Source organism: Entelurus aequoreus, linkage group LG01, assembly GCF_033978785.1.
Source record: "Entelurus aequoreus isolate RoL-2023_Sb linkage group LG01, RoL_Eaeq_v1.1, whole genome shotgun sequence".
In the NCBI taxonomy this organism is placed as follows: domain Eukaryota; kingdom Metazoa; phylum Chordata; class Actinopteri; order Syngnathiformes; family Syngnathidae; genus Entelurus; species Entelurus aequoreus.
In genome coordinates, this window is record NC_084731.1 from 51,576,621 (window position 1) to 51,719,120 (window position 142,500).

Sequence of the window (142,500 nt, forward strand, 5' to 3'; positions counted from 1 at the left end):
TGTGCAACGTACTAATAAAAGTCTCAATCAATCAATCAATCAATTTATAAAAATAAAATAAAAATGAACAATAGTGTCACAGTGGCTTACACTTGCATCGCATCTCATAAGCTTGACAACACACTGTGTCCAATATTTCCACAAAGATAAAATAAGTCATATTTTTGGTTAATTTAATAGTTAAAACAAATTTACATTATTGCGATCAGTTGATAAAACATTGTCCTTTACAATTATAAAAGCTTTTTACAAAAATCTACTACTCTGCTTGCATGTCAGCAGACTGGGGTAGATCCTGCTGAAATCCTATGTATTGAATGAATAAAGAATCGTTTTGAATCAGGAAAAAAACATTTTTGAATCGAGAATCGTGTTGAATTGATTTTTTTTAAATTTTGAATCGAATCGTGACCCCAAGAATCGATATTGAATCGAATCGTGGGACACCCAAAGATTCACAGCCCTATAAACAACCCAATAATAATAACCTCAAACTTAAAACTACACTCACCAACATCAACATCAAGGAGGGGACCCCCTCATTACAGATAAAATGGAGGTAGCAAGCAGACTCAACACCTTTTTCACCAGCATAGCCACAACTCTAGTGAACAAGCTGTCCCACCACTCTGATCGTTTTGGTGTAGAACATATTAAAGCTTTCTACAGAAAGCTAGGAGTAATCAACAACAATTTCAAATTGGAAATGGTCTCAGCTGACGAAGTGCTTAATAAATTGAGCGCGCTCCAGCCTAACAAGGCCACCGGCTTTGATAATATTCCCTACAGATTCCTCAGGGACTCTGACACCACCATTGCTCCTATCATCACACACATAATTAACCTCTCAATTAAACAAGGCCAAGTACCCAAGGATTTCAAGATAGCAAGAGTAACCCCCCTTTTTAAAAAGGTAGCAAATTAAAACCTGGTAACTACCGACCTGTTTCTATTATCAGTTCCATTTCGAAAGTAATTGAAAAAATTGTTTATGAACAGGTTGATAGATACCTTGCTACTAATAAACTCATGTACAAATTCCAATTCAGCTTCAGAACTAACCACTCCACTGACACATGCCTTCTCTATCTGACCGACCACATCAAACATGAGGTGGACGCGGGCAAATACTGCGGCATGGTCATGCTGGACCTTCAGAAGGCTTTTGACACCGTAAACCATGCTATACTGTTGGATAAGCTCAGAGCATACGGATTTGATAAAACCTCAACGAGCTGGATGCAATCTTACTTGGAGGGGAGGGAGCAGGTGGTAGAGGTGAACGGCACCGTGTCGCCCCCCCTCTCAGTAAGCTGTGGAGTCCCCCAAGGCAGTATATTAGGGCCTCTACTGTTCCTAATATACGTAAATGACATGTCAACAGCATGCGACTGTGAATTGTTCCTGTTTGCGGATGACTCGGCCCTGCTGGTATCCGGCAAGGACAAGTCACAGGTGGAAAAAATCCTCAGTGCTTAACTTCTTAGTGTTTGCACCTGGCTCGCTGACAATAAATTATCCATACACTTAGGTAAAACGGAATCCATCCTATTTGGGTCCCAAATCAATCTCAAGAAAGTCAGTGACTTCACTATAAAAGTGGGTGACATTGTTATCACCAGGAAAGATGAGGTCACCTACCTAGGGTCCATTCTAGAGGCTAATCTTTCCTGTGATAAAATGGCAACAAAGGTAATCAGAAAGGTCAACCAACGAACAAGATTTCTCTACAGAATCTCCTCTCTGGTCAACAAAAGCACCTTGAAGATTCTAGCGGGAACTCTCGTTCAACCCTTTTTTCGATTACGCTTGCACCTCCTGGTACCCTAGCACCTCCAAAACCCTTAAATCTAGACTCCAAACATTCCAGAACAAGCTAGTCAGGTTACTTTTAGATCTCCACCCCAGATCATACCTCACTCCAACCCACTTCTCCAAAGTAGGCTGGCTCAGGGTGGAGGACAGAGTAAAACAACTTGCACTGAGCCTAGTCTATAAAATCCGCTACACCTCCTTGATACCGAAGTACATGTCAAACTACGTCCTTAACGTAAATGACCGCCATAATCACAACACCAAGGGGAGTTCCACAAACCACGTTAAACCCAGATTCCGATCTAACAAAGGTCTTAACTCATTCTCCTTCTATGCCACATCAATATGGATTGCACTCCCAACAGGTGTAAAAGAAAGTGCATCTTTATCCTCCTTCAAAACCGCGCTAAAATAACATTTCCAGGCAACTTCAACCCTTGACTAACACCCTCCCCCTTCCACATCCCACCTCCCCGGATTGTAAATAACCAAATGTATTTCTAATGTATATACTTTTTCTTATGCTATCTGAACTCACTATGTTCTCTGCTCGCTGTACATATCCTACCAAGTCAGACCTACACTGTTTCAATGCCCATTTCTCTGATGATGCAATTGTTGATGACTGAAGTGCTGATATCAACCAAACCCTCCACATCCCACCCCCCGGATTGTAAATAATATAAATAATTCAATGTATATACTCTGATGATTAACTTGTGTGATGACTGTATTATGATGATAGTATATATTTGTACCATCATACCATGAATTGATTTACGTGGACCCCGACTTAAACAAGTTGAAAAACGTATTCGGGTGTTACCATTTAGTAGTCAATTGTACGGAATATGTACTGAACTGTGCAATCTACTAATAAAAGTTTCAATCAATCAATCAAAAAAGCTAGCTCGCTAGCGTGGGCGCTACATTGTGTTGAGGACACCTTCATTCACTTGTCGCTGTAAAATTTGTGGGACACATCTAGAATGTTTCATCAATATGTATTATCACAATATGACGATAGTATTAAAAGCTCTATCGTCAGCCATATTTAAATAATTTTTATTGTATATCATCTTCGTCTATAATGCGCAACCCTAGGCAGTATTATAGAATGTTAGAAAGTGGATATAATAGGATACGTTGCTACTAAACTTGGATTAAACGAGTAGTCAGTGTACAGCTGGTATAGATTTATTATCCACTGAAAATGACTCATCCAAACAGCCATTGTTGTTTAAAAAGCTGAATACTTTATATGATATACAACATTTCCTCAAATAGTGGCCTCTGACAAATGCAATGCCCCATTAATTCCCCAGTTGTCATGTCCACTTAAATGAATGCATTTCAAATAGACATAAAAAATAAAAGGTACCAATATCAGTAATTGCAAAAAAAAAAAAAAAAAAAAGAAGTCCAGTAAAATATATAAATCATACATATGATTAACATTTTACATTAGTGTGATTAGAACCATTACTTTAATACATTTTAAACAATTTTAATAAAAATGTATTATAAAATAATGTCACAAATACTGCAGTATTGTACAGATTCCTTTGCAGAATTTGTACAATATTGCAAATGTATACTGCATTAGCATATTACAATACATATTAAATTACAGTATACATTATCTCAATTAATTAATTATTCAAGAAAGGATGAATTTAGGGCTATTAAATTTTCAAAAAAAAAATACTCAAATTAATTATCATGTATTATAAATCATGTATAAACACAGTTTAAAAATCACAAAATGTATTACTCATTTTCCTGAACCGTGGGTGGTTACCAGAAAGGCAGCCTGACCTCAAACAGACTCCTGGTACTCTCTGCATTTGAGTAAATAAATGACCCCAGCCACCATGTGAGGGATTATTATTCATTCAGTTCATAAAACATTGGAAAAAAGTGCATGAAAATTCCTTATTATCAGTGTTTAACATAAGAGGGCGGTCATTTAGCTTGTACGTCTAATAGGCCGTAAGGTGAACCCGTTTTTCGTTTCATCTCGTTCCCATATCTGGGCACTAAATAATTTTTGGTTCTTAAAAAAGATATTTTGGTTTTCAATGAGAAAAAAAAAGTTCTCCACTGGACATCCAGGCACATTTTTTAAATTAGTGTTTAAAGTCGGGACTATTTCTTGCTTGGCGTAACAATATTTTCGTCTCAAGAGGTGACGTTTTTGGCACGTGCTTCACATTCGACCAATCGGGTAGCCGCGCAGATCCAAGATGGCGATGTCAACAACGTCTAGCGATGAAGAGGAAAATACTCCAAAACACCTTAAAAAAGTTCCAAAAAAGAACAACAAAATATGCTACATGCATGTTACGTCTGTTAGGAATGAAGAGGTGAATAATTTCACTATCACAAGGTGGGATACTTACAGGAATTGTTTAAAACGGTGGCTTTGCTGTGATGGCGAGTCTCATAAAGTAGCTGAGACATTCAAATCCTGTATCGATGTTGAATTTAAAGATATTCCTGATGACGCAGGGCTTCACCCGACTTGTTATCGGCGGTTCATTGATAAGGAGCGTTTGGATTCTGCCGAAATACTGGCCAATCGGCTAGATGTGGGTCAAGATGAGTTTGTGGCATCGGACAACACTTCAGTCGCGACAAGTGACATTATAAAGAAAAAACTAAGATCGAAGACGGGCCTGCCTATCGATTCTGCTGGCCCTGTGCTCCCTGCCATTTGGATCATTTGCAAGAAAACGGACAAGAGAGTTACTGTGGGAGGCAAACGGCAGAGGGACCATCTTTCACAGGCAGAAACGCTTTCAGCAGGTAAACACACACACGCACACTACACGTAGCACTTACACACATACAAACCATTTAATCATCTTTTATTTTTAGGCCAGTTGATGAACACTGCCAGGATAAAGCAAGACAGTAGCATTCTCTTGCATATTGAAGACAGAGACTGTGTGGCCATGGAAGTGCGGTACCACAAGTCCTGTTCCAGACAGTACACCAGCATCATGACAAAGTCTGATGTAACAGTTACTGGAACCGCAGATGAAGAAGCGTGAGTTTTTAAATTGCATTATCAACTATATACACACTATAAATTACAATTCATATTATAGATGCATGACAGATACAGTGTCAATAATTATGAAATGAATATAGAATAAATGAAAGTTTCACTTTTTGAATTTACTTTTCCATATTACATTTGTTTTAGATGCACTTGTAAAGGCTGTTTGTATGTAGCTACAATCTTGACTGCATACTTTTTGGCACATATTAAGTGTGTGTGTGTGTGTTTCTTTTCAGAAGTGAACCAACCTTTGATGCCAGCTACAACATATTCTGCGAGAGGATCATCCGCCAAAGGATAATTGTTAATCAGGAGGAGCTGAGAATGAACCAGCTACGACAAATGTTTTTAAGTACGGTGCAAAAACATGAAGAATGTGATGCTTCAAACTACAGGTAACAGAAGCTTTTTTTTGGCAGCGATGTAAAACACTTTTATGCTGGAAAATATAAAAATAACAATATCCATCCATCCATCCATTTTCTACCGCTTGTCCCTTTTGGGGTGGCGGGGGGTGCTGGAGCCTATCTCAGAATAAATAATTTTAAAAAAGGCTTTGATAGTATATTTAAACTACTAATACTTATGAATATATTTTTATTTACACCCGTGTGCTCCTCTTTCTCTGTGTTCTTATGTTGCAGGCAGCATAAATTAAAGAGAAGGCTGACTCTGGACTTTCCCCAACTGGTGTTTCAAGCGCAACATCTGCGAACTTGTTTTTGTTGAGACATTGTCTGCAGATAAGCTGATAGACAGGCTACCTCATCCATCAGGTACAGACACAACTGAGTCAACTGAAGTAAGCCAAGGTGAAAGTGACACTGAACACATGGCAAGAACAACAGCTGGTCCGCAAACTACTGAGAACACGAGGACACTTTATAGTGCAGCGCTGATATTGAAGCAGCTACTATATGACTCTCCCGGTATGACGTGCCCCTGGCCACCCACATCAGATGATTTAAATGTGTCTGATGCAAAATCTGTTGTGCCACTTGAACTGTACAATGTTACTGCTTGGATTGTAGGTGCAACAGAGGAACCAACATTAGCCTGTTATGTTCTTATTCCAGAAGATGTGAACCTAAAAGTGATATCTGTTTGTCAAGACATTATGTGTCTTGCATCTAAAGGTCGGAGACAAACACCCAAATCATTATGTCTTGGTCTAAGTATTCAGCATTTAATAGGTTCCTCACAAGTTGTGTCACTGCTGAGTGGACTAGGACATTGTGCTTGATGAGACATTCTCTCAAAGGTATAATGTCTGCCCCTTCACCCAATGGCAATGGATGGCACATTGCGGATGGGGAGTTAAAAGTCACACTTAATCAGTTAGTTCTCCAATCAAAATTTGAGTTTTTGCCCATTTGAGAAAAATCCCTCAGAGTATTTTACTATTTCTTTTTTTTTTAGTTACTTAAGTTAAATACTTTAAAATAGAATGTGAGGTTACAGTGCACTTGACTTAAAAAAAAATTATAATAATCATAGTTTGAGTTTGTGCCAAATTTGAGGAAAATCTATCAAAGAATTATCGAGATATGGCTTTAACAATGTGCAAAGTTAAGACAAAATAATAAAAAATTTTATTTAAAAAATAACAAGACCTGCTGTGACATCAACACATTGTTTTGTTCATGTAATATTGTTTTGTACCATATTGTGTACAGATTCTAAAATGTAATGCAGTTTTTGTTGTATTTCCATTTTTCTGCATTATTCGATATTTTGATTGATGTCAGCCATTTTGGGCCAAAGTGTTCTTTATTTTATTTTTTACTTCCTCTTATAACACAGTATCTACTGAAATGTTTAATTTATAAAACATCAAGGTTTAGCAAAATGTACCACGTGTATGTTCAATTGTACAGGTTGCTATTCACTTATTTTGAAGCGTTTTTGTAATTTTTTTTGTATGTTTCATGGTTTAAATTCAAATTAAAGTATACCAATGCTAATATACTTGTCTCAAATGTTAGGTATATGTAGTAATGTCAATTTGTGAGAGAGATTCTGTTTCCAGAATGAATGTAAATACATTTACAAGAAAAAAACAGCTGCATAAGATTTTTCGTTTTTTTGTAATTCCTATTTTTATACATTTATGGCTCTAAAAAAAACCGCCAGGATATTTTGCGGAGAACTTTTAACCTAATGTCCACAATGGCATTGTCTATGCAAAAATGCAAAAAAAAGAGTAGTGCCCAGACGTGGGAACGAAAATCACTTTTAGCCACTTTTTCCTGGTTCACCTTATGGCCTATAATTGTAAGTATTTTTCAAGGTTATAAAATTCTTCCCGTGCATAATTGAAAATTAGAAGAAAAAAAAACTGTGGAGAAGGAGTTGCCCAAGCCAAGCCAGTAAGCATCTATAGTCCTCACATGTGTGACAGGAGCTGTAATGAGAAGCGTATGTGTGTCTCAAGAGCACAGTGGTGGAGTACAATTTCTCCTCAAGAGGAACCTGACGCTGCAGAGTAGATTGCAGCGCCTTCTGCCACTGGCAAACCCACCAGAGAAACCTGACCCCTCTTTATCCGTCTGTCATCAGCTGCAATATCTGATCCGTTTCAGCAAGATAGAAATAACTTTTTTTTTTTTTTTTCAGCACAAAAGCCTTGAAGGTAAAATGAGTAATGGTAATTGTAAGGAGTAGTGTTGTCCCGAAACTAATATTTTGGTACCGGTTTCCAAAATGTACTTCGGTACTTTTCGGAACTTTTCTATTTAAAAGGGGACCACAATAAATTTCAATATTGGCTTTATTTTGACAAAAAAAAACTTACGGTACATTAAACATATGTTTCTTATTGTAATTATGTCCTTAAATAAAATAGTGAACAGACAAGACAACTTGTCTTTTAGTAGTAAGTAAGCAAACAAAGGCTCCTAATTTGGCTGCTGACGTATACAGTAACATATTGTGTCATTTCTCATTTTATTATTTTGTCAAAATGATTAAGGACAAGTGGTAGAAAATGAAATATTAATCTACTTGTTCATTTACTGTTAATATCTGGTTATTTTCTCCTTTAACATGTTCTATCTACACTTCTGTTAAAATGTAATAATCACTTATTCTTCTGTTGTTTGATACTTTACATTAGTTTTGGATGATTCCACACATTTGGGTATCAATCCGATACCAAGTAGTTACAGGATCATACATTGGTCATATTCAAAGTCCTCATGTGTCCAAGGACATATTACCTGAGTTTATAAACATAATATAATTTTTTTTTTAAACGAAGGAAGATTTTGTGATGTTAAAAAATATCGATGTAATCATAGTAGTATCGACGAGATATGCTCCTGTACTTGGTATCATTGCAGTGGATGTTAGGTGTAGATTCACCAATGGCGTTTGTTTATATTGTAGCATCCCGGAAGAGTTGGTGTTGCAGGGAATTATGGGAATTTGTTCTGTAGTGTTTATGTTGTGTTGCGGTGCAAATGTTCTCCCAAAATGTGTTTCTCATTGTTGTTTAGTATAGTTTCACTATAGGGCACATATTTCTGACAGTGTTGGTGTTGTTCATACGGCCACCCTTAGTGTGACATGTATGGCTGTTGACTAAGTATGGTCTTCATTCACTTATGTGTAGTGTGTTAAAAGTTAAGATGATCATCATTGATTTTTAAGGATCGGACATAGTCAAATGTAGACTTGACTTTATCAACAGTAGACCTTTTATTTAACACATTCAATGACATGACTACGGTAAGCTGCGTTATGTAGTAATGCATGTAATAAATGTACTATATTTGTCACCATGGAGACAAGGATTAGTGATTTAGAAGTAGTTACAACACTGCTGACCGCGGACGGACATTAGCTGCTAGCTAGTTTATGTTTAGTTACATTCATATAATGTAACTAAAGCACCTCTTCCTGAGAGCGTTTCAGTGTTATAACGTCACCTTTATTTTTATTTATTAAGCCAAAATTTGTCTGTTCTCCCTTTTTTGTCTACACAATGTGTCTGCTTGTAAGTACTCGGTGTGTGTGCGCTGCCGAGCATGTTCGCCCATGCTTAAACTGATTTTTTTTTTCTCACCCCTCCCCAGCGTTTACCTGTTTCTCACCTTTTTTGTAAGGGGCGCCGGAAGTTGGCAGACCCGTCAGCGATCCTGTTCTGTCTCCATGTAATGTTTGTCTGCTCTTGAATGGGATTGTGCTGAAAATCTTAATTTCCCTCTGGGGATTATTAAAGTATTTCTGATTCTGATTCAAGCCTGTATCATAATCATATCTGATCGGGACTTCGCTAATTATCATTATTTTCATTATTATTATTGTTATTATTTGGATTATTTTTTCCATCCATTTTCTACCGCTTGTCCCTTTCGGGGTCACGGGGGGTGCTGGAGCCTATCTCAGCTGCATTCGGGCGGAAGGCGTCGTACACCCTGGACAAGTCGCCACCTCATCGCAGGGCCAACACAGATAGACAGACAACATTCACACTCACATTCACACATTGGGGCCAATTTAGTGTTGCCAATCAACTATCCCCAGGTGCATGTCTTTGGAGGTGGGAGGAAGCCGGGGTACCCGGAGGGAACCCACGCAGTCACGAGGAGAACATGCAAACTCCACACATAAAGATCCTGAGCCCGGGATTGAACTCAGGACCTTCGTATTGTGAGGCGCATGCAATTGTATTAATTGATTATTATTATTAGTTATTAGTCTTTTACCGCCTTTAAACTTTTCTGCTGTTCTTCATGGGAGGTCCTGGAAGAACAGCTGACTCAGGACTTGAATAGAAATTAATAAGAAAGACTGAAAATAATCCATCATGACAGAAAACATGGGAAGAGAAAAGCCAATTAATTAATGCGATCGATCTACCCACGAGCTAATGAACTATAAATGCCACCGGAGAGGCTCGCTGTAACCAGGTCAGCAGATTTGTCCTGACTCGGTGAGGAAAAAAAGTGTTGTCACCATGCCAGCGACCATGTAATAGCAGCGTTCGTTGGTCATGCAGCAAAAACCATTGCATGTTCCTGCAAATTTACTGGCAATTTTTTTCATTTAACCCACCTCTATGTCGTGTAATGTTGGCTTTTGTGACGCTACCACTGTTAATGAATCCAATGAACTCTTTACTGCGCCAACAAAATGGTCTGCAGCATCACGCCAGCAGTGACACATGCAGGCGGCGTTTCCACGCTGCAGAGAGTTTCAATTTGGTCAGCCAAGCCCTCCATGCAGATAAACGCAGGCTCTGAGAAAGCTTGTCATTTGAGGTGAAACAGTGATGTTGTGCAGAGGAGCCTTCCCTGTGATGTTCAGCTCAGAGCAGCCTGCTTCAACTCTGCGGTTAACCATCCAGCCAGCCCTCCCTTTTATCAGAGGGCCTCCCTTCCCCTTCACAGCTTTGCTTCTTTTTTTTAAAGCTTGTGCGAGTATGCAAGAGAGCATGAGGAAGCAACTTCACAGCTACTCGGGAATGCCTTCTGTTCCCACAAGCGCTCGCTTTTCCAGTTTGTGTTTGATTTCCTTAAGAAAGCAAATCACAGCGAGGGAAAATGTGACACTGACGTGGGTGAGGGACAGGGAGGACGTTTGAAAACAGACAAAGAGATGGAACTCTGAAAAAACAGCTGCAGCTTTACATTTGACACAGGAGGTTAGGAAAATAGGTCACACACACACACACGTGTGCACCACCACCATCGCAACTAGACGTGTGTTAGATATCCACATCCACTGGTGAATGATTCCCAGATTTTGGAGAGCTTCATGGGCTGTGGCTGTATTCAAAGTGACGGATGCTTGCTTGTTCTCCATACTGTGGTTTAGGAGCAATGACGTAAATGAATTTCTGCAGTTTAAGTGAAGATGATACCAAAAATGATTCTCCTGCACCCTCTAAAAGGGGTCCTTCATCCATGTGTCACAGAATAACACAGTAAAGCTCTTTAAGACTAGCCTGCAACCAGCTGCACAATTTTTACACTAAGAAAGTCGTCTTATATTCACGGTCTACCGATCTGCACATGAAAACCAACCGGTGGCACCAAAAGCTGCTTCTTCAAAAAAGTCAGAGCTTTTCTTCCTGTCACTCACGCAAACAAACACCAGTGACTTGGAGAGATGCAGCCAGGTCTCAAAGGATTTTGGCAAATTAAAGATTTTGGAGTAGTAGTTATGATGCCGATTTAGATAGACCAGAGCTGGGCAAATATTTTGACTCGGGGGGCCATATTGAGAGAAAAAAAGTGTCTGAGCGGCCAATGTGTATGTGTGTATAAATTATATGTACACAATTAGCTGTAAAAATCTGCTATACAGTATGTGTGTTTGGATCCCTTTTTTTTCAGGAACACTAATACCAACAGATACAATGTCCGATAGAATTCTAAAAAAGTTATGACAGACCGCCTCAAAAAAACGGAATGGAATTTTACAGTTTTTTACTGAATGGGACACCCAGAATGTACATTAAAATAAAGAAAGTGGGATTTACAATATTAACTATGAACAATAAAACACTGAATATTAACAACATTTGAACGTCGCTACTCTTTTACTTCTCAGACCAGCTCCTTGTTAGACATCTTTTACAATCAAGCAAAACACAAAAAAATTTAACAAACAGCAAAATATGAATGCAAAGTGCAATAAACACCTGCAATGATATATTATCACTTTTATGCAGAAATGTGTTGTTAAAATTTGCTTCCGCATCTGTTCCTGACACATGCGCCCACTATGCTTTGTTCTTCGTCTAAGCTGCTGTGACGTAGATTACCTTAATAACTCGTACAACACTTGAAAGCGCAGATTTCAACCATTGAAATACTGTTTATAGTTCAAGACTTACGGTCATTTAAAAACAGCACTGCACATCATAATGGCGGCTACAGTTTTGATGTTAAAGGTCTAAAAAAATTATGTAGAACGTCCGGCAGGCCGAATTGAAAATCTTAATTGGCCGCATGTGGCTCGCGGGCCCTATTTTGCCCAGGTCTGAGATAGACAGACAAATTTGTCAAATTTGCATATTTGGTCATGACACATTTGCAAAAAGTGACAAACTCTCAAAGAAAATAAAATTAATAAAAAAAAAAAAAAAGACTATCTAGAGCGTTCTCATTACTCACTAAATGTAGTGTAAAAGTTACTAAGCAGCAACTCTGGAATACCTACTGCTACGTCTTCTTATTCTCTGGCAGACCAGGTGCAATATATGTGTTTGTAAGCCAGGACAAACAGGTTAGCACAGAATCTATTTGTGCCCTGTCATGAATAAATGTATGAAAAAAGGAATGTATGAAAACACTGGATAGATAAACTGATATAAATACAGTATCAAGTTATATATACAGCAGCCACATTTGTAGACATTACAGCACTGTAGGAATCAAATAAGAACAATTAACAATAGTTTGAAAAAAACTAATTCAAATGTACAAATTATTGATAATTATTGAAAAACAAACAAGAAATCCACTCATAGAGTGTAGACTTCCACCAGGTCCAAACTACCAATAGTAAGGAGTCCTTTACAAATAAATCTAGACTGTTATCCAGATTACCCACAAAATGTAATCTATCTGACATTTCTGGAAAGTTTCATCAAAGTCTTCCCATAACTTATTGAGTTATGCCGCTAACTAACTAACAGACCCCAAAACAGAGGTAATTAATCTAAGGTTAAATGAAATTGCCATGTCCCCGCATGTTTGTTTTCTTGCCTTCTTCCAAATCGGCTGCAAGAAGATTCACTCTTTGCATGCCGTACTTTGATTCGGTCTCGAAAAAGCGTGGTCATCTTATATCGTGTGACGTCTTATATGTGGGTATATAGTGTACATAGGTATAGATGATTTATAAGACCTTTTCTAGCAACATATATTATTTAAACGTGTTCATTCGTAAATCAATAAATTAATATTTAACTTTTCCAAATGAGCAAATCAACATATTTAGCCAAGTGCTCATTGGGTTTGTGCAGACATCCAACATCTGAAGTTGTTTATTAAGCAGCATGTTGTTTGCCAGACATGTTGTATGTTGTGTTTCTGTATTAAAGGTAGATCGTTCTGCTATCTGTTTGGTGAAGAAGAAAAAAGAGGTGAGGGTTTGCTTGGGTGGAAGAAAAACTAATGGAGGAAAGAAGCCTGCTCAGTGGCCTTGTGGTTAGAGTGTCCGCCCTGAGATCAGTAGGTTGTGAGTTAAAACCCCGGCCGAGTCATACCAAAGACTATAAAAATGAGACCCATTACCTCCCTGCTTGGCACTCAGCATCAAGGGTTGGAATTGGGGGTTAAATCACCAAAATGATTCCCGAGCGCTGCTGCTCACTGCTCCCCTCACCTCCCAGGGGGTGGAACAAGGGGATGGGTCAACTGGGGAAACCTCCTGTGAAACCCCCGCCAGCAGCGTCAGATAATCTCACATCGCCGATGAGAACAGCGCGGGTATTCCCTTTCCCTACTGGCCGTGAACGCACCCCTGTGCACTGCTTTATTAACCCTTTAACACTAGAAGTCCCAGCATTTTTCTGTCTACCTAGAAGACCCAGAGAGGGGTCATTTGGCCCGACGCTTTTCCCGAATACACTAATCACTCATTTTGTTATGGTAATGAGGCTGTTAGGGGCAGTTTGTCTAGGTAGACAGAAAAATTATACATGTGGGAAATGCCGAAAGGAGCAATGGCAGTGCCAGGATTGTGAGTGACTGCTCAAATGTATGTCAGTCACGTTTACATGGACATGGTTTTTCATTCTTTGTAAATATGCTTTTTTCTTTGTAAATTTTTTTTTTTAAACTATTTTTGGCACACAAAAATAACAATTGCTTCTGCAACAACCCTCCACACCAAAACTGGGAAAACAGTTGCTTTTTCATTCTTTGTAAATATGTTTTGTTTTGTATTTTTTTTAACAATAAATGTCAGAGTGTTGATCCCTTCATTCTGTTGATCCTTGCAAAAACACACACAACCTACCTCAGAACTAAAGCTTGAGCTGTAAGGTCCCCTCCCCCACACAGGCTCAAGTGGCCCCCTGCCGTGTGCCACTAACAGCCACATTTTCATAACAAAAGGAGTGTCCACAGGGGGGACTAGGGGTGAAATGACCCTCTTGTGTGTTGTCTAGGTAAAAGTGTCAATTGACCCTTCTCTGGGACTTCGCGTGTTAAATCCCTACCCAATTTGTCCCCAAGATTAGGGGTGCGCCAGGCGTGAATTTAAAGCCACCCTAACACTATGTTTTTCCCCTTTGAAAAAAGTTTCCACCGGCACGATAGGGTACTCGTGAATATCTCCATGCTCATATTTAACCCGCACCCGTGTAACCTTCCTTAATGTCCCAGGTCGAACCAGGTTTTGGTGAATCATGGACTGTTCGCAGCCCGAATCCACCATCGCCCGGTGTATACTCCCTTGTATCCTTACCGGTACATAGTATGTCTCTCCTGGTCCGGGGCAGGGTGTTGGAGGCTCGCCAACCCGGATCACCTGCCCCACTTCCATCGCTGGACACTCCCGTTGCAGGTGTCCTAGCCGCCCACACCTCCAGCACACCTGCCCCGGCATTCGAGGCGCCGTTTGCGGGGGAAACGAAGTGTCCGCAGCGGCCTGGCCCTTAGGAGGAGGAAGCAGACTCGGGTTGTGTCGTGGCCGTGACCACGGCTGGGCTCCTTCGGATGGCAGCGCCCGCATCCTGCGCGGCGCCGGGACTGGCCGCTCCGCTCCTCCTGCAGCCTTCTCCTCCTTCCCCTTCTCCCGGTGTACGGCCAGGTGGTCCTCCGCCAAGGCTACCGCCGCTGCTACGCCTTGTGGCCGATGGTAGCGGACCCACGCACGCTGACGTCCGCGCCGGGATTGCCTCCAGGAATTGTTCCAGGATGATCTGCTCAATTACCTCCTCTATTCCTCCGGGTTGCAGCCATCTTGTCGCCGCATCTCTTAGCTGTTGGCCCAGGGCGAAAGGCCGCTCCTCCGGTCCGTGTCTCATGGTCCGGAACCGGCGTCTGTGGTCCTCTTTGGACCCTCCTGTCCGGTCCAACACCGCCCTCCTCATGTCCCGGTAGCTCACCCGGGACGCCGGTGGCAGGCTGAGCGCCGCTCGCTGCGCCTCTCCCGCTAGTAACGGCAGCAGCCGCACCGCCCACTCTTCCTCCGGCCATGCGCATGCCTTCGCTGTCGCCTCAAACATGTCCATGAAACTTTGAGCCTCTTCTGCCTCTGCCATCCTGTGCATCCCCACCGTCGTCAGTGTCGTCCTCGCTGCTGGGATTGTCCCTGCTCCGGACCTTTCCGTGAGCGCTCGTAGGATCTGGCTCTGCTGTGCAATTTGGCGCTGCATCGCCTCTTTCTGCCGGTGGTTTGCCGTCAACACCTCCGCCAGGAGCTGTACAAGCGCCTCTATGGGGTTTGGTGACGACATCGCAGCCTTTCTTCTTTTTTGTCTTTTTTTTTTTTTCTCTCTCCTTTTTTACGTTGGGCGCCAGATGTAGAGGTCGTTCCCTACCCGTTCCCCGAATATCACTTCAGGAGTCAGTTGTGCCGTTTAACCAAGCCTTTAATCACCATGTGATTCATATGTATATTATTTCCAGTACAATCTTTTCAGATGTCTGTCTCTCCGGTTTCTCCCACCTCTCTCCTCCGCTGGCCGCTCACTGTTAAAAACAACAACTGATTAGATTAACGCATACCACCTGCGAAATCTAATCACCTGCCAGCTGCGTCTCGCCGTCCCGCACATAGTCGATGGTGCTCCGCCCTCAACACCATTGACTGAGGCGGTGACCTTTTGCTCCTGCAGTGCGCTGATCACAACCTCCTCCCACAGTACTGTACAATCTACTAATACAAGTTTCAATCAATCAATCAATCAAATATAAAACGTCAACCTATCCCCAGGTGCATGTCTTTGGAGGTGGAAGGAAGCCGCAGTACCCGGAGGGAACCCACGCAATCACGGGGAGAACATGCAAACTCCACACAGAAAGATCCCGAGGCCGGGATTGAACTCACGACTACTCAGGACCTTCGTATTGTGAGGCAGACACACTAATCCCTCTGCCACCGTGCTGCCCATGTTTGTTTGTGAAACTCTTCAATCTGTTATTGAACAGTTTTTCAATTATTTTAGAAAATTGTAAAAATAAAGAAACAGGTCTATCATTTGTAAATGTGTGTTTGTCTCCAGTCTTATAAATCAGTACAACTTTAGCTATTTGCATTTTGTTTGGGAATTTGACAGTTTGAAATGATAGGTTACTAATATACATTAATGGTCCTAAGATCTCTTCAATAACTTATTTTATCGTTTCCATATCAATTTCATTACAATCAATTTAAGTCTTGGATTTGCATTTTTTTCACGATTTTAACTATTTCCTCCTATGTCTCTTTTGTGAGGAACATTGAGTTGGGATTTCTATCTATAGGGTCATTGAAGTCCTCAGTTGAAACTTGGTCTGGAATCATTTCCTCCACATTCTGTCCAATATTTACAAAGTAATTATTGAAGCTTTCAACTACTTCCTTCACGTTTTCATTATATACATTTCCGTCTGAGAAATATTGGGGGTAATCCCTCTTCATGTCATTTTTAATAATGCTATTGAAGATGTCCCATGTTGCTCTCATTGTTTTTGTTCCTGTCTAATAATTGGCTGTAATATTATTTTACATGTTTGTAGTATGTTAACTAGCTAGTTTTTATACTTGTACTTATTTTTTGCCTCTGTAGTTCTTTGTGTTATACATTTCCTACGTTTGTATATAATATATTCTTATTACAAGCATTTTTTTTATTATTTTGTCATCCATGGTTGATTGTTATTTCTCTGCTTTCTACTGAGGTGTTTCCATGGACAATGTTTGTCATAAAGTATTATGATTGTGTTTTAAAAATTACCACATGCTTCATCAACATCATTTTCACTATACACATTGTCCCAATTTTGCTTTTCTAGCTCATTTTTTAAAAGCAATCATCCTCTTCTCTGTGCATAGTCTTTGGAATGTCTTTTTGTCATCCATGTTCCTCTTCTTGTAGTTTCCATCATATATTGTGAAAACTGGCAGATGATCACTGATGTCGGTTATAAGTAAACCACTTGAAGTGTTGTTTTCAAAATCATTGGTAAAAATATTATCAAGCGGGGGTGTTTTTGTAGCCCGGAAGAGTTAGGGCTGCAAAGGATTCTGGGTATTTGTTCTGTTGTGTTTATGTTGTGTTTAGGTGCGGATGTTCTCCCGAAATGTGTTTGTCATTTTTGTTTGGTGTGGGTTCACAGTGTGGCGCATATTTGTAACAGTGTTAAAAAATAAATAAAATAAAATATGACCCCCCTCAGTGTGACATGTATGGCTGTTCCTCAAGTATGTCTTGCAATAACTTGCGTGTGTCTGCAGAAGCCTCATACAACATTTGTCTGGGCCGGCACGCTGTTAGTATGGAGAAAAAGATGATGCGGTGAAATTTTCTAGAGGACACTTAAGGCAGTGCCATCCCAGCACGCCTTCGCCACACCGTGATTGTTAGATTCCTTCAGCTCCGCACACAACGCTGTCAAGCGCCATTAATTTAAAACTCATTTAAAACTCATTTAAAACTTGCGGGCTGCACTAACATTAAACTTTCATATCAAGGTGGGGGCCGCAAAATAACGTCTCGCGGGGCGCAATTGGTCCGCGGGCCGCATGTTTGAGACCCCTGCTATACATTGTATCAATGAAGTCATCAATGGAATGTTGCTTGTTACGGTTCAATAGGTCAATATTAAAGTCACCACATAAAAAAAATGTTTTTTGACCAGTGTCCATGTAATTTGCCTTGATCCAGTCTTGAAACGTTTCAATACTTGACTTCGGTGATCTGTATATACAACTGATGAATATGTTTTTGCTTTGACTTGACATATTTCAATGATTATACATTCTAAGATATTATCTATATCAAATGACATGTGTTTTACCACTTTGTAGTTCAGGTTTTCCATCACGTACACAACTACACCTTCATTTTTGTTGGTTCTGTTGATGTAGTTTAGTTCATATCCTTCCAGATCAAAATATTTTCCTTTTTGACCATCGATCCATGTTTCTGTGACAGCGATCACTTTGAAGGGTTTGTTGAATTGTTGCAAAAAGTGTTTTTATGTTGTTGTAATTTGCATACAAGTTTATGCTGTTAAAATGAATAATTGACAATTTGTTATGACATGTAATGTTGCTGTTATATTTGTAATATGCATAATAAAAACAATTATTACTGATGTGGGAGAAAACATTTATATCTGGATCTATATCGTTCTCCAAATTCTGTTTTTTATGGTCTTTGTTGCATACGTTTTTCAGTTCCATATGTTCTTGTTCAACAATCTTTGATGTTGTTTTCATAATCTTTAGAAGCGTAGGTGGATGTGCTCCTGAATCCAGGTGTTCTTGTTTAATGGTCCCTTGGAACGTAGTAGTGTTGGCGTTGAATTTTTCCGTCAGACTCCATTATCATCATCGTTGTGGAAGCAGTGTCAACTTTCATATTTGTCCAGGTCCTTGATGTCATGGACAACAAATACTCTTACTTCCGGATCTCCATTCAGCTTGATGTAGATTTTACAGTTGGCGCTCCAAGTTCCCTGAAATTTTCCCTACTTTCTCAGGTCGTATACTTTCTTGGCGATTTCAGCATTACGTTTTGTGATGTGCTCATTCATGTACACATTTGTACCCTTCAGCTTCTTTCTCTGTTTCAGCGGTGCCATTTTAGATTATCTGATATTTCTTCTTCCATTCGATGGTATTAATGTCGATTTCAATTTCTTCTGATTGCAGAGAGTTGACCACTCGCTGTTCTGCCAAGGCAACATCCATTTCATCTGGTTCTCCTCCATTATTCACAGCTTTTGCGTAGGATCTTGGTTTAATTTGGTGCCCTGTCGCAATGATACAATTCATTCGTTTATCCTGATCCATTTTATTATGATATTCCTCAGCATATTGTTGTCTCATTTCACTGCAATAATTTCCTCTTGGAGAATCTTCCCTTCTTGACGCATTTGCTGAAAACCCCTTCTCATATTATTATTCTGAGTTTGCAGACTTGCTATATTTTCCTGCAGACTTCTCAGATATTATTTAAAATTCTGTTGTTACTCTTTCAAGGTCTGCTTTGTGATCTAATCTTGCATTTTCAATGTAATTGACAATTTTTGTAGCATCCAGTCCTGCTTCCCATTGTATCCTGTATCCAACATTAAATCTTGCTTCTCCTCGTGTCCTGTATCCAGAGACTCATTTGATTCAGATGACACGGTAGGTTTTGGGTTTTAAGTTTTTCTTCTATGTTTTTCTCGCTAACGGCAGTTGCTTCTTTGGCAAATTGCAGCATATTTAATTTGTTTTACTTTCAACAATTTTGTGCTGTTCAGAGATCAACTTGAATTGTCAGCCTGTCAACTTACAACACTATGTGTCCTCGAAAGCACTTTAAAACAGCTTCAAACTTTCGCCAAAGCTTCTAGTTGCTAGGCAACCGCTTTGAATTGCGATGGGGGCCATTGGCTTGAGGCTAACGGCTCTTCCAACTCGCCTTATTTCAGCGAAGTAATGCCTCTCACCGAACCAAAAGCAGTTCGAAGATGCTAGGTAACTCTCCACTGGCTGTGGTCACAAATCAGTGGTCAAAACCTTCAAATTGATCAAAAACCCTGGTAACAAAAAGCAGAGCCTTTGCGTCTTCTCCCATTGCCAGTGACAATAAATAATTACAAACCCCGTTTCCATATGAGTTGGGAAATTGTGTTAGATGTAAATATAAACGGAATACAATGATTTGCAAATCCTTTTCAACCCATATTCAGTTGAATATACTACAAAGACAACATAATTGATGTTCAAACTACTTTTTTTTTTTTGCAAATAATCATTAACTTTAAAATTTGATGCCAGCAACATGTGACAAAGAAGTTGGGAAAAGTGGCAATAAATACTGATAAAGTTGAGGAATGCTCATCAAACACTTATTTGGAACATCCCACAGGTGAACAGGCAAATTGGGAACAGGTGGGTGCCATGATTGGGTATAAAAGTAGATTCCATGAAATGCTCAGTCATTCACAAACAAGGATGGGGCGAGTGTCACCACTTTGTCAACAAATGTGTGAGCAAATTGTTGAACAGTTTAAGAAAAACCTTTCTCAACCAGCTATTGCAATGAATTTAGGGATTTCACCATCTACGGTCCGTAATATCATCAAAGGGTTCAGAGAATCTGGAGAAATCACTGCACGTACGCAACTAAGCCTGTGACCTTCGATCCCTCAAGCTGTACTGCATCAACAAGCGACATCAGTGTGTAAAGGATATCACCACATGGGCTCAGGAACACTTCAGAAACCCACTGTCAGTAACTACAGTTGGTCGCTACATCTGTAAGTGCAAGTTAAAACTCTCCTATGCAAGGCAAAAACCGTTTATCAACAACACCCAGAAACGCCGTCAGCTTCGCTGGGCCTGAGCTCATCTAAGATGGACTGATACAAAGTGGAGAAGTGTTCTGTGGTCTGACGAGTCCACATTTCAAATTGTTTTTGGAAACTGTGGACCAAAGAGGAAAAGAACCATCCGGATTGTTATAGGCGCAAAGTTGAAAAGCCAGCATCTGTGATGGTATGGGGGTGTATTAGTGCCCAAGACATGGGTAACTTAAACATCTGTGAAGGCGCCATTAATGCTGAAAGGTACATACAGGTTTTGGAGCAACATATGTTGCCATCCAAGCAACGTTACCATGGACGCCCCTGCTTATTTCAGCAAGACAATGCCAAGCCACGTGTTACATCAACGTGTCTTCATAGTAAAAGAGTGCGGGTACTAAACTGGCCTGCAGTCCAGACCTGTCTCCCATTGAAAATGTGTGGCGCATTATGAAGCCTAAAATACCACAACGGAGACCCCCGGACTGTTGAACAACTTAAGCTGTACATCAAGCAAGAATGGGAAAGAATTCCACCTGAGAAGCTTAAAAGATGTGTCTCCTCAGTTCCCAAACGTTTACTGAGTGTTGTTAAAAGGAAAGGCTATGTAACACAGTGGTGAACATGCCCTTTCCCAACTACTTTGGCACGTGTTGCAGCCATGAAATTCTAAGTTAATTATTATTCGCAAAAAAAAAAAAAAAAGTTTATGAGTTTGAACATCAAATATCTTATCTTTGTTGTGCATTCAATTGAATATGGGTTGAAAAGGATTTGCAAATCATTGTATTCTGTTTATATTTACATCTAACAATTTCCCAACTCATATGGAAACGGGGTTTGTAAATTAATGTAATAAATAAAATGTTGCAAAATGGAAATACTGTTCTTACATGCATCCATTTCTGTGCGCAGTGTGTAGTAGCGTGTGTGAGATTAAAAAAATGTGTCATGATGAGGTCTACGTCAGGTTTATTAGCGATTACTAAAGACTCAATATGCCACATTAGCAAGGCAGATAGTATATATTCATGACAGGGACTTTGATGTCCTGCCCTCGAGGCGATACATCATCATCTTTATTAGTGACCTACTGAACACCTGCTCCACAACAGCATTGCTCCGTCAGCAGTTCGTAGACAGGAAGTGAAACAACCGCAGACTCTCAGAACAGGAAGACATTTGGTAACAAAGGCAGGATGTGTGGGATCCATAACCTTTGACCCTCATGGACCAAATCCTGTATCAGCAGCTGCATCACGGCGAGGTGGCCATTTCACAGAATGATGTGCAGCTTGCGGTATTATCTCCCAGAAGTGATTTGTGTTTTGTTTAGCTGAAGCTGTCAGAACAACAATTGATAAAATGCTTGATTGATCTGCTCGTCATCATAAAATCAGTTAGCACTTTATGGCATGCTAATTTACCTTGTGATGCTATAACAGGCCGGCACTACACATAGACGGTATGAATAAGTGATGTAGAGCAGCATCATTCAACAATAAAGCTTTAAGAGGCGCTAAAGAAGAGAAAAACACTGAAAAACCAATAAGTAGGAATTAAATATGTATCTACTATAAATAAATAAATAAATAAATGATAAATGGGTTATACTTGTATAGCGCTTTTCTACCTTCAAGGTACTCAAAGCGCTTTGACAGTATTTCCACATTCACCCATTCACACACACATTCACACACTGATGGCGGGAGCTGCCATGCAAGGCGCTAACCAGCAGCCATCAGGAGCAAGGGTGAAGTGTCTTGCTCAAGGACACAACGGACGTGACTAGGTTGGTAGAAGGTGGGAATCGAACCAGGAACCCTCCGATTGCTGGCACGGCCACTCTACCAACTTCGCCACGCCGTCCCTGTCCAGGAAGACACTGATGATAATTCCAGTTATGTTTAGGTTCAGCTTTATTTACTACATATACAATGTACCGTATTTTCTGGACCATATAGGCGCACCAGATTATAAGGTGCACCGCCGATGAATGGTTTATTTTCGATCTTTTTTCATATATAAAGTGCACCGGATTACAGGGCTTATTAAAAGAGCCATATTATTTTTTTTTTTTTCTAAATGGAAAACACTTCCTTGTGGTCTACACAACATGTAATGGTGGTTCTTTGGTCAAAATGTTGCTTAGATTATGTTTTACAGATCATCTTCAAGTCGCTTTCTGACAGTTGCTTCAGGATGCGCCGTTTTGTGGGCGGTCTTATTTACGTGGCTCACCTTCGACAGAGTCTTCTCCCCGTCTTTTTTTTTTTGTAGCGGTGTAGCGTGCAAGGACGGGGGTGAAAGAAGTGTCAAAAGATAGAGCTAACTGTTTTAATGATATTCAGACTTTACTTAGATCAACAATGAAGCAGCATCTTCTCATCCGTGGCTCAACAGTGCAACAACGTCGGATATGTGTTCCGTGAAAAACCGTCCAACCGGAACTCTCTAATAACTGAAGTTCCGTGCGTGAATTATATAAACTCACTACACCGATATGTTTTAGCGCTTCCATAGTGAGATATAAGTTAGAACTTTACGCTACTTTATATTAAAAATGGCAACAGCAGAGGGTGAATGTCCCATAACAAGAAGATGGTGAAAAAGAAGAAGCTTATCGACTACGACATCGGCACGGACTACAGTGGCGGACTTGCGCAAATTTTCAGGACTTATCTCAAATACACATCAGCAGGTACCAGAAGGTAAGAAAAATTGGTTTTGCATAATATTGTGAAACAAAACGTCAGATAATATTTTTGCTAATGGGTGCCATTTTGCGGTCCTTATACTCACACCATAGTAATACTTGTATCTCTGACTACGGTAGCCGTAATGGGCCGACAATCCATCAAGCGGTGCGGCTTCAAGGTCGTACTAAAACATTTTGACAGATTTTTGAGTGCCGTGTGTAATTTTCTTTATTTTCAATGGAACATTTAAAGTTTTGGTGTTTTTTTACTGGCGTCATTTTGCAGTCTACATGTATCTCTTATGTGTGACTACCATCTACTGGTCACACTTATTACACCATGTACCAAATAAAATTGCTTCGAGGTCGGTAAGCACAACCAGAATTATTCCGTACATTAGACGCACCGGGTTGTAAGGCACATTGTCGATTATTTATGAAAGGATTTTAAGTGTGCTTAAATGCTTGTCTAAGTCAGGTCTTCTTAAATAGTAAGGCGGGCCCCCTTGGTGGGGCGCGGTGCGATGACAGGGGCGGCTCATGTGACCTCAGATAACTTTTCAAAATGCACTATCTTGATGCTAATTTATATTGGATATACTATACAAATGCTACTGATTAGCATTAGCATTTTTATATGGCAATTTCAACACCTCTGAATTTGAAAATAAAAACTACAACTAAGATGCATGTTACAAACAGCTGATGTGTAACAAGTAAAACATTTACAGTACAAACACTTTGTAGAACTCAACAAAAGACCAAACTGGTGCATTTATTTTGATGGCAAAGACTTCTTCTTAACTATGGCATCACACCTTGGACACACTGAAATGAATGCATACTTGCAAATGATACTCAGAAGTGTAACAAAACAAAATATAACACTGGAGAACATATTTATCAATATCAGCTGAGTGTCAAATGTAAAATATTTATTTTAGATTTTATTAATCAACATATTAAAATTCGGGAACCTTTTTGGCTGAGAGAGCCATGAAAGGCAAATATTTTAAAATGTATTTCCGTGAGAGCCATATAATATGTTTTTACACTGAGTACAACTAAATGTGTGCATTTTTAAGTAAGACCAACATTTTTAAAGTATAATAAGTCTCTTATTCTTTTTAATAACATTGTTATTCTGAAGCTAACCAATAATAAATAAAATACTTCTTACCATTAATACGACTTCTCTAACAGGTGCGGTAGAAAACGGATGGATGGATTAAAATGCATGCAAATGTTTTGTATTTTCAACCTTATTTCAACTGTGATTATCAGCGGAATTATTCATTACTTGTTGTGTTAAGCAATGTCAGCTAAGATTTATCTGAGAGCCAGATGCAGTCATCAAAAGAGCCACATCTGGCTCTTGAGCCATAGGTTCCCTACCCCTTTAGTGTATTTTTGTTCACATTTTAAAAAACCAAACTAGTATTGGGAAAGAGGTGAAGTCTTGTAGTCAAGCAGTGTGTTTGTGTTAATTATTTCCTGTGAATTGTGTTCAAGCACCTCAGCACGGTGGAAGAGGGGTTAGTGCGTCTGCCTCAGTTCGATCCTGCGCTCGGGATCTTTCTGTGTGGAGTTTGCATGTTCTCCCCGTGACTGCGTAGGTTCCCTCCGGGTACTCCGGCTTCCTCCCACCTCCAAAGACATGCACCTGGGGATAGGTTTATTGGCAACACTAAATTGGCCCAAGTGTGTGAATGTGAGTGTGAATGTTGTCTGTCTATCTGTGTTGGGCCTGTGATGAGGTGGCGACTTGTCCAGGCTGTACCCCGCCTTCCGCCCGAATGCAGCTGAGATATGCTCCAGCACCCCCGCGACCCCGAACGGGACAAGCGATAGAAAATGGATGGATGGATGGATGTGTTCAACCTTCACTGTACTTTTTAACAACAACAACAACAACGTCCATCAATCCATTTTCTACCGCTTATCCCTTTTCGAGGTCGCAGGGGGTGCTGGAGCCTATCTCAGCTGCATTCGGGCGGAAGGCGGGGTAACAACAACAAATAAAATGCTTAATTATTTTAAGTACCGACTTGAAAAATGCACGTAACATTTTAAGCCTGATTCACAAACCTATTCCTCAATTCCGCTCTGCAGTATCTAAACTCAACACAGCAGAAGCAAATTGACGTGAAAAGAAGACCCACATGCACACACAACCTTAACTTCCCTTTCTGTGCGTCTCTAACGAGTCTTCACAATAGCAGTTTGGGTCTTTGAGTTAATCCTGCACCTCTCTGCTCTGCTTTTAATCCACCAGTGATGAAGGCAATATTGGATTCATGAAGGCATGCACACTTATGTCGCTGCACACTCCAGCTCGCTTGTCCCCATCATTAGCTGTGAGGGCTGCAGCACATGCTCTCAGAGATAAGACCAGCCGAGAGCAATCAATAAGCGACAAGACGTGAACAACATGTCAGCTGTCAGTCTCTGGCCATTGCTTACCGCTGATGCTAATGTAAGAAACCTTCCAGTGTTGCCACTATTTACATCGACCAATTTAAACTAGTAATTGTTCAGCTTCACACAGTAAAAGAAGAATCGATTTTGTCTTTGACGCTTTTTTCTCGGCAGCTCGTTAGCGCGTTATATGAGCCTGATGCTTCACGGAAACCAAAGCGTGAGCCGCAACCCAGAACACGCCCTTAAGCCGTCCATCATCGACGTGCCCGGGATGCAGCTCTGCTAGGGCCAGGCAACGTGTCTCCTTGGCAACATGGGCGTGCACCAGTCTCCCTCGGGAGCATCTTATTGAGCCGAAATGGAGTGTGTGTGGTGTGAGGAGTGAGGTGGCAGCATTCGATGAGAAGTCACACGGAAGGATGTGTAATATAGTAGGAATTAACTTGTAGCACTTTTCAAAAACAAGTGACAGCGGCAACCTTGCACAAAAGATATCATAATGACTCAAAATTGTCCTCAAAGTTAGAACATTTTAAATAAAACAGCAAAGAAGAACTTGTTTGAAAAACCCCTCCTGCACGTCATTCGCGACAGTGACACAACCTTATACAAAATAATTCATCAGAACGACTTCAAACAAGAAAACAAATATTCCACAAAGTCATGGAAATGAGAGTAAAACAGCTAAAGAGAACATATCGTTTAACTCAGTGTTTCCTAACCAAAGGGCTCAATGTTGGGCCGCGATCTCCTCCTATGGGACCACTAAAAAATATATTTCTCAGCTGTGGTCTGTGTGTGCCGCAGCGGCGCTCAGTTGTAATACACTTTTCCTCCACTTGTGGCAGTAATGACAATATGAAACAAACAGAAGAAGTCTGCTTCTTTACTAAAGTCATCAATCATCATTTGTCAGTTATTTATGAGTCCCTTCCTATGCAGTATATTTGGTTACCGTATTTTACAGACTATAAGGCGCACTTAAAATCCTTTCATTTCTCAAAACTCAACAGTGCGCCTTATAACCAGGTGCGCATCATTTTGGTTGTGCTTACCGACCTCAAAGCTATTTTATTTGGTACATGGTGAAATGATAAGTGCGACCAGTAGATGGCAGTCACACATAAGAGATACGTGTAGACTGCAATATGACTCAAGTAAACAACACCAACATTTTAGATGTTCCATCGATAATAAAGAACATTACACACGGCGCTCAAAAATCTATCATAATGTTTTAGTACGACTTTGGTAAGCTATGAAGCCGCACAGCTTGATGGATTGTACTGTGCTTCAACTTACGAGTATTGTTATGGTGTGTGTATAAGGTAAGACATTATCTGGCGTTTTGTTTCGAAATATTATGCAAAAGCTACTTTTCTTACCTTCTGGTACCTGCTGATCTGTATTTGGTATCTGCCTAAGTCCTGAAAATGTGTGTGCTTCCGCCTTTGTAGTCTGTGACGACACCGTAGTCGATAAGCTTCTTCTTTTTCTCTATCTTCTTGTTATGAGACATTGATCCTCCGCTGTTGCCATTTCTAATATAAAGTAGTATAAAGTTCTTACTTACATCGGTCAGTAAACTCGCCATGAAAGCGCTAAAACATACCGGTGTAGTGAGTTGAATTAATCACCCAAGGAGCTTTAGTTATTAGAGAGTTCCGGTCGGACGGTTTTTCACAAGACACATTTCCGGCGTTGTTGTTGCACTAGTGAGCCACGGATGAGGATATGTTGCTCTGTTATTGATTTAAGTAAAGTCTGAATGTCATTAAAACAGTTAGCTCCATCTTTTGACACTTCTTCCACTCCCGTCCTTGCACACTACACCGCTACAACAAAGATGACGGGGAGAAAACGCTGCCTAAGGTGAGCCACGTAAATAAGACAGCCAAAAAAACGGCGCATCCTGAAGAGACTGTCAGAAAGCGGCATGAAGATGATCTGTAAAACATAATCTATGCAACATTGACCAAAGAACCACCATTACATGTTATGTAGACCACAAGTGTTTTCAATGTAGAAAAAATAATAATAATACGTTAATGCGCCTTATAATCCGGTGCGCCTTTTGTATGAAAATAGACCTGAGTAGACCCACTCATCGGCAGTGCGCCTTTAATCTGGTGCGCTCTATGGTCCGGAAAATACGGTGGTACTTTTTTTCTTTTTAATATTAGCCTGACCTAAGCCAAAAGTTATAATCTTTGTGATTAACACATGCTTTAATATCATTTGACATGCTTGTCAGTAGGCTAATGAATACCGGATAGGAAACCAAATAGGATTACTAATTTAGTGTTAACATTTGTGTGGGTGCCCCTCTGTAGTGGAAAAGTTGGGCCCCAAGGTCAAAAAAGGTTAAGAACCTCTGGTTTACCTAATTTGATTGCCCCTCTTGACAGCAGCAAACCTGCACAAAATAAATCATCAGAACGTTTTCAAATTAGACAAACACTATTTCGTAACGTCATACAAATTGCAGTAAAACAGCAGAATTAAACATGTCATTTAATGAATGCCCCTCCTTTAACACAATTCATGATAGCGGCAACCTATACAAAATAAATCAGAACCATTTCAAACAAGAACAAAAATATTCCACAAAGTCATAGAAATTGCAGTAAAACATATCATTAAATGAATGCCCCTTTTGCATGTAATTCATAACAGCGACAACCTTGTGCAAAATAAATCAACAAAACGACTTCAAGTAAGACTGCAAATATTCCACAAATTCATAGAAATTCCAGTAAAACAACACAATAAAACAAGCCATTTAATGAATGCCCCCCCCTTGTACATAATTAATGGCAGTAGCAAAATTGTACAAAACAAATCATCAGAACGACTTTATATAGACAGGAAATATTCCACTAAGTCAGAGAAATTGTGGCAAAACAGTTCTAAAAACAGAATTGATCAGACAAGTACACAGGCTGTGGCATGAATGATCAATGTAAGCACAGGCCATTTTCCCCAAGTCCAACAGTACAAATTGTTTAGTGTGAGTAACTTCCAAAGAAACCTTAAAAAAACGTTAACCTTCAGTGTGTAAAGATGCAGCATTTAAGTCTTTTCGTCAAGACAAGTCATTCTTTGTTTAGCTTTTTGGGCATTTTTACCTGCGTTTTGGTTCACTTCCTGTCTTGCGATAGTCTGAATGAATATAAGAAGGCTCAAACTAGGGTTAGGAAGGTGGTATGGGGGGCAAAAAGAAATGGTTGGGAAGATGTTTGCAATAAAATTGGTAAGACTACTCTGGTAGGAGAGGTGTGAGGAATGATAAAGAGCATGAGAGGTATTAGAAGAGATACACAGGACCAAGTGATCAAAGAGTAAGATGTAATAGTAGTGTTTGACAAAGAAAAGGCAGAAATGATAGCGAAAGCATTAGTGAGAATACACAGTTTTGAAAATTTGACAGAAAGCGGTAAACGTGGTCGGGAGGAAACAAATGCAGCTTACCCAGGGGGTCTGGATAGTAGAGGAGATATATCCAATCCAATCCACTTTATTTATATAGCACATTTAAACAACAAAAATGTTTCCAAAGTGCTGCACAACAATATTAAAAACAATATTAAAATACTATCCTTAGCTCCACCAATGACTGAATTAAAAACAAATAAATAAATAAATAAATATAAAAACAATATAAAAACAATATAAAAATAAATATGATTAAAAACGATTTTAAAGGGTAAAACCAATTAAAACAGTAAATAGAAATCAAAATTAAAAAATTAAAAAAACACAGGACAACAGAGGACCACACAACTCACGTAGTGTTAAAAGCCAAATAATAAAAGTGGGTCTTAAGACGAGACTTAAAACATTCCACTGTGGAAGCAGTTTGAACATGGAGGGGCAGAGTATTCCAGAGCTTAGGGCCGACCACAGAGAAGGCCCTGTCTCCCCTGGATTTAAGTCTGGTCTTGGGCACCACGAGCTGGAGCTGGCTCTCGGACCTCAGAGCATGCGCAGGAGTGTAAATTTGGATGAGGTCCGAGATATACTGAGGTGCCAGTCCATGTAAAGCTTTAAAAACAAACAGAAAGGTTTTAAAATCAATTCTAAAATGAACAGGGAGCCAGTGCAAACTCTGATGAATTGGTGTTATATGCTCGCGTTTCCTGGTCCCTGTTAAAAGTCGTGCTGCCGCGTTCTGGACTAACTGCAACCGGGAGAGAGCTTTTTGGCTAATGCCAGCATAACGTGCATTGCAGGCGACTTGAAATATATATAGTAGGTATAATGGATGCTCTGTAACGTTGGATGAAATGGCAAGAGCAATATTACGAGCATCACCATCATCATCTCCTGGTAAGGACAACATGTAATACAACATGCTTAAGCACAAAGGGCCTAAAGCTGTCATTAAAGTTCTAGGATATGTACATGTATGTACAGTATGTATGTATGTATGTATATATAAGTATGGGAGGTTGGAACTTTGCCTCAAAGTTGGAAAGAGGCGGTGATTGTCATGTTTAGAAAGCCACGGAAGGATCCACAAACCCAAACAGTTATAGGCCGATAGCTCTGACCTCCCACTTGGGGAAAGTCACGGAGAGGAAGATAACGGAGAGGCTGGTGTATTTTGGGGAGAGGAGAAGGATTCTATCTGCATACCAAAGCGGGTATAGCAAAGGAAGGGAAACTATGGATCCTGTAATGTGTTTGGAAGCAGGAAGGCTCGGGTTAATAAAGAGTCAGTTTTGGCAGTACGTTTTGGTGTAGAAAAGGCTTACAACCTGGTTTGGAAAGAGGGACTACCATATTTTCCGGACCTTAGGGCGCACCGGGTTATAAGGTACACTGCCGATGAGCGGGTCTAGTCAGGACTATTTTCATACAAAAGGCGCACCGGATTATTGGGCGCATTAAAGGGGTCATATTATTTTTATTTTTATCTAAATTGAAAACACTTCCTGGTGGTCTACATGACATGTAATGGTGGTTCTTTGGTGAAAATGTTGCATAGGTTATGTTTTACAGATCATCTTCAAGCAGTTTTGTGGGCTGTCTTATTTACGTGGCTCACCTTCGGGAGCGTCTTTTCTCCGTCATCAGCGGAGGATGAATATTCCATAACAAGAAGATAGAAAAAAAGAAGAAGCTTATCGACTACGGTGTTGGCACAGACTACAAAGGCGGACTCGCGCAAATTTTCAGGACTTATACAGATCCCAAATACAGATCAGCAGGTACCAGAAGGTAAGAAAAGTTGCTTTTGCATAATATTGCGAAACAAAACGCCAGATAATATGTCTTACCTTATACACACACCATAATAATACTTGTATGTTGAAGCACAGTACAATCCATCAAGCGGTGCGGCTTCATAGCTTACCAAAGTTGTACTACAGCATTTTGATAGAGTTTTGAGCGCCGTGTGTAATGTTCTATATTTTCAATGGAACATATAACTTGTTGGTGTTGTTTACTTGAGTCATATTGCAGTCTACACGTATCTCTTATGTGTGACTGACATCATATTGCAGTCTACTCGTAACTCTTGTGTGACTGCCATCTCCTGGTCACACTATCATTTCACCATGTACCAAATAAAATAGCTGCGAAGTCAGGTAAGCACAACCAAAATTATTCCGTACATTAGCGCACCGGGTTATAAGGCGCACTATCGAGTTTTGAGAAAATGAAAGTATTTTAAGTGCACATTAAAGTCCGAAAAATACGGTACTAATTAAGTTAGGGTTGATGGATATCTCGGGTCGAACTTGGAGATTGATTAAAGATTTGTTTTTCTAAATAGGTATGTACAAGTTAGAGTTGGGTCAGAGCTGTCGAGCATGTATCCAAGTGGAAAACGGTACTCATCAAGGTAGTGTCACTAGCCCAATCTTATTTTCTTTTGTGATCAATGATATCTTTAGCAGATTAAAGGCAGTATTGGGCGATCATCATTTGCAGACAATGGAGCTTTATGGAAACGTGGTGGAAATGTTTCTCACAACTATCCATCCATCAACAAATAAAATTCAAGAGGCAGTAAATGTAGTGGAAGAATGGTGTTATCGGTCGGGTTTTAAGTTTTCAGTGGAAAAAACAAAAACCCTAGTGTCTCTCATTATATTGTATGGTCAGGTAATAAAACATGTAACTGAGTTTAAGTTTTTGGGAATGTGAATGGATGCTAAGCTTACATTGAATGCACATGTTACCAATATTGAACATGATGAGATGTCTGGCAGAAGTAGAATGGGGCGCTAGCAGAAAAGCCATGAAAAGGTTTTATATAGCTATGGTAAGGGCAATTTTACATTATGGATATATTGTGTATGGGTCAGCAGCAAAAAGTGTTAAAGAAATTGGAAACAGTTCAGACACTGAGACGGTGTTGTGGAGCTTTCAGGACAACTCCTCTTTCTGCACTACAGGGAGAGAAGGGGGAGATGCCAATGCAGATGAGAAATAAGCAATTGACTATGCAGTACTGGGTGAGTCTCAGGTCACTCGGAAATGCAGCATCCAACAAGCAGGACAATGTTACTGTGCTGGGAGAGTGAGGGAGCTAAATATGAATATTTTGCATGGAGGAGCAGAATAATAGCAGATGACATGAGCTTAAAGGTCTACTGAAATGAATTTTTTTTATTTAAACGGGCATAGCAGATCCATTCTATGTGTCATACTTGATCATTTCGCGATATTGCCATATTTTTGCTGAAAGGATTTAGTAGAGAACATCGACGATAAAGTTGCAACTTTTGCTCGCTGATAAAAAAAGCCTTGCCTGTACCGGAAGTAGCGTGACGTCACCGGAGGAAGGACTTCTCACAATTCCCCATTGTTTACAATGGAGCGAGAGAGATTCGGACCGAGAAAGCGACGATTACCCCATTAATTTGAGCGAGGATGAAAGATTTGTGGATGAGGAACATTAGAGTGAAGGACTAGAATGCAGTGCAAGACATATCTTTTTTCGCTCTGACCGTAACTTGGGTACAAGCTGGCTCATTGGATTCCACACTTTCTCCTTTTTCTATTGTGGATCACGGATTTGTATTTCAAACCACCTCGGATACTATATCCTCTTGAAAATGAGAGTCGAGAACGCGAAATGGACATTCACAGTGACTTGTATCTCCACGACAACACATCGGCGAAACACTTTAGCAATGAGCTAACGTGATAGCATCGTGCTTAACTGCATATAGAAACAAAATAAATAAACCCCTGACTGGAAGGATAGATAGAAAATCAACAATACTATTAAACCATGGACATGTAACTACACGGTTAATGCTTTCCAGCCTGGCGAAGGTTAACAATGCTGTTGCTAACGACGCCATTGAAGCTAACTTAGCAACCGGACCTCACAGAGCTATGCTAAAAACAATAGCTCTCTACCTACGCCAGCCAGCCCTCATCTGCTCATCAACACCCGTGCTCACCTGCGTTCCAGCGATCGACGGTGCGACGAAGGACTTCATCCGATCACAGATGCGGTTGGCGGCCCGGAGACGGAGGAAGTTAAGGTGAGTTCGCCGGCTAGCGCGTCTGCTATCCATCTCTCAGTCCTCCTGGTTGTGTTGCTGTAGTCCGCCGCTAATACACCGATCCCACCTACAACTTTCTTATTTGCAGTCTCCATTGTGCATTAAACAAATTGCAAAAGATTCACCAACACAGATGTCCAGAATACTTTGGAATTTTGAGATGGAAACAGAGTTTTTTTGTATAGGATTCAATGGGTCCGTATACTTCCGTACCAACCCTTGACGTCACGCGCATACGTCAGCATAAACAAATGTTTTCAACCGGAAGTGTGGCGGGAAATTTAAAATTGCACTTTATAAGTTAACCCGGCCGTATTGGCATGTGTTGCAATGTTAAGATTTCATCATTGATATATAAACTATCAGACTGCGTGGTCGGTAGTAGTGGGTTTTAGTAGGCCTTTAACACAAATGCAATTTTCCTAATCAAGACCTTAAACAGTTACTCCTCCATGGTTGTTCCCTGCGGTTTCAGTGGATATATGGCCACAGCAAAAGGTCAAAGGTCAGGGCTGAGTGGAAGTGTGTCAGTGTTGGTTGAAGACTATTTGAGAAGCTGGACAGGGCAAAAAAAGAAAAAAAAAAGTCTATTTGAACACTAAATACTGTTTGTTTACTCCAATACGCACGGACTGATCAAAAGATCCAACCACAGGAAGTACAGGCTTTGCTTTTGTATTACCAAGGCTCCAGATAGCAGTTAAAGAAAGAACACCAAACCGTTTGGCAGAGTTTACAGTCGAGCTACTGGCAATCACGGCAGCACAACAGTGGGTAAAAGAGTCACAGCTAAAAAAGATGGTGGTCTGCTTCGACTCAAGGTCAGCATTAATCTCGAATCAATATTTTAGGTCGCAAAGCAGACAAGATATACCGTATTTTTCGGACTATAAGGCGCACTTAAAATCCTTTCATTTTCTCAAAACTCGACAGTGCGCCTTATAACCCGGTACGCCTAATGTACGGAACAATTTTGGTTGTGCTTACCGACCTCAAACCTATTTTATTTGGTACATCGTAAAATGATAAGTGTGACCAGTAGATGGAAGTCACACATAAGAGATACATGTAGACTGCAATATGACTCAAGTAAACAACACCAAAATTGTACATGTTCCACTGAAAATACAGAACATTACACACGGCGCTCAAAAATGTATCAAAATGTTTTAGTACGACTTTGGTAAGCTATGAAGCCGCAACACTTGATGGATTGTACTGTGCTTCAACATACGAGTATTATTATGGTGTGTGTATAAGGTAAGATATTATCTGGCATTTTGTTTCGCAATATTATGCAAAAGCAACTTTTCTTACCTTCTGGTACCTGCTGATGTGTATTTGGGATCTGCATAAGTCCTGAAAATTTGTGCACATCCGCCTTTGTAGTCCGTGGCGACGCCGTAGTCGATAAGCTTGTTATTTTTCTCTATCTTCTTGTTATGGGACATTAATTCTCCATATATATAACCATTTCTAATATAAAGTAGTGTAAAGTTCTTACTTATATATGTCAGTAAACTCACCATGAAAGCGTTAAAACAGGTGTAGTGGGTTTACATTATTCAGCCAAAGAACTTTAGTTATTAGAGAGTTCCGGTCGGACGGTTTTTCACGGGACACATTTCCGTCGTTGTCATTGTTTCCGGATGAGGAGATGCTGCTCCATTATTGGTTTAAGTAAAGTCTGAATATCATTAAAATAGTTAGCTCCATCTTTTGACACTTCCTCCACTCCCGTCCTTACACCGCTACAACAAAGATGACGGAGAAAAGACGCTGTCGACGTAAATAAGACCTACCACAAAACGGCGCATCCTGAAGCGACTGTCAGAAAGTGGCTGGAAGATAATCTGTAAAACATAATCCATGCAACATTTTGGCCAAAGAACCACCATTACATGTTATGTAGATCACAAGGAAGCGTTTTCAATTTAGAATTTTTTTTAATAATATGACTCCTTTAATGCGCCCTATAATCCGGTGCGCCTTTTGTATAAAAATAGACCTGACTAGACCAGTTTATCGGCAGTGCGCCTTATAATCCGGTGCGCCCTATGGTGCGGAAAATACGGTAGTTAACGAAACATATGAAATATTGTTTAAGTTTGAGAGGGTGAATACCAGCCTATGGGTTCCGGCTCACACAAACATAAAGGGCAACGAATTGGCAGATCAACAGCCAAAACAGACACTAACGCTAGAGCGGCACAGAGAGGTACCACTCAGTAAGGCAGAGGCAAAATCATTAATTAAAGGAAATCTTTTGAAAGAGTGGAAAGTACACTGGGACATGAATACAACAGGAAGACAACTTATATGCAATACAGGACACAGTAGGAGCGGCAAGAACTGTATGGAACACAAGAGAAAGGAATCATATCACATTAGATTAGGACACACCAGACTGAATAAGACATTGCACCTTATAAACAAACACCCAAAAGGATAATGTGACAGTTGCAAAGAGGTAGAGTCAGTGGATCATACAGTAGAGAAAGGAGAAAACTAAAAGAGAAAGTTAGAAGACATGGACAAGAGGAGCTTGTACTAAGGGGTACTAAGCAGCAACCCGAACATTTTAGTGAAGTTCCTACAGGAGACGGGTCTATGGATTAGAATTTAGTATAGGAAGGTATACAGTATATGTATGTAAGTGAGGGAGGGAGGGAAAAGGACGGGAACTCTGGTTCACACGCCGATACAGTAGGTGACGGTAATGCACCTTTAATGTTGGGTGACTGTCATTAAACAAAAAGCAGCAAAAGCAGCAGCAGCTCTTATTTTGTGTCCATGACCTGTTTTGTTTGTGTTGTTCCTGCAGTAGCTTCACCCCTTAGCACGGTCTTCAGTTTAGTGAGTGTTTTGCACCTGCTATAATCATTACCTGGGCACTATTTAAGCCATTCTCACAGCCCAATGGGTTGTGGGATATGTTTGGTGTTTGTTGGAGGAACGCACGCGTTATGTGGACTTTGAGATTTTTCACATTGGATTATGTTTTTGTAGTTGGCTCGCCAGTCCGGCTCGCCCTTTTTGGCCCACAGCAATGTGCATGGTATGTACATTGTTTGTTTTATACATTTAGACATTAAATGATCTTTTATCTGCACATGGCCTGCTGTCTTCCGTAATTTGGAGTCGCGACCTACACTACAAAGAGTGAACGCAACACTTTCGCTCCTTTTAACGGCTATTTACAAACTAGCTGAAGCAACTTAGTTGACAATTAACTCATTAACAAGCACCTAATTAACAGGCCAGCTGAGTAATGGCCACCAAAGAGACTGATCAGGGATTTATGCTGCCGATACGTATCATCCATGAGTGAGATCGGCCGATACAGATCACATGTATTAACTGTGATTCTTTCAATGTATTTATGGCAAGTGCTATTGAAAGTTTAATAATATAAACTGGTTCCTTATTCTCTTTCAATACATACACTTGTTTGATCAAATCAAAGTCAATAGTACACAATAATTTAATCAAAAACTATTACGTTTTTAAATAATTTTTGCTCCCAAAGTCCTTTTGTGTCCTGGTAATTATTCCTTAAGTTTACTTGCATTGTAGCTTTTTGTGGCTAAAGTAGTTATTTAATACACCAAATTATCTTATTTACAGTTTAAAGATAAGTAACTACTCATCTTCACATTTGAGAAGGCTTACATAGGAACTGTGAAGGAATTAATATCTGTAAAGCAAACAAAATCATGTGTGATTACTAGAGATCGATCGATTATTAGCGCTGGTATTTGGCATTTGGACGTACATTGGTATCTGTCTTTTTCTACCGTTATCTTCCTTTTTTTTAAACTACAAAATAACTACATCAGCAAATAAATATATAGACATGTACTGAACACAAATATAAACTCAACACGTTTGTTTTTGCTCCCGTCCCTCAAAGATCTAAAACTCTTACTATATACACAAAAGACCCATTCCTCTGAAATATTGTTCATAAATCTGTGTTAGTGAGGACTTCTTTGACAAGATAATCCATCCCACCTAACAGGTGTGGCATATCAAGATGCTGACTAAACAGCATGATTATTGCACAGGTGTGCCTTAGGCTGCCTACAATAAATGGCCACTTCCAAATGTGCAATTTTGCTTTATTGGTGGTCTGGGGGGTCAAAAAAAGCAGTCAGTATTTGGCATGAACACCATTGACCTCACGCACTGCAACACATCTTCGCATAGAGTTGATCAGGTTGTTGATTGTAACCTGTGAAATGTAGGTTCACTCCTCTTCAATGGCTGTGCCAAGTTGCTGGATATTGGCAGGAACTGGAACACCCTGTCGTATACGCCAATCCATAGCATCCCAAACATGCTCAAAGGGTGACATGTCCGGTGAGTATGCTGGCCATGCAAGAACTGGGATGTTTTAGCTTCGAGGAATTGTGTACATATCCTTGCACCATTGGGTCGTGCATTGTCATGCTGCAACATGAAGTGATGATCTTGGGTGAATGTCACAACAATAGGCCTCAAGATCTTGTCACGGTATCTCTGTGCATTCAAAATGCCATCAATAAAATGCAGTTGCGTTCGTTGTCCATAACGTATGCCTGCCAATACCAGAACCCAATCATGGGCCACTCGATTCACAACATTGACATCAGCGCGGGCCTTGACTTTGACACATAGGCCTTAGAGAATATAAGACTGAGGACCCCCATACTCTCCCAAAAACAGATTTTGTGGATTTTCTTTCTCACTTCAAACTGTGTTTACTCAAAAATTGTTCAGTTTTTTCTTTGATATAACTAAAAACAAGATTGGCAGCTTTGAGAAATGTTTTCTTTATTTTTCTTAAGCTGTTTTTTGGCGTCTTCAGGCCGCCTCACACATTGCTAACTGTTTGAGATGATTCTCCTACATCTACCAATCATTCATTGATGTCCCCTCTTTGAAGGTATAACTTAACAGTAATGAAAACGTTCCTTCCTCTGGATCCTAGTGGGCAAGAATTTGATACAGCACCTGTCATAACTGTCGTGGCCCCGTCCACTTACGGCCTTCTTCAATTGAGTAGCCATTTTGCCGACTAAAGCCAAGAAAAGTACCTTATTTCTGGGTGCAGTGCAAAAAAACCAATCAGAGGCTCTCCGCCACCTAAAGAGTTAAAAAGTCAATGGAATTCATGTGTAGAGGCTTGTAAAGACCCGTCCGCGTCAGTCACTGTTGGTTGGGTGTGTGCAGCATATGACGGTGCATATACAGCCAGAGGCCAGGACAAAAGTTAGTCCTGTACGGTCGTAGTACTTGAATAATACACTATAAAAGTGCATTTTGTAACATGCTGGAACCCTTATGATAATATTAAAGCATTAAAGCTAGCTGTATTTACTAAAATACAAGTTTAATGTTCATGTAACGCTCCCCCAGAGGTTGTAAAATTTGGAATTAAACTAGTTATTTTCAGGGAAATTTGCCTTAAAAGTTGCCTCAGCAGTCATTACACCAGAAGTCAGCCCAGTGAACCTCTCAAATATTCATGTTACTACATGTCACTAAAGTAGTCTGTGTTTGGCTTTTTCTTCGACTTTTGAGAAAATGCATGATGACAACCATAGAACAGGCAATGGAATCTATGAACATAGATCACTGTTTGAGTCACACGTGACTAACTACACAAGAACTTGCTCAGACACAGGCAACTCGGGCGCCTCTTAGCCCGGGTGAGGAGTCAGTTAAGATAGAACTTACCAGCGCCAGGCTGGAAAATTCCTGCACACATAACATTTCAGCATGATTGTACAGGGGTTAGTGCATGTGCCTCACAATACGAAGGTATTGGAACCTAGTGATAAAAGCTGTACATGGTTCTCTGCCCTGGAGGTCCAATACAATATGGTGGAAATGACCACGTTGACAATAAAAGCAGGAAGTCACCGGTATTGGCTTAAAAAAATACTGTGCATCCTTAATTTTTTATAATAACAAAATATTAGTGCATGTGCCTCACAAAACGAAGGTCTTGGGTTCGATCCCTTGGCTCGGGGTCTTTCTGTGTGGAGTTTGCATGTTCTCCCTGTGACTTTTCGATACTTTTCTAAATAAAGGGAACCAAAAAATTTTAACAGAGAACAATTTTGTCCTTAAAGGCCTACTGAAATGATTTTTTTTTTATTTAAACGGGGATAGCAGATCCATTCTATGTGTCATACTTGATCATTTCGCGATATTGCCATATTATTGCTGAAAGGATTTAGTAGAGAACAACGACGATAAAGATCGCAACTTTTGGTATCTGATAAAAAAAAGCCTTGCCCCTACCGGAAGTAGCGTGACGTAGTCAGTTGACAGGCTCCTCACATTGTCCTATTGTTTTCAATGCAGCTAGAGCGATTCGGACCGAGAAAGCGACGATTACCCCATTAATTTGAGCGAGGATGAAAAATTTGTGGATGAGGAACGTTAGAGTGAAGGACTAGAATGCAGTGCAAGACATATATTTTTTCGCTCTGACCGTAACTTAGGTACAAGCTGGCTCATTGGATTCCCACTGTCTCCTTTTTCTATTGTAGATCACGGATTTGTATTTTAAACCACCTCGGATACTATATCCACTTGAAAATGAGAGTCGAGAACGTGAAATGGACATTCACAGTGACTTGTATCTCCACGACAATACATCGACGAAACACTTTAGCTACGGAGCTAACGTGATAGTCTCGTGCTTAACTGCATATAGAAACAAAATAAATAAATCCCTGACTGGAAGGATAGACAGAAGATCAACAATACTATTAAACCATGGACATGAAAATACACGGTTAATGCTTTCCAGCCTGGCGAAGGTTAACAATGCTGTTGCTAACGACGCCATTGAAGCTAACTTAGCAACCGGACCTCACAGAGCTATGCTAAAAACATTAGCTATCCACCTACGCCAGCCAGCCCTCATCTGCTCATCAACACCCGTGCTCACCTGCGTTCCAGCAATCGACGGTGCGACGAAGGACTTCACCCGATCACAGATGCGGTCGGCGTGACGGAGGAAGTTAAGGTGAGTTCGGCGACTAGCGCGTCTGCTATCCATCTCTGTCTTCCTGGCTGTGTTGCTGTAGTCCGCCGCTAATACACTGATCCCACCTACAACTTTCTTCTTTGCAGTCTCCATTGTGCATTAAACAAATTGCAAAAGATTCACTAACACAGATGTCCAGAATACTTTGGAATTTTGAGATGGAAACAGAGCTTTTTTGTATTGTATTCAATGGGGTATCAATAATTTTATCAACCGTTTACGTCACGCGCATACGTCATCATATCTAGACGTTTTCAACCGGAAGTGTGGCGGGAAATTTAAAATTGCACTTTATAAGTTAACCTGGCCGTATTGGCATGTGTTGCAATGTTAAGATTTCATCATTGATTTATAAACCATCAGACTGCGTGGTCGGTAGTAGTGGGTTTTAGTAGGCCTTTAAATAAAATAGTGAACATACAAGACAACTTGTCTTTTAGTAATAAGTAAACAAGCTGTAAAAATTGATTATTAATCTACTTGTTCATTTACTGTTAATATCTGATTATTTTCCGTTTTAACATGTTCTATCTACACTTCTGTAAATGTAACAATCACTTATTGGTCTGTAGTTTGGATACTTTACAATAGTTTTGGATGATACCACAAATGTAGGTGTCGATCCGATACCAAGTAGTTACAGGATCGTGCATTGGTCATAATTTATGTTCTCATGTGTCCAGGGACATATTTCCTGAGTTCATGAATATAATATGAATTAAAAAGAAAAAAGATTTTGTGCTGATAAAAAATATCGATGTAATTATAGTAGTATCGCTCTTGTACTTGGTATCATTACAGTGGATGTTAGGTGTGGATCCACCAATGGCGTTTGTATACATTGTGACGCCGGTGAGCTCCGGTGTGTAGTGAAGCATGTTTAGCTATTCCTCGTCCTGCAGGGAAGACACTTGTAAAAAACTCACTTCATTTGTCGCCATGGAGGCGAGGATTAGTGATTTAGAAGAAGCTAAAACACCGCTGACTGCGGATGGACATTAGCCGCTAGCTAGCTAGCCATGTCTTAAAGCACCTCTTCCTGAGGGCGTTTTAGTGTTATAGCTTCACCTTTATCGTTACTTTTTAAGTCAAAATGTGTCCATTCTCCCTTTTCTGTCTACACACTGTGTCTGCTTGTATTGTAATCCGTGTAATCCGTGATTGTGCGCTGTCGAACATGCTCCTCTGCTTGTAAAACCAGCAATTTGGTTGTGTATGCAGATGACACAACTCTATACAGTACTGCCTCTACCTTAAATGACCTAGAAAATTACTTAAATCAGGACCTGGAGAGAGTGTCACGCTGGGTAAATGATAGTAAACTTGTTGTGAATATTGACAAAACAAAAAGCATTCTTTTTGGATCCAGGCATATGCTTGTTGATCAAATCAAATCAAATCAACTTTATTTATAAAGCACATTTTAAATTTACCACAGGGGTAGCCAAAGTGCTGTACAATGGGCAGGTTCAAAGATAATACGAGAACCGAGCAAACACAACACAACACAAACACAACACGATAAAAAATATATAACTAAAATAAATAGAACATAAAAACAGGTTCACAGCAGGTGTATTATGATGACCCACAGCTTCATATTTCAATGTCAGACATACCTATTGAGCAGGTCAAAAAAGCAAAACTGCTTGGTGTGCTATTAGACAGTCAACTGTCATGGTCCTATATATTGATGGTATTTCAATGAAAATGGGAAGAGGTTTAGCCATGGTCAGGAAGTGCTCCACCTTCTTGACATCCTCAACAATGGGTCAAGTCATACAGTCCTTGGTTTTCTGTCATCATCATTACTGTCCTATAATATGGTCCGCTACGACTAAGTCTGATCTGAACAAACTGCAACTTGTTCAGAACAGAGCGGCTAGACTGGTACTTAAATGTTATTTGCGCACTAATATTTAATTTATGCATTCACGCCTGTCCTGGTTGTCTGTTGAACAAAAGATGCATTGTAGTCTCCTTATGTTCTTTAGAACTATCATTTTAGATCAATCACCAGATTACTTTTACAAACAGTTTTTAAAATCAACTAACACACCTATTCATGACACTAGGAATGCCAGCAATGGCTATTTGGCACTTCCTGCTCCCAGGACCAATGTCCTCAAACATACAGTCATGTATGATGTATATCATTCTGGAATGGGTTGCCATCTCACATTAATCTCTCACAAAGTAAATTGTCATTCAAGACAGCTTTGAAGATACACCTATTGCAGCTGCCCACATGACGTGAACGGGACGGAATACGTGTTGGAATTGGGCCCGTTAGTATAAAATTGGCAATAAAAGTTAAAAATAGCGTCAGACGTTGTGTGACTTCTTCTGGACGCTACAATGCATTATATTAATTGAATTTGTTTTCACTGAAAAAAACCCCCACATTTTTAAGGTGTGGCAGCTTTTAGTTTGCCGTGGTGGACCCTGTTCATAGTCACGGCAGACAGTGGGTGGGTGGGTGGGGGAGGGGGAGGGGGGGCGTAAAAGGAAATAAGTGAGAAGCACTGCTGTAAAACAACCTGCTCCACATTTCAGGTAAACATCCGCTGATATGTGAAGGAGCATGTACAGACAAAATAAATGACTTGAATAATCTGGGTTTATACATGATTAATTTTCCCTTACTGAACCAAACCGTGACCTCAAAATGGAGTTCTGTACCGAACCGTGATTGAGGCGTACCGTTACTCTGAAGAAGACTTGTGTCATCTTAAAGTCTGTCTAATGAAGGCATCTGTCTCTTGATAAACTGCATGTTTGTTCCATAGAAAATAAAGACAGAGATGAGATTCATACACAGCCTCTTTTTCTAAACACAAGTGAGTTCAGTCAATCTTTTTCCTCCCAATTGGTGCCAGTCGGTGCTTGGTATCACGTTATTCAGTTGGTGCTTACACTGAACTAAGTACTGTTTTCTAGCTCCAGTACAATGGCTGATGTAGTATTCTGTGAATAAATGCCAGATCTTCTATCATGGCACCAATTTTGCGGGATGTCTAATACGCTAATATGAAACGGGGACGCTGTTCAGAATAACTTTTTTTTTTTTTTAAAGTCTTAATTAGTCAAGTTCTCTCTGCTGGCTTGGGAGCTGTGAAAATGGACATTAATATGAAGTGTTAGCACCTTAATACACCTAAGGATAATTAAAGACTGCAGCCTTTGCAGAAATAGAAACATATGTGGCTCAGGCTTGGGACGGCTGCATGTTTTTTTAATTTTTAATTTTGTCCTGTCCAGCTACTCAGCCAAATCATATTGTTGATGTAGATGCCCCCGGTTGTACAGATTTACTTTACAAAAGAGAAGTGTGGGATACTTATTTTGTTGCCTTATTTGTAATTGACTTCATTAAATGGATTTATATTATTATTTGGGGCAGCCAAAGCCTGTTTTGCAGGTTTCCCTCCTCGTCCGGGGATTTTATCATTTTCTAAAATCCCCTGACTTGTAGGGATGATATAGCTTCTGTGTTTTTTCCTGACTTAACGTATATTCCGCTCTACCCCGGTATTGAGCACTGCATAACGGATAAACCACAGATACCTCGACTATATATTAAAATATATATAAGTTATATCGCCTATTCAGCAATATAATTTTATAGCTGCTAGAGGACTTAAAGGCCTACTGAAACCCACTACTACCACTACCGACCACGCAATCTGATAGTTTATATATCAATGATGAAATCTTAACATTGCAACACATGCCAATACGGCCAGGTTAGATTAGTAAAGTGCAATTTTAAATTTCCCGCAAAATATTCTGCTGAAAACGTCTCAGTATGATGACGTTTGCGCGTGACGTCACGGATTGTGCGGACATATTGGGACACCATTGTGGCCAGCTATTAAGTCGTCTGTTTTCATCGCAAAATTCCATAGTATTCTGGACATATGTGTTGGTGAATCTTTTGCAATTTGTTTAATGAACAATGAAGACAGCAAAGAAGAAAGCTGTAGGTGGGATCGGTGTATTAGCGGCTGGCTGCAGCAACACAACCAGGAGGACTTTGAGTTGGATAGCAGACGCGCTACCGTGAGTACGCAGCTTTGGCTTCCAAACATTTGATCGCTTGCCCGTACGTGCGTGCCGCTATGTGCATGTCACGTACGTAACTTTGGGGAAATATATGTGCTTTACGGAGGTGAACAATACTTTGGGCTGTGGGATTGAGTGTGTTGTGTGACTCCCACAGACCGCGACCACTTCCCTGAGGACAGCAGGAACTTCACTCGGTGACAGAAAACACTGTGAGTAATGGCTTCCTGCGCGTCTTGCACCATACTCACGGAGAGGTTGGCTCTGCTAGAGGGCCGTGTCCGCCAGTTAGAGCAGAGTAATGTCGTAACTTTAGATGTTGCGGACACATCTGCTAGCGTTAGCTGTAGCGAGCTAACTAGCCCAGCTTGTAGCAGTCCTAAGCGGCCTACAAGCTACGGTGTACCGGTTGAGACGCATAATAGATTTAGCTCTTTAGCTAGTCCTACACCCCAGTCTACCGGGCACCACACCTTAGTCATAGGGGACTCCATCACCCGAAACATAAAGCTTAGCAAACCAGCCACAATAAAGTGTATCCCCGGGGCCAGAGCACCTGACATTGAAGCTAATCTTAGGGAGCTAACTCGCAACAGGCCTAGTAAACACGTACGACAGGCTAATCGCACCACTAATTATGCGAATATAGTTGTACACGTTGGCTCCAATGACACTAGAATGAGACAGTCAGAGATTACAAAGAGAAACATAGCCAGGACTTGTGATCTCGCCAGAAAGATGTCCAGGCATCGAGTAATTGTCTCTGGCCCCCTGCCTGCGAGAGGCAATGATGAGATATAGCAGATTAGTCTCGCTTAACAAGTGGCTGGCTAGCTACTGTAGGCAGCAGGGACTAACATGTATTGATAACTGGCCCTCTTTCTGGGGCAAACCAGGCTTGCTGATGAGAGACGGCCTTCACCCTAACCAGGAAGGCGCCATCATCCTGTCTAGAAACATAGACTACTATTTAAGTCTCACTTGACTGACTACACTAGAGCAAGCCCGGTCACAGGCAATTACAATGTCTGTTAGTCCGGGTGAGGAGTCAGTTAAGCTAGAACTAGCCAGCGCCAGGCTGGATAATCCATGTACGCATAGCAATTCTCTTAGAATAATACACAATTCACATAATGTTTTTTCTGTTGTGTCTGTGTCAGAGGTGGACATGCATTCTACTGAGGTGGCAAATTATGATATGTCCAGTCTATTGCAGCACCAAGCAAACAATCGGAAAATTCCCGTCATATCAATTCCTAGATATGGTCGAAACTATTTAAAGTGCACTACGCATAATAAACGCAACATTGTTAATATTGCCACTACGGATAATCTTAACAACAACTCGTCAAAACAGCCCAATACCTATAATATGGGCTTTTTAAACATAAGATCATTGTCTCCCAAGGCGTTATTGGTTAATGAGGTCATTAGAGACAACAATCTTAACGTCATTGGTCTTAGCGAAACCTGGCTCAAACCGGACAAATTTTTTGCGCTCAATGAGGCATCTCCTCCTAACTATACGAATGCGCATGTTGCCCGTCCTCTTAAAAGGGGAGGGGGTGTCGCACTAATATACAATGAACATTTCAACCTTACCCCTAACCTAAATAATAAATATAAATCGTTTGAGGTGCTTACTATGAGGTCTGTCACACCGCTACCTCTCGACCTGGCTGTTATCTACCGCCCCCCTGGGCCCTATTCGGACTTTATCAGTGAATTCTCAGAGTTCGTTGCTGATCTAGTGACGCACGCCGACAATATAATCATAATGGGGGACTTTAATATCCATATCAATACCCCATCGGACCCTCAGTGCGTGGCGCTCCAAACCATAATTGATAGCTGTGGTCTTAAACAAATAATACATGAACCCACGCATCGCAACGGTAATACAATAGATCTAGTGCTTGTCAGGGGTGTCACCACCTCCAAAGTTATGATACTTCCATATACTAAAGTAATGTCCGATCATTACCTTATAAAATTTGAAGTTTTGACTCTTTGTCAACAAGCTAATAATAATAATAACTGCTATAGCGGCCGCAACATTAATGCTGCCACAACGATGGCTCTTGCTGACCTACTGCCTTCGGTAATGGCACCATTCCCAAATTATGTCGGCTCTATTGATAACCTCACTAACAACTTTGACGATGCCTTGCGCGAAATTATTGATAGTATAGCACCGCTAAAGCAAAAAAGGGCCCCTAAAAGGCGCACCCCATGGTTTACAGAAGAAATTAGAGCTCATAAATTATCATGTAGAAAACTGGAACGCAAATGGCGCGCGACTAAACTTGAGGTTTTCCATCAAGCATGGAGTGATAGTTTAATAACTTATAAACGCATGCTTACCTTAGCTAAAGCTAAATACTACTCAAATCTCATCCGCCTCAACAAAAACGATCCTAAATTTCTGTTTAGTACAGTAGCATCGCTAACCCAACAAGGGACTCCTCCCAGTAGCTCCACCCACTCGGCAGATGATTTTATGAATTTCTTTAATAAGAAAATTGAACTCATTAGAAAGGAGATTAAAGACAACGCATCCCAGCTACAACTGGGTTTTATTAACACAAATACGACTGTATATATACGACGGACACTGCCCTCCAAAATAGTCTCTCTATTTTTGATGAAATAACAGAGGAATTATTACAGCGTGTAAGTGGGATAAAACAAACAACATGTTTACTTGACCCACTTCCTGGGAAACTTATCAAGGAACTGTTTGTATTATTAGGTCCATCAGTGTTAAATATTATAAACTTATCACTTTCCTCCGGCACTGTTCCCCTAGCATTCAAAAAAGCGGTTATTCATCCTCTGCTCAAAAGACCTAACCTCGATCCTGACCTCATGGTAAACTACCGACCGGTCTCCCACCTTCCGTTTATTTCCAAAATTCTCGAAAAAATTGTTGCACAGCAGCTAAATGAACACTTAGTGACTAACAATCTCTGTGAACCTTTTCAATCCGGTTTCAGGGCAAATCACTCTACGGAGACAGCCCTCGCAAAAATGACTAATGATCTATTGCTAACGATGGATTCTGATGCGTCATCTATGTTGCTGCTTCTTTATCTTAGCGCCGCTTTCGATACCGTCAATCATAATATTTTATTAGAGCGTATCAAAACACGTATTGGTATGTCAGACTTAGCCTTGTCTTGGTTTAACTCTTATCTTACTGACAGGATGCAGTGCGTCTCCCATAACAATGTGACCTCGGACTATGTCAAGGTAACGTGCGGAGTTCCCCAGGGTTCGGTTCTTGGCCCTGCACTCTTTAGTATTTACATGCTGCCGCTGGGTGACATCATACGCAAGTACGATGTTAGCTTTCACTGTTATGCTGATGACACTCAACTCTACATGCCCCTAAAGCTGACCAACACGCCGGACTGTAGTCAGCTGGAGGCGTGTCTTAATGAAATTAAACAATGGATGTCCGCTAACTTTTTGCAACTCAACGCTAAGAAAACGGAAATGCTGATTATCGGTCCTGCTAGACACCAACATCTATTTAATAATACCACCTTAACATTTGACAACCAAACAATTAAACAAGGAGACTCGGTAAAGAATCTGGGTATTATCTTCGACCCAACTCTCTCGTTTGAGTCACACATTAAGAGTGTTACTAAAACGGCCTTCTTTCATCTCCGTAATATCGCTAAAATTCGTTCCATCTTGTCCACTAGCGACGCTGAGATCATTATTCATGCGTTCGTTACGTCTCGTCTCGATTACTGTAACGTATTATTTTCGGGCCTCCCTATGTCTAGCATTAAAAGATTACAGTTGGTACAAAATGCGGCTGCAAGGCTTTTGACAAAAACAAGAAAGTTTGATCATATTACACCTATACTGGCTCACTTGCACTGGCTTCCTGTGCACTTAAGATGCGACTTTAAGGTTTTACTACTTACGTATAAAATATTACACGGTTTAGCTCCAGCCTATCTCGCCGATTGTATTGTACCATATGTCCCGACAAGAAATCTGCGTTCAAAGAACTCCGGCTTATTAGTGATTCCCAGAGCCAAAAAAAAGTCTGCGGGCTATAGAGCGTTTTCTATTCGGGCTCCAGTACTCTGGAATGCCCTCCCGGTAACAGTTAGAGATGCTACCTCAGTAGAAGCATTTAAGTCCCATCTTAAAACTCATTTGTATAATCTAGCCTTTAAATAGACCCCCCCTTTTTTTAGACCAGTTGATCTGCCGTTTCTTTTCTTCTCTCCTCTTCTCCCCTGTCCCTTGCGAGGGGGAGTTGCATAGGTCCGGTGGCCATGGATGAAGTGCTGGCTGTCCAGAGCCGGGACCCCGGGTGGACCACTAGCCTGTGCATCGGTTGGGGACATCTCTGCGCTGCTGACCCGTCTCCGCTCGGGATGGTTTCCTGTTGGCCCCGCTGTGGACTGGACTCCCGCTGATGTGTTGGATCCACTGTGGACTGGACTTTCACAATGTTATGTCAGACCCACTCGACATCCGTTGCTTTCGGTCTCCCTTAGAGGGGGGGGGGGTTACCCACATATGCGGTCCTCTCCAAGGTTTCTCATAGTCATTCACCGACGTCCCACTGGGGTGAGTTTTTCCTTGCCCGTATGTGGGCTCTGTACCGAGGATGTCATTGTGGCTTGTACAGCCCTTTGAGACACTTGTGATTTAGGGCTATATAAATAAACATTGATTGATTGATTGATTGATTGGTTGTGCGGGTGTTTGAGTTGTATTGGTGAGTTATATGGACGGGAGGGGGGAGGTGTTTGTTATGCGGTATTAATTTGTGGCATATTAAATATAAGCCTGGTTGTGTTGTGGCTAATAGAGTATATACTGTATATGTCTTATGTTTTACTGTTTTAATCATTCCCAGCTGAATATCAGGTCCCACCCGCCTCTCACAGCATCTTCCCTATCTGAATCGCTTCCACTGCCCTCTAATCCTTCACTCTCACTTTCCTCATCCACGAATCTTTCATCCTCGCTCAAATTAATGGGGTAATCGTCGCTTTCTCGGTCCGAAACGCTCTCGCTGCTGATGGCCATGATTGTAAACAATGTGCAGATGTGAGGAGCTCCACAACCTGTGACGTCACGCTACTTCCGGTACAGGCAAGGCTTTTTTATCAGCGACCAAAAGTTGCGAACTTTATCGTCGATGTGCTCTACCAAATCCTTTCAGCAAAAATATGGCAATATCGCGAAATGATCAAGTATGACACATAGAATGGACCTGCTATCCCCGTTTAAATAAGAAAATTTCATTTTAGTAGGCCTTTAACGGGCTGATTAAAACAAATTAAATTGATGTGTTTTGCTGTCCTTTAGTATTTTTTAATGGCCTTAGTTTTTTCACATAGAAAATATTTTATTAAAATATTTCTTATATGAAAATCTTTTTTAAGTTGGTGCACCTTCGGCACAAAAAAAAAAAAGTGTTTTCATCGATGCACTGCACGACTGCTTCTAAAATGCCCATAAATATAAGTACATGTCTGCTGCTTGTTTGAAAACAAAACAAAACACCATAGTCCGGAGCATGATAAAATGAATGTGCAGTAAATGAGTGTTTCTGTGGTGATGCCCAGAATAGTATTTGCAAAAGCCTAATTTAAATAAGGCAGTCTGCACCACTTTACAAATGCACAGGGAGTGTATGTAGATCACACGCAACACGCCAATTAATAGTACACGCTATTTTATAGATTGCACACGCTTTTTACCGCGTGGTGTTTGGCTCTAGTTAGATCAGTCACTGAAAATTCAGCCACTGAAACAAGACTTTGATCACAGAAACAGCACTGCCGAAACAGGATGTTGTGATGACAGCGATTGTCTGCTGTGGAGGCAGCATGTCTGCGATGTGGGCGTACTTAAAAATATCCGATAATAAAAATATTGCGGACAACAAGTAACAAAATGTGCATATATTAACAGGACAGTGGCGGCTTTTATGGGAGAAAAAGGCTCGCAGCAGCGCAAAGCAAATGTGACGTCAGGCTCGCTGCAACTCTCGCTGTTCGCAGCAACAATTGACAAAGCAAAACGATATGATATTAAGAAGAAAAAAAAATGTTAATACCAATTATAAATAACATTTGTTTTTAAATGTATGTATAACCTTTTTTAGCCTTTTAAATAAAATAGATGCATCATCGCCTATTATATGATAGCGTCATGTTGATCACGCCACAATCACAACAGGTACAGTATATTAGCAATCTGGGGAAAACCCTGCACTCTGAAGGGAATTTAGATAAAACTGTTTTGAGCAAAAAAATTAAGTGCATTTAAGTGAAACATTTAAAAAAAAAAAAAATCCTGTATGACATTCTGGCAATAAAATTTATCAGGTTCTTTTTAAGTTCATTTAAATTATGCAATCATGCCATAACATGTGATTAATTACGAGGAATCCAAATTCAAAAGTGTGATTAATCTGATTTTTTAAAAATGTATTATTTGACAGCACTACTTTTGTTCAAACGGCTTGAATGATTTTCAAAATGAAATATAAAAACCTGCAACCTGCTAAAGTAACTCGCCTGTTCCAAACCGTGCTTCCCTGCCCAAGGCTTCAAATCGAAGTCTGCCGAATGAGAGTGCAAAAGCACTAGACATCAAGCTAAAAGCCCGAGCTGTCAACTCCATGGCAGCGTGAAATCCTAAGGTTTCAGGGTGTTTACCCACACACTCACTGGCTGGCCTCGGTTTCTCCAGCAGGTGACTTTACAATGAATAGAATTCTCAACAACAAGAAAAGTGGTCAACATAAGTGTTTGTCAACATAAGCGAAATCAAAACAGAAACTAGCCATTGCTGGCACATTTGCTTGAGAATGGGTTATGATTAGGGGTGGGCGATATGGCCGAAAATATACATCACGAAATACAGTATACTGCAGCCTTTAGCATTATCAATATATATATATACTGTAATATATATATATATATATATATATATATATATATATATATACTGTAATATATATATATATATATATATATATATATATATATATATATATATATGTGTATATATATATATATACAGTATATATATATATATATATATATATATATATATATATATATATATATATATATATATATATATATATACACATATATATATATATATATATATATATATATATATATATATATATATATATATATATATATATATATATATATATATATATATATATATATATATATATATATATATATATATTGCAAACACAATATATTTGGCATATAAATGGTCCATCTATCCATTTTCAACCGCTTGTCCCTTTAGAAAATGGATGGATTGAATCAAAATCAGACAAAAACACAGAATGGCACTGTTACAGTATCAATTAAATATTAACATTATTTTCTACTATTGGCTCTGATTTAATCCCTTTGCTTTTTGCCATTAAAGTCCTTATGTGTCCAGCGATTTATTTCCTAAGTTTGTAAACAAGAATGAAAAATGGCTAAAAATGTTGTGGAAAATAAAATATATAAATATATTCACTGTAGTATTGACTATATACTGTTACTATACTTGGTATCTTTACGGTCATATTTGTATCCATCTTTCCACACCTCTTTACATTTAACACCTCCAGCTTAGCGATTAGCACGGCTTATTGAAAACATCCTACAGTGCGCATGTTCAGCTATTCCTCATCCACCTGTGATAATGATACTTGTAAGAAACATAGCTTATGTGCCGCCATGAAGGCGATATTTGCTGACTTGGAAGCAGCTTTAAAATGAGGAGGGGAGTTAGCCGCTAGCTTGCTAGCGAGGACGCTATATTGCGTTGAAGACGTGTCCGTTCTCTTGTTACTGTCAAATTTAAAAGGAAACAGCGAGAATGTGTCATCATTATCAACATGCATTATCTCCAGTGTTGGGTTAGTTACTGAAAACCAGTAACTAGTTACAGTTACTAGTTACTTTATTTCAAAAGTAACTCAGTTACTAACTCAGTTACTTACACCAAAAAGCAATGCGTTACTGTGAAAAGTAACTATTTAGTTACTTCTTTTTTTAAAGCTTCCATTAATGCCCTTTTAGCCTTCATTTCAGTACTGTTATTTCACTGGAGAATAATACAATGTGTTGATCAACTTGACATGCATTTGCATCACTGAACTCTGCTAAGCAATGTGGTCTACATACAACACACAAAGACAAAGATATGTTTCAAAGGGCCAACTTATTTCAGGCCAGAACAAATTGACAAAACTATTTTAAATAGCTGCAACATAACATACATAAGTAACAAACAGCATAATAACAACATAGCTGTAAACGAAATACGTACTTTAACTTTATTTTTACATACCAAAGCCTAACCAGGCGTTTTTTCTCTCAAGGAATTCTGAAATAAAATCATGTCTGAAGCCCAGAACACTCTACACGTTTCCCCAGTTTTAGTTTAGAGATAAGGAAATATTGGCCTGGCCCACTAGGATCCCTCTTTATGTTTGTGAACTTTATTTTTTATACATTTAGAGTGATGTGATAATCAAACACTCTGGAAGTCTAGAAATAAAGAGTATATAAGAGAATTGACAGAGTATGTGTACTATAATTCATAATAACATTGATTTTGATTCAATATTATGTTTTGAGCAATGACAGTTTGAAAGAAAAAAAAACAGCTTTGTTTCATTAGTCAACATTGTAACGTTTTCTAAATTACATTTCACCTTTAAGCTTTTTTATTTCACTTTTGTTATGTTTTTGTTTATTTTAATAATATTTTTAGAAAGTGCTGTGGGCCTTTAAAACATTAGCTGTGGGCTGCAAATGGCCTCCGGGGCACACTTTTGACACCCCTGCTATAGATAATAAAAAATTAAATCTGATATATCTATCGATAAAAAGCTGAGCCTGGCGACGCATGCGTGTTAACAACTCTCTCGCTCTCTCTGTCTCCGCCCCTCCCTCACGAATGCTGCTGCGCGCACCCCTCCCTCCCTCCCCTTCCCACACTCAGACACACACACACAGCGCGGCTCCTCCGTGTGACACAAGAGATTCAGAAGAACGACACCGTAGCGCTGCTACAAAACACACTCAGATCTTCTGTTTCAAGCCAATACTACATAAAAAGTAACGTAAAATAACGCAGTAACGCATCATGTAGTAACGGTAACTGAGTTACTGAATATAAAAAATAACGCGTTAGATTACTAGTTACCGCCGAAACTAACGGCGTTACAGTAACGCGTTACTTTGTAACGCGTTAGTCCCAACACTGATTATCTCGATATAACGATCGGTCAAAATTAAGTAATTTATATCGTATATCATCTATATCGTGCAACCTTCATAACAACAAAGTAACCAACAGTAGTTTGTTGCCATGATTTTCATTCATTCGTAGCCCAACTTAGTATTTTAAAAAATACTAGCCGTGTCTCAGTTAATTATTATGCTTTAAGTTGGGAGCAAAAATCGGATTACTAGCCTTCCCACCGCTAGTTGGTGTAGCGAGAGCCATAGTGAACCCCGTACCCAAAACATCCAGTCATACTCGTTAGCATTAGCTTATAGCTGGAGATCGACATAACTTCATTTTTTAACCATTTCAACGAAGAAAGTAAGTACATGCGAACATCTTTTTTTCTGGTGGCCAACAATATGAAAAAAATTAAATGGTTGCATTTTGCTACAGTGGGAAGAATATTCATAAGGCCCCTTTCGTCACGGTTTACCTGACATATGAGGCGTGACAAATTAAGTGGGTGACAATGAAGTTAATACTACACACCTCATCAGAAACAAACTTATTTTTCATAGAAATTACCTGTAGGCCAGGGGTCCCCAACCTTTGTTACACCACGGACCGGCTTAATGTAGGCATTACTTTTAGGGACCGGCTTTCCACTTGAGCCAGATAAATACAGCAAAAATAAGTGCATGAAAAATACAACTCACTATAACGCTGAATTAGCTTGTTTCTCTGCAATGAGATGCAGATGGAAATCAGCCTTTGGCTACAATCTGTCACATTTATATTTTATATAAATGTTATATTTTCATATGTGCATTGTATCATGTCACAAAGTTATATCAAACGGGCAACTTCATATGAGGAATTTTATTGTACAACTATAAACAAGCTTATTGGTGTGTCTAGTGCAGAGCTGGGCAAATATTGGGGGCCACACTGAGAGAAAAATATGTGTCTGGGGGGCCATGGTGTATGTGTGTATAAATTATATATACACATTTATCTGTAAAAATCTGCTGTACAGTAGGTGTGTTTGGGTCCCTTTTTTCAGGAACACTAATACCAAAAGTCACAATGTCCGATTGAGTTCTAAAAACGTTATGACAGACCACCTCAAAAAAATGGAATGTAATTTTACAGTTTTTTACTGAATGGGACATCAAAAATGTACATTGAAATAAAGAAAGTGGGATGTACAATATTAACTATAGAACACTGAATATTAACAACATATGAACGTCGCTCCTCTTTTACTTCTCAGACCAGCTCCTCGATGGACATCTTTTACAATCAAGCAAAACACAACAAAAATTTAAATAAACAGCAAAATATGAATGCAAAGTGTAATAAACACATACAATATGATATATTATCACGTAAAAAAGTGCTTCCGCATCTGTTTCTGACACACGAGTTTCAGGCTGGCTGCTCTGAAAACAAACTCCGCCCACTCTGCTTTGTTCCTCGTCTGAGCTGCTGTGACGTAGATTACCGTAATAACTCGTATAACACTCAAAAACGCAGATTTCCACCATTGAAATACTTTCTATAGTTCAAGACTTACGGTCATTTAAAAACAGTACTGCACATCATAATGGGCCGTATTTTGCCCAGGTCTGGTCTAGTGGGACAGTCGAAAATTAAGTCGGGGTAAAGGCAGTCGTTTATAAATTATTTAATGTTTCTGTGTGGCCCGGTAGCAAATGTGCCACGAACCGGTATGGGTCCCCAGCCTGGTGGTTGGGGACCACTGCTGTAAGCAATCAAACGTGGCTTAAACGTGGCACTTGTCAATAATCAAACAATTGTAGACCAGGACATGAATGGATCCACAAACGGGACTGACCTAAACGGGTTCCCATGTAACAATTAACATGTTTGTTTTTTTACAAAAATGCAAGAATGCATACATGTGGGAAATTGATACCAAACTTAATTCCTCGTATCACTAATATAGAATAACTATACACACTTCATCTTCCATATTGATGATGACAAATAGGAAGGACATAAGCATGTCTTTACTGCCCCAGCTTCTTTCAAGAGTGAAGTGAGATTTATGAGACCACAGAATAAACCAGCTGGCCACCACTGCTGCACACACCACTATTGAGCCTAAATAGAGACTGGGTGGGTTTGTGGAGCCGCCAAGTCCATGCAGGCCTGTACTCAAGACATTTACCCACCATGACTACTGTGTAACATATCAGGTGACAGATGTCTTTGCACTGTAAGCATCTGTGCTTTGCTATCAATCAACCATTAAGTGTTTTCTAGGATTTATCCTCAAAATACAAAACTCTACGTTGATGTCGCAATAGTGATTAGTGCAAACGTTCTTTGTTTAAAGCAGTCCTGTACATCTCATTTTGGGGGCTTTTTAAATGATAATAGATTTCGGTGGGACAGGCTGCACAATTATTCTTCAAATCGACATTGAGGTTTTAATCAGTGTTGCAAACTCCTCATTAAGGGAAGTAGCTAATGGATGTCCTAAAAGTTGCTAGAAGATGCTAGATCATCATCGCCTAATTTGCATAAGTGATTACAATGGACTAGGGTTGTCTCCATACCAATATTTTGGTACCGGTACCAAAATGTATTTTGATACTTTGATACTTTTCTAAATAAAGGGGACCACAAAAAATGGCACTACTAGCTTTAATTTAACAAAAAATCTTACGGTACATTAAATATATATTTCTTTTTGCAATCGAAGAACAATTTTGTCCTTAAATAAAATAGTGAACATACTAGACAACTTATCTTTTAGTAGTATGTAAGCAAACAAAGGCTCCTAATATGTCTGCTGACGTATACAGTAACATATTGCGTCATTTTCCATTCTATTGTTTTGTCAAAATTATAAAGAACAAGCTGTAAAAATGTATTATTAATCTACTTGTTCATATACTGTTAATTCCTGGTTATTTTCCATTTTAAACATGTTCTATCTTCACTTCTGTTAAAATGTAATAATCACCTATTCTTCTGTTGTTTGATACTTTACATTAGTTTTGGATGATACCACAAATGTAGGTATTAATCCAATACCAAGTAGTTACAGGGTCATACATTGGTCATAATTTAAGTTCTCATGTGTCCAGGGACGTATTTCCTGAGTTTAGGAATATAATATGAATAAAAAATAAAAATAAAAATAAATTATAAAAAATATTTTGGGACAATAAAAAATATTGATGTAATTAATCATAGTGAGCATCCTGGATGATGCCAGTCACCCTCTGCATACCGTTATCAGTAGCCAGAGGAGCCTGTTCAGTGCTGGACTGCTTCATCCCAAGTGCAGGACTAATAGACTAAAAAACTCCTTTGTCCCACACGCCATTATACTGTACAACTCCTCTCTGGGTGGGAGGGGGGGTACTAGGATGACAGGGGATGGAAAACAATAACAGTGCAATACTTTTTCATAACATGGTCACTACTGCCTAGTTTCCCTTGTTATATTGTTATTTTACTGTTATATTTTTATTCTCATTGTTGCGTTTTATTTTTATTCTTGTTGTAATATTTTTCTATTTTGTTTCCTTTTATACCCCCATTATTTGCTTTTTACTTTTTAAATCCGATCTCAATTCTGTACATTGCTGCTGGAAATGTAATTTTCCTGAGGGAACTCTCCTGAAAGAATCAATAAAGTACTATCTATCTATCTATCTATCTATCTATCAGTATCGACTAGATACGCTCTTGTACTTGGTGTCATTACAGTGGATGTCAGGTGTAGATCCACCCATGGCATTTGTTTACATTGTGATGCCGGTGAGCTACGGTGTGTAGTGAAACATGTTTAGCTATTCCTGCATTGATGATACTTGTAAGAAACTTACTTTATTTGTCGCCATGGAGGCGAGGATTAGTGATTTAGAAGTACCTAAAACACTGCCGACAGAATACAATGATTTGCAAATCCTTTTCAACCTATATTCAATTGAATAGACTGCAAAGACAAGATACTTAACATTCGAACTGGTAAACGTTGTTATTTTTTGCAAATATTAGCTCATTGGAATTTGATGCCTGCAACATGTTTCAAAAAAGCTGGCACAAGTGGCAAAAAAGACAGAAAGTTGAGGAATGCTCATCAAACACTTATTTAGGACATCCCACAGGTGAACAGGCTAATTGGGAACAGGTGGGTGCCATGATTGGGTATAAAAGCAGCTTCTATGAAATGCTCAGTCATTCACAAACAAGGATGGGGTGAGGGTCACCACTTTGTGAACAATGTGTGAGCAAAGTGTCGAACAGTTTAAGAACAACATTTCTCAAAAAGCTATTGCAAGGAATTTAGGGGATTTCAACATCTATGGCCCGTAATATCATTAAAAGGTTCAGAGAATTTGGACAAATCACTGGAAGGCCGAAAACCAACATTGACGGCCCGTGAGCTTGGATCCTTCAGGCGGTACTGCATCAAAAAGTGACATCAGCGTGTAAATGATATCACCACACGGGCTCAGGAACACTTCAGAAAACCACTGTCAGTAACTACAGTTTGTCGCTACATCTGTAAGTGCAAGTTAAAACTCTACTATGCAAAGCGAAAGCCATTTTATCAACAACACCCAGAAACGCCGCCAGCTTCGCTAGGCCTGAGCTCATCTAAGATGGACTGATGCAAAATGGAAAAGTGTTCTGTGGTCTGACGAGTCCACATTTCAAATTGTTTTTGGAAACTGTGGACGTTGTGTCCTCCAGACCAAAGAGGAAAAGAACAATTCGGACTGTTATAGGCGCAAAGTTCAAAAGCCAGCATCTGTGATGGTTTTTGGGGTGTATTAGTGCCCAAGGCCTGGGTAACTTACACATCTGTGAAGGCACCATTAATGCTGAAAGGTACATACAGGTTTCGGAGCAACATATGTTGCCATCCAAGCAACGTCTTTTCATGGACGCCCCTGCTTATAATAGCAAGACAATGCCAAGCCACATTCTGCACGTGTTACAACAGCGTGGCTTTGAAGTAAAAGAGTGCGGGTACAAGACTGGCCTGCCTGTAGTCCAGACCCGTCTCCCATTGAAAATGTGTGGCGAATTGTGAAGCCTAAAATACGACAACGGAGACCCCAGACTGTTGAACAACTTAACTTAACAATCAAGCAAGAATGGGAAATAATTCCTCCTGAAAAGCTTCAAAAATGGGTCTCCTCAGTTCCCAAACATTTACTGAGTATTGTTAAAAGGAAAGGCCATGTAACACAGTGGTTAAAACGCCCCTGTGCCAACTTTTTTGCAATGTGTTCCTGCCATTAAATTCTAAGTAAATGATTATTTGCAAATAAAAAATTAAGTTTCTTAATTCGAACATTAAATATCTTGTCTTTTCAGTCTATTCAATTGAATACAAGTTGAAAAGGATTTGCAAATCATTGTATTCTGTTTTTATTTACAATTTACACAATGTGCCAACTTCACTGGTTTTGTAGATGATATACAATACAAATTATACAAATATGACCGATGATAGAGCTTTTAATATTCATATCATGATAATGCATGATGATGACACATTCTAGCTGTGAGTGCAAATTTGACAGTGACAAGGGAACGACCACGTCTTCAACGTAATGTAGCATTCTTGCTAGCGGCTGACTTCCCTCCACAGTACAAAGACACTTTTTCACACGTACCATTATCACTGGAGGACGAGGAATAGTTAAACATGCTACACTACTGTACACACTGCATGAGGATATGTTAACCACAAGCTGGAGCTCTTGAACATAAACAAAGGTGAGTGGGTCGATACAAATATCCAAAAAATAACTTGTTTTTGTTATTGTTAACATTACATCATTAAGGGCACACTCCAAAGGATTTAAATCAGAGCCAGTAGTAGGATATTATTTAAATATTGATATTGTTACACTGTCTGTGGGAGGAGGTTGTGATTAGCGCACTGCAGGAGCAAAAGGTCACCGCCTCAGTCGATGGTGTTGAGGGCGGAGCGCCGTCGACAAGGGGCGGGGCATGTGCGGGACGGCGAGACGCAGCTGGCAGGTGATTAGATTTCGCAGGTGGTACGTGTTAATCTGATCATCTGTTGTCTTTAACAGTGAGCGGCCAGCGGAGGAGGAGGGGAGAGAGAGAGACACGTCTGAAAAGATTGTACTGGATATTATAACTTGTAACACATGGTGATTAAAAGGCTTGGTGAAACGGCACGACTGACTCTTGACGTAATATCAGGGGAACGGGTAGGGAACGACCTCTACACTGTCATCCTGTGTTTTTGTCTGATTATAATTGTGATTAAAAACTTTATCATTTGATGATCTTAAAAAATTAGAAGTATCAGTATCCACATCAATGTGACCAATACTGCCTCTATACTTACTTGATATTGGATCGATACCCACATTTGTCATATTGCCCAAAACTAATACCAATGATTGTCACACACACACTAAGTGTGGTGAGATTATCCTCTGCATTTGACCCATCGCCCTCACCCCCTGGGAGGTGAGGGGAGCAGTGAGCAGCAGCGGTGTGGCAGCGCCCGGGAATCATTTTGGTGATTTAACCCCCAATTCCAACCTTTGATGATAAATGCCAATATAAGTTATCCAAACATAAGAAAAGAATAAGTGATAATTAAATTTCAGAAGTGTATATAGAAACATGTTACATCAAAAAAATCCGAGATTAACAGTAAATGATCAAGTAGATGAATAATAGTTTTGGGAAAATAATACAATGAGAAATGACACAATATGTTACTGCATACATTAGCAGACAAATTAGGTGCCTTTGTAACCCATTTCAAAATGGTTTTATTATCATTTACAGTATATGCCAAAAAATATATATTGTGATATATATTGCCCATCCCTACCTCATGATATTACACTATCATGTAAAGCAATATTTAAGCATATACAGTGCAGAGGTTTGAACTGTTGCAAAAGTATGGATGGTTGCCTTTCTATAAAGAGCTCAAATGTGAAAATTACCTCTCAGCCTCCTGTGGAGACAAAGCTGTGCAGAGAGGAAGTGACAGAAAGGTGTAAAACTGTAAAAACATGCTTCCTTGTTAGCAACACCTAGAGCGCCAGTGTGTGTGTGTGTGTGTGCGTGTGTGTGTGTGTGTGTGTGTGTGTGTGTGTGTGTGTGTGTGTGTGTGTGTGTGTGTGTGTGTGTGTGTGTGTGTTTGTGTGTGTGTGTGTGTGTGTGTGTGTGTGTGTGCGTGCGCTTCTGTAGGACCCTCCAAACCAGGAGTGTCAAACTCATTTTAGCTCAGGTGCCGCATGGAGGAAAATCTATTCCCAAGTGGGCCGGACGGGTAAAATCATGGCATAATAACTTAAAAATACAACTACGACAACTTCAGATTGTTTTCTTTGTTTTACTTTGGCACAAAATAGAACAAGCACATTCTGAAAATGTACATAAAATAATCCTCTTGAGAAAACACTTCAAGTTAGTTGAAAATTCTGAGGAAAAAAATCGGTGCCGTTTCGAATTTAGACTTAATCTCAGTGTATCTACAAAGCAATTTCACTTTAAGTCACAGCCCATCTTGGATTGAACAAAAAACTAAATAAAGCATAATTGAAAACTCTTCTATGTGTCAACTACCTCATGTGTCATTTCCACATATTAATCCTGTGCTAACTCAACAAACCATACAAACTGAGGTAGAAACTATGTAAGAGTGTTGAACTACTCCCTGCCTTCTGGGCATCACTGTGTATTGATATACAAATAAAAGCTGTGCAATGTGTGAAACATTTCAACAAACCAAAAATACAAACTTAAAAGACTTACAGTATTGCAGTAAATCAGACACACTGTTCACTTTCTTTAAATTTTCACAGAAGACAATCATTTTGACAGAACTAGACCAATGTGCAGTGTTTCATGCAACATTTTAAGTGTGGTTAGCAATTGTTTATTTTACTCCTGTTTATTTTACGTTAGGTCTAGGGGGAGGAGTCACAGCCCCGCTTTACCATGTACCTTTTGCTTGGTATACTTGCTCGCCCAAGTATAAACTATTTGCTTGCCTAACAGAATTACTATTGCAACATCCAGTGGACACATTTAGAACAGCAGTTTCTTTTAATTTAACTTAGCAGCTCAATTTTACACTTAGCAAACTCACCAACATGCTGTTTATTGTCCATTTTTTAACATGTACAAGACATATAAGAACTGAAATTACATTTTCGGCACAGTCCCACTAAGAGCAGACATACATTACAGGGAGACAAGAACAGGACCGCCAACGGATCAGCCACTACCGCCTGACCCGTAAGTGGCTGATCCTTAAACAAATAATTATTTAGCCTAAGCCCCGTTTTAGCCACACTAAACCAGCGTTTAAGGTTCCCCTTCTCGGACAATTTTTTACACGGCTTAGTGTGCCGTGTATTTCTTGAATCTCCGGCTCTTACCTTTGTATGGAATCATTGATCGTTTACAAACTGAGTTCGGAGAGGAAGTGATGCCAGAAAGACCGCGCCCCACACCGGAAGTGACGTCAGAAAGAACACGCCACAGCCAGCTTCATAATAAAACGGTTTCATAATTCGGAGCTAACCACTGGAAATATGGAGGCGAGTCATCCAGACATGCCCGTGTTTCTCATTCTTCTACATGTACAGACGCTTGTGAAAATCACACATGTATACCTTAAGAGAAAGCGATTGCAGCTATTTCGGATACAACACTTCTCAGACGGCAAGAAAACTTTCGAATGTCGAGGTCAGCTGTGATTCTACTTACCAAAAAACTTTGTCCATTTGTCAAAGGAGAGTCAACGAGAATGCGGGCGACCGTGGATGTGATAAAAAAGGTAGCGTGTGCTTTGTATTACCTGGCCAACGAGGGAAGACTAACTATGAAAACGGCAAATGGTTTTGGACTGGCAAGGCAGACTGTATCAGTTATTGTCCGCCATGTATGTCGCGGACTCAACGTCTAGGTCCAGAGTATATAAAGTCACCAAAAACGAATGGACAATGAAGGTGAAGGCAAAAGATTGAGTGTCCTGACCAGATATCTAGATCCCGAGATTGATTGTTGTAAAATGTTCTTTGTCTCATTGTGTATTTTCGTGTCCAATAAAGATTTGATTAATTTATGATGGCTCAGGTGTGATTCACTACAATAGGGCCCCACGGCACACTGGATTCCAGTTAATTAAAATACCACAACACTGGATATTGTTCAGATACGTTAAATTTAGGACCTTGCACATAAAGCAACACTGGAAGTGACGTGAGCATTTTCCACGCAAGCGTATTAGGTCGTGTTGCGACGGCTGATGGAGGGGGTGAGGGGGTCTTAAACGACCATTGTGTGTGTGCGTGGACAAAGATAAGGTTAGGTGGGATTTACGCTGGATAACCTTAGTATAAATGGGGGCCTGAATCAGGCCCACGGCCACATGTTAGACATCAGTGCTCTAAAACAGTGGTCCCCAACCACCGGGCCACGGCCCGGTACCGGTCCGTGGACCGATTGGTACCGGGCCGCACAAGAAATAAAAAAATAAAAAAAATAAAAAAATGTTTTTTAATTAAATCAACATAAAAAACACAATATATACATTATATATCAATATAGATCAGGGGTGGGCAATTAATTTTTGCCGGGGGCTGCATGAGCAACCCGAGCACTGCTGTAGGGCCACATCGACAATATTTCAATTAAATTTTGCTCAATATTATTTTTGATATATACCGTAAGATAAATAATAATAATAATAATAATAATAATTAATAATAATAGTAATACTTCAACATAGTGTGTGTAACAGCATTCCATGACTAATATAAATAAATTAACATTAATAATAAATGACAGTAAAATAAGCACACGTATGACTGAGGAGTCATAGTGTAACTTTGTGTGGTGTTTGAGTTGTCCGACTTTTTGTGTGGCCATAAACGCACCAGTGGTTTAGTGCTATGCGTGTTGGTGACAGATGACAAGTTGGTTTTGGCCTGGTTTGTACGGCAGAAAATGACTAGTTTTTCAAGATAGAATTGTTTTACTCATGTTTTTGGTGTGGTTATGTCCGAATATAAACAGTTTTGCTCAATAAAGTGATCGATATAATTCCTGTCCTCGAAGCATCTCGATAGACGTTACAATAATTTAACGGTGTTCAATTGAACGGTGTTGACGAACACCGTTAGGGCCGCTTGTTGTCACTGTCACTCAAAGTTGCATTGCAAAATTACATAGAATAAATATGTTTATTTTGTTTAGAATTCAGATGGGATTTGATTTGGTGCGCGGCATATATTTGCTGCGCGCAGCAGACGCTTGAGCAGTGCGCAATTGCGCAGGCACGCACCTTAGAGGGAACGTTGCTTTGCAGTCCATGTCTTGTTGGAAACACGCCATTCTTCATCAACTTTTCTCTTTTTAGCGTCTCGGGTGTAAACCGTGCATCAATTGTCGCTGCATGTGCACCTTCACTCGCAGGTTACACACGGACACACGCTCATAAATAATACTTTTCAAAATAAAAGCAGCACAGTTGTATTGCGCGCACGACATAGATGTTTTTTCAACTTTATTTTGTAATTAATGATTGCAGCTGTTCACATTCACTCACAATCACGCACACGCATACGTCCACATGGAAGTAATACAAATAACGATTTTCAAAACAAAAGCAGCACCGTTGTATTGCACACTCGACATAGATACTTTTTAAAATGTATTTTGTAATTTATAATTGGCCTCACGCGGGCCGGACAGGGACGCACAAAGGGCCGGATGTGGCCCGCGGGCCGCAGAATGCCCAGGTCTGATATAGATCAATACAGTCTGCAGGGATACAATCCGTAAGCACACATGATTGTATTTCTTTGACAAAAAAAAATATTAAAAAATAAAAACATATAATTAGTGGTGTCGATTCTAAGGGTAATATCAGTATATGATATATCAGACTAGAGTGATTAGATAAATATTTGTATTTTCTCAAAATCTTTTTTTTGCTGTTTTCCTTAATGTTTACAAACTCAGGTAATAATTACCCTGGACACAGGAGGACTTTGAGAGAAAAAAAACCAAAGGATTCAAATAAGTACCGTATTTTCCGTACCATTGGGCTTTATAATCCGGTGCGCCCTATGTTGATGAATGGTCTATTTTCTATCTTTTTTCATATATAAAACGCACCGGATTATAGGGCGCATTAAAAGGAGTCATATTTATTTAATTTTTTTCTAAATGGAAAACACTTCCTTGTGGTCTACATAACATGTAATAGTGGTTTTTTGGTCAAAATGTTGCATAAATTATGTTTTACAGACCATCTTTAATTAGCAATTTGTGGGCGGTCTTATTTACGTGGCTCACCTTTGGCACCGTCTTTTCTCCGTCATCTTTGTTGTAACGGTGTAGCGTGCAAGAACGAGAGTGGAAGAATTGTCAAAAGTTGGAGCCAACTGTTTTAATGACATTCAGACTTTACTTAAATCATTAACGGAGCAGCATCTCCTCATTCGGAAAAAACAACAAGGCCGGAAATATTTTTCCCTGAAAAACCGTCCGACCGGAACTCTCTAATAACTAAAGTTCCTTGGGTGAAAAATAAACTCACTACACCCGTATGTTTTAGAGCAGTGGTTCTTAACCTGGGTTCGATCGAACCCTAGGAGTTCGGTGAGTCAGCCTCAGGAGTTCGGCGTAGCCTCCGCCGCGAAGGTCAAGACACACCCGACTCATCATGTAAATAAAAACTTCTCCCTATCGGCGTATTATGAAAGCCCCCAAACAATGTTCCATCTAATTTTCCATATGCGTGAGCAAACGCAAAAATTCTTCAGCATTCAGTGAAGCACATGTGAGCGACGTCAGGCGTGCACATACACTGTGGCCACACCCGCAGCACACCTGTCCCAAACCCTACTAAATAACAAGTTACCGTACTTTTTGGACTATAAGTCGCAGTTTTTTTCATAGTTTGGCCGGGGGTGCGACTTATACTCAGGAGCGACTTATGTGTGAAATTATTAACACATTACCGTAAAATATCAAATAATATTATTTAGCTCATTCACGTAAGAGACTAGACGTATAAGATTTCCTCTGATTTAGCGATTAGGAGTGACAGATTGTTTGGTAAACGTATAGCATGTTCTATATGTTATAGTTATTTGAATGACTCTTACCATAATATGTTACGTTAACCTACCAGGAACATTCTCAGTTGGTTATTTATGCCTCATATAACGTACTTATTCAGTCGGTTGTTCACTATTCTTTATTTATTTTAAATTGCCTTTCAAATGTCTATTCTTGGTGTTGGGTTTTATCAAATAAATTTCCCCAAAAAATGTGACTTATACTCCAGTGCAACTTATATATGTTTTTTTCCTTCTTTATTTAGCATTTTCGGCCGGTGCGACCTATACTCCGGAGCGACTTGTACTCCGAAAAATACAGTACATGTTTTATTATTATAATCAAATAACAGCAGTCATCTGCTTGAGATTATTTTGTAATATAATTGTTTTGGCCCACTTACAATGACAATAACAAAAATTATTGTTTTTCATGAGCTGTGTACCACCAGTATTGTATGTCTGAGTGGAAAACGAAGAAAAAGGAACAGACTTTGCTGTGAAAATTACATGAGAGTGGCACTTTCCAAGGTGAAGCCGCGCATTTCTGAACTGGCCTCTCAAAGGCAACAACAGAAGTCACACTGATTTGCAGGTGTGTCATTTGTTGTGAGTTCATGCACTGTGTGGGTTTCGTTCATGCACGGTTCAATTTGTGCACCAGTAAAAAAAAACATACAACTTTGTCTTGAATTTGAAAAAAAAACAAAACATTGTATTTTTCACAAGGAAGAAGGGTTCAGTGAATGCGCATATGAAACTGGTGGGGTTCGGTACCTCCAACAAGGTTAAGAACCACTGTTTTAGAGCTTTTATGGTGTGTTTACTGACAGATATAAGTAAGAACTTTACACTACTTTATATTAGAAATGGCAACAGTGGAGGATGAATGTTCCATAACAAGAAGATAGAGAAAAAGAAAAAGCTTATCGACTACGCAGTCGGCCTTGTGCAATTTTTCAGGATTTATGCAGATCCCAAATACAGATCAGCAGGTACCAGAAGGTAAGAAGAGTTGCTTTTCCATAATATTGCGAAACAAAACGCCAGATAATATGTCTTACCTTATACACACACCATAATAATACTCGTATGTTTAATGTGCAGACAATCCATCAAGCGGTGCGGCTTCATAGTGTAATGTTCTATATTTTCAATGGAACATATAAAATGTTGGTGTTGTTTGCTTGAGTCATATTGCCACCATATTGCAGTCTCCGCGTATCTCTTATGTTTGACTGCCATCTACTGGTCACATTTATCATTACACCATGTACCACATAAAATTGCTTTGCGGTCGGTGAGCAAAACCAGAATTATTCCGTACATTAGGCGCACCGAGTTATAAGGCACACTGTCGAGTTTTGAGGGGAAAAAAATATTTTAAGTGCGCCTTATAGTCCGGAAAATACGATAATATTATTGTTTGCTTCTGTTAGGTTAATGCGTACTATTGACTTTTTTTTAATCAAACAATTATATGTAATAAAAGAAGATTAATTTAAAGATTGTGTAGATATTGTTACACTTTTAAATGGCACTCAACATAAATGAGTACAAAATTGTACAGTTAATACATGTGATCGGTATTGGTATCAGTCGGATAATGTATAGAATCGGCAGCATAAAACCCTGATCGTAACATCACTATGTTAAAGCTGAAAAGCAATCCCTCATTGTTCAAATGGAAAGTGCTCCATGGTGCTTCAAGTGCAAAGTATTCCTCTCCATCATGCAGCAGCCTCACTATTGACATGGAAATGAGTATGTTGCCGCTGAATAAAGTAATAAAGTCATTGACTTTGTCGCTTTGTTACATTTTACAATGACACAAATGAAGTTGACTGCATGGCATGAGCTGCTTACTTATCACACAAAGGATTTTTTTTTATGTTGCTCACTTATTAGGCCTCATCCATAATAAAAGCAACCTTGTGATGCGAGAATGACCCAATCACTGACACGCTGCTGACTTGGGGGCCCCTTCTGCTGTGTCCCCCATCAAACATTAAGCCATAACTCACAATAGGACAGGTGCAATTTCCAACATGAATGTCAATAGTGACTGCTTCATCTCTCAAGCAGCAGCGACTACCATGAACATTCTGCATGATGTTCAAGGACCCCGGCGAATGCAAACTTGGGTAGAAGAGGTGCTGGCGTGGCGCTGAAACATGGCATCATTCCCACAGCCCAGTGGCATCCCAGCTGAATAATTGAGGCAAGACTGATCAAAAAGGTTCGGTAAAACAGCAAGCAGAAAAACAGCAAGCAGAAAAATAAGATGGACATTCACATTGTGGCGTTTGCTTAAAAAACCTACTAGCATTTACGCTGAGAGATTATAAATCTGGACCAGGGAGATGACGAACAAAAGCCCCCAAAGGCCAAACATAAATTTAATGATAGGACTGGTGCTTTGAAATTGGAACCAGATGGCTCAAGATCTGTGTTAGTGTTTCACATAGTCATTTATTTTTTGGCGGCACGCTAATTACAAATTTAGAACGCCACAAATATTTGTCGCTAGTAGAGATGTAACGATATTAACATTTCATATTACGGATATGTGGAGAGGCGGGGCCGGCGAGCGAGCAGCGAGGCAGGGAACGCCGGAGCTTGGCCAAAGATGGCGGCGAGGACGCGTGGCCGGCGAGCGAGCAGCAAGGCAGGGCACGCCAGAGCCCGGCCCAAGATGGAGGCGGGGACGGTGAGCAAGCGGCGAGGTGGGGCGCGCCGGGAGCGACGCCGCAATCGTGCCCAGGTGCACGGATCGCGCACCTGGGCACGATCATCCAATCCTCTCACACTGTTTAAAAGGGCGACAGCTGTGAACGTCAGGGAAGAGACTGGAAGGAGCAAAAGGAAAGCTGACGCGGAGCGAGAGAGGAGGAGAGCCAGAGACAAACGACGACGAGCGAAGAAGAGGAGCTGAAAAGCGACTGAGACTGTGAGGTTTTGTTTGAAAAAATAAAACAAACGTCAACTGCTTAAGATGTCTCCATTTGATGGTCCAGGGAACCCACAAGACGGCTTGAGACCGTCACATTTGGCACCCAACGTGGCTGGACCATCGGAGGCGGGGGAGGACGATTTCCTGTGGGCCCTCGTGGGGGCGTTCACGGAACTGGCGGCAGGCAGCCGCCAGCGTCTCGAAGAGTCCCGCAAACAATTGCAGCTCCTGCAGGTGCTAGCGGTTCAGGCGGGGTGTGGCCCCCCAAGGAAGTGGTGGAAAAAGAAGAAGCACAGGAGGGAAACCACTCAAGTGCTCAACAAGAAGAACAAGACAAGGGAAAAGATGAAGAAGAAGAAGAAGAAGAAGAAGAAGAAGTTGAAGAAAAAGAAGTTGAAGAAAAAGAAGAAGTTGAAGAAAAAGAAGAAGAAGAAGTTGAAGAAAAAGAAGAAGAAGTTGAAGAAAAAGAAGAAGAAGAAGAAGAAGAAGAAGAAGAAGAAGAAGAAATTGAAGAAGAAGAAGGTGAAGAAGAAGTTGAAGAAAAAGAAAAAATTGAAGAAAAAGACCAAGGCGGCAAAGGAAAAAACAAAGAAAAAGACCAAGAAGACACAGAAAAGGAGAAGACCGGGGCCACAGGAGGAACTGGCCGTCCTCACATCCCGCTCCCTCTGAAAAAGGGGGGGGAGTACGCGCAGCCGGTCGGAATCCCGGCTTGCGTTTGGCGATGGAGGACTGTGGAGAGGCGGGGCCGGCGAGCGAGCAGCGAGGCAGGGAACGCCGGAGCCTGGCCCAAGATGGCGGCGAGGAGGCGTGGCCGGCGAGCGAGCAGCAAGGCAGGGCACGCCAGAGCCCGGCCCAAGATGGAGGCGGAGACGGTGAGCGAGCGGCGAGGTGGGGCGCGCCGGGAGCGACGCCGCAATCGTGCCCAGGTGCACGGATCGCGCACCTGGGCACGATCATCCAATCCTCTCACACTGTTTAAAAGGGCGACAGCTGTGAACGTCAGGGAAGAGACTGGAAGGAGCAAAAGGAAAGCTGACGCGGAGCGAGAGAGGAGGAGAGCCAGAGAAAAACGACGACGAGCGAAGAAGAGGAGCTGAAAAGCGACTGAGACTGTGAGGTTTTGTTTGAAAAAATAAAACAAACGTCAACTGCTCAAGATGTCTCCATTTGATGGTCCAGGGAACCCACAAGACGGCTTGAGACCGTCACAGGATATTTTCACCAACATGATCACAGTTATCAGTATGATAACTGTTCATCAACTGTTGATTTTGCTCAAAAAGTACTTATACACACTTATAACCAAGTTTTATTTAAAACATTAAATACAATAAATGACTAGCAGCACAATATATTTTCTTGGCAGAATAAAAATTGTATATAATAATATTGTTCTGGCTACTTAAGAGACATATTTTCATTAAATATGCTTATCTGCAACTGTTTTAATCTGTAAAAGTTTTGGTGTTTTTTAATGATAAAGAAAATAACGTATGTTGGGTGCATCACATCTGGTTTATGTGACGTCACGCAACTTCACTTCCTGTTGTCACATTGCTTTGAGTATAGATCAATATGTCGGTCAAATGTGCGCAATTGAATATCTTGATTGCTCAGACAGTGTTGTGTTTAAATAAATTTGGATTGGGGATTATCATTTTTAATGGGGAAATAAGTTAATATCTCTTGTTTTCATGTTGCATTTAAGCACCGGTCCATGAGTTAATGAAAGTGTTATTAATCCCAAAAGGCGCACTTACAGGGAGAAGAGAAAATAACACAAAACTCGCTCACCAAAAGAAGTGGGAAAAAAACTAAAGAAGGCAAACTCACAAGTAGGTGCACAAGGGTCAGTGTACCTTCCTTCCGTTCATTCAATTTCCAATTCTGAAACGCAAATTAAAAAAACAAAGATAGGGCCGTTTTTCGATTTGTATTGGCAGATTTGAAAACAAAGGGTTGATTTTCATTCAAATATTGCAAAAAAAATTAGATTTTGTGCTGTTTTCCTTTTATGGATTTTAATTTTTCGAGATAAACACAAAAATCCAATTCCTGTTAATCTAAAAAGTTTGATGACAAATTCAACCGGAAGCAGTATTTTAGCTTGTTTTTACGATAACTTTGTTCAGCAGGAGTTAAGTTAAAGTTAAAGTGCCAATGATTGTCACACACACACTAGGTGTGGCGAAATTATTCTCTGTGACCCATCACCCTCATTCACCCACTGGGAGGTGAGGGGAGCAGTAGCGGTGGCCGCGCCCGGGAATCATTTCTGGTGATTTAACCCTCAATTCCAATCCTTCATGAGGAGTGCCAAGTAGGGACTGAGTAGTCCTATTGTCGTTTAAAAAAAAGTGTCTTTAAAATAGTTGTCGAACTTTTGTTTCAGAAATAAGAATAGAAAAAATGGCCCAAAATTTGTTTTTTGATTCGCATTAGAGAATTCGAAATAGAATTAACGGAAGGTACACGGACCGTTATGCTAAAAACTAAAGCTAAAATACTGCTTCCAGTTCAATTTGTCATCACACACATAACCACACATTTTTGCATTTTGGATGAACATAAATTTGATTTTTTTGTTTATCTGGAAAAATACAAATCCATAAAAGGAAGTTGTACCAAATGGCACTAATTTTGTTTTTTGATTTGCGTTTCAGAATTGGAAAAAGAATGAACGGAAGGTACACAAACTCACAAGACTTGGAACTTCCTTTGTGGTAATTTAGACATTGACTCTGAACAGCACATGTACATGAGGTAAAGCAAAAGCAAGGCAGAGCAATGATCCGACGCTGTCTAAAATAGGAGACTGATTGGCAACCGGTTTTGTACCGGTTGCCAATCAGGCAGCAGGTGTGGAAGCCTGTGCACGGCACGAGGAAGCTTTCTAACACAGCTCTGGTCTGCCAGATTATAAGAAGATGGAGCAGGAGGGATCAGTGTTACCAACGTAGTCGTTACATTTAGCAAGTATTCAGACCCTTAGAAGACGTGTCGCCTCTCATCCGAGCAGGCTTCATTAGTTTATGCTGACAGATTTTCTGTAAATAAGACAGTTCTCCTCTTAGAGCCTGGTGCCAAAGTATTTATCCTCTGGTTTCAATTTATTGTGGTGCAAAACGACAGCTGTTTAAGATTTAAGGAAGAGAGCCCTCTTTGCATTTTGTAAAGGATAAATACTTTCGAGGTAACAAAAGGAATAGGTAGCGACAATGCTACATCGCTAACATACCATCGCAAATTGTCAATCGCCCTGCATAAAGAAACTTCAATGACACAAAACAAACATTTCCCAGGCACTTATTAAAGGACTTCGTCAAAAGGGGCTTGAGGTTTGTGTAGTGACCTGTGCTGTTTAATAATAGAATAGAATAGAAAGTACTTTATTGATCCCTGGGGGAAATTCAGCACCACAGTTCGCTCGATAGACAAGAATAATAATAAATAATATAATATATATAACATATTATATATATAATATATAAATAATATAAACATATTCTACATATACTCTACATTTAAGTGCAGTCAAGTCAAATAAAACAATTTTCATCCTCAGTTTAAACCTGAAACATGACCGCAAGCCTCACCGTTCTCTAGGCACTCCCGCTTGTTTACCAAAACCCGTACATACTCCCGCGCAGATGAACCAACAACAAACGGGTGTGGCATTAGGTTTACCAATTTTAATTGCAAAGGGCTTAAAAAATGCTATAACCCAATGTAAGGTATTACATCTTCTCCGTCATCTGGACGCCCAGGTAATCTTCTTGCAAGTGACTCATCTTAGTTCAAACCCCAGCCGAGTCATACCAAAGACTATAAAAATGGGACCCATAACCTCCCTGCTTGGCACTCAGCAACACGGGTTGGAGTTGGGGGTTAAGTCACCAAAATGATTCCCGGGCGCGGCGCCGCTGCTTCCCACTGCTCCCCAAGGGGATGGGTCAAATGCAGAGGACAAATTTCACCACATCTAGTGTGTGTGTGACAATCATTGGTATCTTTAATCCTTTAATCCTTTAAACCTTCTGATCACTTGAGGCTGAGGAGAGGATGGATAAGACAGACTTAGCCATCTTTATTTTTGGGCAAATCAAGGGGAGTTGCTACTAGGCTACATAAATCTGTTTCTTTTGTACACTCGAATAGCATTTCTGATCCCAACGGGGTGGATATTATCATCACTGGACAGATTTCCAACACTGCTATCGCCCTAGTAAATGTTTTTACTCCCAACAATGACGATGACGCCTTTTTCAAACGTCTTTTTCTGAATCTCCCTGACTTGTCAATGTATTATTTAATACTAGGAGGAGACTTTAAATGTAAATGCAGCTTGATTGCTCTTCACCCAAAACTTGCCTAACATCAAGGTCCGCTAAGGTAAGTCAGTCTTTTATGTAAAAATGTTCAGTTTCAGATGTCTGGCATTTTTAATCCTTCTAGAAGGCAATGCTGCTTCTTCTTTAGTGTTCATCACACTTTCACCCAGATTGACTACTTTCTAGTTGATGATAAATTACTTTCATCTATAGTTATATGCAAATTGTAATTGTTATCAATGATCATGCCCCGATTTCAATGGATTTACTCATTAGAAACCTGACAACCACATGTCCACCATGGCGTGTAAATATACGATTACTTTTAAATGAGGTCTTTGTAGATTTTGTTTCACGTCAAATATATATTTTTGTGCTCTTGAAAAAGACTACCGGGATGTCGGCCTCTGTACTCTGGGGAGGCGCTGAAGGCATACATTAGTGGGGAGATAATATCCTATACAAGTTATGAGAAAAAACTCAGGAAAAAAAAAAGACTAGTTTGACAACGCATAACTCTGTTAGATAACTTGTACTCTACCTCTCAAAACCCAGACAGTTATAAGGAAAGGCTCTCTCGACAGACAGAACTTGATGTCCTTGCGACAGACCGTGCTACTGAACAAATACTCTGTTCAAGATCTCAGTTTAATGAATATGGCGATAAAGCTGGTAAACTTTTAGCTCATCAACTACGCCAGATATCAGCATTTCATTATATTCCGCATATTCAATCCGATTCAGGTATAATTACGGATGACATTGAGATCAATAATGTATTTAGGTCCCTCTACTCATCTTCTCATTTTTCTACTCCTGTGCTTGATATTTTTTTTGCCAATCTAGACACCTCCTCGGTTGATCAGTCCACTGCGGTAGAGTTCGAGAGACCATTTACTGCTGCAGAATTAAATGTTGCAGCGTTATCTCTATTCTTGGGACCAGATGGGTATCCTCCCAAATTTTTCTAAAAAGTTTTGGCATAAGCTAGTCCCCCTACTATTGGACATGTACAATGAATCGTTTGAATCCGGGCACCTGCCGCCACGCTCAACCAAGCTTTAATTTCTCTCCTCTTGAAAAAAGGCAAGTGTTGGGAACTCGCATGGCTGCCGTTCTTGTGACCCCAAGATGCAAGAACCAGGAGGACGATGAGCAGGTAAGATGACTTTAATTATCATCAACAGACAAATGAAGCAGTCTTGCATACAACAGTTCCAACATAAAGTGTTATCATCGAGCACTGAGGAGTGCTCGAGACAAGGCATAAATACAACATATGCTGATTGGCAGCAGGTGCAATTAAAGGCCTACTGAAATGAAATTGTTTTATTTAAACGGGAATAGCAGATCCATTCTATGTGTCATACTTGATCATTTCGCGATATTGCCATATTTTAGCTGAAAGGATTTAGTAGAGAAAATCGACGATAAAGTTCGCAACTTTTGCTCGCTGATAAAAAAAGCCTTGCCTGTACCGGAAGTAGCGTGACGTCACAAGCGGTAGTGCTGCTCACAATTCCCCGTTGTTTACAATGGAGCGAGAGAGATTCGGACCGAGAAAGTGACGATTACCCCATTAATTTGAGCGAGGATGAAATATTCGTAGATGAGGAACGTTACAGTGAAGGACTTGAGAGGCAGTGATGGACGTATCTTTTTTCGCTCTGACTGTAACTTAGGTACAAGCTGGCTCATTGGATTACACACTCTCTCCTTTTTCTATTGTGTATCACAGATTTGTATTTTAAACCATCTCAGATACTATATCCTCTTGAAAATGAGAGTCGAGAACGCGAATTGGACATTCACAGTGACTGAACATGTAAATACACGATTAATAACCAATTCAGCTTTGCGAAGCTAAAAAAAATAGAAGCTAACCTAGCTACGTAGCCAACGTGATAGCAGCAGTCTCAAATGCAGATAGAAACTAAATTTTTAAAAAACTTGACTGGATGGATAGACAGAAGATCAATAATACTATTAAACCATGAACATGTAAATACACGATTAATAATATTCCGCTTGGCGAAGCTAAAAAAACAGAAGCTAACCTAGCTGTGTAGCCAACGCGATAGCGTCAGTCTCAAATGCAGATAGAAACTAAATAAAAAAAAACCCCGACTGGATGGATAGACAGAAGATCAATAATACTATTAAACCATGAACATGTAAATACACGATTAATAATATTCCGCTTGGCGGAGCTAAAAAAACAGAAGCTAACCTAGCTGCGTAGCCAACGCGATAGCGTCAGTCTCAAATGCAGATAGAAACTAAATTTTAAAAAAACCTGACTGGATGGATAGACAGAAGATCAATAATACTATTAAACCATGAACATGTAAATACACGATTAATAATATTCCGCTTGGCGAAGCTAAAAAAACAGAAGCTAACCTAGCTGCGTAGCTAACTTAGATGCGGCGGCGGGCGTTGTACGCTTTTGACGACACCCCGGCCGCCATCAGAGTCGGAAAGAAACATATATTTCCCCAAAGTTACGTACGTCACATGCACATATCGACACGCACGTACGGGCAAGCGATCGAATGTTTGGAAGTCAAAGCTAGACTCACCGTAGTGCGTCTGTTATCCTCCTCAAAACACAACACTGTCGCATCTTTGTGATCATGTTTTGTTTGTTATGTTCTACTTGGTTTTGGACTCTTTTTAGTTCCTGCTTTTCATTCCCTTGTCTTGTTTCCATGGTTACCCATTAGTTTCACCTGTTCCACGTTTGGACTCATTGTGCACTCTTGTTTATCACCATAGCAACCCATTAGTTTTCACCAGTCCTCACGACTCACGCACCTGTCTTTAATCATGTCTGTGTTATTTAAGTCCATTGTTTTCCTGTTGTTCGTCCTGGCATCCTCACACATTCAGCACTCTGCTTCATGTCGTGTCACAGTTCTCTATGTCAAGTAAGTTTGTGTTTATTGTTCATAGTTTTTGTGCCCACGTGCATGTCTTTTGTTTCATAGCCAAGTTTGTTACCTCCTCTGTGAGCGCCTTTTGTTTATTTCTTTTTTATTGTTAAATAAACATGTATTCAAATTCACGCCTCGCACGCGCCAATTTTCCTTTGCACCACGGGAGAACGAACCACGCCACAGACCCAGTCCTGACAGTAGGACGCAAGCAGAAAAATTCTCCCGCAAGAAAGTTGGTCAGTTTGGATGAGGCTTCTTGGGAGGTGCTGCGCGCCATGGAGATCGAGACGCTGCGCTTTTCCCCCAGGGAGCGCAGGGGGATGATGTGGGGGAATGGAGGCAAGCTGGTGCCAATCGGCGCGTCGTTCCCGTCCCGAAAGCGTCGCCAAGGACGAGGGAAGACTTCCGCGAGCCGGCAGGACACGCCGCTCCCACAAGCCCCTCCCCCTCCGGGCGGAAGCAAGCCACAGGCAGCCCGGCGTCACCCTGATGACATCACAGACCAGGATTTTTTTTTCAAGACTTTTTCTTGTGATCACTCACCTCCAGCAAAAGACTGTAAAAACATGATAAGACATTACCAAGACATGTTTTTAGAAATAAGAGCATGTCAAGCCAAGCCACCCAAATTTCATGCCCCGCCCCCCAAGACTCAAGCCACACCCATGTCACAACCGGTTTCTTTTTTTTCACCCACTCAATCACATGTAGAAAAAAAGGACATTTTGGACAGTTTGGAAGGGAAGATTCTGCCCCCCCCTGACCTCCCTCCACCCACCCCAAAAGACGGTTCCAGACCACAGGGAGCGCGTCTGGGATCCGCTCCTTGAGGGGGGGGCTAGGGCTGGGGACTGTTCAGTTGGGGTCGCTTTTCGTCATGCCAAGCCGCAGCCTCCAGCACGACCACCACCACCACCAGTATTTCGTCACGCCAAGCCACAGCCTCCAGCACGACCACCACCACCAGTCTTTCGGCCTGCTAAGCCGCAACCTCCAGCTAGGCCACCTCCACCTGCTCCACGCCCAGCTCCACGCCAAGCCCCATCACGCCAAGCGCCACCAGTACCTGCTCCACGCCAAGCGCCGCCAGTACCTGCTCCACGCCAAGCGCCGCCAGTACCTGCTCCACGCCAAGCGCCGCCAGTCGCAGCTCCACGCTAAGTGCCGCTACCTGCTCCACACCGCCAAGTGCCGCCAGTCGCAGCTCCACGACCCCAAGTGCCGCCAGTCGCAGCTCCACGACGCCAAGTGCCGCCAGTCGCAGCTCCACGACGCCAAGTGCCGCCAGTCGCAGCTCCACGACGCCAAGTGCCCCCAGTCGCAGCTCCACGACGCCCAGTGCCGCCAGTCGCAGCTCCACGACGCCCAGTGTCGCCAGTCGCAGCTCCACGACGCCCAGTGCCGCCAGTCGCAGCTCAACGACGCCCAGTGCCGCCAGTCGCAGCTCTACGACAAAACCAAGCACCGCCACGCCAAGACCAAGTCCAAGCAACGCCACGCCAAGACCAAGTCCAAGCACCGCCACGCCAAGACCAACCACGCCAAGACCAACCACGCCAAGACCAAGACCCAGACCCTCGCCAAGACCAAGTCCAAGACCCCTCAAGCCAAGACCAAGTCCAAGACCCCTCACGCCAAGACCAAGACCCCTCACGCCAAGACCAAGTCCAAGACCCACCACGCCAAGACCCACCACGCCAAGACCAAGTCCAAGACACACCACGCCAAGACCAAGACTGCCAAGACCAACGCTGCCAAGACCAAGACCCACGCTGCCAGGACACGCCACGCCAAGCTTTGCCGCCCGACGCACCACGCCAAGCTTCGTCATCTGCGTCTGCCACGTCGACGAAGCGCCTGCCTTCTCGTCGGCCATGGATGTGGCCAGTCCATGGGCGTCCGCCACGCCAGGTACGCCGACCTCCTCGTCGGCCACGGATGTGGCCACTACCTGTTCGGCCGCCACGCCAAGTGCGCCCACCTCATCGGCCATGGATATGGCCATTCCCGGGTCGCCCACCTCGTCAGTTACAGCGGTGGTCTACACGTCGCCGCCACCTGATTATGCCCCGGTGGATACGGGGACACGTCGTCTGGCAACCCACCGCCATGTCCCCCTCCCGCCCTCCCATGACTATTGATCATTGTTTTGTTTTTATTTTTGTGGACATCTGGTATATGTCCTTAAGGGAGGGGCTCTGTCGCATCTGTGTGATCATGTTTTGTTTGTTATGTTCTACTTGGTTTTGGACTCTTTTTAGTTCCTGCTTTTCATTCCCTTGTCTTGTTTCCATGGTTACCCCTTAGTTTCACCTGTTCCACGTTTGGACTCATTGTGCACTCTTGTTTGTCACCATAGCAACCCATTAGTTTTCACCAGTCCTCACGACTCACGCACCTGTCTTTAATCATGTCTGTGTTATTTAAGTCCATTGTTTTCCTGTTGTTCGTCCTGGCGTCCTCACACATTCAGCACTCTGCTTCATGTCGTGTCACAGTTCTCTATGTCAAGTAAGTTTGTGTTTATTGTTCATAATTTTTGTGCCCACGTGCATGTCTTTTGTTTCATAGCCAAGTTTTTTACCTCCTCTGTGAGCGCCTTTTGTTTATTTCTTTTTTATTGTTAAATAAACATGTATTCAAATTCACGCCTCGCATGCGCCAATTTTCCTTTGCACCACGGGAGAACAAACCACGCCACAGACCTAGTCCTGACAAACACAACCTCCTGGTGTTGGTGTTGCTGTAGTCCGCCGCTCCACCGATCGCACCTACAACTTTCTTATTTGCAGTCTCCTTTGTCCATTAAACAAATTGCTCAATCACTTTATTAACAAGCGGTAACTGGTTGTAGTTCAAAAAGTAACGCACACACATACACGAGCTGCTGTTAGCCAAAAGTCACGCTCACACACACTCAAGTTCTCCGCCAACTCTCTCGCGCATGCGCGTTCCCCAAACCCTTAAAGACACAGTACACTAAAGCAAATATCACAGATATTACACTATTGTACTTAGCCGCTAAGACACCGATCGATCCCACCTACAACGTTCTTCTTTGCAGTCTCCATTGTTCATTAAACAAATTGCAAAAGATTCACCAACACAGATGTCCAGAATACTGTGGAATTTTGTCGAAGAAAACAAGAGGCTTTTCTATCGGGTCCGATGGGGTCCAACCACTTCCGTTGCTTTTGTGACGTCACGCGCATAAATCATATCCAAAGGGGTTTTTCAACCGGAAGTGTGGCGGGAATTTTAAAATTGCACTTTATAAGTTAACCCGGCCGTATTGGCATGTGTTGCAATGTTAAGATTTCATCATTGCTATATAAACTTTAAGACTGCGTGGTTGGTAGTAGTGGGTTTCAGTAGGCCTTTAACGGCAGGCGAGGGAAAAAACAGCGCTCCGCGGAACAACAGGAAATTTAACAAAATAAGAGCACTGACGGGAAGTAAATACAAAAACAAGGAAACAAACAGAAATGAAGTGAACGATCGTCACAAGACCCCCCTCAAGGAACAGATTCCAGATGTTCCCTGGAAACAAGAACAGAAAAAAAAGTCCAAAAGTTAAGGGAGGGCAAAGGGAGGACTTGGTGGAGGGTCGCCAGGACAAGTGTCCCCGCAGCCAGCTAGGGAGAGTCAGGTGGCGGCGACGCGTTGAACGCCGCTGCAACTGGCAAGGCAGGCGACCACGGAACGGCCACATCAGTGGCTGACGAGGAGGAAGTACACAACACGGCCGCATCTTTCGCCGACAAGAAGGAGGTTGCGCAGCCGGCGGCGATGACGATGATGACGACAGCGTCGTGGGAGGTGCCGTCGACGATGACACTGACAGCGCTATGGGCAGAGATAGCAGCGCCCTGCGAAAGCCTGCCAGAGATGATGTCGTGAGTGGATCCGCAGCCGAACAGGAAGATGGCGGTGTAGTGCGGAGTCCCACCGTTGATGAGGGAGATGCCGGCGCCATGCGAAAGCCCGCCAGAGACGATGATGTCTCCGTGGGAGGAGACGATGGCGGGGATGACAGCGGCGTGTGCTTGACTGCACTGCTGCCGGTAGTAGCCCCCCCTCCACTAGGCGGATGCCAGACGCCGTCCACCATTGGGCGAAGGAGTTCCGGGTTGTCGGTGTCTCCCTGTTCAAAAACCCGGGACGGGCGGAAGGGGGCCAGGAGGAGGGAAAAGGACACGTTCCTCGCCGAGTCCCAGCAGGAGGCCAGGAAGGACATCATGGTGGGCTTCACTGGAGCCTTCGCCGGACTGGCAGGTCAAGCGGGTGCTGGAAGGGAGAGCAGCCGTGGTGCAGCTGCTGGAAGCTGCCTTGGAGCAGGAACGGGTGCAGGGCGCTCAGCCGGTGTTGGTCGTCGTGGCGCCGCGACCGGCGTAAGACGCGGGGCAGCGACCAGCGTGCGACGCGGTGTGGGAACCGGTGGTCGACGCGCCGGCAAAGGCGATTGCCGTGGAGCCTGGATAGGATGCACAGCAGGCGACGGAGAAGATGGCGGCAGTGGCCGCGCCGGTCAGAAATCCGGAACCGGCGGCCAAGCCGGGAGGAGGGAAGGTGGCGGTGGCCTAGCCGCTCGGAGAGCCGGAACCGGCGGTCGAGGCGGAGGGAGAAGGTCCGAGCCTGCTGTGGGCTGGGACCGCACAAACCTGGCTTTCAAGTCCTCTATGAAATGTGCGGTACAGAACGTCGGCTGTGCATCACCAACAGGGGTTCTCGCGAGGTAACAGCATTCTGGCTCCATGATACTGTTGGGAACTCGCATGGCTGCCGTTCTTGTGATCCCAAGATGCAAGAACCAGGAGAACGATGAGCAGGTAAGATGACTTTAATTATCATCAACAGAGAAATGAAGCAGTCTTGCATACAACAGTTCCAACATAAAGTGTTATCATCGAGCACTGAGGAGTGCTCGAGACAAGGCATAAATACAACATACGCTGATTGGCAGCCGGTGTGGACCGGCTGCCAATCAACGGCAGGCGAGGGAAAAAACAGCGCTCCGCGGAACAACAGGAAATTGACGGGAAGTAAATACAAAAACAAGGAAACAAACAGAAAAAAAGTGACTGATCGTCACAGCAAGGACCCTTTGTTGTGCACTTCATATCGTCCTATTAGCCTGTTGAATGTGGATTATGATTTTCCAAACTGCTGCTATACGCCTGGATACTATTCTCCCTTCTATTATTAATGCGGATCAAACCGGGTTCATTCGTAATAGGCACTACTTTTCTAATCGTCGACGTATTTTCAATATATTGTATGATGTGCCTGCTCTGAACACTGAAGAGGCAGTGATATCAATAGATGCTGAAAAGGCATTTGACCGAGTGGAGTGGAATTAAGCTCTTATATCCATCTCCTGAGGCCTCGTTCAGGATAAATAATATTCAATCAGAATATTTTCACCTTTAACGTTCCACACGACAGGGATGCCCCCTGAGCCCATTGCTTTTTGCTCTTGCCATTGAGCATCTGTCGATAGCGCTTTGTACCAACCCGTTATTACGGGCATATGAAGACACAATGAGTGAAAGTGAAAGTCTCTCTCTATGCAGATGACCTTCTATATGTCTTGGTCCCGGCTGGCTTAAGAACTCTCCAAGCTTTTGGACATGTGTCTGGTTACAAATTGAACTTAACTGGGTAAAAGTGAAATATTTGCTATAAATTCTGCTGCTAAGAAATATCCATTGCACAATTTTCCTTTTGAAATTGCCTCGCAAAGTTTCACATACTTGGGTGTAGCACAGAGCTTTATAAAGCGAAATGTGTTCCACTGTTGTCTAGAATCCAGGAAGATTTTGATCACTGGTCCTGATTTAATTAATCTACTGTGGCTCGTGTCAACTCTGTTAAAATGAATGTACATCCACGGTTTTGCCACTCGTTCCAGTGTATACCACTTTTTCACCCTCAGTCCTTTTTTCGTAAATTAGATTTTAGACTTCATTTGGAATAAAAAAGACTAACAGGTTACGTAAACAACATTTACAGAGACCCAAATTGTTGGGAGGATTAGCACTACCAAACTTTAGGTTTTACTACTGGGCCACCAACATTAGAATTCTTAAATATTGGCTGCAATATTTAAGCATTTGACGCCCCCGTTATGGCTGGTTATGGAGGCTAACTCAACTAAACCTCTATCTCTTAGGGCTCTGTTTCACTCTCCCATCCACTATTCTACTTCCACTTTTATGAAAAATAAAATAATTGAAAACCTCATTCAGAATTTGGATTCAGTTCAAGCGCTATTTTGGTTTACAGACTATTTCTAGTCTTGCAACCAAGTAAGTGCCTTTTCATGTCGTTCTCGCCAGTTCTGGGTCCTAAATGACTGTCAAAGTGTCCCCACTTGTCGGATTACATTCTCAGCCATCTACTGTCCAAGTGAGAGGAATGATTTATGATCTACAATAAACTTCCAAGGAGCAGGGAATTAAGGAAATGGCACACCGTTCAGTGATGTAAACACGGTAGTGATCACGTCGTCGCTATAAATAGTTTGTCTGCGCTTATAATAACAATATCACTAATGCTTGGTTAATATTCAAATCATGAAATGTATGTGGAGTATTGTTGGCGCTTTTTGAATGGTTATTTATTGGATTTTATGGGCGGAATAGAGGTCCTCCCTTTGGCTCCGCTGTAAGATGACTTTTATTTACGTTTATTTATTATTTAGAATGCATTAAAAAAGATCTAACTGTCGTCATGTCTTTCATAATGGTTGTGAATGATAGGTAAAATAAAAAAAAGTGCAGTTCCTGTTTAACAAAAATGTCCAACACCATTAAAATAAAGTAGTAAATGGCAGTTCACACAGTATGTAGTTGTTCATTAAAGATGCAGTAAATTCACGTATCCGTGATTTTTTTGCCAGCTTCTCTTGTATTAAGCAGCTGCAACCGTGTTTCCTGTAGCAAGTTGACTACAGATCATATTTAATATTATAACTTGCTCTTCCCAATCTCGAGTGAGTAAACTACTGTGTCATCGGTACAGTGTTCATGATTGTGATTGGTCATCTGCTGCTAACCCCGCCCCTTTTAAGTGAATGCGCTAATGACAGATGGGAAATTCTGTCTTGACTAATCATGTGATTATCCAGCGTCGTGCAGCTGCATATCTTACATATTCAATGTTTGAATAGGTTAGGTCAGACAACAAAGAAGAGAGCCTGGATAACTTCAATTTGACCCGTAATACAAACCCCAGGTCTTACAGTGGACATATCTACGTTTGGAAGCCAGAGAAATAAAAACGGCGTACTCGTGCAAGCATCATCCGAAATGCAATGATTAATTTGATGAGAAAAAAACAAATTTTTTGTTGTTGCTTCGATTAGTCATTTATTGATAGTAACTAATAGAAATGTATAAAATCCGAACTCTTGACGGCTTTCGCCATAAAGCTCTTTCAAGTGACGTAAAATGCTACCTGAAAGTAGTTACGTTGCTGCTGTTATACAAGTCGCAGCCCAGACGTAAAATGACAATATAAACAATAAAACGCTATATCGTACGATAAGCATCTTTATGTCATCTTCCGAAATATATTGTAATATCACATAGCACTGTATGGAGATATCTGCTGATGTAGCAAATTACCTACGTCACAAATTATGACAAATCTCAAACGGCTCTTTTGGAACAAGGCAATATTGTTTTTAAATGTCTTGGCTATGCCTCCATGGTTTGAAATCCAATTTCCGACACTTATGAGGATCTCATAAAAACAAAAAGGTGTCAACAGGCAAAAAAAAAAATGTTGCACATAATAAAACCTCTTTACAGTTACAATGATCAATCAATTAATTTGATTAGAAAAAACCTTTGATTTCCATTATGATGCTTTGATTAATAAGAATTCAAATACGCAGCCAGATTTTTCACACAGCCGCTGAAATAGATCACATACGATAATCATGTCAATTATATATATATACACACACACACGTATATATATATATCATTTGTATTAATGCAGACATGTTTAAAGTGCAAGTTCCAAACCATGTATTACTTTTAAAGGCCTACTGAAACCCACTACTACCGACCACGCAGTCTGATAGTTTATAGATCAATGATGAAATCTTAACATTGCAACACATGCCAATACGGCCGGGTTAACTTATAAACGTCTATGTATGATGACGTATGTGCGTGACGTCAATCGTTGAAACGGAAGTATTCCGACACATTGTATCCAATACAAAAAGCTCGGTTTTAATCGCAAAATTCCACAGTATTCTGGACATCTGTGTTGGTGAATCTTTTGCAATTTGTTTAATGAACAATGAAGACTGCAAAGAAGAAAGCTGTAGGAGGGATCGGTGTATTAGCGGCTGGCTGCAGCAACACAACCAGGAGGACTTTGACTTGGATAGCAGACGCGCTATCCGACGCTAGCCGCCGACCGCACGGATGATCGGGTGAAGTCCTTCGTCGCTCCGTCGATCGCTGGAACGAAGGTGAGCACGGGTGGTGATGAGCAGATGAGAGCTGGCGTAGGTGGATAGCTAATGCTTTTAGCATAGCTCCGTGAGGTCCCGTTGCTAAGTTAGCTTCAATGGCGTCGTTAGCAACAGCATTGTTAAGCTTCGCCAGGCTGGAAAGCATTAACCGTGTATTTACAGGTCCATGGTTTAATAGTATTGTTGATTTTCTGTCTATCCTTCCAGTCAGGGGTTTATTTATTTAGTTTCTATCTGCAGTTAAGCCCGATGCTATCACGTTAGCTCCGTAGCTAAAGTGCTTCGCCGATGTATTGTCGTGGAGATAAAAGTCACTGTGAATGTCCATTTCGCGTTCTCGACACTCATTTTCAAGAGGATATAGTAACCGAGGTGGTTTAAAATACAAATCCGTGATCTACAATAGAAAAAGTAAAAAGTGTGGAATCTAATGAGCCAGCTTGTACCTAAGTTACGGTCAGAGCGAAAAAAGATGCGTCCTGCACTGCACTCTAGTCCTTCACTCTCACGTTCCTCATCCACAAATCTTTCATCCTCGCTCAAATTAATGGGGTAATCGTCGCTTTCTCGGTCCGAATCGCTCTCGCTGCTGGTGTAAACAATGGGGAAATGTGAGGAGCCTTTCAACCTGTGATGTCACGCTACTTCCGGTACAGGCAAGGCTTTTTTTATCAGCGACCAAAAGTTGCAAACTTTATCGTCGATGTTCTCTACTAAATCCTTTCAGCAAAAATATGGCAATATCGCGAAATGATCAAGTATGACACATAGAATGGATCTACTATCCCCGTTTAAATAAAAAATAATCATTTCAGTAGGCCTTTAAAAATCAATAAAAATAAAGTGAAATTTCAATGTTGATATGCTCCTATTAAAAAAAAAGAATGAAGGTGAGAGAGCACAAAAATCTTTGTTTATCTCAACTATTTTCCCTAAAATATTAATTTGGGTTTTTTCTCAAATAGTTGGGCGGGGCCCCCTGGAGGGTGCGCTCCAATGCCAGAGAGGCACGTGCGACCCCGGAAAACATGCTTTAGCAGATTCATGCAGTATGTTTAAAACCCGTCTTCCAGAGCTGTATACTACAAAACGTGCTCATTGTAGCCATTAATCAAGACTTCCTCATTTTGATTAATAAAAATTCAGCACAAATTGTTGTATACATTTTTTTTTTTTGTAGGTTAAAGTGTTTTATATATATTGCTACTGAGTTAATGTTGCTGATCAATTTGAATGTATTAATATTTATTGAGTTTATTTAATTGTATTTTTTAGTATCAGTATTTTATAGTTGAAAAAGGGTTTTAATTTTTTTTTTTAAACTATGTTCATGAAGTTATTATTTGTTGTAAGTTGATCTATATTTTGTTGTTTTCTTTCATCTTAATAAGGATAAAGCAGAGTTGCAATTGAAACAAATTTAGAAGACAAATGTTACTATTTATAGTCGTGGTAGACACTGGGGGGCATGAAATATATTCTTCTATCTGGAGGGTGTTACAGAAAATAATTGGGTAGCACTGCTATAAAGTGTGTTTAATCCGATTCGTCGATTAATCAAACTGGATTACTGCAGCCCTAGACACTTTGCTATAGGTCAGGGGTGTCAAACTCATTTTTATTGAGGGCCACGTCGCCGTAATGGCTGCTTTCAGAGGGCCTCTTTTTTTAGAATTAATTTAAATACAAAATTGTTTTTCATGCAACCTATGATTAATCATGATTAATCGAACTGCATATGCATTTGATTATTAGATTTTTTTTAATGTAAAACTTGCTTTAAAATCATAAATAAAAGTGACAAGCAGATATTTAACTATTTGTTTTGATTTTACAAAAATAGTTTTGCAATACAGTATATAATATAATTGGCATGATCAGATAATATTAAAGTTTAAAATATGCATTTTTATCTGTCAAAATCGAAAAAACGAATGCATGACTCTTGAACGCATCATAATCCCCTCAATTCCCCCCAAAAACGGATTAACTTGCTGGAATATAAAGACTCAGTGGCCTGGTTAGAGTGTCCGGTCGCCCAGGGGGGCGGTCCCCTCTAAGGTTTCTCATTGTTGTCCCATTGGGTTGAGTTTTTTCTTGCTCTGATGTGGGATCTGAGCCGAAAATGTCATTGTGGCTTGTGCAGCCCTTTGAGACACTTGTGATTTAGGGCTGTATAAGTAAACATTGATTGATTGATTGATTGATTGATCGGTAGGTCGTGACTTCAAACCCCGGCCAAGTCATACCAAAGACTATAAAAATGGGACCCATTACCTCCCTGCTTGGCACTCAGCATCAAGGGTTGGAAATGGGGGTTAAATCACCAAAAAAGATTCCCGGGCGCGGCCACCGCTGCTGCTCACTGCTCCCCTCAACTCCCAGGGTGTGAACAAGGGGATGGGTCAAGTGCAGAGGTTAATTTCACCACACCTAATTAAAGTTAAGTTAAGTGACAAGTGTGGTGAAATTTGTCCTCTGCATTTGACCCATCCCTGGGAGGTGAGGGGAGCAGTGAGCATCAGCGGTGGCCACGCCCGGGAATCATTTTTGGTAATTTAACCCCCAATTCCAACCCTTGATGCCGAGTGCCAAGCAGGGAGGTAATGGGTCCCATTGTTTTAGTCTTTGCTATGGCTCAGCCAGGGTTTGAAAACCTACCGGCTACCAATCTCAGGGCGGACACTCTTAACCCTTGTATTATGTTAAGGGTCAATTTGACCCATTTCAGTTTTTGTGTTGATCAAAGTACTGGTTATCCTTTCTTTTTCTTGCTGACATTTGGTGACTTTTCCTCATCTAGGGTCATGAACAGGTGTGTAAAATCTGGACACTTTGATGTGTAGTGGAATGTCTGTCTAGAGAGTTGTATACAAAGATGATGTTGCGGGTCATTTTGACCCAGACGCTTTGATGTGGGTAAACAGCTGTTCAGATCCAAAATAAACATGTCTCTATGATGTACTTTTTACTTTGATGTACAATTGTTTGTAGTTTGATTGCCTCTGAGACCCAGAGCCAGGTGTGTGAAGAGAAGGAACTTTCTCACACTTGTCTTTGTCACTGTTCTCATGTCATCTCTTTGACAAACTCACCAAAAATGAGCTCCAGGATGATGACATCTGAGGAGGCTTTATCCCTGGTTTTTAACTGGGATAGTGATGTAGAGGAAGAGATTACAGAAACAGGATTTTTCAGAGACAGAGGACAATGTTACTGCTGATCCAGATTGTCAATTTTCCTACGATGAGGAGGATTCAGAGGACGAGTCTGCCGTTGTTCCTCCAACAGATGAAAACCAAGGAATCCAGCAATCATTAACCACAGAGGGGACATGGGCATCTAAGTATGGTAATATAAAATGGTCAACGACACCACACCCAAGCCGAGGCAGACTATTATCCTCCAATGTGATCACAATGACTCCCGGTCCTACAAGATTTGCTGTCACACGAGTTGATGAGATTCAATCAGCATTTCAGCTCTTCATATCCCCACCAATACAGAGGATTATACTGGAAATGACCAACTTGGAGGGGAGACGTGTGTTTCAAGAGAAATGGAAGCCACTGGATCAGACTGACTTGCATGCTTACATTGGAGTTCTGTTATTAGCTGGAGTGTACAGGTCAAAGGGAGAAGCCACTGCAAGTCTATAGAATGAAGAGAATGGAAGGCCAATCTTTCGTGCAACAATGTCTCTGGAGACATTCCACATGATATCTCGTGTGATCCGCTTTGACAACCGCGACACCAGAGCTGGTCGACGTGAAAGAGACAAACTAGCTGCGATCAGAGATGTGTGGGATAAATGGGTTGGAAATGTACCTTTGTTGTACTATCCTGGTCCCCATGTTACTGTAGATGAGCGCCTTGTTCCATTCAGGGAGCGCTGTCCTTTCCGACAGTACATGCCCAACAAGCCCGCCAAGTATGGCATCAAAATATGGGCAGCCTGTGATGCAAAATCCAGCTAAGCATGAAATATGCAAGTATACACTGGAAAGCTACCTGGAGGAACATCTGAGAAGAATCAGGGGATGTGTGTGGTGCACCACACCATCATGTGGAGAGCATTGAAAATGTTGAAGAAAATTTGGAGAACATTGAAAATGTTGAAATTCGCTGGGATGAAGTTAAAGTTGAAGTTAAAGTATTTCTTAAATATAGTGTTGGAATTAAAAATGTATTGTATGTCACTTTTCTAAATGTTTATATAACCTAAAATAAAGTTGTTATTGGTTCAACCTGTTTTCTTGACTGTTTTGAGTGCATTTACACAGTACGGGTCAAAATGACCCGCAACATAATCAATGTCATTTTTTTTCAACATAATACAAGGGTTAACCACTAACATACATCCATAAACATGGATGCATATGCAAAAGTGCAATATATTTATCTGTGCAGTAAATCTATTTATATCTGCACCTTATTGCTCTTTTATCCTGCACTACAACAAACTAATGCAACAAAATTGTGTTCTTATCTGTACTGTAAAATCCAAATTGGAATGACAATAAAGGAAGTTTAAGTCTAAATTTAGTATAAAAAAATAAAAACTATTTTATTGAAACCCATTTTTTCCAGGCTTTCGTGGGCCACATAAAATGATGGCCCCTGGGCCTTGAGTTTGACATCTGTGATGTAGGTGCACACCTGGGTTTGGAGAGTGGCGTTTCCACTTGACCAATCAAACAGTACATGCAGAACCAAATGCACCAGAGTTCTTTTTAACCGAACCAAAGCGAGAAGTGACACAGCCTAGAAAGAGAGTTTTTACAGTTCATTAAACTTTGCTTTTCCACATCTTTTATCGACACAGCAGGACAGGGCGGCCAAACAGAAATGTCCTCCAAGATGTGGAGAAGGTGCAGTCACGCAGCCAACCTGCATGCACTCATTTCCACCCGGGGTTCTTTTACCCAGCAACCTGAGCGTGCATATTCTCATCATCAAGCCCAAAAATGCATGACTGCATGAGAAGCGAATTCATATTTGTTAAGCATGGCCAGAGAGGAAAATTGTTCTCACCTTTCACTTGGGTCTCATAGTCCGCAATGATCTCTTTATCCTTCTTGAATCTGGACGAGGACATGTTTCCCTCCCGCGTTTAGGCAGAGACACTCTGCGTGTTCTCTGGTGGGTCTGATCCACGTCGTCTTCTCGCCGCGGTGCTTTGCGACGTTTGCTCGCCTTGCTGCCGAGGAACAAAAGCCGGGTTCGCGTTACGCTATCACGCTATCGGATCCAATGTCGCATCGCTCTCACTCGATTTGTGTTCGTTTTCTTTTTTTTTCTTTTTTTTTAAATTATGAATAATCCGGAGAAGGTTGCAGCAGGAGAATCAAAATCCACAAAGGAGCTCCAAAGTGGACATGTTGACGGGGGAAGAAGGGAGGGATGGTGTGAGTGAGGAGTCGGCTCCTTGTTCCCGGTGTGTGCGCGCGCGCGTGTGTGTGTGGGTGAACCCACGATGATCAGACGCTGCTTCCCTTCCTGACTAATTAAGCTGCAGGGAAGGGGTTTTTTTTAAGTCACGTGACCGAGACCGCCCTGTCGTGCACGCGCATGCACACACACGACCCCCTTCACAATTACTATGTTTACCCCGCTGTACTCATTATGTCATAATTGTCCAAGGTTTACAATAATCTCGAGGTATCAATCTGACACAGAGCTGGGCAAAATTCGGTCCACGGGCCATGTTAAGATTTTCAATCCGACCCGCCGGACGTTCTACATAATTTTTTTAGACATTTAACATCAAATAGCGCTTTTCTACCTTCAAGGTACTCAAGGTAAATAAAACTTACTATAACGTTGAATTAGTGGGAGCTTGTTTCTTTGCAATGAAATGCAGATGGAAATCAGTAGGGCTGTGAATCTTTGGGTGCCCCACGATTCGATTCAATATGATTCTTGGGGCCACGATTCGATTCAAAATCGATTTTTTTTTTCAATTCAACACGATTCTCGAATTCAAAAACGATGTTTTTTCCCGATTCAAAACGATTCTCTATACATTCAATACATAGGATTTCAGCAGGATCTACCCCAGTCTGCTGACATGCAAGCAGAGTAGTAGATTTTTATAAAAAGCTTTTATAATTGTAAAGGACAATGTTTTATCAACTGATTGCAATAATGTACATGTGTTTTAACTATTAAATGAACCAAATATATGATTTATTTTATCTTTGTGAAAATATTGGACACAGTGTGTTGTCAAGCTTATGAGATGCGATGCAAGTGTAAGCCATGCACTGTGACACTTACTGTTCTTTTTTTTTAATAAATGTCTAATGATAATGTCAATGAGGGATTTTTAGTCACTGCTATGTTGAAATTGTAACTAATATTGATACAGTTGTTGATAATATTCATTTTTGTTTCACTACTTTTGGTTTGTTTTGTGTCGTGTTTGTGTCTCCTCTCAATTGCAGTTCTGAGTGTTGCTGGGTCGGGTTTGGTTTTGGAATTGGATTGCATTGTTATGGTATTGCTGTGTATTGTTTTGTTGGATTGATTAATTAAAATAAATACATTTTTAAATCAATTAAAAAAAATTTTTTTTTGAAAAATGAGGATCGATTCTGAATCGCACAACGTGAGAATCGCGATTCGAATTCGAATCGATTTTTTCCCACACCCCTAGAAATCAGCCTTTGGCTACAATCTGTCACATTTATATTTTATATGTTCATTGATGTGCATTGTATCATGTCACAAAGTTATAACAAATATAACAAATGGCAACTTACTATGAGGAGTTTTATTGTACATCTACAGTATAAACAAGCTTATTTATTGGTGTGTCTAGTGGGACAGGCAAAAGTTAATTTGGACAAAATGCAGTCGTTTATAAATGATTTAATGTTTCCCTGCAGCCCGGTAGCAAATGCGTCACGGACCGGTGGTTGAGGACTACTGATCTAGAACACACCAACATATTATTTATTAATTATGGTTTATTGAAACTACAGGAGCTAGTAAAGTTACAGACATTATGTGTCATGTTTAAGGCTAAAAGTAAAACATTACCAGCAATTTTACAAAAAATGTTTGTCATCACTTCTGAAAATGAAGAGCATAGAAGAAAAGGTCATTTCAAACATCAGTATTCAAGGACAACTTTAAAACAAATGTGTATATTAGTGGTGGGGGTTAAACTATGGAATTATCTTTACACTGAGATAAAAGATTGTAGAAATATATTACAATTGAAAAAAATATATGAACACAGAACAATAAGATCATATGGACTGCAGTAAGTGTCTACATTTTGCTTTATATTTATTATTTGACTTATTTTTTGTCTGGTTTTGTATTTGTTTTGTATCATGCCGTGATGTGTATATTACTTTTTTTGTTCGGTTTGTACTTCATGAAGTTTTGCACTTTTTTTGTTTGTTTTCATTATATTTGGATGTATTTGTTTGGTTTGTATGCTTGTGAATCTGGGCTATCCATTAAGTAAGACTACTTATTATGTTGAAGGGGGCAGGAAATATAAGATTTTCTTCATCCTGTTCCTTCTCAAGCATAGGTGTGTAAATATGTGTTTAGTTGCTAAAGTTTAATTGTCTATTGATCAAAAATGTACATCAATGAATGAGATAAATAAAATGAAATGAAATGAAAAAAACTGTAGCCGCCATTATGATGCGCAGTACTGTTTTTAAATGACCTGAAGTCTTGAACTATAGAAAGTATTTCAATGGTTGAAATCTGCCCTTTTGGGTGTTATACGAGTTATTACTGTGACGGCGCATGTGCAATCCTGCATGCCATCTGCTGCAAGCTCTGCCGGCACCTCCACTAGAAGCACACCTGGACACACCCCTGCTCGCTTTGCCCGCATCGCGTCCACGTGCCTGTAAGGCTGCAGGCAATCACAAATCAGTACACCTGGGACTGATGAAGACAGAATGCATAAATACCAGCGGACCCGAACATCCAGTGCCGGAACGTAGTTCTCTCCTCGTAGTAAGCATCCCGTCTCTGGCTTCCCTCCTGTGTACTTGCTCTCTCTCTCTGTGACTTCCCTGTGCCCGTGTCTTATGTCCTCTGTGTTCCTCGCAGTGTTTCGTCTGTTTCCCGTGATCGAGCTGTGTGCCTCGACTTCCCTCTGGATTACGGACTGCCTCCCTCAATCCTCGACCCCTGCTTGGACACGGACCTGGTTGGTTCTCTCCAGCCCCCGACCGCTTGCTTGCCCACGGACTGCCTTCTCGCCTTGCCCCTTTGGTCTGACAAAGGATTCATCCAACACACACTTACAACAAACTCTGGTAACATTTTCATTGTTAATTCTACACATCGTCTTGCACCATTTACATTTAGTAGCATACACACTCCACCACTTCATCAACATCGAGTTCAATAAACCTATTGAACTGATCCCCGCCGTTGTGTCGTCTCCTTCCCCCGTCGTACGTAACAATTACGGTAATCTACGTCACAGCAGCTCAGACGAGCATACTTGCCAACCCTCCCGAATTTTCCGGGAGACTCCTGAATTTCAGTGCCTCTCCCGAAAATCTCCCGGGACAACCATTCTCCCGAATTTCTCCCGATTTCCAGCCGGACTTAAGGCACGCCCCCTCCAGATCCGTGCGGACCTGAGTGAGGACAGCCTCTTGTCACGTCTGCTCTTTACTTCATACTTCAGAACCGACTCCCACACTTGCCGTCAGGGTGCGCAATACAACGTAAACCGTTGGCCAACCAAAAAGTTACTTTTTATATATATATATATATATATATATATATATATATATATATATATATATATATATATATATATATATATATAACAAATACTTGAATTTAAGTGAATTCTAGCTATGGATATACTCCTCCCCCTTTTTTTTTTTTTTCTTTTTTTTTTCTCTCAATGTGGCCCCCGAGTCAAAATATTTGCCCAGCTCTGATCTAACAGTATATTATTGATGATTATTATTTTGGTCCAAAATCCTCCTCTCTGAGCTGCCACCTTACCGTGGTAGAGGAGTTTGCGTGTCCCAATGATCCTAGGAGCTATGTTGTCCTGGGGTTTTCATGCCCCCTGGTAGGGTCTCCCAAGACAAACAGGTCCTAGGTGAGGGATCAGACAAAGAGCAGCTCGAAGACTTCTATGGGAATGAAACAACAAGGATTGAGATTTCCCTCGCCCGGACGCGGGTCATCGGGGCCCCCCTCTGGAGCCAGGCCCGGAGTTGGGGCACGATGGCGAGCGCCTGGTGGCCGGGCCTGTCCCCATGGGGCCCGGCCGGGCACAGCCCGAAGAGGCAACGTGGGTCCCCCCTCCATTGGGCTCACCACTCATGGGAGGGGCCATAGAGGTCGGGTGCATTGTGAGCTGGGCGGCAGCCGAAGGCAGGTCACTTGGCGGTCCGATCCTCGGCTACATAAGCTAGCTCTTGGGACGTGGAACGTCACCTCGCTGGGGGGAAAGGAGCCTGAGCTTGTAAGCGAGGTAGAGAAGTTCCGGCTGGATATAGTCGGACTCACCTCGACGCACAGCAAGGGCTCTGGAACCAGTTCTCTCGAGAGGGGCTGGACTCTTTTCCACTCTGGCGTTGAAAGCAGTGAGAGGCGACGAGCTGGGGTAGCAATTCTTGTTTCCCCCCGGCTCAAAGCCTGCACATTGGAGTTCTACCCGGTGGACGAGAGGGTAGCCTCCCCCCGCCTTCGGGTGGGGGGACGGGTCCTGGCGGTTGTTTGTGCTTACGCACCAAACAGCAGTTCAGAGTACCCACCCTTTTTGGATACACTCGAGGGAGTACAGGAAAGTGTGCCCCCGGGTGATTCCCTTGTCCTAATGGGGCACTTCAGCGCTCATGTTGGCAACGACAGTGAAACCTGGAGAGGCGTGATTGGGAAGAATGGCCGTCCGGATCTGAACCCGAGTGGTGTTTTGTTATTGGACTTTTGTGCTCGTCACAGATTGTCCATAACAAACACCATGTTCAAGCATAAGGGTGTCCATATGTGCACTTGGCACCAGGACACCCTAGGCCGCAGTTCCATGATCGACTTTGTAGTTGTGTCATCAGATTTGCGGCCTTATGTTTTGGACACCCGGGTGAAGAGAGGGGCGGAGTTTTCTACCGATCACCACCTGGTGGTGAGTTGGCTGCGATGGTGGGGGAGGATGCCGGACAGACCTGGCAGGCCCAAACGCATTGTGAGGGTCTGCTGGGAATGTCTGGCAGAGTCTCCTGTCAGAGAGAGTTTCAATTCCCACCTCCGGAAGAACTTTGAACATGTCACGAGGGAGGTGCTGGACATTGAGTCCGAGTGGACCATGTTCCGCACCTCTACTGTCGTGGCGGCTGATTGGAGCTGTGGCCGCAAGGTAGTTGGTGCCTGTCGTGGCGGTAATCCTAGAACCCCCTGGTGGACACCGGCGGTGAGGGATGCCGTCAAACTGAAGAAGGAGTCCTATCGGGTTCTTTTGGCTCATAGGACTCCGGAGGCAGCGGACAGGTACCGACAGGCCAAGCGGTGTGCGGCTTCAGCGGTCGCGGAGGCAAAAACTCGGACATGGGAGGAGTTCGGCGAGGCCATGGAAAACGACTTCCGGACGGCTTCGAAGCGATTCTGGACCACCATCCGCCGCCTCAGGAAGGGGAAGCAGTGCACTGTCAACACCATGTATGGTGCGGATGGTGTTCTGCTGACCTCGACTGCGGATGTTGTGGATCGGTGGAGGGAATACTTCGAAGACCTCCTCAATCCCACCGACACGTCTTCCTATGAGGAAGCAGTGCCTGGGGAATCTGTGGTGGGCTCACCTATTTCTGGGGCTGAGGTTGCTGAGGTAGTTAAAAAGCTCCTCGGTGGCAAGGCCCCGGGGGTGGATGAGACCCGCCCGGAGTTCCTTAAGGCTCTGGATGCTGTGGGGCTGTCTTGGTTGACAAGACTCTGCAGCATCGCGTGGACATCGGGAGCGGTACCTCTGGATTGGCAGACCGGGGTGGTGGTTCCTCTCTTTAAGAAGGGGAACCGGAGGGTATGTTCCAACTATCGTGGGATCACACTCCTCAGCCTTCCCGGTAAGGTCTGTTCAGGTGTACTGGAGAGGAGGCTACGCCGGATAGTTGAACCTCGGATTCAGGAGGAACAGTGTGGTTTTCGTCCTGGTCGTGGAACTGTGGACCAGCTCTATACTCTCGGCAGGGTCCTTGAGGGTGCATGGGAGTTTGCCCAACCAGTCTACATGTGCTTTGTGGACTTGGAGAAGGCATTCGACCGTGTCCCTCGGGAGGTCCTGTGGGGAGTGCTCAGAGAGTATGGGGTATCGGACTGTCTGATTGTGGCTGTCCGCTCCCTGTACGATCAGTGTCAGAGCTTGGTCCGCATTGCCGGCAGTAAGTCGGACACGTTTCCAGTGAGGGTTGGACTCCGCCAAGGCTGCCCTTTGTCACCGATTCTGTTTATAACTTTTATGGACAGAATTTCTAGGCGCAGTCAAGGCATTGAGGGGATCCGGTTTGGTGGCTGCGGGATTAGGTCTCTGCTTTTTGCAGATGATGTGGTCCTGATGGCTTCATCTGGCCAGGATCTTCAGCTCTCACTGGATCGGTTCGCAGCCGAGTGTGAAGCGACTGGGATGAGAATCAGCACCTCCAAGTCCGAGTCCATGGTTCTCGCCCGGAAAAGGGGGGAGTGCCATCTCCGGGTTGGGGAGGAAACCCTGCTCCAAGTGGAGGAGTTAAAGTACCTAGGAGCCTTGTTCACGAGTGAGGGAAAAGTGGATCGTGAGATCGACAGGCGGATCGGTGCGGCGTCTTCAGTAATGCAGACGCTGCATCGATCCGTTGTGGTGAAGAAGGAGCTGAGTCGGAAGGCAGAGCTCTCAATTTACCGGTCGATCTACGTTCCCATCCTCACCTATGGTCATGAGCTTTGGGTTATGACCAAAAGGACAAGATTACGGGTACAGGCGGCCGAAATCAGTTTCCTCCGCCGGGTGGCGGGGCTCTCCCTTAGAGATAGGGTGAGAAGCTCTGCCATCCGGGGGGAGCTTAAAGTAAAGCCACTGCTCCTCCACATCGAGAGGAGCCAGATGAGGTGGTTCGGGCATCTGGTCAGGATGCCACCCGAACGCCTCCCTCGGGAGGTGTTTAGGGCACGTCCAACCGGTAGGAGGCCACGGGGAAGACCCAGGACACGTTGGGAAGACTATGTCTCCCGGCTGGCCTGGGAACGCCTCGGGATCCCCCGGGAGGAGCTGAACGAAGTGGCTGGGGAGAGGAAAGTCTGGGCTTCCCTGCTTAGGCTGCTGCCCCCGCGACCCGACCTCGGATAAGCGGAAGAAGATGGATGGATGGATGGAAGGTCCAAAAATGCGTCATTTTTTTAAATTCCCAAACTTCTTTTCCCCCAATAACTAATAATGGGTCATACAGACAGATGGCTGCAGAGAAACATTAAAAGGAGAACTGTACTTGTTTTGGAATTTTGTCTATCTTTCTCAATCAATATGAAAAACATGTCAATGGATGTCTTATTTTTTTAATGCATTATAGCAAATTTCTAAACAAAAAAATTATGAATCAAAGTAAATATTATTAGTTGTTGACCTATTCAAGGATACAATTACTTCAAATCAAATATTCCAGTTTGTAATATTTTTTGGCGGAAATAATTGCGTATGTTGTAAGTTTGCCATAAAAACCAACTTTTCTATGAGAAAAAGGTCATGAGAATGAACAGTTTTTTGTTTTTGTTTACCTATTTAAGGATCCAATTACCCAACATCAAATATTCCACTTTTAAAACATTTTGGGGAAATGTTGCATATTTTATGTTTTTGCCATAAAAAACAGGATTTTCTTTAACAAAAAGGGCAAGGGAATACATTAAAACAAAACACATACAGTACAGGCCAAACGTTTGGACACACCTTCTCATTTAAGGTGTCTTCTTTATTTTCATGACTAGTTACATTGTAGATTGTAACTGAAGGCATCAAAACTATATGAATGAACACATGTGGAGTTATGTACTTAACAAAAAAAGGTGAAATAACTGAAAACAAATTGTATATTCTAATTTCTTCAAAATAGCCACCCTTTGCTCTGATTACTGCTTTGCACACTCTAAGCATTCTCTCGATGAGCTTCAAGCATACCTGTGAAGTGAAAACCATTTCAGGTGACTACCTCTTGAAGCTCATCGAGAGAATGCCAAGCGTGTGCAACAAAGTAATCAGAGCAAAGGGTGGCTATTTTGAAAAAACTATAATACGAAACATGTTTTCAGTTATTTCACCTTTTTTTGTTAAGTACATAACTCAATATGTGTTCATTCATAGTTTCGATGCCTTCAGTGACAATCTACAATGTAAATAATCATGAAAATAAAAAAAGCACATTGAATAAGAAGGTGTGTCCAAACTTTTGGCCTGTACAGTATATCGACAGATCGATCTGAAGTTGATTTAGAGATTGAAGCGCTGAAATGAATTTATGACTTTTATTTTTTATTTTTTTTTTTAAATTAATTTATTAATAAATCAATAAAACAATACACAACAATACCACAATAATGCAATACAATTCCAAAACCAAACCCGTCCCAGCAACATTAAGAACAACAATAAACAGAGCAATTGAGGACACACAAACATGACACGGAACAATCCAAATGTAGTGAAACAAAAATGAACATTACCGACAACAGCATCAATACTAGTAACAATTTCAAAACAGCAGTGATTAAAAATCCCTCATTGACATTATCACTAAAAACATTAATAAAAAATAATTAAAAATTAGAAATGAACAATAGTGTCACAGTGGCTCACACTTGCACCACATCTCAGAAGCCTGACAACACACCGTGTCCAACACTTTCCACAAAGATATAATAAGTCATATTTTGGTTCATTCAATAGTTGAAACAAATTTAAGTAATGGATCCCATTTTCCAATATACGACTCATTATTATCTAAACTAAATGCAGTTTGTTCTACTGATGTCATCTCCATAGCTTGTGTGTACCAGTCAGTATGAGTTGGACTATCAACAGCAATCCATTTTTTAAATATTACCCTTTTTGTTATTATGCATATTGAAAGAAAAGCATTTTTACTCTTTAATGGCACGTTACTAAATTGATGTAGATCCCCAAAAATACAAGTTTGCAGTGTCATTGGGATGTTTATATTAAGGAATGTGATTGCTTCTTTTGTTGTTTTCAACCATAACTCTTTTATTCTCTGACATTCCCACAATAAATGAACAAGAGTTCCCTCAGCTGCCCGACACTTCATACATACCTTGCTATCTACTACACCAATTGTAAACAGCTGAGAAGATGTAAAATGATGTATTCAATATCTTAAATTGAGTCAGCTAATCTTTAATGCTTCTAAAGGGCTTATTGGCATTTTTCCAAATATCATTCCATGATATGTCTCTTTCATCTAAAATGTTTAAGTCTATCATCCATTTCCGAACTCATGCATCATTTGCATTTCTAGTGTGGTGTTCATTTATTATTCCATAAAATAGTTTAATTAATTTCTTAATTGTATCTTGATTAAAAAGTGCATCTTCCAGTTCATGGCTATTTAAAGACATACTTTCAGAGGATATGCATTTATTTACAGCGTGTTTTAAAGAGATAAAATGTAAAAAATGATTTCTGGGTAAATTATATTGATCAACTAAATCATCGAACGGTTTAAACAAGTTTTTATTAATAATATGATGAGGTTTAGTAATACCTTTGTCTTTCCATGTTGTCCACTTAACCACATTTTTATTAATGATAATATTAGGATTGTACCAAAGCGGTTGATTTACAGATGTCATTGGGTTGATTCCTAGTATTTTCTGGCACAGTTTTAGAATGTTAAAGGTGGCTTCTATTGAGCTCTGCCTCAATTCATTAGGTATTTTTTTGATATAATATAAACTCCCCACATCAATGTCCAAATTCATTAACATATTTTTTTCTATGTTGATCCAGTCCTTATCTGCAGAAGAATGGAATAAGTGGCTTGCTTGTTTACAACCGAAGGAGATATAATAATGTAAGAAGTTTGGTAATTGTAGTCCTCCTTTATCTTGTGAACAAGACAACCTTAAGTATGAACATCTGGCCTTCTTTCCACATCATATAAAATGTGATATCATGGTATGTATTTTCTTAAACCAACTTTTATTAATTAGGACAGGCATCATTTTCAGTATATAATTAACTGCTGGCAGTATACTCATTTTTACTATGCTCACCCGACCCCAAAGGAGACGTGACCAGCGTTCCATTTTGGATTCTATCTTATTTTTTAAATGTTTAAGATTTAGATCTCTACTTTCATAAAGGTTTGGTGTAATATGTAGTCCTAGGTATTTGATTTCTGCCTCTTTCCATTTAATTTTGGAGTTCTGAACTTGTGATTTATTGCAGTGTTTATTAAGTGGTAATATTTCACATTTGTCCCAATTGACTTTATATCCTGATAAACAGCCATATTAAGTGATGACATTATTGATATAGTGAAGAGAGGAGTTAACATGTGACATGTAGAGAATGATGTCGTCACAATACATCGATAGCTTATTATAATGAGAGCCAATTTTTATACCATGAATATTATTTTCCCTTCTTATTTTTGCAGCTAAGGGTTCAATAACCACATTAAATAATAATCCAGATGCAGGACATCCCTATTTTACTCCTCTTTTTAACGAAAAAGGCTCTGAAATATGATTATTGGTTTTGACTGATGCCATGGGTCTTGTATAAAGCATCTTAATCCATTGTATAAAATTATCTCCAAATCCAAATTTAAGTAATGTGCAAAACATAAATGACCAGTTTATACGGTCCAATGTCTTCTCCGCATCAACAGTAAATACTGCTGTAGGATAAGGGAGACTTCTAGCATAGTAAATAACATTGAACAATTTCATTGTATTTTCTGAAGATTGTCGACCTACCATGAAGCCAGTTTGGTCATTATGAATTAATTTTCCTATTACATTTGATAATCGTGTGGCTAAGATTTTTGCCAAGATTTTATTGTCCATATTGGCTAGGGATAAAGGACGATAATAACTGTAATTCAATGGGTCTTTATCCTTTTTATGTATCAATGTGATATGAGAAAAATTTAAGGTTGGAGAAAACAATTGTTTATTAAATGAAGATTGGTACATTTGTAATAATAGAGGAGACAAATCTTCACTGAATATTTGATAAAATTCTGTATTGTAGCCATCAGGACCAGGAGATTTATTTTTTGCAAATTAATTTATAGCTTTTTGAATTTCCATTAATTGTATAGGTTCCTCCAGTGAATTTTTGTCGTGCTCTGATAAGGATGGCAGTTGTATTGCGTTTAAATATGACTGCATAGCTTCTATGCTACAATCTTTCTCAGGCTTATATACATTTGTATAAAATGTTCTAAACGTTTCATTGATTTGCTTGGGATCAACAGAAATACTACCATCTGAAAGTTTAATATTAGATATACGATTTCTAGTCATCTGCTTTGTCATGTCTGTTCATGTTTTTGTTTTGGCCATGTGTCTGTTTTTTGGACTCTTTTTAGTTCCTGGTTGCACTTCCTTGTTTGGTTTGGTTTCCATGGTCACCCATTAGTTTTCACCTGTCTTGTCACGCACCTGTTTCACGTTTCGAGTCACACACCTGTTTTCACTGATCATGTCACTGTTATTTAAAGCCTGTCTTTTTCTGTTGGTCTTCCTGGCGACATCACCTTCTCCACACAAATTTATGCTCTGCACCTGTTTACCATAGTTCTTGTTTCATCTCATGCCAAGTAAGTTTTGATTTAATGTTTATAGTTTTTATGCCCAAGTGCATGTCTTTTGTTTCATAGCCAAGTTTGTTACCTCCTCTGTGAGCGCCTTTTGTTTATTCCTTTTTATTGTCCTTATATTAAATTATGTACTCTCCTCCAAGCCGTGTCCAGACAAGTTGCTTTGCACCTCGGAAAAACAATCCACGCCAAGGACCAAGTCGTGACAGATGTCGCCAGCAATCCGTTTTTCAGCAAGCAACTTGGCGGATGGAGGAAGGAAGGTGGGAAGCGCTAGGTGCCATGGGGGACCGAGATTTGATGTGGGGGCCAAATGGCAAGCTAATTCCGATTAGCTCCATTTGGTCCGAGGATGGCGCTGCGTCACCGCAGTCCCGGAAGCGCCGCTCCAGACAGAGGACGTCAGGGAAGGTGAGCGGACAGAACGCGGCGCGCCTGCAAGCTCCTCCCCCTCCGGGCGGAAATGGGCCGCAGCCTGCCCGGCTTCCCCAGGATGACATCACAGCAAAAGATTTTTTTTCTTTGAACTCTTTAACTTTCGATCACCTGCCCTCAACAAAGGACTCTGTTTCTATGATCAAACATTATCAGAACATGATTTTGGACATTAGAGCAAGTCCCTCACAGTCACCCAGATTTCATGCCCCGCCCCCCAGGACTCAAGCCACGCCCAAGTCACAAAAAAATTTTTTTTCACCCACTCAATCCCAGGTACAAAAAGAAAGACATTTTGGACAATTTATAGGGGAGGAGTTTACCCCCCTCCTGACCTCCCTCCACCCACCCCAAAAAACGGTTCCAGACAGCGGGGAGCGTGTCTGGTATCCGCTCCTTGAGGGGGGGGCTAGGGCTGGGAACTTTTCAGGTGGGGTGGCTCAGCATCACCATGCCGAGCCACAGCCTCCAGCACGGCCGCCACCACCAGTCTTTCGGCCCGCCAAGCCACAGCCTCCAACACGGCCGCCGCCACCGGTTTTTCGGCCGGCTAAGCCGCAACCCCCAGCTAGGCCACCTCCACCGAAGCCACAGCTAGCACCTGTATCAGCACCAAGTCCAAGGCTAGCTCCAGTGCTGCCGGTAGCAGCACCACGCCAAGAACCAGCACCACGCCAAGAACCAGCACCACGCCAAGAACCGGTACCAGCACCACGCCAAGAACCGGTACCAGCACCACGCCAAGAACCGGTACCAGCACCACGCCAAGCTCCGGTAGCAGCACCACGCCAAGCTCCGGTAGCTGCTCCACGCCGCCAAGCGCCGCCAGTAGCTGCTCCGCGCCGCCAAGCGCCGCCAGTAGCTGCTCCGCGCCGCCAAGCGCCGCCAGTAGCTGCTCCGCGCCGCCAAGCGCCGCCAGTAGCTGCTCCGCGCCGCCAAGCGCCGCCAGTAGCTGCTCCGCGCCGCCAAGCGCCACCAGTAGCTGCTCCATGCCAAGACCCAAGCCAAGACCCTCCAATCCGCCAAGAACCACGCCGCCAAGAACCACGCCGCCAAGTACCGCCATGCCAAGACCCCCCAAGCCGCCAAGAACCACGCCGCCAAGACCCAAGCCATGACCCTTCAAGCCGCCAGGACCCAAGCCAAGAACCACGCCGCCAAGTACCGCCATGCCAAGACCCCCCACGCAGCCAAGAACCACGCCGCCAAGACCCAAGCCAAGAACCACGCCGCCAAGAACCACGCCGCCAAGAACCACGCCGCCAAGAACCACGCCGCCAGGACCCCCCACACCAAGACCATGACCCACGCTGCCAAGACCATGACCCATGCTGCCAAGACCAAGCACCCCCAAGTCAAGACCAAGACCCACGCCAAGACCAAGACCCACGCCAAGACCAAGACCAAGACCCCCCACGCCAAGACCAAGACCAAGACCCTCGCCAAGACCCTCCAAGCAGCCAAGACCCTCCAAACGGCCAAGACCAAGCTTCACCGCCCGAAGTGCCACGCCAAGCTTCGCCGCCTGCTTCGTCTGCTGCACCCGCACCTGCGGCTTCAACGCCTGCAATGACGACGACGCGCCTGCCTCCTCGCCTGCCTCCTCGCCTGCCTCCTCGCCTGCCTCCTCGCCTGCCTCCTCGCCTGCCTCCTCGCCTGCCACGGTTATGGCCACTACCTGGTCGTCCGCCACGCCAAGTGCGCCCACCTCTTCGTCGGCCACGCATGTGGCCCTTCCCGGGTCGCCCACCTCGCCTGTGGTGGCGGCGTTCCACTCGCCGCCGCCACATGACTATGCCTCGGTGGATTCGGGGCCACTTGGCCTGGCGACCCACCGCCATGTCCCCCCTCCCGCCCTCCCATGACTCTTGATCCTGTTTTGTGTTTTGTTTTTTGGACATCTGGGATCTGTCCGTAAGGGGGGGGTTCTGTCATGTCTGTTCATGTTTTTGTTTTGGCCATGTGTCTGTTTTTTGGACTCTTTTTAGTTCCTGGTTGCACTTCCTTGTTTGGTTTGGTTTCCATGGTCACCCATTAGTTTTCACCTGTCTTGTCACGCACCTGTTTCACGTTTCGAGTCACACACCTGTTTTCACTGATCATGTCACTGTTATTTAAAGCCTGTCTTTTTCTGTTGGTCTTCCTGGCGACATCACCTTCTCCACACAAATTTATGCTCTGCACCTGTTTACCATAGTTCTTGTTTCATCTCATGCCAAGTAAGTTTTGATTTAATGTTTATAGTTTTTATGCCCAAGTGCATGTCTTTTGTTTCATAGCCAAGTTTGTTACCTCCTCTGTGAGCGCCTTTTGTTTATTCCTTTTTATTGTCCTTATATTAAATTATATACTCTCCTCCAAGCCGTGTACAGTCAAGTTGCTTTGCACCTCGGAAAAACAATCCACGCCAAGGACCAAGTCGTGACATGCTTCTTTAATCTTAACGCAAGGAGCCTTCCAGCCATATTCATGAAACTTTAATTTTGCCTATTAATTTTATATTCAACCTTCTGCTTTATTATATTGTCATATTCCATTCTTTGTTTGCAAAGTTTGATCCATGTTTCCTGATTATATTGTTTGGACAACATGTCCTGCAATTGTTTGATTCCATTCCATAATATTCTTCAGCACGTTGTTTTTTATTTTTAAAGCTTGCAATCCTAATAAGTTCTCCTCTTACACAACATTTAAGTGCTTCCCATATTGTGGAGATGTCAGAGACAGAATCCTGGTTATTTTTTAATAAAATCTGATATAAATTCTTTATTTTGTAATTTATTTTCCTCACTATCTAATAAAGAAATATTAATTTTCCATTGTTTGAATTGGAAAGCGACAGGGGGAAAGCTTATGTCGATTTGAATTGGACTATGATCAGAAATAATTATTGGGTGAATTTTAGTCTGCACGTTTTCTACAATTGCCTTAGGAACAAAGAACATATAAATTCTTGAAAATAACTGATGTCTTTTTGAATAAAAAGTGAAATCCTTCTCATATGGATTTAAGGTTCTCCAAATATCTATTAGGTTAAGAGTTTGCATTAATTTCAGAAGAGAAAAAACAGATTTCTTGGGTTTAACAATCTTACCAGTTTTATCAATATTTGGATTTATTGTTGAATTTAGATCCCCACCCATAATAATATCAGAATCAACATAATCTGCCAATTTGAACTCCATGTCACCAAAGAAAGAAGGTTTATCATCATTGGGTGCATATAAGTTTACCAGTGTGATATTGTTATTATCTAAATGGCAGTTAATAATCATATATCTACCCTCTGGATCTAAAAATACACTATTTATAATATAGTTAATCTTTTTGCTAAACATTATAGCAACACCAGATCTTTTGGAGGACAGTCCAACACCAACTATCTCACCAACCCATCCTTTTTTCAGATATTTTAAATGTTCAGTTTTCAAATGGGTTTCCTGTAGAAAAGCAATATCAGTAGAAAGATTGTTTAGATGCTTCAGAATTTTTCTTTGTTTCACCTGTTCATTTGCACCTTTTACATTCCAAGATATAATTCTCAAACATTTTCTAGTCATTGCAATATCTTATGTTTGTGTTAAGTGGGTTTCTTCCTTATGTGACAAACATTATCAAACATAACATTTAGTAAATGTGTCCTCTCAATGTATAAATTAACTGGGTTATTTTTTCTTGTCAATCCCCCTCCATCCCCCCCTCCCATTGACTTGTTTTTTTAACATTTTTAAGACTGAGACCCTTCCGGGTCCCAAGACCAGACTTGAGGGGGGCCCTAAAGGTAAAAAAAAATAAAAATCAATTTATTGTATTGGTTTGTATCTGAATGACCTCTGTATGCTTAGATTTTTCAGTGTATGCCCCCTCAGTGGAAAACGTTTGGACCTCATGCATTATACTGTATAGCTAAAAGAACAACCTTCTTTCACAAGGATGAAGCCTATCCCAGCAAACGTCCATGCAAGAGGCGGAGCACAAGATGAACTGATTGCCTGTCAATCACAAAGAGACCAATCTAATGGACAATCAAACAGCCCGATCAGGTTGCATTGATTGCATATTCATGTGGTATGTATGGGAATTGCGATGATCTGCTGTAATAGGTTTGTATAATCTTCCCATGATATACTGAGTTTGTGTCTACCTGGAATAAGTCGGCAGAGAGATCATGCTGCACTCACGAGGGAAGCCTGGCTTTACTTTTTTGTTGCACAAAGATCCATTGTGAGATCCTTTTACTCTTTCTTTCTAAAGAATGAATGTGGGAACTGTCCTGGTCCCACTTTTGAACCTGATACCACCATGGGATATAATGTGAGGTCAGGAATATTGTTTTACTGTGTTATTGTGGCATACATGTAGCCTACTGTACACAATCATCTCCATCTACTCTCTTGTAGTTCTTATTTTAAAAACTGGGACTGTATATAATGTTTTCAAAAAATGTCTTAGCAAAGGCACTGAGATTAGAATCTATAGGACTGCAGTAAGTCTTTAAAGGCCCCCGTATTTAAAAAGAATAAAGTCATGGCATGAGCCGAAAAATGCCCCCGGAAATTAATTTTGGCCCAAGTTCTCACAGCATAAACGTGTACAGTTCCAAAGTAAAGTTCCTGTAGTGGAAAAAGTCATTTAATGGTTCCTGGGACTTTAAAAAAGATCCACCCCATGACATGGGCCGAAAAAAGGTCCGGAAACAATGGCTGCGGAACTAAATTTGGCCCCAGGACCAGCAGTCCAAATGTTGATAGTTCCACTGAAAAGTTCATGCATCAACAAAACAACGTTCTGTGCCCTATAGGCTGCTTCTTATCAAAAATCTGGGACGAGTACATGACATGGTCACAAATTCAACATGTTGATATGTTGAATTTGTGACCATATCACTCCTTTTTGGACATGCTCTATATATATAAAAGTACCGTATTTTCCGGACTTTAAGGCGCACTTAAAATCCTTTTCAAACCTCAAAACTTGACAGTGCGCCTTAATGTACGGAATAATTCTGGTTTTGCTTACCGACCTCGAAGCAATTTTATTTGGTACATGGTGTAATGATAAGTGTGACCAGTAAATGTCAGTCAAACATAAGAGATACGTGTAGACTACAATATGACTAAAGTAAACAACACCAACATTTTATATGTTCCATTGAAAATAAAGAACATTACACACGGCGCTCAAAAATCTTTCAAAATGTTTTAGTACGACTTTGGTAAGCTATGAAGCCGCACCGTTTGATGGATTGTACTGTGCTTCAACATACGAGTATTATTATGGTGTGTGTATAAGGTAAGACATATTATCTGGCGTTTTGTTTCGCAATATTGTACAAAAGCAACTTTTCTTACCTTCTGGTACCTGCTGATCGAAATTAGACCATTCATCGGCAGTGCGCCTTATGGTCAGGTAAGCCCGATGGTCCGGAAAATCCGGTATTATAATAAATAAATATTAATAAATATTTAAAAAAAAAATAATTAAACAGTTAATAAATATAGTAAATAAAATAAACACACACATGCTTCTGCTGTTAAGTTAAGTTAAGTTAAGTTAAGCCAAAGTACCAATGATTGTCACACACACACTAGGTGTGGTGAAAATTGTCCTCTGCATTTGACCCATCCCCTTGTTCACCCCCTGGGAGGTGAGGGGAGCAGTGAGCAGCAGCGGTGGACATGCCCAGGAATATTTTTTGGTGATTTAACCCCCAATTCCAACCCTTGATGCTGAGTGCCAAGCAGGCAGGTAACGGGTCCCATTTTTATAGTCTTTGGTATGACTCGGCCAGGGTTTGAACTCACAAATTACCGATCTCAGGGTGGACACTCTAACCACTGAGTAGAATGTATTAAAAGTAGTCAAATGAATAGCTGATTATTTATTGGCAGAATTAATGTTGCTGTTGTATTATCCAATGAGGTGATGACATTGTATCTCTCTCTTAACTTTAACAACAAATAACAAAGTCATAATAAAAGCCTGCGTACGGTGCCTTATATGTGAGCACTTCATTAGGTACATCTGTCGTTCCAAAGATAATAGTTCTGCTTTGATTGAGACCAACAAAGAGAAGTTCATTTGGCGATACATTTATTATTATTATTTTTTTTTTCCAAACTATTTTTTTCGAATTTTGCAGACAGTACAGCATAGTGAATCATGGCAACGACAAGTTGAGGTATCTGCACATTTTACAATATGTAACATAATAAACCCAACCCTTACAATACCCACCCACTCAATTCCCAAGGTAATTGTCCCCTAGTGCCCATAACAGATATAGACACACATGAATATACGCAAACATAGATTCAATCTAACGAAATATATTAAAGATAAATAAATGAATAGATAAGGTTAAATAAGTAATACATAAGATATACAATAAAATATAACATAGAAGTAAATAAACACAAGGAATGGGGGTTGGGGGATGGGGGCTTCAGCGGTCAGCTCTGTCTAAATTGTGTTACTCGAATCGCTTAGGATGTCAAGCTTGTCCCTAAAAAGGTCTAAGAGGGGGCCCCAAGTTTTATGAAAAGATGACACAGATCCTTTCTGCGAGAACCGAAGCTTCTCTAATTGTAGACACAGCAAGACATCTTGTATCCAACTGTTATGGCTCGGCGGAGACGCAAGCTTCCATTTAAAAATAATTGTACGCCTAGCCAGCAGAGTCGTTAACGCAATGAAATGGCGAGCGGTTGCGGGTACAACGTCCACCTGCGGAGCACCAAAAAGAGCAGTGAGCGGGCTGGGTGTTATTGTCCTTTTGAGAGCCTGCCCGAGAGTGTCAAATATAGCAGACAGAAAAACTTGAGAGTTTTGGGCACGTCCAGAACATATGCAAATGGTCAGCTGGGGATTGTCTACAGCGGTTACAAGCGTCACTATGGTTGGGGTGTATTTTAGCCAGTACCTTACAATGCCTAGCACATATAGACGATGAATGTACCAGCCTCACCGCATCTCTCCACCGCCCGTCAGGTATGGGTGCCCCAAGGTCATGCTCCCAGGATTCCCTGGCAAGTGCAATGCTAAGTGGATTCAGAAGGCCGATTTCATTATATATGACAGATATCAAACATCTCTGGTTTCTCTGCTTGAGTCAAAAGAGAGAAACCGATCGATTTCTGCTTCCGGGGGGTGGTTGAGAAAATGAGGAAATCGTTTTTTAATAAAATGCCTTGTTTGGAGGTATCGAAATAAATGAGTATTAGGCAGATTGTATCTTGTTGACAGAGAGGCGAAGGAAGAAAACACTCCATCGTGATACAGGTCATTGAGAATTTTAAGGCCGTTAGTCGACCAAGCGCCAAACACGGAATCAGAGCAGGCAGGGGGAACGGCAGGATTGTTCAAAATCGGAGCACCACTGGAAGTCCTGTGTAAGCCGTGATGTTTCCTAAATTGAGTCACAATTTTAATGGTATTTTTAACAACTGGGTTTAGAGAGGTCTCCAATAAACATAAGGGTAGCTGTGAGCAAATCACCGCGTGCAAGGAACCATTAGACAATGCCACCTCTATGTGAGCCCAAGGTGGACAGGCGGCTGGGGAGTCGCAGCGGACCCAGTACAGAAGTTTATTAATATTGCAGGCTCAGAAATAATTTCTAAAGTTCGGAAGTGCTAGACCACCTTCCGCCCTAGAGAGCTGTAGAATGGCTTTCCTAAGGCGGGCTGGCCTGTTTTGCCAAATGAAAGCAAGAAGTTGTTAATCAAAGCCAACAAAAAATGATTTGTTGAGACATATAGGGATGTGCTGGAAGATATATAAACATCCATCCATCATCCATTTCCTTCGGAAGTCAAATCATTTTTATGAGGTTAATGCGGCCAACCAGGGATAAGGAAAGGGCAGCCCACCTGGACAAGTCCGAATTACATTTGTCCAACAGTGCCTGAAAGTTCTTATGGAACCGCTCTGTGAGAGAATTCGAGACAAACACACCCAAATATTTAAATCCGTCCTCTGCGATCTTAAAGCGGAATTGTGAGCACGGGAGTGACCTTGCCAAATTCTTCACAAAAAATAGTTCGCTTTTCTCAATATTCAGTTTGTACCCTGACAAACGACCGAACTGATCTAGAATCCACAGTGTATGGGGAAGCGAGGACGAGGGGTCCGAAACGAACAACAGAAAATCATCGGCATATAGGGAGAGTTTTTGGACCTGACCGAAACGAGTGTGTAGAGGTTGCCCTCTAGTGGGTTCTTCGGACCACCACAAACTGCCACTAGAGCCCGGATTTCAGGGTACAACACTGTTTTATTTGCATAAATTGATGGGCTTTTGCTTTCCAGCAAAATGTATTTTCCTCAGTCTCTCTGGCTCCCACTCCAACTCCAACTTCCACCACGTGTCTCATTCCGGCTGCTGCTAATAAAGGCGACAGGTGTTTAGATAACAAGGCAAACATGGGCCATCTACTCACCTGTCGCTGTCTTCGAGGCCGGTCCTTGCACACCCCGTCCCGAGGCAGGCCCGCAGGCCACGCCCCCTCCACATACCTCCACCGCCAGACTCAGGCCGGGAAGCCGTCCGGGCGCGAAGGTGGCGGGCGCACCGAACAAGCCAAACGGAAGTGTCACGAATTGGTACAATCCTTCCAGAGTGGAAAATGCCATTTTTTCCTTGGACTCTGGCGACAAGGGAATCAGCCAGTAGCCCTTGGTCAAATCCAGTGTCGTGAAAAAACGAGCAGTGCCTAGCCGATTCAGGAGCTCGTCGACCCGGAGCATCGAGTAGGCGTCAAAAAGTGACACTTCATTGGGGATGGCCGCTGGATTGACCAGCTGGCAGTACGGGCAGCGGTGCACCTCTGCCCGGATGCCTGGCCAATAGAAACGGACCATTACACGGTGGAGTGTCTTATCAAATGTGTCCGGCCATGGGGTGAAAGTGCGCCACCTGGAAAACCATTTCCCGACGGCATTTCGGCACCGAAAACTGAGTGATCTCCTCTCCTGATTGAGTGTCACGACTCACTCTGTATAATCTATCTCTAATTACCGCAAAGTGAGGGAATACCCGCGCTGTTCCCGCGCGCACCACCTGACCATCAATGGAAATTACTTGGTCCCAGGCCGAGTGCAGAATGTCATACCGAGACTGCTTGAGGGGGAAATCCTCCGTGGGGGGCCAGTGGGGGGCTTCCCACGATGCCCCCGCCGGTTCCCCCTCGGCAGTGTCGGATGAACCCGCGTCGCCGCTGAGAACAGCGCAGATACTCCCCTTTCCCACTGGTCATGAACGCACCCCTACACACTGCGTCACTAAATTGTTAAACCCCACCCAATTGGTACCCAGGATTTAGGTGGTGAGTAAGGTGCGCACTTACAGCAACCTTGACACTATGCTTTTGTTCGCCATATTGAATTTCCACCGGCACCACAGGGTATTCGTGCACATCCCCATGAACACATCTAATTTTCACCCGTGCTGCCTGCCTCAAAGCCCCGGGTCGAACCAGGTTCTGGTGGATCATGGACTGCTCGCAGCCCGAATCCACTATCGCCCGGTGTGTACTCCCTTGTATCCTTACCGGAATACCGTACGTCTCACCTGGGCCGGGGGAGGGCGCCGGGGGGCCGGCAACCCGGATCACCTGCCTCACCTCCACACGTGGAGGTCCCTGACGCACGTGACCGGGCTGCCCACGCCTCCAGCAGGCCCGCCCAGGCGTTTGAGTGGCCGTCTGCGCGGGAAGCACTGTATCCGCAGCAGCCGGGACCTGCTAGGAAGCACAAGAAAAAGAGTCAGTTGAGCGGCGCAGCCTCCTCTCGCTGCGCGCTCTGCCTGCGCGGTGCCGGTGCTGGGCACTCGGCTGCCTCCATGGTCCTTTCCCTTCGTGCCTAGCGGTGCACCGCCAGATGGTCCTCTGCAAACGTCACTGCTGCTGCCAGGTCTTGGGGCCGATGGTAGCGGACCAAGGCCGCCGTCCGCGCTGGGATCGCCTCCAGGAACTGCTCCATGACCAGCCGCTCCATCACCTGCTTGTCGCCCTTGCCCGGCTGCAGCCAGCAGCTCCCGGTGTAAGCATCAAATGTGTCTGGGTGGGGCAAGCCCAGTTATTTGTCATGCAGTATATATATAGGTATATATAGTCTATTTAAAGCTTTGGCTTCTTTAAAAAGTTTACATTTTATCTTGAAAGTGCTGGAAAAAAGCTAGAATTTTGCTCCTAAAAAGCTGTATGTTAGTTAATAGCACTGTTTCAATTAAATTAAAATTCAGTTGAATTTATTTAAAGAAAACTGCTCTCACTTTATAACTAATGGTAAGCACAAAGTTTACATTATAACTCAAATGATAGGTTTGAATTCCAAATTTAGTGTCTGTAACTGGGTTTCCATTACAAATTTTTTGCAAAATAAAAGCAGCATTTTTAAATAATGACAGTCTAATTGCGCATGAAATCTTATCCCGCAAGAATTCGGCATAGGAAGATGGACTCTCCAAAAATCACTCCGTATTCCTACGGTGTTATAACACAAAATGGCTTCAAACACTCACAAAATGCTACAAAAACCCATAAAATGACTTATAAAACACACAGAATACTACAAAAACCCATAAAATGACTTAAAAAAACACACAGGATACAACAAAACCCCTAAAAAGACTTAAAACACACATACAATACCCCCAAAACCCACAAAATACTCAAAAAAACACACAAAATGACTTAAAAAACACACTGAATACTACAAAAACCCATAAAAAGACTTAAAACTCACATAAAATACCCCCAAAACACTACAAAAACACACAACATACTCACAAAACTCAGAAAATGACTTAAAACGCAAATAAAATACCCCAAATACACACAACATGACTTAAAAAACCCACAACATGACTTAAAAACACAATATACTCAGAAAATGACTTGAAACACATAAAATACCCCACAAAACACACATAACACTACAAAAACCCATGAAATGACTTAAAATACACACATAATACTCCAAAACACACAAAATTACTTAAAAAACACACAGAATGCTACAAAAACCCATACAAAGACTTAAAACACACATAAAAAAAAACCAAAATACTCCAAAAACACACAAAAGTACTTAAAAACACGTATTAGTACAAAAGCCATAAATAGATTTAAAATACCCCCAAAACACACAAAACACTCCAAAAACCAATAAAATGACTTAAAACACACATAATACTACACAAACCCATAAAATGACTTAAAAAACACATAAAACACTCAGAAAATGACTTAAAACACACACACAAAATGACTTAAAAACAAAAATAAATCTACAAAAATACACAAGATACTTTGAAAACACAAAAAATTACTTAAAAAACACAAAATAACTTAAACACATGTAATTACGATGCGCTGGCTGCAGCGGGGAGAGGGCGACGACCACGTGATGGAGCGGCTGGTCATGGAGCAGTTCCTGGAGGCGATCCCAGCGCGGACGGCGACCTGGGTCCGCTACATCCCGGAGCTGTTGCCCCAACACGAACGGTCGATCCTCCGCGCCCAGACTCAGCGCCCGGAGCCGGCGACGGTGGTCCTCGCTGGTGCTGCCGGTTCGGTCGAGCACCGCCCGTCTCAGGACCGGGAAGCGCACGAGGGATGCTTCCGGTAGGCTGAGTGCCGGTATGCTGAGTGCCGCCCGCTGCGCTTCTCCCGCCAGCAATGGTAGCAGGCGTACTCCCCACTCCTCCTCCGACCACGCGCATGCCTCCGCCGTGGCCACAAAAATGTCTATGAAGGCATGGGCGTCCTCTTTTCCCCCCATGCGCTGCATGGAGACGGCCGCTGATGTTGGCGGTGCCGCTCCTCCCCGGTCCGCCATCGCCTGCAGGATTAGGCCTTGTGGGCCACCTGCCGTTGGACCGCCTCCAGCTGTCGATGGCTGGTCGCCGTCACCTCCGCAAGAATGTTCGCCAATGCTGCCAGGGGGTCGGCTTCCATCTCCTCTGGTGGTCCGGTTTGTTGGGCGCCACATTATAGAGGTGGCCCTCTAGTAGGTTCTTCAGACCACCACACACTGCCACGAGAGCCCGGATTTCAGGGTACAACACTGTTTTATTTGCATAAATTGATGGGCTTTTGCTTAAGAGCAAAATGTATTTTCCTCTGTCTCTCTGGCTTCCCCTCCAACTCCAACTCCCACCACGTGTCTCGTCCCAGCTGTTGCTAATAAAGGCAACAGGTGATTAGTTAACATGGCCCACATGGGCCATCTACTCACCTGTCGCTGTCTTCGAGGCCGGTCCTTGCACACCCCGTTCTGCGGCAGGCCCGCAGGCCATGCCCCCCTCCACAGAGTGATACCCTTAAATTCCTCCCGATTCTTAAGCCAAATAGCTAGCGGTTCAATGGCTATATTAAACAACAAGGGCGAAAGCGGACATCCCTGCCGGATATCCCACGCTGGAGAGGGAAGTAAGCTGAATGGATGCCGTTAGTATGTACGGAGGCAAGTGGAGTCTCGTACAGGACTCTAACCCAAGAAATAAAATTATGATCAAACCCAAATTTTTCCAAAATAAAAAATAAGTAGCCCCACTCCACCCTGTCGAACGCCTTCTCCGCATCCAGCGCTACCACAACCTCCGGAGTATCGGATGGTGGAGAGAGAACTATATTCAACAATCTTCTGGTATTAAAGAATGGATGCCTCCCCAGCGTGAAACCTGTCTGATCAGCTGAAATTATTGAGGGCATCACGGCTTGGAGACGTATAGAGAGAACTTTTGCCACAATCTTGCAGTCCACGTTCAAAAGTGAGATCGGTCTGTAGCTACCACAAGAGGTAGCATCCCTGTCTTTCTTAAGAAGTAATGAAATAGAAGCTTCCGACAGAGTCCTTGGTAAGCGGCCGGCGTTAAAGGAATCATTGAACATTCTTGCTAAAATGGGGGATAACAGTAATGAGTAAGCCTTGTAAAATTCAACTGTGAAGCCATCAGGGCCGGGCGACTTTCCATTTTGCATAGATCGAATTGCCTCCTGTATCGGGTGTACCCAGTTCCCTGGCAATGTTTACATCAATGCAAGGATATGTTAATGAATCGAGGGGCTTGGGGAAAAATCGCGGAGATAGGAGAGCACTCAGAAGTGTACAATTCAGTGTAAAATTTGGAAAAACACCTATTAATGTCCACTGGATCGGAAGTATAACTACCATTGGGTAGTCTAATTTTGGGAATCGACCGCGATGCGCTAGCAGCCAGGGCCTGTTGAGGTAAAAGGCTTTCGGGTGGTAGTCGCGTGCATTAACACAATGTAAGAGATTGTTATCTATTAAAAATAAGTCAATACGGGAAAACGAATGATGAACGTGCGAGAAGAATGAAAATGCCTTCCCATGCGGTTCCTGAATCTCCAGGGATCCGAAAGTTCTACTTGGTTTGCATAAATTGACACAACCTCTGCTGCTTTGGATAGCGTATTTCGGGTATGGGAGGATCTATCAAGAATCGCATCCTGGACTAAGTTAAAATCCCCGCCTATGATTATGCGGTGGCTATCAACGTTGGGTATCCTAGCAAATAGTCTTGTGAAAAATGTGTCATCATCCCAGTTATGTGCATACACAGAGACTAAAATCACCGGTGTGTTCTGTAACGTGCCTGAAACCACAACATAACGACCCTCATTATCTTCTATAACGTCTGCTGGCTCAAACATAACACGCTTAAGGATAATTATGGCTGAACCCCTAGCCCTATAGCAGAAAATTTGGAATGGAATAAACGGCTCATTCAAGACCTCTTAATACGGAGAATTTCTGATGTTTCAGGTGTGTTTCTTGCAGAAACATAATGTCTCCTTTAAAATGTTGCAGCCGAGTTAAGACCTTACTAATTTTGACAGCGTTGTTCATGCCTTTGGTGTTCCAAGAGACGATACGCACTCCGCCACTCGTCATCCTACCAGCATCAGCCATCTATTGGACCCCAACAATAAATCTGTGTGACACGCCTTAGACCCCACAGGAAGGGACGGGAGGGACAGAGGGGAGGTATAGCAACAAAAAAGAAAAATAACAAAGTGGTACAAAACACCAAGGTAAAAAACAAAAAAGAATAAAAAAAAACAAAAAAAACAACTAATAATGACAGAAAGACACATCTCAACAAACCCCAACAGATCAGAATGCAATTACCCTTACTACCCACCTTAAATAAGAACCTTATCTGAGTCTCCTCCTTTACAGTAACAGTAATCAACTCCATAAGGTGAAATAATAATCAAAGTGAGCCTACGCTCGCGAGACACATCCCAACCTGAGTGTATAGTAATATAAGAAATATTAAACCGAAATAACCACACCCCTAAACTAGGCACATAAGCAGCGTCGGCTCAACACCAAAATGTACAATGCACCAATAGCTTTAGTGATGTATTTTGGACCAAGGAGTGCCTCATAACGTACGTACGAATGACTAGATCAAATTAAAACAAATTAAGATGGCACCAGACCTCGATAGAACCCACAAACTGATGGAAATAATTAAGGTTAAACATACAAACAAACAAAAATGCGTTACAAATAGCTTGGCCCCTCAGACAAAAAAAAGGAGAAAGAACGCCCGGTACAGAACGAAACAAAAAAATAGTCACAACCTTCCATGTGGGAAATTATGTGACCACCGTTAGCTAGTGTGTGAATTGCAACACTCAAACATCGCTTCCTATTATGAGCACAAATTTAAAGTGGTGTTCAGGGCTTAGAGCAGCAAAACAAAGGAAGGCCCATAGTGCACAATGAATGCAAAGTTGTTATATGTCAGGCCTCTAAAAAAGTTAAATTTACAGTATTTATTCCGGGAGCTGCACAGTCAAGGTGCAAATTATTGTCATGTCCAGCCATTTTGTAGGGGTAAATAGCTATCTAAGCCCATCAGGTATCTTGCGTGCGGATTGATGTCAAGAAGTCCTTGGCCTCTTTAACCGATCCGAATCTCTTCTTACCACCATTCTTCGTTACTATAACAAGCCTGGCCGGGAACAATAATGCTGGTCGTTGGCCCATTTGGTAGAGCTCCGACATCACATCGCGGTATTTTTGGCGTTGTTCCACCACTTCAGGTGTGTAGTCCTCGTAGATGGCGACGGGGGACCCTCGGTATTGTAGCTTGCCTCTCCTGGCCCTGGCCTTGCAGATAATTCTCTCCTTCACCTGGTACTTGTGTAGCTGTATCAGAACGGGCCTCGGTCTCTGGTCTGACCTCGGCTTGCTAGCGAGTGTCCGATGGGCCCGGTCACAATCCGGTGGTGATTCCAAGAAATCCTCGTCAAAAATCTCCTTAAGTAGCTCCGTGAAAAAGGTAGTTGGACGTGGCCCCTCCACGGACTCCGGTATGCCGACCACTCGAATGTTATTTTGCAGACTCCGAGATTCGAGGTCGCTAACTTTAGCCCGTAGCTTAGCTTCGATCTCCGTTAGCTTAGCACATGTTGCTTCCAATGCTAGCCGGCGTTCGTCTTGCAAGGTAGCATTTTCCTCGAGTGAAGTAATTTTCTGAGAGTGTTGAGATAGGCTCCAGCGCCCCCCGCAACCCCAAAGGGAATAAGCGGTAGAAAATGGATGGATGGATGTTCAGAGACCTTGGTGTGTACATTATCAATTTTTGTCTCGAGTGTAGAAATTGCTGCCCTGAAGTCCGTGGAGAGGGCCTGGCGGTGTTCTTCCAGAAGACTAGCTATAGCCAACATGTTGGCTTTGCCGGCACCCCCGTCAGCGGAGTTAGGCCCGGCACCAATATCTCTGCCGCTCCGTTTCGTTGAGTTAGTTGGCATTTCTTGCCGGTTGCAACTCCGGAGTAATATAATCACCCGCTCGCCGGCTCGCTGGCGTAGTTTATGGAGTTTTTAAAGAGTGGCAATGTAAAAAGTTGTGGGAGGGAGACTCAACACGTGTCTACTCCATCTCGCCCAAACCGGAAGCACAGTTATTATTTTTGTCTTAAAATATTGGATCTATCCAGCTATCCATTTTCTATGCCAGAGATGTGGCACCTGAATTTGATTAGTATATTGCGGTTGTCAAAATAAACCAGGTAACTCATGTGATTAATCACAAGAAATTATTGCATTAATCTTAAATACACTTAGAGTAATCATGCAATTTATTTTGACCGTACAAGCGTTTCCCTTAACCGTTGGGGTACAGTTAGTGATCAGATCAATGCATTTGTCAGTACAATGAGTGAGAGATTCCGACTGGTGTGCTCGCTGGCAAATTGCACTCCTAAATACAGCCTGAAAGAACTTTAGCTAAAACTGTTACCAGGTTTTGTCCAAATAAATGACATGCATTTATGGGGTGCCAAATATAAAAGTTCAGTCACGCTTTTCTAGCAGATATATTTGTCATACTTAGCTCACTTTTCTCACATTTAACACACTTAGCTCACATTTAGCTCAATATTATTACATTTAAGTTCAAAGTAAATGTTGACTTGAAAAATTTGATCTAAATCTTAAATGTAAATGTTATATCTAAACCCAAATCTTGAATAAAATCTAAATGTTAAATATAAATATTAATGTTAAATCTAAATCTAAATCTTAAATTTAAAACAAAATCCATCCATTTTTCCTCCGCTTATCCGAGTCCGAGTTGCGGGGGCAGCAGTCTAAGCAGAGATGCCCAGACTTCCCTGTCCCCGGCCACCTCCTCTAATTCCACAGGGTGGATACCGAGGCGTTCCCAGGCTAGCTGTGAGACATAGTCCCTCCTACGTGTCCGAGGTCTGCCCCGAGGCCTCCTCCAGGCTGGACATGCATGGAACACCTCACCAGGGAGGCGTCCAGGAGGCATTCGTAGCAGATGCCTGAGCCATCTCAGTTGGCTCATTTGGACGTGAAGGAGCAGCAGCTTTACTCTGAGTCTCTCCCGGATGACTGAACTCCTCACCCTATCGCTGAGGGTGATCCCAGATATCCTACGAAGGAAACTAATTTCTGTCGCTTGTATTCGCGACCTTGTCCTTTTGGTCATTACGCAAAGCTTGGGACCATAGATGAGGGTAGGAACATAGACTGACTGGAAAATTCAGAGTTTCGCCTTCTGGCTCAGCTTCTTCCTCACCACAACAGACCGTTGAATCTACACCAATCCGTCTGTAAATCTTGCGTTCCATGCTTCCCTAACTCGTGAACAAGAATACTTTAAATCCTCCACTTGAGGCAGAATTTCACTCCCGACCCGGGGATGCAGTCCACCCTTTTACGACTGAGAACCATGGCCTCAGATTTGGAGGTGCTGATCCTCATCCCAGCAGCTTCACACACGGCTGCAAACAGCCCCAGTAAACGCTGAAGGTCCCAGCCTGATGAAGCCAACAGGACCACATCACCTGCAGAAAAGCAGAGATTCAACCCTCTGGCCACCAAACTGGAAGCCCTCCACACTTTGACTGCACCTAGAAATTCCTTCCATAAAGATAATGAACAGGACAGGTGACAAAGAGCTGCCCTGGCGGAGTCCAACGTTTACTTGGAACATGTCATACTTACCACTGGCAATGCGAACCAGACTCTTGCTCCGCTTGTACAGGGACCCTATGGCCCGTAGCCACAGACCCTGGCTGTGGCTACGGGCCATATATATATATATATATATATATATATATATATATATATATATATATATATATACACACACATACATATAAATACATATAAATAGATAAAGTTATACATAAAACAAAATATATATATATATATATTATAGATAAATACATATACAGACACATACATCCACACATATTTACATGCATATGTATATATGCAAATACATATATAAATATATACATACACATGCATATTTATATATACACATGCATATATATATACATATACATTTGTGGAAGACTCTTGCTTCCGGGTACTTCGGACCACCAAGCTCCGACATGACAGGCTCTTCCAGGTTTACAATAGTGTTTATTTTGCAATAAATCTTCCTTCTTGGGCTTTTCAGCAATTGTATTTTTGTCTGTGTCAGTCTCGCTCTTGTTCGTGCTCCACTCCAACTCCCCTCTCCTCCCCGGCTGCTGCCTTTTAACAGAGCGACAGGTGATTAGACAAACAGGCCCAGGTGGGCCATCTACGCACCTGTCGCTGATCTCTTAGCCGGTCCTGGCACACCCCGCTTCGCTGCAGGTCCGCAGGCCACGCCCCCCCCACAACAGTATATACATATTTAAATATATATGTATACACATGCATATATATATATATATATATATATATATATATATATATATATATATATATATATATATATATATATATATATATATATTAGGGCTGAAACAACTAATTGATTACATCGATTAAAAAAATAGTTGGTGATTAATTTAGTCATCGATTCGTTGGAACTAGCTATGCGCATGCGCGGAGGCTTTTTTTTTTTTTTTTTTAATTAAAAAAAAAAAATAATAATTTTTAATAAACCTTTATTTATAAACTGCAACATTTACAAACAGCTGAGAAACAATAATCAAAATAAGTACAAAACAGCGCCAGGGCGGCGCTGAGGCTACGTCTCATGAGGTGGCGTAAGCTAGCCAATGATGTGTCATGTGCAGCTCACGTGACGACGCCGTCTCCTTTGCTGGAAACATTCGAAAAATGGCGCAGGAAAACAGTACGGATAGTTTAGCGGAGAAACATCTTGAGGTTATTGCTTCAATGGAGAAAATTGTACGACCTAAGTCGTCAAAAGTGTGGGAACATTTTACTTTAAAGACTTCAAAGAAGACCGTTTCCTGCAAAATGGCACGGAAGTACAACATTGCTTCAGAAGCACCTGAAAAGGAAACATGTTGGAGCCATGGATGAAGGGAGGAACTCACGGTACGTAACTTTTTAAGTCCATAGTGGCAACAGGCATTCATGAGTTCAGCTTTTTTGTAAGTAATGTTAACGTTATGCCTTTGTTGCAACGCGGGGCTGATAATGTGTCTCCGGCACATTTGACTCCGTTTTGAGAGAGAAAACGCACGGTTACCAATTTTGAAATAAACGTAACGGACAGAAATATCTCAGGTTGGTTTCATAATGGATCAATGCAGCCAGGCCCGATAAAGCTATATAAATCTATTTAGATTTGAGTGACGCTTTAGTATAACTAAACGTTATGAAGGTGCTGGAATATTTCATGCTATTATTCAGAAGCAGCCTAAAATTAATCCTTTATTATTCACAACAGAAACGTGTACAGTATCTGATCCAGTTCTGATTTGATGAGTTACATTTCTGTGTTATTATTGGTGTATGCTGCATCCCCAATGTCCAGAACATGGTGCCAGTATGCTGGGTTTTTTCAATAAAATACTGGAAAGGATAGAAATGTAGTTTGTCTCTTTTATCCGATTATTAATCGAAGTAATAATCGACAGATTAATCGATTATCAAAGTAATCGTTAGTTGCAGCCCTAATATACATACATACATACATACATACATATATATATAATGGACCCGAGTGGTGGAAATTTAATATCTAATAAAAATGTGCTAAAAACTAATATAAACTATTAAGAACCCAATGTAGTGAGAGCAGCTGTCCAAAATAAGGGAAGATGATTATGCTTGTTCGCACTTTATTACAATACAAATTAAAAACCAGTCCAGTTGACAAGGCTAAAAATACCAATATTATGGTGAGGGTACAGCCGCGACAGGCTTAGGGGGTCAGTGTCCTGGCTCCGCACACTTCCACGGCGTCCTCCTGCACACAGAATTAAAACGGAGGCAGGCCACGGGGATAAAATCTAAAACCACGGAGACGCTCTCCGGGTTGACGCCACACTTACACGCAAGGCAGGGTTTCCCCTGCCTCTGCTGTAGTTCCGCGTCGAAGTATTGGGTACGCCCACTCTCCTCGCCAGTCGCCGGTCACTCGCGGGACCTACGTGGCCGTACCCGTCCCGTCTCGCTCCGCCTCTTGGTCGCTCCCGGGGGTCGCCGCAGGTCTCTGGGTCCCAATCGCCCCCTGTCCACAGAACCACACAGCCAGCGTACAACGCACGAGCCCGCAAGCCCACAGCCCAAGGCAGTTGGTTGCCCCCACAGATCCACAACACACGTCACTTACTTCGGAGGCAGAGTTTCCTCTGCCCCTGCATGTTGTGGGCTTCTTGGGGTTCACTCCGGTAGACTGCGGGGTCTGCTGTGTAGTCTGGGGGTTCCTTCCCACCCTGCGTGCGTCCACCCGGTTGCTCTTGGCAAAGCCTGTCGATCCTCTCCGGTCGCTTCCTCCTGCTGTCGCTTCCCTGCTCAAGCCTGTTGAATACTTTCCTTTTAAATGTGTGCAGTCCTAATGCTCCACAGGTGCGTCTGATCCCCGGTGCCGTCCGATTGGGCACTTTGGTTACTAGGGGCAACAAGCTAAAAGGGGCGAGTCTTAAAATGCCAGCAAAGTCCACAAGGTGTAAAAACATGCAATTAAAAATACAATCAAATTCCGAAGTGTAAAGACATGCAATTAAAAATACAATCAAATTCTAAAATGTAAAAACATGCAACTAAAATCTACAGCAATAAAACACTAAGACATGCATGGCGACGAAACATAAAAAAATAAAATCCCCTACTTGTGTCCCATCACATATATATACACATATAAATATATATATACACATGCATAAAAATATACATATATAAATATATATATATATATATATATATATATATATATATATATATATATATATATATATATATATATATATATATATATATATATATATATATATATATATATATATACATACATACATACATACATATATATATATATACATACATACTGTATATATACACATCATCATCATCATCTTATGATAACAAATTATATTTATTATCATATTATTAAGTTTAACTTTAACTTTATATAGCGCTGCCCGAATGCAGCACCTCCCGCGACCCCGAAAGGGACAAGCGATAGAAAATGGATCGATGGATAAACACATTGCTAAAAGACATTTTACAAAACAGAAAAAATAAGAAAATAACTACTTTGATGTACAAAGATTTAAAAACAAACATGATTGTGAAATCAAAGCTTCCTTGTGCCTTGTGATGGAATCACTAGGCTGCCGTAGTTTTTCAGGGCTAGAAGGTGGTAGCTCTCGTCAAATAATGATGCTACTTAGCAAACATCACAGGACAGCTTCCATAGTATCTGCCAGACTACAGATCCGGTTATGTAGACCAGAGCATTTTCCACCACTGTTAACTGTGGTCACACACAATGGCCAAAAGGTTGGCAAATGGAGATAGGTGTTTTTCTGCGGTTTTAGCAGAGGACATATCTACTGCCCAGAGGGACACCGTGTTATCTTGAGCCCTCTAAATAATTTGGTGTGATTTTTTTTAACCAAAAATAACTGCATTTTTTAATAGAAATATATAGGAATAGGAGTTTACCAAAATAATAATATATCCTCTCATTATTCACTATGATTTTGAATCATTTAAAGACCCTTTGTCAGCGCTTATTATCCAATCCGTTCCATCAGTAACGCCCGCATTACTATACTGAAACTCCAGTCCACATTTTCACTGTTACCTTAGCAAGGTCGAGCAAGACAGCAGCAGCATTAAGGCTACGCTCACTGCATTCACAACACTTCAGGGTAGGATGTCACAATCTGATTTTTTTTTTGTCAAATCTGATCTTTTTATTTCGTGGTTCACATCATAAAAAAATTTGTTCAGACACCAATCTGAAAGCAAACTGACCTGAATATAGACATGGCGTCATGTCCTGCAGTGTTTAAAGAAGTAAACCCGGAAGTAAACATGCTTTAATTCTAGTCGACTCAGTACTGGCACATTTGTTGCAATTTCAAGGATTCTGTGCAATCAAAGTCAATATTTTCTGAACCGCGGAGAAGATTATAAAAGAAGAGGTCTCCTGCAGTTTTGGGGACATTTGCCTTGATTTCTGCTCTGAAGAGTGTGTTGGCGATCAGTGGTGGAACATTGATTGATGGGAGTTCCTAAAACATAATATTCGCCTGTTTCTGCTAATTTGTCAGCAATGTATTTCTGTTACCGTATATATTTGGTGAATAATGATGAGGCTTATGATAAGTCTCGTCATTATTCGCCATTATGCGACCACAGCACGGGAGAGTTCACACTGAAGCTGCATCATAACACTATCTGATTGATTTGTAATATACAACTCATAATAACAATGTCTATAATATTGCTGACAGAAAAATAATTTACATACCGTATGATCAGCAAATCACACTACTACAGCTTTGCAATATAGGTGTGCTACTTAAATTTAAACTCAGCGAACCAATCCACCCCTCCCCCTCCTCACAGCCCCCCAACTCCAATGACTACTTCCCCCTACTTAACACCTCACCCTCAGCTTGACGACCTCCCCCCCTCCCCCAACCACCTGAGACCCCCCCAGTGTGTCTGTCTGCAGACAGGTGAATGCACAGCTAAAGAAGTTACACAGGCAAGGCCGCGGGTCCTGACGGTGTGAGCCCCAGGGTGCTCAAAGCTTGCGCCCCACAGCTGTGTGGTGTGCTTCAGCACATCTTCAACATGAGCCTTAGGCTGCAGAAAGTCCCCACACTGTGGAAAACCTCATGCGTGGCCCCCATCCCCCACGAGACTCAGCACGTCGAAGGACTACAGGCCGGTGGCTCTAACCTCCCATATCATGAAGACCATGGAGAGGTTGGTCCTGGAACAACTCTGCCCAACGATCAAGCCCCACCTGGACCCACTCCAGTTCTCCTACCAGCCCCGACTGGGAGTGGAGGACGCGGTCATCTACCTGCTGAACCTAGCCCACACCCACCTAGACAAGCCTGCAAGCAGTGTAAGAGTCATGTTTTTTGACTTCTCCAGTGCTTTTGAAACCATACGGCCTGGGCTGCTGATTGATTGATTGAGTAAAACTTTTATTAGTAGATTGCACAGTGAAGTACATATTCCGTACAATTGACCACTAAATGGTAACACCCGAATAAGTTTTTCAACTTGTTTAAGTCGGGGTCCACTTAAATTGATTCATGATTCATACTGGGTGTAAAGTTAGAGACGATGCAGGTGGAGGCCCCCTTGGTGTCCTGGGTTGTTGATTACCTGACTGGCAGACCACAGTATGTGCGACTGCAGGACTGTGTGTCTGACAGACTGGTCAGAAACACCGGGGCCCCGCAGGGCACAGTCATCTCCCCCTTCCTCTTCACCATCTACACCACCGATGTCCACTATCAGTCAGAGTACTGCCACCTTCAGAAGTTTTCTGATGACTCTGGGATAGTGGGGTGTATTGAAGATGGTGATGAGGAGGAATACAGGGCACTAGTGGAGGACTTTGTCACATAGTGTGGAAAGAACCACCTCCAGCTCAATGTGACGAAGACCAAGGAGCTGGTTGTGGAACTGGGAAGGAGGAGGAGTACTCCGGCGACCCCTGTTTCCATCAGGGGGGTCGATGTGGATACGGTTGAGGATTATAAATACCTCGGAGTACACATCGACAATAAGCTCAATGGGTCAAAACACGCTGAGGCACTCTACAAGAAGGGTCAGAGCCTCCTCTACTTCCTCAGGAGGCTAGGATCCTTCAACCTCTGTACAAAGATGATGAAAATGTTCTACGAGTCGGTGGTGGCGGGCGCCTTCTTGTATGCCGTGGCCTGCTGGGGCAGCGGACTGAGAGCGGGGGACGCAAACAGGCTGGACAAGCTGGTAAGGAAGGCCAGTAACGTGGTGGGAGTGGAGCTAGACTCTCTGGCGGTGGTGTCAGAGAGGAGAAGTCTAGCAAAGTTTCTAGCCATTATGGACAACACCTCCCACCCACTACACTCGGACCTGGCAGAGAGAATGAGCCTGTTCAGTGGAAGGCTCAGACTCCCAAAATGCAACACGGAACGACACAGGAAGTCCTTCAAACCGACACCCATCAGACTGTATAATGCATATGTTCCTTTTCCAAGTTCCAAGTTTTATTCGTCACATGCAGAGTACACCACAGTGAAATGCTTTTTTCCATGCTCTTCAGATATTGCGTACAGTGGGATCCAAACACTAGTTACAGAATCGAATACACTAAATACAAAAACATTTATTTAAGTTGCACAATAAGTTAGATTAGTTATGGTAGAGGTATCAGTACAAGTAGAAGTACAGTAGTCAAATACAGTACCAACGCAAGATCAAATAGTATAACAGTATATACAGTATAGGAAGCAACAAATATTAAGGTGTCTACAGTTCTTTGGCAGTTGAGTAGTGACAGTAGTATGAACAAAGGTAATGGAACAGTATGACTTCTTTATACTCTTGTTTTTACATTATTTACAGTAATTAAATGAACAATATTGTAGTCCGGTAATTGCAGTGGTAAATAAAGAGATTCTTGTGCGTGCGGTTTTGTGCAATTGTGATGCAGTTGAGCAGTCTGATGGCTTGGGGATAGAAGCTCCTCCTGAGTCTTTCCGTGTTGGCCATGAGACTCCGGTAGCGCTTGCCTGACTGCAGCAGTGAGAAGAGGAAGTTGCTTGGGTGGCTAGAGTCCCTCACTATCCTCTCGGCCTTGGATCTACACCGCCTGGTGTAGATGTTGCAAATGGTTAGGAGCACAACTCCGATGGTGCGCTCGGCTGATCTGGCCACTCTCTGCAGTCTGTTGCGGTCGTGTGCTGTGCTATTTCCAAACCAGTAGGTGATGTTTCCAGTCATGACACTCTCTGTTGTGCATGAGTAGAACTTTATGAGGATCTTGTGGTTTAGCTTAAACTTCCTTAGTCTCCTGAGGAAGTAGAGACTCTGTCGTGCCTTTTTCACCACGTTGTCTATGTGTGTGGTCCAGGACAGGTCTTCTGATATTGTCACTCCGAGGTATTTGAAGTTGGTCACTCTCTCGACCGGCGTCCCGTCTATGCTGAGGGGACTGTAGTTCCTTGCCTCCCGTCTCCTAAAATCCACTATGATCTCCTTGGTCTTGCTGACGTTCAGGGCGAGGTGGTTCTCCTGACACCACTGTGCCAGGTTCTCCACTTCACTCAGGTAGGCCGTCTCATCGTTTCCGGAGATCTGGCCCACCACAGCTGTGTTGTAAGCAAATTTCACAATAGAGTTGGGGGTGTTAGCCACACAGTCAAGTGTGTAGAGTGAATAGAGGAGGGGGCTCAGAACACAGCCCTGGAGGGCACCGGTATTGAGGGTGATGGGTGATGAGGTGCAGTTCCCTGCTCTCACCACTTGTGGTCTGCCTGTCAGGAAATCCAGGGCCCACTGACAGAGGGTTGAGTTCAAGCCCATGTCATTGAGCTTGATGACGAGTTTGGAGGGGACTATGGTGTTGAATGCTGAACTGTAGTCTATGAACAGCATTCTCACATAGTTCCCCTGCCTTTTGTCCAGGTGTGTCGTGGCGGTATGCAATACGTGTGCGATTGCATCGTCGGTTGACCTGTTTGGGCGGTATGCAAATTGCAGGGGGTCTATAGTGGGTGGGGAGGGAGGAGTATATGTGGTCCTTGATTAGCTTCTCAAAGCACTTCATGGCTATGAGTGTGAGGGCTACGGGGAGGTAGTCGTTGAGGCAGGCAGGGGCAGATTTCTTTGGAGCAGGGACAATGGTGGATTTTTTCAGACAGGTGGGGATGACGGACTGTTCAAGGGACAGATTGAATATGTCTGTGAATAGTTGGTCAGCACAGACTTTTAGGACGCAACCGGGGATGCCGTCTGGCCCTGTGGCTTTCCTGGTATTCACCCTCTTAAAGGTTCTCTTCACGTCGTGTTCTGTTATCCTGAATGCTGAGTCTCCATTGCCAGTGGCCATACCCTCTTTTGCAGCGGCATGAAGGCTGCTGTTTGAACTTGCAGCCTCAAACCGTGCATAAAAGGTATTTAGCTCATTTGCCAGGGAGACATCAGCATTCACCGTGGGGGGGCTGCCTTTGTAGTCTGTCATCGTTCTGAGTCCTTGCCATACAGCTCTGGAGTCAGCCTGCTGAAATTTTAACTCCACTTTGTCCCTGTATCGTCCCTTTGCTTGCTTCACTACGCGCCTGACGTCATAGCACGCTGCCTTGTACGCGTGCATCTCGCCAGTCGCGCGCCCTCTGCTGTAGGCTGAGGTGCACGTTTTCAAAGCCTCTCGGACCAATCTATCAACCCAGGGTTTCTGATTTGGAAAAACCCGTACTGTAGTGGTGGGGACTATTTCCTCGACCAGTTTACCAACAAAGTCCAGCACAGTGTCTGTATATTCGTCAATGTTGTCTGTGCCCTCGCGGAACACGCTCCAGTCTGTACAATCGAGCAATTCCTGGAGCGCGCTGTCTGAGTTCACAGACCACGCTTGACCACGGGGCTGCGCTTCAAACTTTGTTTATACACTGGTACGAGCAAGATGGCGGAGTGATCTGATTTACCGAAGACTGATAAAGACTGTGAATTAAAGCCGCATTTGAACTGAGAGTAGCAGTGGTCCAGTATATTATCGCTTTGGGTAGGACAGGTCACGTGTTGGTAAAAGTTGGTAATACCGTTTTAAGTTTTGCCTTATTAAAGTCCCCAGCAACCACAATAGCAGCATCAACATGAGCTGTCTGAAGTTTATTTACCTGGTCGTAGAGCTCTGAAAGTGCGGTCTCAACGTTGGCCTGGGGTGGAATGTATACTCCGATGAGTATGACTGATGTTAGCTCCCTTGGTAGGTAGAACGGACGGCATTTGATGATGAGAAACTCCAAGTCCGGTGAGCAGTGTTACCCTATCTTCTCCACTCTGCTCGGTCCACACCAGTGTTTATTCACCATAAAACACACGCCTCCGCCTCTCGATTTCCGCGACGACTTGTTCCTGTCGCTCCGGTACACGGAGAAGGGCTCAAGGCTGATGGCGTGGTCTGGAACCTCCGGTGTGAGCCAGGTCTCAGTGAAACACAGGACGTTACAGTCTCTGATGTCCCATGTACCATGAATTGATTTACGTGGACCCCGACTTAAACAAGTTAAAAAACTTATTCGGGTGTTACCATTTAGTGGTCAATTGTACGGAATATGTACTGCACTGTGCAATCTACTAATAAAAGTTTCAATCAATCAATCAATCCTCGCCCTGATGTCGCCCAGCTTGTTCTCAATTGACTGCACGTTGGAGAGCAGCATAGAAGGGAGAGACGTCCTGCTCGCACGTCGTCTGATGTGGTTCCTTATCCCCCCTCGGCTGCCACGGCATCGATGGTGTGTCCGCCATTCTCCTTTGTTGTTGTTACCGCCGTTGCCATGGACTCTCAATTCTGCCGGCAGTTGCTTCAAGAGGTCCGAGCTTCGTTGAAGTTGGTGAGTTGTTTTTGAAGTTATGTCCAGAAGACTCTGTCGGTCGTAAACAATTGTTGTGCCGTTGGTCGAAATAAAACAAACAAAAAAAACTACACAAATTAACCAAAATACGCAACTCTTGTGACGAGAGCGTGGAGAGGCAGCCGAACGGAGCAGCGCCATCCCCTTATTTTTGACTGTACTTAAATGTATAATGTATTTATATTATTCACATGTGAATAATGCTGTATAATAGACTGTATTTATATTATTCACATGTGAATAATGCTGTATAATAGACTGTATTTATATTATTCACATGTAAATAATACCTAAGTGTTTATTGTCTATTGTGAGCCAACTGTGGTGCTGAATTTCCCCCAGGGATCAATAAAGTACTTTCTATTCTATTCTAAATGTAATTGATGTAGTTTAATAGCCTTAGTGTTATTTTATAACAGTGTTTGGGGGGCTCTGAAGAATGGATGCACTGACAGACTCATAGTCAAAAAGGTGAAGTTTTATGTTTGTTTGTTTTCTTTTATCTTCATTTTTATCGTTTTCGTTATAAATGGCAGGTTATTGTGATGGTCTATATCACCCATCCCGACTGGCCAGGTGTGACTTGTGGGCCTTGAATTTTACACCTGTGGTCTAAATGCTTTAAATGACCATTACAGTAATGGTAGGAGACTGACAATATTGATTTTCAACCATTTCAATTTCTTCAGTATTTGCTGTGTAATTCTAATACAGTAACAACAAGTTGTAAGCAAAAAAAAATATTGCAAGTGCAAAATTTGAATCATAGATGTAGTGCACACACAACATATCTTTGGGTGAACATCCAGCGCCTGTTTTCTAGGCAAGAAAGTTTATTTCCACCAGAATCTCCTGTGTGTTCAGGTTAACCCTGTAGTACTGTGCACTGCTATCATCTGTTTGCAAGTTGCCTGCTTGCTTTTCCATGCAACAACAGTGTCCTTATGCATTTGGGCCATCTCATGCTTACTAAAGATGATTAAAGCTTTCATCCACTTCCACTTTCAACCATTTAGATGTATTCAGTGTTTGTTATGTAATTTTATTACAGTGCCAAAAAGTAAAAATCGAAAAGATCTTGCAAGTGCTCATTCCCCCTGTTCTTCAGACCTTGTGATGCCCCAGAGACAATACAGAATTACACCCAAAACATATAGACACCAATTGTTTCCAGAATGTATTATAGTTAAAACATCATCAACCCTACTGACACTCTGATAGAATTAAATAGGAGCTCCAAGTGATCCTGGATGAACCTGTAGTTTAGCACATATCGATGAACTTGGAGCAGTTCCAGAATCACCAGCATCTGTGTGTTCATATTGAAGACAAATCCGATCACGGACAATTACCTGCTAAATAAAAATGTGTATTAGTTTGTTCATAGTGAAACAAGAACCTCCAAAAAAGTGCCATATAATTTTGTTCGAATGAATTTGTTACGACGGGGCGGGGGGGGGGGGTCGCAGCTTACTGCAGGGTTCGTTCCCCCGGGATGCAGACGGACCACTCCGGACAAGACGTGCAGGTAGGAACATGATTTATTCTTTGAAAATCAAAGAAGTACGAAAAACAGAAAACAAGCAGAAGGAACAATGTGCCGATCGCACTGGAAGCTAAGGCTACCACTTAGCATAGACTAGGAGACAAGAAATACTCACGTTACAGGTTGCGTGTAGCAAACAATGAAGCCAGGCCGTCTGACCGGCAAAGGCAGGCATATATAATGCCTGTGATTAGTGCTCGGGAAACAGGTGAGCGTCCCGAACACCAATCAGAGACAGGTGGAAATAATAAGCACCCATGGTAACTAAAAACAAACTCAAGGGTGCACAAAAACAGGAACTGAGAGAGTCCAAAACTAACAGAAAATAACAAAACATGACATAATTTCAACAATCACATTGATCAGTAATGTGTAACCAACAATTGTTGACTGCCTATCACAGGGATGCAAACTCACAGCGAATGAAAATTATAAACAGCTACCAAAGCGGACTGATAACTAGTTTGCATACATGGTTTTAGGAATGGGATCAGTATTTTTTTTAGCTTATACAGTGTACTTTTAGGACAATGGAACTGCAGAACTTAGAGAACTCACGAGATAACATACACTGAATACAAGATCAATCCAACAAGAACAAAACTTTATGTTGATAATCAGTTAAAGGAGATCATTATACAAACATACTTACCATCCATAACATTGATGTTGTGTATCACATAACATTTGGAAGCATTCAGGCCATGAAGTACGCTGCTAGCAAGACAAACAAAACAGAACAGTGAAAAAGACTGAACTGAGCATAATTTCTGCATGAATGCTGTAATGACACTTGTGTCATGTGGGACTCAATATCCATCCATCCATTTTCTACCGCTTGTCCCTTACGGGCTCACGGTGGTGCTGGAGCCTATCTCAGTTGCACACGGGCGGAAGGCGGCAAGTCTGTTTAACATTTCTTTAACAAAACTCCTGTTTTGATGCATATCAAAAGCAAAGCTGCTAAAATTGTGAATACATCAACAACTTGATGACATCCTATTGTACAGTCAGAGGTTTGGTTATTTATGTTTTCAAGTAAATGTATATGAAGACATGACAGCTGACTTGTTGTTGGTGAATTACATGTACATTATGTGCAAAATAAATCGCTGGTCAATGTTAAACCGATAATATTGTTTTATAGCATGATTGTGTCTGTTGTAACGTAAGTCAGCATTAAGGAATGTGACTAATAAAGTCAGAGTTCATACACGAAAAACTGTCACTAGTGGCGGGCCGTGCGTTTCCCACCTAGGCCTTCAGTGATGTCCTGTGTCCAATGATTACCTCTCAAAATAACATAATTTATGTCACCACATGACCAATGCTGGAGAAATACTATACAGGAAAACATGTACGCACTACTGGGCATTGATACGCATCAACAGTGTACCAAACGGGTTATTTTCTGTCGCATTTTCTGTCAATTAACCCGCATCAGCAATTAAAACATATCTTATGTGGTACTGTTAAAATTAAAATTGAAAAAAACATATTAAAAGAGAAAAAATAATATATTTGAACACACAATTTGTAGCACCCCTTCGACGCCATATAAGCAAGAGGTAGCCCACGTCGTCGGCTGATTCGAGTGGAAATGGCGGACATTTCCCCATTTCATCGCTAGAACAGCTGAGCTAGCTTCCGGGGTTGGCCGACATCGTCTCACAAGATGTAGTTTCTCTTTAAATATCCTTCTTGAAAACGGCATTGCAAATATATATCTGCCACCTAATCAACGTTTTATTCTCCTTCTCTGCTATCCCGGTCTGGCTAGGTCGCAACACTTCCTGCTTCCTGCTAAAGTGAAACTTGTGAATGGATACTCACTTTAGAATGACAAGTGAGTATCCAATCACAGTCTCGTTAACATCAGGCCACCAGATAGGCTACTGTCAACAACGTGTGATCTGATTAGCTTTCGCAACTGTCTATCAACTTTATGTGTTCTCAGATTCATCCGCTAAAATATCCAATCAAAGGGCGCGTAAATGTCACGTTCAACGTGAGGCCAGCTAGAAGGCCTTACTGACAACAACTTGTGATCTGATTGGCTATCGCAATTGTCTATCAACTCTATGTCCCCGTTCAGTTACAGTGCACGGACGCCCGCATTGTTGATTCTGAATGTGTTACGGTACAGCGGGGGAAGAAGATGGCACAGAGGCAAGGACGTCGTTTAGCTCTAATTATTAATACAATAGGAAATGAGGCGTCTAACTACTCCAAATATGTGTATGGTGTGACTATGTGAAGTGATTATTTGAGGAGGGTTACCAGGAGTGTTGAAGGTGCGGGTTGAGGAAGAGGTGAAAGTCCAGGGAGGGCAAGGCAAGCTCGGAGGTCCAGGGACAGGCAGAAGGTCAGGGGCAAGAGCAAGGCGTCAAAGTCCGTTTCTAGGCAGTAGGTCGAGATCCAGGAAGGCAGCCAGGGACCCAGAGGGAATACGGGGAGACGAGACACACAGCTCGTAACCAGGGAACAGAGGAATGCTGCTTAATGGCGACAAGGGACACAAAACAAAAGAACACGGAGGGGGAGAAACACAGATAGAGAGTGCGCATAGAGCTAGACAAGTGTAGGCTTACTGTACGGAAGAGGTAGCGACGTTCTGGCCCGGAACGCAGGTTTGTGCTGGTTTAAGAAGTGCAGGGGACTCATCAGCGTGTGTTGATTGCTAAATGATTGCAGCCGCTGGCAGCAGCAGGATTTGAGCGCCCGTGGGCGTGTCCCGAGGCGCATTCCGTGGAGCACATTGAGGAATGCGCAGCGGCATACTCTTGCGCCGTGACAGAATGCCCCGGGCAGATTTCGTACAGCGTGACAAGTTTGACAACATAAGCTAGCTGAATTCTGATTGGATACAAACTCTAACTTAAAAACAATTGCACTGGAACGACGGAACACCACTGTCACTAAACACAGTAGCTAACTAAGCTAGCTGCAGGAGCTGGCAATAATTTTGATGGTTGGCATAAATACAGCACAGTAATCTTTCATTCACAAAATATAACAAATAGTACTGTTCACTCATACTTGTAGAAAAGTAATCCCCCGTGACCTGTCTTCCACGGTCCGCCAAATTGTGCAAAAATACGCAGCACAATACTCTGCCATTGTGTTCTTACTTGTTCTTTTTGCTCCTCAAAGAGGAGTAGAAGACCTGTTCAAGATGGCAGCCGAATTTCCTGCGCCACAGCACCAAATGTGGCATCTATGCATGTATGATATCCATAGACACACGAATATGAGGCCCTTTTCCACCGCAGGAACTTTTTCAGGAACTTCCCCACTTACCCAGGTAAATGAAGTTCCCCCTGTGTCCCCACCAAAAACTACCCGGGTAGATTTAGCTGTTTTGGAACCTTTCTGAGTTCCTCCTAGCAAGGTAGGACTTTTCCAAGTGACTAGGCATATTTGTGCTGAATAACACTGATCAGTGGAACTATTTTGGAGTGTTTTTACTCAGCTGTAGTCTTAAAACTCTATGCACTTTTTGTTGTTTATTATTTTTACAAACTTAATTTCGATATGCGAAGCTACAAGAAGTGGACAGACTCTTTTTTAAATGTATTTACGGAGGAGTATGAAGCTGGACTCAAAGCTACGATTTCAGCCGCTTATTACAGTGACTTCATTGGATAAATGTGGAAAAAAAGGAGACAGCACACGAGTGGAACGAAGGTAAATTATATCAAAGATTAACTATTTACTTTATTACATGTTGTAAAAGTAGTCAGTGACACTCAATTTGTTTAGTTATTGGCGTCAACCCGAGTGAACTGAATGCTATTGCTTACAAGCTAACGCTAAAGCCGATGTGTTTGTGTTGTCAGCGTGAGATAAACCCTGACATTTATTATTTATATATTGATATTTACAGCTGAAATGGATCAAAAGGAATCGCCTGACCCGATCATGAATTCATCATTTACCGAGAGGACAACTTTCTTACTGTTGGACATTGCGGACCAAAGCCTGACTTTTTTATGAACAATTCAGTACACTTTATCTTATAAATCATAACATTTTGTATATGATTGCTTTGTATTTCAATTACTTACTTTTTAGTAAACGAATTGTGACCTAATATTGTCTGTTTATTTCCATGATATCAGTATAGAAATATAGTAAACCACTCCTCCATACGTCATCAGCCTGATTTGTATAATATATAATATATACCCCGAAGATTGGCAACACTTAAAATTGGCTCTATAGTGTGTGAATGTGAGTGTGAATGTTGTCTGTCTATCTGTGTTGGCCCTGCGATGAGGTAGCGACTTGTCCAGGGTGTACCCCGACTACTGCCCGAATGCAGCTGAGATAGGCTCCAGCGACCCCCTGCGACCCCAAAAGGGACAAGCGGTAGAAATGGATGGATGGATGGACCCCGAACTGTGAAGAGGTTCCAGGAACTTTTGGTGGAAAAGGGCCTATTGAAAGCTTTTTCACCTGTGTGGATGCAGTTGTTTCACTAGATTAGACTGCCCTCTAGTGATTTTTTAGCGTAAAGACATCTAGTAGCAGCAAAATGAATGAAGTGGTTTCGATTGCGATGTGTACTTACTGCTTTGGCCCTCGGTTTTCAAAATAAATACAAATGTATTATTTGTGGTCATTAAATGCGACTTAAGTAAGGTGTAAACAAATACTTTTTTTTAGTTTAGCTGAGTCTTTACATTTTGGCATGTGACAGACATGTTAAGTTGTATTAGAAATCCTTCTGACTTGACTTCGAGGTGAGGAATGTTTTATTGTGAAGTTCTAAAACCGGGAATCATTCTGGGTGTTCCTGATTGGAAGAAGCAAACATGTCTCCTCGTGTTTGATAGAGTTGTTGGCAAATCGACCACAATTCACCTCAAAGATTGTTTTCCGCCTTGACAAGTAAGTTAACAGTGGGTTCTTTGCACTGACAAGCCTTATACGGAGATTGAGTTTCGTTCAAAACAGACAGGTTTCGTTCGTTACAAATTATTAGCACGATAACGCTATCATTAGCTAGCTAGAGTCATCACTTGCTTGTTGCACTTTAAAGTCGTTGTCAAGTTGAAGTAGTGTTAATATGTAATGGACTAATGGATGCCAGGCCCCGACAGTGTAACGGCGGATATATATTTTTTACAATTATTTCTTCCTCTGTTATAATTCGGTGTATAAACGCACTGACTGACCTAAAAAGGTTACCACCTGGATTTAACTCAGCAAATATGTTGCCCATTGGAGAATTACCATGAGGGTGATTATGTCAACTGGCAACCAGTTAAATATATCTGATAGTGATGTGCGGATCGATACCACTGATACCAAATCTTTATCAGAATCAGCTTTATTGGCCAAGTATGTTTTAACACAATTTGTTGCTCAAAGATCAATATTAAATAAATACTGTTGCTCAGTCATTCAGGCCATGTCCAAATGGCAAAAATGCCTACTTTTCAAAGCATTTAGGCATCTTGTCCATACACAAACGCATACCCGTGTCCTTAAAACGCACCGTTTTGTAAACACTGGCCAAGGTGTGGAGCGTCAAAACTCTCACCGGCGTGTGCGTCTACACGGCTTGCCTTAAATGAAGACTTGTACTCATCTGATGACGTAACGGTTGTACGCTGTCATTTCCAAAGTTCAATATACAGCAAACAACACTGTCTTCTCTCTCTAGGTCGTCCTCAGACGAGCCTTCTATCGTTGTCTCCAGTCATCCCGGTTCTCCATACATCTGGCCAGCTCGTTGGTGCTTTGTGCTCCCGCATCATTCTTGAGTACGTCCACATATGTTACAGTGGGACGTCCTCGTGACCGGTGCCCATGTGTTGGCTCCCACAAAACCAGTTTGCTGGCTGGCAGCTCCTGGTGTCTTTGGCAGTGTCCTGCTAGTCTCATTGTCCTGTCTGCTATTTTGTCGCTCGCCCTGTGTATTCCAGCATACAGATTCTCGTTTGTAACATGTGTACTCTTGCTGATGTTGAGCACTACATGTAGCATTCTGGTGTAGCACCCGTCTAGAAACTTCTGCAGGGTTGGCTTCAGGGTCCAGCATTCACTGCCATATAGGAGAACAGATTTCACTGTCGCGTAGAGTTAGCTGAGTTTGATTTGTCGGGGGAGATTGTAATTCCACACACTGGCCATTCCGTTCAGGGCCTTCCATGCAAGTGCCTTCCTCACTTTTAGATCCTGCTCTGTTGAGTTGACCCATAAGCCCAGGTACTTGAAGTCATTGACTTCCTTCAAAGCAGTGCCTCCTGTTGTTGTGAGTGGTGGGTGTTCCGCTTGGATGTTATAGGTGATCACCTCAGTTTTCTTGGCATTCAGCCTAAGGCCAACCTTGGCGCACTCTGACTCAACTCTGCTCAAGAGCTCCTGTGCTTGCTCCATGTGGTTGGAGAGCAGGTTGATGTCGTCCGCGTAGTTAAGGTCTGTCAAGACTACTGGCTTTAAACACACTAAGAGGACTTAGGCCATGTCCACACGAACACGAGAGTTTCAAAAACACATATTGGGGGTTAAAACAATATCCATCTACACAAGTGTAGTTTTAAAACTGTCAATGTTTACACACAAACTTGCTGTCTTGCACATGTTGTCCAATCAGAAGCCTGAAAAAAGAAGCAATATCGGACTTGGTGGCATTAGGTCGTGAGTTCAAACCCCGGCCGAGTCATACCAAAGACTGTAAAAATGGGACCCATTACCTCCCTGCTTGGCACTCTGCATCAAGGGTTGGAATTGGGGGTTAAATCACCAAAATGATTCCCAGACACAGCCACTGCTGCTGCTCACTACTCCCCTCAACTCCCAGGGGGTGAACAAGCGGATGTGTCAAATGCAGAGCTTAATTTCACCACACCTATTGTGTGTGTGTGACAATCATTGCTACTTTAACTTTTTAACTTTATTAGACCTCCTATTATGTTTATTTTGATCGACTTTAGATGTACAATGACATGTACATTATCTTTAAAACCAGCCTGCACGTACACAGAGCCCTGGGAACGTTATTAAAGAGCGAATGCTGCTGAAACCCAACACTCATAGAATTATAACATGTTCAGCAACATGGTGATGTATTACATGTGCTGTGAAGTGTACATTATTTCTAAAATCAGCACGCACTAACGAGCCAAGGAAACCATTTTGCATGTTTAAGGGAATTATAAAGCATTTAATCATCGATATGGTACATGTGTAATGAAGTGTATATTGTCTTTAACATCAGTACACACTACAAGGAGGACCCTACATTATGTTTTTTTTAGTTGCTTGGTTGCTTTTTATGTGCGTGCACGGTTGCGCCTGGCGCCATTTACAAAAACTTAAACAAGACACGTAAGTTAACTTTATGATTTGTTGTTAAATAAGGACTCAAACATAAGATAATGTTGCACTTTTCAAAAAGTCTTTGTCCATGGTGACAAAGTAAGTTTCTTACAAGTATCATCCCTGCAGAATGAGGAATAGCTAAACATGCTTCACTACACACCGTAGCTCACCAGCATCACAATGTAAACAAACGCCATGGGTGGATCTACACCTGACATCCACTGTAATGATACCAAGTACAGGAGTGTATCTAGTCGATACTACTATGATTACATTGATATGTTTTATCGTCACACAATCTTTTTTCCTTTTTTTATAATTCATATTATATTTATAAACTCAGGAATTTTGTCCCTGGACACATGAGGACTTTGAATATGAGTATCGGATCGATACTTACATTTGTGATATCATCCAAAAGTAATGTAAAGTATGAAACAACAGAAGAATAAGTGATTATTACATTTTAACAGAAGTGTAAATATAACATGTTGAAATGGAAAAAACAGATAACAGTAAATGAACAAGTGGATTAATGACCAATTTTTACAGCTTGTCCCTCATAATTTTGACAAAATAGAATGATAAATGACACAATATGTTACTGCATACATCAGCAGACAAAATAGGAGCCTTTGTTTGCTTACTACTAAAAGACAAGTTGTCTAGTCTGTTCAATATTTTATTTAAGGACAAAATTGTTCTTCGATTGCAATAAGAAACATATATTTAATGTACCGTAATATTTTTTGTTAAAATAAAGCCAATAATGCCATTTTTTTGTGGTCTTTGTCATTTAGAAAAGTACTGAAAAGTATCGAAATACATTTTGGTACGGGTACTAAAATATTGGTATCGGGACAACTCTAGTAGGTACTGATGTTAAAGACAATGTGCACTTCATTGCACATATAATATATCACTATTTTGATGATTTAATGCGTTAGAATCTCACAAGAATTTCAAGAGGTGTCCTTGGCTCCTTCTTAGTGTGTACTGATGTTAAAGACAATGTACAATTCATTGCACATGCAATATATCACAATATTGATGATTAAACCTGTTATAATTCCACACAGCAGCACACACACACATGTGTGCTTTAGGCACTGAAAAAAGATTCATAATGTAAAGATAGTGTACATGTCTACCATATCAAAATAAAAAATAACAGAAGCGTGATGCCAGCAAGTCAGCTGTGGCGGCTTTTCCAGACTTCTGATTGGACAAAATGTGCATGACGGCTGGTGTACACGTTTGCGTGTGGACAGAGACTGCTTAGAAACTACACCTGTGTGGATGGAGATCGTTTTAACCTGTTTTTGTAACCGTTTGTGTTGACATGGCCTCAGTCTGTCATTTGTTTTCAAGGAAATTACTGGCAATTAAAAAGAGTCACTCAGTACTAAAAAACAGCGAGTGTATGTATCCTTTTATTGTAGACTTATTTTGAGACACTACATACACAGTTGAATATAAATGAGCGCATTCAGTGAAGAATAACGGCATCATTTGTTTTGCCCTGTGACTTTACATTGTTTGAAGATGATTTCCCAATACACTGCTTTTTACATTTTTACAGGCACATTTGGTATTTGCAGAGAAGCATCGGATTGGTATCGCCTATACTAGTCTGACTTTTACTCGGCATCAGATCGGAAAAAAAACAGTGGTATCGCACATTACTACTGACTGATACAAGGTGAGTAGTATGGTGGCCGACAGGGGCAAAAGTCTGGCAATGTTCAAACACAGAAATGATCATAAAACATAAGGGAATGCTGCAATGAAATATATGATGCAAAAGAAAAATGATGCAAATGCCGAAAAGACATTGACACAATTTAATCTTCAACCGCTTCTTGAGAGAAATGTAACAAGTTAATGCAACGAAAAAAAAGTCAGCCAGACGGCGTAGAAATAAGCCACTTTGTAATGCCTCAACTTGACCAAGTTAATGACTGAAAACACTAGTTGAAATAAATGTAATTAATGCTTTGAATTCTCCATCCAAAAAACCAACATCCATCCATCCATCCATCCATTTTCTACCGCTTGTCCCGTTTGGGGTCGCGGGGGATGCTGGAGCCTATCTCGGCTGCATTCGGGCTGAAGGCGGTTTACACCCTGGACTAGTCGCCACCTCATGATAGACAGACAACATTCACACTCACATTCACACACTAGGGCCAATTTAGTGTTGCCAGTCAACCTATCCCCAGGTGCATGTCTTTGGAGGTGGGAGGAAGCCGGAGTACCCGGAGGGAACCCACGCAGTCACGGGGAGAACATGCAAACTCCACACAGAAAGATCCTGAGCCCAGGATCGAACCCAGGACCTCCGTATTTGAGGCAAACACACTAGCCCTCTGCCACCGTGCTGCCAAAAAAGAACTTACCTTTTAAAAAGAAAAATTAACTTTTAGATTAATGTGCACCATTTAGAGCGATCGCGGTATAGTTGGTTTCACATTGTTCGTTGGATAATAACCTCTGTAGTTTCAGCGGCAGTTCACCCCCACAGGGGTTGCGGGGAGCTTGCACGTTCTTGGTTTTGGATAATTTCTGTGTTTGGATCGTTTGCCCTTATTGACTAGAAAACATCTTAAATCATTAAAACTACTTAAAGAACTGACAAATGTGGTCAGTGGGGGAATTCTGTTCAATGAAACAAATCTTCTTATATGTACAAGATCTTGGTGAAAATGTATGCAGTTCTGGACAATAGTGTGCATTTTGTTACAGGACACTCACAGACATGTCCTCCCCGGAAGACTGTCCTCCCGAGCAGGCCCTCCCTGGGAGTGAGCCTTCGAATGAATCCACTGTCACCGTCACCATTGGCGCTACTGTGCCCACAGGCTTCGAACACACTGCTGCAGAGGAGATCTACGAGAAGATTGGGGTAGAAGCCCGCATTAGCAAAGGCCGCGGTCGTATTTACTTTCCTGTGGCTACTGACAACCTTTCTCAGGTAAACTCTGAATTACAGATTGAAAATGTGGACCGGCTGTTGCTGAGGCTTCTGACTATAAATCCAATTGTGCCCGAAGGTTCATCTCCTGAGGTCTGTAGACAACCTGTTTGTGGTGGTAGAGGAATTTGACAATTACCAATTCAAAGAATCAAAGGTACAGTATGTCATCTTTGTAATGACTGTCCACAGCATTACAATTATCTGCCAACTCTTCCGGATTCTGTGGAAGACTTCCGTAAATTGCACTTATCTAAAGACTTCCTGATTCTATTAAAAAAAACTCCTGGATTTTGAAGTTTTTGTGAGAATATACAAAATTATGCTTGATTTGTAAATCAAATTGTGAAAATAACAACTACATATTGTGTAAATGTGTTATAATAAGCTCGCGATCGAAGAACTGTACGAAGTACAAATAGCTAGCTTGTAGTATCGATCGCTCGTAACGTAGCAAACGCATCGGTTCTGACCATAATTATGGGCACTGACGGGATAAAGACCCTGCCAAAGCTAGAGGTGAGACAAAGCAGATCCAGAGCCTATTCAAGTACGTCTTGTAGAAATATCTAACTAGTTTAGTCCTTAGAACACACTAGTCATACGGGATATGCATGATTAGTGTTTTTATTTAAAGTCTGTTCCTAAAAATAGAGTCCTTCTGTCACATAAAAGATCTTTGACTAGCATAAAATATGACTTTTTGACTATCCATTTGCTGAGATAAAAACATGGAAGTGTTACATCACATGTACAAAATAAACACTTAAGGTACATGTCCTGCACCCTGATCCTTAACTATTTGCAAATATGGAACCTGCAACAGTTTTGTTAAATATTGCTTTAAAACTAGTTACATATCCTGATCTTATTTTTGTATCTTGTCATGTTTTTAAAAATGTATACTGATTTGTCTAGTGTTTTTATAACAACATGCATGTTTGTAATTATAAAGTAAGTATAAGATTGTGTATTATTTAATGATGCATTAGGAGTGCATATTATTAAAAAAATTAATATTCTGTCTTTATTCTGATCATTGATCCTAAAGCTAAATTCTAAGCATTTTAATGCAGTTGCAGATAATGTACCTGAAACAGTGCTGACAGTCACTTTGTGGTTGTAGGAGAGATCTACTGGATTGCGAACACCGCATTTTGGCAGCTGTGCGAGTGCATATTATTAATAAAAAAGTTAAGATTATGTTAGAAATCTGATTAGTAGAGGTGGCAATTATTTTGTTCAATTGCTTGAATGAAAAAAAAAATCTAACTTTAAAGAGCATTTGAAAATTGGGGGAGAGGGCGGGTGTGTAAGGAGATTTACTGGCTTGCAAACACTAAAATAAGATCTATTTATATTATGTATTTAATTTTTTTTGACTTAGGAGGATACTTTAATGGAGTTGCAACAGCTTGCTTCTAAACTCCCATGGACCATCCCCTTGGAGGTGTGGAAACTGAACAGCACTTTCAAAAAGAGGAAAGGCCACCGTAAAGCTGCGACCGGCACCAAAGTCAAACCAAGCAACGACAATGGCCATATAACCGTGGCTGAAGCCAAGCAGCAGGAACAAGCCCAGACGCCACCTGTAGCTGACAAGCTAAACAAGGCAGAGGAGATGCCAGACGCTGAGACCACAGCACAGGCGGACCCTGAGGAAGCGGCAGAAGCGACACTCGACCCTAAAATAACGAAGTTTCGTGTGACGTGCAATCGCGCTGGTGACAAACACAGCTTTTCTTCCAACGAGGCAGCGAGAGACTTTGGTGGAGCTGTGCAGGAGTTTTTCCAGTGGAAAGCAGATATGACCAAGTTTGATGTTGAGGTAGGC

General features: G+C 41.8%; 3 protein-coding genes across 6 annotated transcripts in view; 2 read left to right on the top strand and 1 right to left on the bottom strand.

Annotated features, from left to right (window-relative positions):
- Window positions 1-14,180: 14,180 nt before the first annotated feature.
- On the bottom strand, window positions 14,181-89,729 carry LOC133654285 (uncharacterized). Of its 2 annotated transcripts, XM_062054539.1 has the most exons (3): window positions 89,236-89,729; window positions 15,594-15,721; window positions 14,181-15,537 (listed from the first exon to the last, which is right to left on the bottom strand). In XM_062054539.1, exon 3 carries the CDS (start codon window positions 15,300-15,302, stop codon window positions 14,499-14,501), a length of 804 nt encoding a protein of 267 aa, XP_061910523.1. In that variant the 5' UTR covers window positions 15,303-15,537; window positions 15,594-15,721; window positions 89,236-89,729; the 3' UTR covers window positions 14,181-14,498. The 2 variants fall into 2 exon arrangements, with proteins under 2 accessions (XP_061910523.1, XP_061910532.1); XM_062054548.1 differs by lacking the exon at window positions 15,594-15,721.
- On the top strand, window positions 80,277-107,966 carry LOC133640959 (uncharacterized). Its single transcript, XM_062035105.1, has 3 exons — window positions 80,277-80,536; window positions 101,156-102,089; window positions 107,937-107,966. Exons 1-3 carry the CDS (start codon window positions 80,529-80,531, stop codon window positions 107,964-107,966), a joined length of 972 nt encoding a protein of 323 aa, XP_061891089.1. The 5' UTR covers window positions 80,277-80,528.
- A 27,144-nt stretch (window positions 107,967-135,110) lies between these two features.
- Window positions 135,111-142,500, top strand: part of LOC133654292 (tRNA (guanine(6)-N2)-methyltransferase THUMP3-like) — a 32,101-nt gene continuing 24,711 nt past the window's right edge. For 2 of the 3 annotated variants that reach the window (XM_062054562.1, XM_062054583.1), the window contains exons 1-6: window positions 135,111-135,253; window positions 136,032-136,131; window positions 139,275-139,394; window positions 140,438-140,666; window positions 140,746-140,823; window positions 142,054-142,494. In XM_062054562.1, the coding sequence (XP_061910546.1) occupies window positions 140,451-140,666; window positions 140,746-140,823; window positions 142,054-142,494 (735 nt within the window). In that variant the 5' untranslated portion in view covers window positions 135,111-135,253; window positions 136,032-136,131; window positions 139,275-139,394; window positions 140,438-140,450. The remainder of the gene's footprint in view (window positions 135,254-136,031; window positions 136,132-139,274; window positions 139,395-140,437; window positions 140,667-140,745; window positions 140,824-142,053; window positions 142,495-142,500) is intronic. The other variant, XM_062054572.1, reaches the window with a different exon arrangement.

Coding starts and splice junctions, on each gene's coding strand:
- LOC133640959 (XM_062035105.1), top strand. Junction 102,090..107,936: donor GGCTAGCTCCAGTGCTGCCG/GTAGCAGCACCA, acceptor CGAATCGCTTAG/GATGTCAAGCTTGTCCCTAA.
- LOC133654285 (XM_062054548.1), bottom strand. CDS start 15,302: ATGTCGTCACCAAACCCCATAGAGGCGCTTGTACAGCTCCTGGCGGAG.